This window comes from Phascolarctos cinereus, unplaced genomic scaffold (assembly GCF_003287225.1).
Source record: "Phascolarctos cinereus isolate Bilbo 61053 unplaced genomic scaffold, phaCin_HiC Scaffold_4;HRSCAF=312, whole genome shotgun sequence".
NCBI lineage: Eukaryota > Metazoa > Chordata > Mammalia > Diprotodontia > Phascolarctidae > Phascolarctos > Phascolarctos cinereus.
Genome location: NW_027555847.1, coordinates 669,014,442 through 669,136,337, shown reverse-complemented (window position 1 = coordinate 669,136,337; position 121,896 = coordinate 669,014,442). Strand labels below are relative to the sequence as shown.

Below are 121,896 nucleotides of genomic sequence, written 5' to 3'. Positions count from 1 at the left end.
ACTGCAGGCAGGCAGACCCACTAGCAGGCTATTTCCATAGGCCAAGCATGAGGTGATGAGGGCCTATACCAGATGGTTCAGAAGAGAAAAGGTGACCTATTTAAGAGATGGTGCAAAGATGAAATCGACAGGTGCTGGCAACAAATTGGGTGTGAGGGGGAAGAGGATGAGAGCCAGGGAGGAGTCAAGGATGACATCTAGGTTGTAAACCTGAGGAATGGGGAGAGTGGTGTCGCCTTTGACAGTAATAGGGAAGTTAGGAGGAGGGAGGGTTTAGGGGGAAAGATAACGAGTTCGGTTTTAGACATGTTGAGTTTAAGATGTCTCCTGGGCATCCAGTACAAGATGTCTGAAAGGCAGTTGGAAATAAGAGATTGGAGGTGAGAGAAGTGAGAGCAGGACAGGCCGACTTGAGAATCATCAGGCTAGATAGGACAATCAAATACATGGAAGCGGATGAGATCACCTAGTGTAGAGGGAGGAGAGAAGAGTCCAGGACAGAACCCTGTGGGACACCTACAACTAGAATGGCACGACCTGGATGAGGGTCCAGCAAAAGACACTGAGAGATCGTGGCCTGGTAGATAGGAGGCGTAGCAGGAGAGGGCGGTGTTCTGAAAAACCAGAGAGAAGAAAGTGTCCAAGAGAGAAGGGCAGCCCCACATCTAGCGACATCTTGGGCTGTACTGCGACAGTCCCATACCGTCCTCTGTCCGCAGCAGACTTCACCTGAATATAAGTTCGATTCTAGATGCCTAAAGGACACCAATAAAGTAGAGAGTGTCCAGAAGAGGCTGACCAGGAGGGCAAAAGGCCTTGAGTCCATGTCAGATGGGGATCACATGGAAGAACTGGGTAGGCTTATGCTGGATAGAAGATGCCAAGGGATCAATTGAAACATGAGAAACTGAATAGAAGTGAGAGCTGTCCCAAAGTGGCATGAGCTACCTCGAGCGGTGGGGGGCTCCCTCTCCTTGGGGGTCTTCTCCCAGAGACTACATGATCACTTGTCAGGTGTATTATAGTGGGGATTCCTTCTGTGTCTAAGTGATGCCAGTGAGGTCTCTTCCAACTCTCAGATTTTATGATTCTATGATCTGTTCCTCTCGATAACCTTTCCAATCTCCCCACTTCTATGGAACTCATAAAGTAGCTCTTCTCCTCACCAAGGTCAACTGTTCCCTTTGTATTGACCCCACTCACCTACCCTCTCTCTGATCTTCAGTCTTTTTTATCTCCTTTTCTGTTGCCTACAGACATATCCAAGTCTTCTGCCTTAAAAAACAAATCAAAACAAAACCTTCATTAGACCCTACCATTCTTTCCAGCTGTCTTAACTCAAGTCTCCCTTTCCCAGCCAGACTGCCAGAAATAGCTGTCTGCTTGTTACCTCTGTTTCCCCTCTTCTTACTCTCTCTCTAACCCTTTGCAACCTGGCTTCTGACCTCACCAGTCCTTTGAAACTTCCCTCCAAAGTTACCAGTTTGGGGAGTGGGGTGAGGACTGGGTTTATCTATTCCCTGTACCCGGCTGAAAGTGCAGGGGCTACTTATGGGCCTGATCTCACTACTGATAAGCACGTGAATTCTGACCTGCTCTATTTCCCACCTGGGTCAAGTTGCCCCTCCCCATTTCGATGGTGAGCCAGCTGTAACTCAGAAGTCACTGAAGGCATTTGTTAGCCTCCTCAGTAACTGGGATTACAAGCAGCTTGGGCCATGATGCCTGACCAAAGATTTTTTTTCCATAGATCTTTGATTTAATTAGTCTAAGAAACTCCTAGTCAGGAAATCTTTTTACTAAAGAGATTGGCACCTGCCTTTCAGTTTCTAGCCTTAGAGAGTTGAATGGGGCAACTTGCCTCGGGGTACATGGTCAGTTGATGTCAGAGATGGAACTTGATGGGAGATGAATCTTCCTGACTCCAAGGGCAACTCTTTTTCCACTGAGTCAGAAAGGGAGAAAAAAGTGGGAATAAAAAGGTAACCAATGTACAGGCACGAATCGGATATGGAACAGATGGTTTATTCCCACACAGAAAAGGGAATGCTAAGCAATAAAGAATAACTGAGTGATTGGAAGAGAATCTAATAACTAATAATATAATCATTCAGGAGCCTAACATTTCAGCCTCACTGGAACAAAGTGTTTGCTTGGTTGCTAATTATCCATTTTCCATTTCACCTCTATAGCCATTGCCTGTCCCAAAGCCAAGTGGGATTGAAGCCAGATCTTTTCCAGAGATCTCCATCTCTGATGTTGACACTTTCCTCGTAGCAAGCCTAGTCCTGTTTTGCTTGGTAAGCACAGCCGATCAAGTGGATATTGCCTGGGGTGTCTCCAGCGCCCCCAAGCCTTTCAGGACCTTCTGAGGCTTATGAGGTTGATTCTAGAGGAACAGGAAACACAAAGGGGGAGGCAAGCCGTCCAGAGCCCTCCAGGACAAGCCTGGCTAGTTAAGTTCTCACTCCACATATATGGAGCAGGGGCCATTATGTTGAGGTAGAGAAAGAACCTTTCCTTCCCCCCACCTCTTGACTGAAGTCATGATGTGTTTTCTGGCCAGCCAGAAGCTGCCTCGACTCCTACTGGGTGTGGCACCTTGTGTCATCAGCTCTTTTAGCTCAGCAACCAATGGGACTACTCAACCCAGGGATGAATCACACATAGCCAGGAGCAGGCAGAGGATAGCTATGCCATGCTCGAGTTTCTACACACTCCTCTATGGACAGGCAGAGAAATTCTGTCAGCACTCCAGGCTGGGGTGAGGGGAAATCTGCACGCATGACCACAATGCCCCCTCAAGAGGGGTGCCACTAGAGGGTGCCACATATACGTATATCCAGCCGTGGTTTCTCTCCTGAGTACCAGCCCTTCATTTCCCATTGCCCACTGCATAGTTTGGTCTGTATGTCCATGTCATTGCTGTTCAGTTATTTTTTCAGTCGTGTCTGACTCTTTGTGATCCCCTTTAGGAGTTTTCTTGGCAAAGATACTGGGATGGTTTGCCATTTCTTTCTCCAGCTCATTTTGTGATGAGGAAACTGAGGTAAACAGGGTTAATTATCCAGGGTCCCACAGCTACTGAGTGTCTGAGGCCAGATTTGAACTCAAGTCTTCCAGACTCCAGGTCCAGCACTCTAGCCACTGTGCTCCCAGATTAAATTCAGCATGTCCAAAACTGAACTCATTATCTTGCCCCTAAAGCCCCATCCCTCTTGCAAACATTCCCATTTCCTGTTAAGGACACTACCATCCGTCCTCCCAGCTACATAGTTTCCTACTATTATTCTGGACTCCTCACTCTCCCTCCCACAAATCCCACCAGTTGCCAAATCTTGTTTTTTTCTCTACCACACTCTCTTCCATTCCCTTGTTTTCATTCACATAGCTACCACCACAGCTTAGGTCTCCATCACCTCTTGCCCGAACAATTGCAATGGCCTCCTAATTTGGGCTCCCTGCCTCAAGTCTCTCCTCATCATTTACCTAGGTGCCATCCTTCCCCAGGATGCCAAAGTGAATTTCCTAAGGCATAGATCTTACTCTATTACTTCTCCACTCAGTAAATTCCAGTGGTTCCTGATTGATTCTAGAATCAAATCTAAATCCTTCTGGCATGTAAAGTCCTTCATAATTTGACTCCAATCTACCTTACTAGCTTTAATATACATTACTCCCCTCTCTGTATCCTATAGTCCACCCAAACTGGCCTTCATGCTAACTTTCACACCTCCATTCTTTGTACTTTTCCTCTGGCTACCCCTCTTTTTGGAATGTATAGCCCATCATGCCACTTCTCATGCCTAACCCTCACTGGCAAAAGACCACCCACCATACTTCTTTCCATTACCCCTAGCATATTCTGCAGCTCGGTAACAGTTGTGGGTCTGTGGGCCACCAATTAATAGAGCCAGCATCCAATAACAATGAGTACATACTATGTTAAAGGTTCTGTACTGGGCTGTGTGAGAGATACAGAGAAGTAAGTGTAAGCTGCAGTGCCTGATGTATTTGCCATATAAACTATGAGCTCCCTGGGGGCAGGTGCTGAGTTGTGAGCTTCTTTATATGTATCTCTTCCACAGTTCCAAAAGACTTGGGATGGAAAATGCTATCCACATCCAGAGAAAGAGCTGTGGAGTCTGAATGCAGATGGAAGCATCTTTTTCTTTTCTCATGATTTTTCCCTTTTGTTCTGATTCTTCTTTCACATGATTAATGTGGAAATATGTTTAATGTGATTGTACATGTATAGCCTATATCAGATTGCTTGCTGTCTTGGGGTGGGGGGAGGGAAAGGAGGGAGAGAGGGAGAAAAAAATTTGGAACTCAAAATCTTATCAAAGTGAATGTTGAAAACTATCTTTACATTTAATTGGAAAAAATTTTAAAAAAAACTATTAAGTGGAAAAAATATACAGATCTCTTCCCCATTCTCCCTTCACACAGTACTGGCATCCCAACTCTGCCATTTACCAGCAATGTGGTCTCAAGCAAGCCTCCTCCCCTATCTGAACCACAGTTTTTCATCTATAAAACTGGGACAATCTGCCTACCATGAATGAATAACAATAATAGCTAATACTTATTGGAGCCCTTTTAAGGTTCACAAAAGCATTTTGCAAATATTATCTGATTTGATGCTGGGAGGAAAGTGCCATTATTATCCCTATTTTCCAGATAAGGAAACTGAATTAGTCAGAAGTTGAGGGACTTAGCCAAACTTAAACAGCTAATAAGTATCTGAGACCAGATTTGAAGTAGTGTCTTCCTAAATCCAGGTCTGGTATGTTATCTACTATGCTGCCCTCAGTGAAGCGGGGGGAAAAGCGTTTGGTATGGGCAGATTGTGTTGTGCTGGACTGTAAGGATGCAAATGGAAAGAGTAAGATATTCCCTGATATCAAGGAGCTCACACTCTAATGTTGTTTAGTCACGTCTGACTCTTCATGACCCTGTGGGGGGTTTTCTTGGCAGAGACACTGGAGTGCTTTGTCATTTCCTTCTCCAGCTCATTTTACAGATGAGGAATTAAGGCAAACAGGGTAAAGTGAGTTGCCCAGGATCACATAGCCAGTAAGTATCTGAGGTTGGATTTGAACTCAGGTCTTCTTGACTCCAGGGGTTCTATCCACTGCACCACCCAGCTGCACACTCTAATGGGAGAGCAAGTATTGTAAACCTTAATGCGCTAAAAACAGCTAGGTAGTGTAGTGGATAGAGTGCTTTACTTGGAATCAGGGAGACCTGCATTCAAATTTTGCCTTGCACACTAAATAGCTGCGGCCAAGATCATTACCCTCTCCAGGTCTGTTTCCATATCGGTAGAAAGGAGATAATAACAGCCCCTTCCTCATCGGGTTATTGTGAGGATCAACTGTGGTCATATATTTTAAGTTCTTTGCAAACCTTGAAGGGTTAAATGCTAGTTATTATTATTGTTGCTGTTGTTTTTCATGTCTTCCAATCCAACCTGAACAGAAATCCTCTATATAATGTCCCTGACAAATGTTCATCCTTTCTCAAGAGAAACCTAAAAAGATGAATCATAGTAGCTAAGTGGCACGGTGGAGAGAGTGTGCTGGCCCTGGAATCAAGAGGCCCTGAATTCAAATCCAACTTCACCCTTCCTGTGTGAAGTCACTTCACCCTGTTTGCCTCAGTTTCCTCATCTGCAAAATGAGCTGGAGAAGGAAATGGCAAAGTGCTTCAGTATCTTTGCCAAGAAAACCTCAAATGGGTTCAGGAAGAGTTGGACATGACTGATCAACAAAATAAGATCTGTGAACAAGGGGAAAGACTTTATGAAGAGTGTTTACAACCTCGTGAAGGAGAGGGAAAGGGGATGATACAATGGTCCCTTCAGAGCCCTCCTAGCATTGGGGGTCCTAGAGTAAAGTAAGAGGGAGGGCCGAGGCATGATTTTGTTATATTCTGATGACCTTGAAGGAAGAAAGGAAAAGGAGGGGGTGGGGAGGGTCAAGGATGCACTGAGGAAAAGTGTGGAGGTGGAGAAATGGGGGGGACTTATCTCACATGATGGAAGCCACAAGTAAAAGTCTATACAAATAAAGAAGGACCCTCACTGTTGTCTGAACTGGTCAAAGGAACACATACATTCACCTAACCAGTATGCCCATCCAGCCTGAGTTTGAAGACCTCCAGGGACGGGAAGTTCATTCCCTTCTTCAGATGACCGTAATTATTAGGAATCAGTGCAATGTTTTTCTCTTTTTTTGGCCTAGGCTTGTGATTTCATTCAGAAGGAAGTTCCAGAGAGAAAACTTCCTGTATCAAAACAAATCTTCACTTGTTCGCTGCCTGGGGGCATTGAAAGGTAAGGGCTTTGGCCTGGGTCGCCCAGCCCGGGATTCTCAGCTTGAACCCTGGTCTTTGAAGCCAGCTCTCTACCCTCTATTCCACGCTTTCTCTCTTTCTCTCCTGCCCTCCCCTACTCTCCACCCCCTGTGACAAATTTTTGGAATAAATGCAAAGCCACTCCTGCAGTTTTGCTTTTGTTCCAGGTGTGTGCCTGCTCACTGCTTCCAAAGGACACCTTTTGGATATCACTTTTCCTTTAGTGAGAAGCAGTGCTAAGGGAGGGGGAAGGGCTGAGAGTTGGAGATGTAGGTTCAAGCCCAGCCTTGGGCACAAGCTAACTGGGCAACCTCTTCACCTCTCTGTGCCCTCAGACAGCTCTCTAATAGCAGACACTACAGGAGCTAATTTGTATCACTGGAGGGACTTCCCTCCTAAGTCCAGACCAAACAAAGAAAGAAATATATGAATTCTCCCAGTGATTCTCTCTGGCTCCAAATCATGGAACGCCAAGACTTTCGAAGACTAATCTAGGGAGGGCCATGGAGAGACAGGCGGCAAGTGCACAATGACCATAGCATGAGCTCTGCAAGCAACGGTGCTGAAGACGTGACCCACGATGCCAATGGGTAAAGGAGGCACGCTGGGCACACAGGTGGATTGTGCTACTGCTCCTCTGGTATCTACAGAATATTGAAAGACCTGGCAGAAGGGCTCCAGCATGTTGGGGAGACCCTAGGTGACACAGCGGATGGAACTCTGGACCTATATCTGGCCTCCGACATAAGCTGCGTAACCCTGTCACTTAACCTCTGTCTGCCTCAGTTTCCTCAACTGTAAAATGGGGATCATAATGCCATCTACCTCCCGTGACTGTTGTAAAGATCAAATGAGATAATGTTTGTAAAGCACTTAGCACAGTGCCTGGCACATAGGAGGTGCTTGATAAATGCTCTTTCCTTCCATATGTGCCGGATGGCAGGGAGGACACGGGCACCACACAGGATAAGAAAGCTGATGGACTGGACTGTGTCCTGGCAAAGTGAATGCCCATGCTCATGAGATCACGTACTTGATTCCAGCTATTTACTGAGCATCTCATGGTGGCTGGCTCTGTGCTGAGGGGGTGGGATGGAGGGAGATGATACACAACGGCCCTGGAGGCGCCCTCTCTCCCTTCACAGAGCTGATGGTCTGAGAAGGGAGACAAAGCACAGCCTCATACATTTAGGACGCCAGGCAGGATGGACTTAGAGCCAAATGAATGGGATGGAGAGTAAATACTCTCCATTAAGAATTCAGGAAGGAGGTAGCTAGGTGGTGCAGTGGATAGAGCACCAGCCCTGGAGGCAGGAGGACTTGGGTTCAAATGCAGCCTCAGATATTTAACTGTGTGACCCTGGGCAAGTCACTTAGCCCCAATTACCTTAAAAAAAAGATTAAAAAGGAATTCAGGAGCAGGGCATCAGAAAGAAGGGAGCAGCACTGGGTGGGGAAGGGGAATCTGGGAAGGCTTCATGGAGGAAATGGCATTTGAGCTAGACTTTTCCTTTGCTCTTGAAGAAGACTAAGGATGTCTTGACTTGCTCATGAATTGGACTTAGGTGAGGCAGAGCTACATAAAGTCATCAGTCTCACTCCCTTCTCCAGAGTCATCAAAGTCCAGCAGCAGTACAAAAGTCAAGACCACTGGTGATGGCCAGTGATGATGGTTTTGATAAATGGAAGGTATTTGAGGAGCAGGGGATATGGTATCATAGATTCTGAGCTGAAACGGACCTTTGAAGTCAACCTCCTCATTTACAGTTGACAAAGCTGAGGCTGAAGTTGAGACTTGCCTTGTAGGTGCTTGTAGTACATTTACTACCTATCAGAATCAGGATTTGAACCAAGGTCCGACAGGAACAAAGTTCGGCAAGAGAGAAAGAAAGCACCAGATGGGTTTGGGAGATGCTTAGTAGTCCCCATAACTTGGAACAGAAAGCTCAGAGAGGGAAGTTGTGGAAGATAAGATTCAAGAGGGAGGTTGGAACTGGCTTGTGGAGGGCTTTTTAACACCATGTGGAGCAATTTGGACATCCTATATATAGGCAATAGGCAGCCTTTGAAGGTGCTTGAGCAGGGGAGGGGCAGGATTAGAAATGGGCTTTGGGAAGGTGACACTGCTGTCCTGTACAGGAAGAAGGATGGGGAGAGCAGAGGAGAGCCTTGTTATGTTTACTTACTTGTATTCAGGTATATTGTAAACTCCCTGAGGACAAGGGATTGCTTCCGTTTTGTTTATGTATCTCCAGCATTTAACGTGGTGCGAGCGGTGTTTTGCCAGGGACATGTTGCAGGTGCTTGGTCAATATTTGTTGAATGAACAGTACAGGAGAAAGGTGAGAAGTTGAACTTTAGTGGTAGCAGGGTGAGTGGCAAAGGAGACAAATGCAAGAAACAGAAAAAAGGCAGAAGTGACAAAAAGGCATCATTGAGAAGCTGGAGAGGGTCAGCAGGAGGATGGTGGCATGGTGATGGGTCTTGAGTCCATCTCCTGAGTCTAAGCCTGGGAAGAGAAGATTCAGAACTGAGAACTGCCTTCAAATATCCAAAGCACCATCCAGTGGAAGAGGGATTAAGCTAGATCTTAGGTGGCTCCACAGTGCACAGAGCACTGAGACTGGAGTCAGGAAGACTCATCTTCCTGAGATCAAACCTGGCCTCAGACACTTCCTAGCTGGGTTACCCTGGGCAAGTCACTTCACCCTGTTTGCCTCAGTTTCCTCATCTGTAAAATGAGCTGGAGAAGGAAATGGCAAACCACTCTAGTATCTCTGCCAAGAAAACCCCAAATGGGGTCATGGAGAGCAGCAGCTTTGGGCCCCAGAGGGCAGAGCTGAGAGCAGGGGGTTCAGTTTGGAAAATAGGCAGAGCCAGGACTGCTGTTGAACTTTGTTGTAACAATTAGAGCTACCCCAGAGTAGCCTAGGGACAGCCTGCAGAGCTCCTGAGTAGGCATTCCTTTGTGGAGGTATTCAGGCAGAGGTGGGGAGACTATTTGTTGGCTATCATATAAAGGGAATTCTTTTTGTTTGTCAGCTGGGCTGCTGGGGACTTTTCCAACTCTAAAATTCTGCATTTCTGTGAAAGGACTTAGAGATGAAGCTCCCTTGGGGTGGGGAAAGAGTCAAAGATGACCTTTTTTTAGCCGGGGTGCCTAGGAGGATGGTGGTACCATCAACAGAAATAGGGAAAGAGAGAAAGTTGGCAGGAATCTAGCTAGGCGGTGCACTGTAGGTTTGCAAATAAATATTATTTCATTTTATCTTCATAAGAGCCCTGGGAGGTGATGACTATTATTATCCCCATTTTACAGAGGAGGAAACTGAGTCTGGTTAAGTGAGTAGCTTAGGGTCACACAGGTAGTTAATACTTAAGGCAGGATTGGACACAGGTCTTCCTGTCTCTATCTACTGTACCACTTTGCTGCCTGCCAACATGCAAGATCAGAGTGGGGAGTCATTGAGGAGGGAGTGTTAGTGGTAAGGATGTGAAGACAAAGGTTTTAGATTACTTGTTTAAAAAACTTGGTGGACTTGGAGTCAGGAGGACCCGAGTTCAAATCCGGTCTCAGACACTTGACACTTACTAGCTGTGTGACCTTGGGCAAGTCACTTAACCCCTACTGCTTCATCAAAAAGCTAAAAAACCCCAACTTAGCAGAAGGGGAGGGGGAGGGGAGGGAGAGAGAGAAGGAGGTGGGAGAGAGAAGGGAAGAGGAGAGGAGATGAGAGGAGAAAGGAGAGAGGGAGGTGAGAGAGAGGGGGTAGGAAGAGAGGAGGAGAGAAGGGAGAAGAGAAGAGAGAGGAGAGAGAGGAGAGAGACAGAGAGAGAGAGGAGAGATAGAGGAAGGGAAGAGAGGAGAGGAGAGAGGAGGGGGACAGGAGAGGGGGACGGAGAGGGAGACGAGAAAAGAGAGGAGAAAGAGAGAGAGAGAAGAGAAGCGAGAGAAAAAAAGGAGAGAGACAGAGAGACAGAGAGAGACAGAGAGAGAAATGGATCAGTAGCTACAGGAGGGAAGGTAGCAAAGTCTCCGAAGTATTATCTGGAACGGTTGGCATCAAAGGCACAAGTAGAAGAATATATAACACAGTCTATGCCTTCAAGGAATTTACAGTCTGAACCCCCAAAGAACTTTGTTTATACCCTTCTTGTGACCCTTTTCTCTGCCTCTAGTTCTTCTCCCTTCCAACCTAAGTTCTAGAATTGCTCAGAAGAGGGAAGGATTCTTGTAGGGCTAGTGTGGTCAGGGAAGGCTTCCTAGAAACAGTGGGCCTTCAGCTGGGCTTTGAAGGATGAGTAGAGTTGGGATGGGCAGAGAAAGGACCAGGAAGTTGGGGGTTGGGGGTGGGAGGGTGTCATCAAGGAGAGCCAAGTGATGGAGATGAAAGCAAGTATAGTCTGTGTGTATGCAGGGGATCACAGAGAAGAAGTTAGCCTTGGCAATGGAAAAAGAAAAAAAGTCCTGGGCATGGAGTCAGAAGAAATAACAAATGGTAAAGAACCAGACATGACCTCAGAAGTTAGCTAGTCTACAGATAAGGCAATTGAGGCCTAGGGCATTTAAATGACTTGTCCAGCAAGCATCAGAGGAAGGCTTTGAATCCAGGACCTCTGACTCCAGAATCAGCATTCATTCCACTATGCTGATTGCCCTTCTCCAAAAACAGAGCCCAGTCACTATGAACTGTATAGGAGACCTTGGACAAGTAAGTCACTTGGTTCTTTGAGCCTCAGTTTCCATACCTACTTCAGCAGGGTTGTGGTGACAATGATGAGAAAAAGTGTTAGAAATATGTTAACCTTTATTATTATTATTATCATTATTATTCATCTGACTAGAGCCAGTAGATAGGGTGCATGTGAGGGAATCACAGGAGACAGGAATAGAAAAGCAGATTTCAGGCTAAACTGTGAAGGGTTCTAGGCTGAGGTGTTTGGATTTGGTCCTTAAAGGAATAAGGTACTTTATGATCACATGGTTGAAAATGCCCTTAGGACATACAACATAGAATGACAAAACTGCAAGGATCTTTAGAACGTTTAACACAGGGTACCCTCTACTCCCCCTTTTTCATTTCCCCTTTTTGTGGTGTTTTCCCCAATAAGCTCCCTGAGGATGGGGATCTCGTAGTTTGCTAGTATTTGTATCTCCACTACCCCAGCGCTTAGCACAGTGCCTGCCCTACAGCCAGAATCTGTCACCATCATCACCATCATCTCCATAATTTATTTGTCGTTGCTGCTATTATTATATTATTATTATTATTATTATTATTATTATTATTTATCTCATCTCTCTATCTCAGAGCTGAGTGGAACCTCGAATAGAGAACACAAAATGTTAGCACTGGAAGAGTCTCTAGAAAGAAACTGTTGCCTTGCCGGCGATAGAGAACTATTAGCAGCGTTTTCAGTAGAGGAGAAATATGATTATCAGTAGATGTCCCTGGCACCTATGACACCAGGCTTGGGGGGACCTTGACTTTTTCCAGGGAAGTAGGAACAAGTGTGGTCAGATCTTCTCATCAGGGGTGTGTGGACTTGAGATCTTGGGTTCCAGGACCTCTAAAGAAGATTAGTTGTTCTTCGGAGAGGGTGGTTTGAAGGGGAGGGCTCTGGTTAAGGAATGGGGGTAACAGGACCGTGAGCTGCGGTGGAGAAGGGAGGGGGTGTGTGAAATGAGAGGGTGGGGAGAGGAGAAGGAAGGAGGTAGGAGGAGCAGGGAATGGGAAGAGGAGACGGGTTAGGAGGGAGAGAGTGTGGCTTCTGGGGGGGGAGGTAGGGGCTGATCAGAGGAGGGATCCGCCCCCGAGAAGGAGAGGACTGTAGAGGAGGAGGGGAGGAGGGGGAGGAGGAGGGGAGGAGGGAGGAGGAGAGGAGGAGGAGGAGGAGGGATCCTTTCGGGGTTGGGGCTTGGGGGGGGGGGCGGGGCTGGGCCTCACTTCGGCGAAGTTGGAGGCGCGGAGCTGGTACCGGGGACTTGCTCCGGCTTAGCCCGCGGCTCCCCCCTTCTCTTCCATGGCTGGATAAGGCGCCGCCCGCTCCCGGAGCCCGAGGCAAGGGAGGCGAGGCACCAGGATGGGGCCCGGGGTCCGGGGCCAGGCGGTCCGCTTGCTGGGCATCTGCCTGCTGGGCACTGCTGTGCTGGCCTTCTCGGGAGCTGCGGCTGCAGGTGAAGGGGGGGGAGGGCGCGGGGGCGGGGGGCACTGCAGCCGAACGCGGTCGGGGTAATCGAAAGCCCTGTGGGGCATACCAACGCAGCCCGGGCCGGGGACTCCCTCCCTCCTCCTGTAGTAGGGGGAGAGGAAGGGGAGTGGGACTCTGGGGGGCAGACGGGGGCGTCCCCCCTCTTTTCGCCGCCCCCTGCCCTCCCCTCCCCTGCCCTGCCCTGTGCTGCCCTGCGGTCAGTCCCGGAGCCTGGGAACGGGCTCTGCCGCCAGACCTTCTCCGCCCGCGCCCCCTCCCCCCTCCTCTTCCTCGGGGGGAGGCAGCGGGGCCCCGCGGCCCCGGCACAAAGGGCCCCTTCATGCGGGCCGGCCCCAGGTCGCCGGCGGCGGCGGGCTCGCTGGTCTGGGGGCCGGGGAGGCTGGGCGCGGGGGGAGGGGCGGGGGCCGAGGCCAGGGGCCGGGGGAGGGGGTCGGCTGGGCTGCGGGAGAAGAAGTTCTCCACTTTCTATTTACTCGGAGCAAAGTTCTTCCAAGGGACTGAGCGCGGCAAGAGCCGGAGCCCGGAGCCTGGAGCGGCTCCCTTCTCTTCCCCCCCCATCCCAGCTCCTCGGGTCTCCTCCCTCCCGGGCCCCCTTCCTCGCTCCCCTATTCCGGCGGGGGATGGGGGAGAGGTGGCTCTGAGCCTCTTCAATCTGGCCCTCCCACTTTCCCGGGGAATCCTCCCCACCCGCCCCCAGGTTCCCTGGATATAGTGCGGGAAGGATTTGGGAAGGGGCAGGGTCCAAGGCTGCCCATGTGCTCCTCCAGGGGGTGGGGGAATGTTTGAGAGAAGGGTCAGGAATGGGGGAATCCCTATAACTCCCTCCTCTGAGCTCGGGGGTCTTTTGCGCCCTCCCTCAAGGGGAGGGGGTGGAGGGGCCCTCCCCTCCCCCCTTCAGGGACAATGGCCTCGCCGTCTAGACACCCCCTCCCCCTCGGCTCCCTCGCCTGGGTCCTAGCCCTTTCTTCTCGCAGACAATGCCGGAATGTACGCACCCCCCTCCCCAACTCCGGGCTGGCTAGCTGGGTAAAGGGGAGGAGGACGAGGGGAGTCCGCAGCAGCTGCGGGGCCGCAGCCCAGATGCGGGGGCGGCGGCCCATTCTCGGTCTTAACTAGTCGCAAGGCGGGGAAGGGGGGGGTTGCCAAAGGTCCGGAGAATATAGGGGGCTGGAGCCCTACTGCCGCGGTGTCCAGCCTACACCAATGGGCAGAGCATAGGGCCTCGGCCCCTGGCTGGCACTTCTGTGGGAACTTGTAGATCTTGAGACACTATGGAGCTGATCCCCGGGTTTCTGTTCTGCCCTCCCCACTTTTTGGAGCCTTCCTCTAGGGCACAGCCCTGCCCCATCTTCTTGGCACAGTAGCCTGGGAAAGGCTGTGCCAAGCCCTTAGATGTCGTTCCCCCCCTCCCCCCAGGATTTACTGTACAGGAAACTTCCTCAATTCTACTCATGGAGGAGGGGGCATATATGACGAAAACAGAGGACCCCACCCCCTGAAGGCCGAGAAAATTCAACTTTCACCCCCCTTAAAACAGCCTGAGAAAGAAAAGTGGGATTTTATCTGTTTTCCAGATGAAGAAACTGAAGCCTGGGGAAGTCATTTGACTTGCCCAAGGTCACACACAGTAAATTAGTGGCAGAGCTCAGACTGAAACTCATCCAGGACTGGGTTCAGGGCTTTCTCACTTGCCGTAGCACTCACTACCCTGTCTCCCTGAGCTATGCCACACAGGGCACCCCATAAGAACATTGGTCAGAATGTCTACACTTAGCTAGGCACTGTCAGCTTACTCTGTCCACACTTGGCTGAGAAACCCTACAGCACAGTGCTTGGTTGGGAAATCGGAGATTGAATCCCAGCCTACTCTAGCTGCGTGGCCAGGGGCGAGTCTCTTAAGCTCTCTGAGTAGCTTCTCTTAGGAAGGAAGACTAATCTAGCACCGCGTATCCCACTGGGCTGTAGTCCGGAAAGGGATCATGTAGTGGGTATAGAGATGGGAGTGATGATGACAATGACAGACACTGGAAGTATCATTAAAGGACCCATGGGCTGGCCTGAGACGAGTGATGTAGGTGTGACCGGGCACAGTCTGGGAGAAAGGTCTTGTGTTAATGCTGTAAAGAAGTGGGAACCAAGTGTCTCCTCTCTTTTCAGGCTTCTACAAACACCCTGGCTCTCATCTTCCCCTCTCCAGAGGATAGCGGCACCCTTTTCCCCAAGCCAGGTGTCCTGACTCCCTAGGTCTGGACTTCTTCCTCCCTTAGAACTTAACTCCTAGCCCTTAGTTAGCTGCTCCATCCCATATTTTCTTCCCCTGCAGCTTAGGTGGCCCCAGGGGGCCTCCCACATCTGGCTGGCACTGGTTTCATATGCCTCTCCCCCTGCCAGGGGTTTCCTCTGATCACCCCTACTCCCTGCCCCCAGGCTGATCTGGTATACCACAGAGCCCCAGGTGGTAGCAACAGCTGCAGAGCACAATGGTGCCTAGGCTGCCCAAACAGCTGGTAGGGGTAGTGGCCGTGGGAACTTCCTAAATTTGGGGGGGGGGGATGCTTCCTCTGCCATGATCCCAAACCTGCTTCTTCCCAGCAGCCCCAGCCTGCAGCTGTTGGCTCAAGGGGGTAGTGGATAGGAGGCAAGCCCAGGAAAGTCTAGGTTCCAAGAGCATGGATGAGAAGGGCAGGATGTTTGGGACCTGGGGCCATCCCTATTTGGAAGTGGGGTGGGTGTGGATGGAGAGGAATGTATCTCTGCCCAGTTTCCCTCTGGTGGCTTTCTCAGAATAGACTGATAGACTGTCCTTTTCTCTTCTCCCCACAGCCTCCCAGTGCCTGGACGGAGGGAGCCCCTGTGAGAATGGAGGCCGATGTGCGCTGCTGTCCAATGGGGAAGCTGCCTGTTTGTGAGTTGGGGTGGGTGGGTGATTTGGGGGCCAGAGGGTGCTTCACCATCCTTGGGAGGTTCATGGGCTTGGGGACTTGAAGGAAATAGAGAGGAAGTCCTGGAAGGGCCCTAGGGAGTAGCTAAATTAATTCTTCCCAGGCTGACTCCCCCAACCACTTCTTAGAATAAAGAAGGGAGGAGGGAAGGCCGGGCAGTATGATCCAGAATTAGAGGAAAGTGTTCATGGGAGTCTACAATTTGATGCTGAACAGGAATTTGGAGACCACCTCTAGTCCAGCTTCTTCATTCGATGAAGAAACAAGGTCAGAGAGGTTCAGTTTTTGGCCCAAGGTCCCAAGTGGCAAAAAACCAGTATTTGAACCCAAATCTAGTGCTTTGTGATATAGGCTACCCCTAGGCTCCACAGCCCTGGCCAGCACTTGGACAGTGATGGGGAGAAGAGGCCTGGTACTCTGAACCTCATCACATTCTGCTTGGCCCCTGAGCGACCTCTCTCTGACCTCCTCCTGTACCTCCTGTGTGTGTTCTCTTTGGAGGGCCAGTTCTTTACCCCTGACCCCTATCACAGCATTGTGGTTTCCCCACTGTTTGTACTTTCTCCCCAGGAATGGCTCTGAGTTTTTTTGTGGGGGGTCAAGGAGAGGAGAAGGAGAGGGATCCCAAGATCTGACCCCAGGGAGGGTGGTTTCTACCTGGGCCAGCTTGCCCCTTTCAGGGATCTGTCTGGGGGATGCACTTAGAGAATTGCAGGATTTAGAACCTGGAGAACATCTAGGCTTGGAAAAACAAGTTGATTTGCCCAAGGTCATGGACTGGCCCATGTGGGCTTGAAGGCCTGTTCCCAGAAATAACGGACTTTCAGAGCTACAAGGGAGATTAGAGGATATCTTGTCCACGCCTAATAAATGAACATCCCACCCCCAACCGACAGTGAGAGTCTGGGCCTTTAATCAATTGATCCATCAGCAAATATTTTAAAATGGCTTACTATGTGCCAGGCAGTATGCTAAGCACTGTGGATCCGAAGTCTGGAAACAATCCCTGCCCTCGAGGAGCTCACATTCTATCAGGGGAAGCAATAACAATATCATAACTATCATCTATATACTTTATATGTGTTCTTTCATCTGATCCTAACAACAGCCCCACCAGCTAGATGCTCTTATTAGCTCTGTTTTACAGATGAGGAAATCAAATGACTTTGCTTAGTAGGGTTACACTGAATGAGTTGAAGCCTGATTTGAACTTGGGTCTTTTTGACTCTGAATCCATCACTCTGCCTGCTATGCTAAGTTACCTCACAAGTACAAAAAACAGAGATAAGGGACCCCAGATGAGGAACTTCTACTAATAAGGGCCCCACATGGTCCAGGTTTAATTTTTTAAATTCTGGATTTAAGTCCAGAATTAATGTGTATTAAGTGCCTGCTATATGTCAAGACCTGGTAGGTACCTGGGATGCAGATACAATGAATAAAATAATTCCCATTCCTAAGGAACTGACATTCAAACGGGGAAACCAGCATGTACAAATATAATTGTATATACCCCCACCTCCCACACATATATGTATGCATGTATGTGTACATACATACTTTTTTATAAAGACAGCTGGTATGTGTCAGAGGGGGGCCTCAGACCTAAGTTTTCCTGGTTCTGAGGTAGGCCTTCTGAGCTCCATCCACTAATCCACTTTGAATACAAAACAGAAATATAAGTACAAGATTTTTTTTGGGGGGGGGAGACACTGGGAGCTGAAGGGGTCGGGAGAAGTCTTCTGTAGAGATGATGCTTGAGTGGAACATTGCATAGTGTCTCAGCCACCCATCCCCAGGATAGGGAGGATATCTAAGCTAGGCATTGGGAAAGGGCTGGACAAGGCCATGGCTAGTATGAGAAGAGGTTGGGGCACGGGTGCTCCCCTGCCATGCACAGGCACACCCTGGATGGCTTGGGAGGGAGGCTGAGTGAGGTCATCACTATGAGGGGTGGCCTGGGGAAAAGACAAGCCTCCCACCTGGGCCCCAGGTAGCTTGAAGTGGGGTGGGAAGCAGGTCTAGGAAACTGCACATGCGTGCTTTGGAAACCACCCCTGGTTCTGCCCCCTACCTTGAAGTGTGCTTCGGAATGTGTGGGACAGGTGGATGAGCCCCGCCCCCAGAACAGGTGAATCACCGGGAATTCCGGCACCTGGCCTGGATTCCCTGGGATCAGGCACCACCTTCCACCAGCGCTGTACTTTCCCCTGCTTCCCAGGCTCTAGCCCAGGGGTGGGGAACCTGCGGCCTCGAGGCCACATGTGGCCCTTTAGGTCCTCAAGTGTGGCCCTTTGACTGAATTCAAACTTCTGTGACCTCAAGGCTGGATTCAGTCAAAGGGCCGCACTTGAGGACCTAGAGGGCCACATGTGGCCTCGAGGCCGCAGGTTCCTCATCCCTTCCCTAGTCCAGCAAACTCCAACTCTGCTCCCCTCCTCCAACTCTGCCCCCTTCCCACTCCCTGCCCCAGGAGTTATTAGGGCTGCAAGGAAGGTGACTAGAAAAAATATATATACTGGGAATCAGAAGACCTGGGTTTGAATTTTCTTTATGCCTCTGGGTAAAATTACTCTGCCTTTCTGGGTCTCAGTGTAGTCATCTGTAAAATGGAGAAGGAGCTGGGTAGTGGTCTTCGAAAGGGCTTCTCCAACTTTAAACCTTTCAATTCACTGCGGAGGAACAGTGGAAGTGGGGGGAGAGGAGGACATGTCTAGGCTGGGCGGGGCCAGGCTCGGAGTTTGGGTTGAAACCAGCTAAACCGGTTGGTTGGAAAGGCTCTGGGCTGGGCTGGGCTGGGCCGGGAAGGGGAAAGGAGCGTGAGAAAGGACCTGGGGCCGTGGAAGGAGGGGCAATGAGTCTGTCAGTTCTGTTCCCCACCCCCACCCTCCTGGGTAGGCCTGGGTCCTGGGGCTGGAGCCCTTCCCCATTCCCACAGTGCTGTGCTGAGAGTCACAGGCACAGCCCCCGAGGGACCTGACTCAAACGGAGGGAGTGGGGGGAGAGAAGGGACCCAGGCGTCCCTGCCATGCCTTTCCCCCCTTTCCCCCAGGGAAGGAAGCTTCGCTCACTGCACATGTCCGGGCTGCTCCCCTTACCCCTAGGGTCAAGTTGGGGACGCTGGAGCTGAGCCCTTCTCGGGGCCCCTCCTCACCCCACCTCCTCACCTCTCCCTGCCCCAGCCCTTTCCCGAGGTCTGCTTTCAGTTACTTTTGATCCACGCTGAGCGCCTCTCCCAGTGTCTGGCTTCAGCTTAGCCCTCTTCTCATTAGTAATCAGCCATCCAGCTGCAGGCCCCCCTCTGCTCCCCTCCAACTGAATTCGATTTAATAAATGTATATTTAGTGATTACTGTATGCAGAAAGCTTGGCTTCCTTAGTATACCATGGGGAGACTTTCTGCTCCTCAGCTCATGCAAACCCCGGGGTATCGTTGTTGCCTATCTTCAGTTCTCACCAGGCCTTGGGGTCAGAAGACAAGCCTCTCCCCTCCTCGTTAGTACCCCCTCTACTTTCTCCTCTTCCAGTTGTCTTGTATTTACTTAACTTGTTCATTTGTATCCTCCCAATAACTTTAAATTCCTTAAGATCTGAGGTGGTGTGTATTCGGTTCCCTAGTTGTGCTTAATAAATGTTGGATTGGACTGGATTGTTTGTGTTCAGTCGTCTTCTAATCAGTGTGACCTTGGGCAAAAAACAAATCCCAAGCCTCAGTTTCCTCTTCTGCAAAATGGGGAGGGTAGTTAGATATGCATACTGCCTGCCTCATGGGGGCTCTTAGAAGGAAAGTGCTTTGTAGAAGCTGGAGAGGCTTAGGAGAATTCTAAACTGGGGCAGGTAGGTGGCGCAATGGATAGAACACTGGCCCTGAAATCAGGAGGACCTGAGTTCAAATGTGGCCTCAGACACTTGACACTTACTAGCGGTGTGACCCTGGGCAAGTCACTTAACCCCATTGCCTAGCAAAAAAGACAAAAAAAAAAGAGTTCTAAACTAATTGTTCATCTGCTTTATATGTGGTGAGAGCAGAGACTCTGAGGGCCTTTCCTCACAGTGACAGTAAGGATACAGAAAGACTGTGGGAGTGGCATCCCAGAGCCCCTCTCCCCTCACTCTCCCCCTTCATTCTTTCCCCTAATTCCCCTCCCTCCCAGACTCCCATACTGATGAGTTTGGGGATTTGTCTGGTCCTGGTGAGGAGACCATCTGCCCTTGCGCCTACTCATCCTGGGTATTTCTCTGCCCTTCAGGTGCCATCCAGGGCTGATGGGGGATTGGTGCCAGTTTGCAGACCCATGCCACCATGGTCCTTGTACCAATGGGGGCACATGTAAGAGCTCCCTGCATCAGGGCACTGTCCAGTACTCCTGCATCTGTCCCCGGGGATTCCGAGGTAAGGGGCTGCAGCTGGGATGAGGGTCTGTCTCCTACCCAGGCTGGATCCCCTGGGTCCAGGCCCACCTTTCTCTCTCTTTCCTTCCCCTGCAGGACAGGACTGCTCCCTAATTGATCCTTGTGCCAATAACCCCTGTGCCAATGGGGGTCGCTGCTCCAGCAACCACAATCGTTACAATTGCACCTGTCCACCTGGCTACCAAGGCCGCACTTGCCGCAGTGATGTGGATGAGTGCCGGATGGGCACCGTGTGCCAACATGGGGGCACTTGCATCAATGTCCCTGGCTCTTTCCGCTGTCAGTGCCCGGCGGGCTATGCTGGGCCCCTGTGTGAGAGTCCTTCGGCCCCGTGCGCCCCCTCCCAGTGCCGTAATGGGGGCACCTGCCACCAGACTGGGGAGTTCACTTATGACTGCGCCTGCCTGCCTGGTGAGCTGCTAACTTCCCAAGGAGGGAAGGGAGGGAAGGACAGCAGGCTCACATGATTACTGCTGGTCTCAGCCTAGGCTTCCCTGCCATGGCCTCCAGGGTGGCTGGAATCAGGAAATGGGCAGGAAGCTGCCTTATGCGAGGAAGGAAGCAATTGTGGTCAGAGCCAAGACCTCTCTTCCTATTGGACTTCGGTGTGTGATTTCTTCAGGCCAGGAGGTGGAATCACTTGCCCCCAGCCAGGGTTGACCATGAGACCTCTCTTCTCTCTCTCCTTCCTATGCTACGCCAGGCTTCGAAGGGCATGACTGTGAGGTGAACGTGGATGACTGTCCAAGGCACCGCTGCCTGAATGGAGCTACTTGTGTAGATGGTGTCAACACATACAACTGCCAGTGCCCCCCGGAATGGACAGGTGGGGAATTGGCCTAGGCCATGCTCCAAAGCTGGGGTGGACTCGGGGCCTGTGTCCCTTCATCATGGCTCTCCTTTGAGCCCTAGGCTGGGCCCAGCTCAGGGGCAGGGAGGAAGATAAGTGTCAGATCTGTCAGGGTGCATGTTAGGTGATACAGCCATAACTAGAGTGGGGCAATCTGGGCTTTGTCTCTGGGGGTGAAGTTAGTACTTGCAGCCTCTCTGTAGCCTTGAAACAACTGTGTTTAGTTAGCATCTAGCTCACAAGAATAATTAGTGAAATGGAGGTAAGTAGCAACTGGCAGGTACCATTATAGGTGAACTTTTCCCCAAATCATGCCTCCTCCCACTGGCCTCTCCAAGAGAGTATTTCATGCTACTTGTCCCAGGCATCCTTACTTTAGCATCCTTGCTGGGGATGCCAAAATTGCTAGTTTCTAGGTCCAGTGGGCAGTGTGCACGGGCAGCCTGGAGTGTGTCTGGCCCCACAGCCCTCCCTGCCTCCCTTCAGGCCAGTTTTGCACAGAAGATGTAGATGAATGCGCACTGCAGCCAAACGCCTGCCACAATGGGGGCACCTGCTTCAACACCCATGGAGGGCATAGCTGTGTCTGTGTCAATGGCTGGACGGGTGAGAGCTGTAGCGAGAACATTGATGACTGTGCCACGGCTGTCTGCTTCCATGGAGCCACGTGCCACGATCGGGTGGCTTCCTTCTACTGTGCCTGTCCTATGGGCAAGACTGGTGAGGCCTGTCTTCAACTGCAGGAACTCCTTTTTTCCCACCCCTTCTCCCTACCCACGAGGCTCCTCTGGGCTCTCTTTCTCTTGGTGCTGTTCCTTGGGTTCCCCCTTCCTTGAGTCCTTTTGACTCTCTATTTGGCCCCGGGTGCAGCTCCTTTCCTTTCTGACAAGGTTCTGGGGTGGGGTCAGAGCAGATTGCTCTCACTAGGCACCTTGACCCTTGCTGCTTGCCACCCACAGGGCTCCTGTGCCATCTGGATGATGCCTGTGTCAGTAACCCATGCCACGAAGATGCCATCTGTGACACCAACCCCGTGAATGGGCGTGCCATCTGTACTTGCCCTCCAGGCTTCACAGGAGGGGCCTGTGACCAGGATGTGGATGAATGCTCCATTGGTAAGGCCACAGAATGGAGCCTGGGGGCCAAGAATCAGGAGGGACTATGGCCATACACATGTTGGTACTCACCAGTCCTCACTGTTGTAGGTGCCAACCCATGTGAGCACTTTGGGAAATGTGTGAACACTCAAGGTTCCTTCCAGTGCCAATGTGGGCGTGGGTACACAGGCCCACGGTGTGAGACAGATATAAATGAGTGCCTCTCTGGCCCCTGCCACAATCAGGCCACCTGCCTTGACAGAATCGGACAGTTCACCTGCATCTGCATGGCAGGTAGGAGCTGGGTTCAGATCTAGGACAGGGTGGCGGGGGGAGAGCCCAGGGGACGTGAGGCTGAGGCTTGGACTGTAAGGTTGGAGCCGGGGGACCCAAGGAGTTGTGGGCAAAGGGTAAGAGTTCACGTCCTACTTTGGAAACATGAGCTATGGTAGAGATGATCAGTACTCTTCAGCAGGTCTTCTCCTGGACTCCTTGGTGAGTGGGTAGCCCTGGGCTCATGGGGAAGGCATGCCCAGCTGGGCTGTGGTGTTCTACCCTGGCTTTCTCTGCTCTGCCTCTGTATTTTGGGGTCTGGTGGGAGGATGAGTGATTCAGGGAGGGAGAGGCCAGGTTGGGGCTCATGGGACTGGGCTAGTCTGGAGGACAGTGGGCTCACAAAAACCCTGTGATGGTGGGGGGGGGGGTTTCTCAGGATTCACAGGTACCTTTTGTGAGGTGGACATTGACGAATGTCAGAGCAGCCCTTGTGTGAATGGTGGACAGTGCCGTGACCGCGTGAACGGCTTCAGCTGCACTTGCCCCTCAGGTGAGGAGACTGCAGTGGGGCAAGAAAATGGTTTGGAGGAGGCCCTGGTGAGGTTGTTTGAAGGGCCTGGGTTGCTGGCTGTGTGTCTGCTCCTCACCTGGCCCCTGTCCTTGCCCAGGCTTCAGCGGTATGATGTGCCAGCTGGATGTGGATGAGTGTGCCAGCACGCCATGCCACAATGGTGCCAAGTGTGTGGACCAGCCCGACGGATATGAGTGTCGTTGTGCCGAGGGTGAGTGTTGGGCCAGCCCTGGGCCTCCAGTGGTGCCTGGTGGTAGGGTTTGAAATGGAGGTTGGTGCTCGGAGAGGAGATGAAGGCCTCCTCTTCTTTCTCTGGTCCCTGCTACAGGCTTCGAGGGCCCACTGTGTGAGAACAATGTGGATGACTGTTCCCCAGACCCCTGCCACCATGGAAGCTGTGTGGATGGCATCGCCAGCTTCTCCTGTGCCTGTGCCCCTGGCTACACGGGCAGCCGTTGTGAAAGCCAGCTGGACGAGTGCCACAGCCAGCCTTGTCAACATGGCGCCAAGTGCCTTGACCTTGTCAATAAGTACCTGTGTTACTGCCCCCCTGGCACCTCAGGTGGGACTCTGCAGAAGGCTGGGGGAAGAGGGAGGGAGCGCCTTGGAGGGATGTTAAAAGGCAGGGACGACAGAGAAAGGAGGAGACTGGGGAGGGGGCAGTAGGCCTGAACTGCCTGTCGCTTCTTCTCTGCGTCCAGGGGTGAATTGTGAAATAAACCATGATGACTGTGCCAGCAACCCCTGCGACTATGGGGTTTGCCAGGATGGGATCAACCGTTACGACTGTATCTGCCAGCCGGGCTTCACAGGTTGGGGGTGCTGGGACCTGGGCGGAGGAAGGGATAGCATGTGGGCTTGTCTGCTTGGGGAGTGGAGAGCAGAAAAGTTCCATTCCTGTTCTCCTTCCAGGGCCACTCTGCAACGTGGAGATCAATGAGTGCTCGTCCAACCCTTGTGGGGAAGGTGGTTCCTGTGTGGATGGGGAAAACGGCTTTCACTGTCTCTGCCCACCTGGCTTTCTGCCCCCTCTGTGCCATGCTCAGCGCCACCCCTGTGCCAGCAACCCCTGCAGCCATGGCACCTGCCATGATGACCCGAGTGGGTGAGCTCTGTGCCCCCCTCACCCCATCAATTGTTTTCCCTTTCTCTCTTCCCCCTTAATTCTTTCCTATTTGTGTGACCTTGGGTAAGTCACTCACTTTTCTGGGTCTTCGTGTCCTTATCTGTAAAATAATGAGACTGATTTGATGTCCCTCAAGCTTCCTCCCGCCTCTAATTGTGTGATCCTGTGATGTTCCCACCCCCTAAGTCTCCCTTCTCTTCCCTCGGTTCCTTGCCCCTTCCACCACCATGAGCTCCACCTGCTCTCCTCCCTTTCTTCTCTTCTCTCCTCTCCAGTCCCCCTCGTCTGTCCCCTAGCTCCTTTCCTCTTCCGTTTCTGGACTTCCCAGGCTCCCCCCACCCAGCGGTCCCTTTCACTCCTGCCAGCCCACTCACTGCTTCTCCCTCCTGTCCCCTTTTCCAGGCACCGCTGTGAGTGTGAGCCGGGCTGGACCGGCCCCGCTTGTGACCAGAACTACAACGAGTGTGAATCGAGTCCCTGCCAGGCCGGAGGCACCTGTACTGACTATGTCAATGGCTTCCGCTGCACCTGCCCCGGTGGCCTCCAGGGTCTGTCTCTAAACCCTTGCTGTCCTTATTCCCCTGGGCTCCTCGGGCCCTCACTGGGACTCTCTTCCCTTCCCCCTTTGCCCTTACTACCCTCGCTGGACATGTGGCGCCCCTCCATTCCCCCAGACCCTCACTGATCCCCTTCCGGCCCACATGCCCCTGAGTTCCTCTCGTCATATCTCCTAAGTTCCTCTCATCTTCCTTTGTCTCCCAGATCCTTCCCAGGCTCTTCTCACCCCCAAAGCCTTTACTGGCTTCCCTTCCCCCTTTCGCCCCCAGTACCTCATTGCTTCCCATCCCCTTCTGTTCATCCAGGCAGCTTACTGGGTCCTGTCTGTCCTTGTGTGCCTTTCTGTCCTCCAGGCCCACACTGCGAGCAGGATATCGATGAGTGTGAAGGAGCTAGGCCCTGTGGCCCCCATGGTTTCTGTATCAACTTTCATGGGGGCTTCAGCTGCACCTGTGATCCGGGCTATAGTGGGACCACCTGTGAGAAGGACATTGATGACTGTGACCCCAGTAAGTGCTAGGGGCAAGGGTGAGAGGGAGATGACGAGGGGGAACTATTTAGGGAAACCTAAATCAGGAGTCAGGCTCACACATCTCCCCTTTATAAAGGCCCCCTGTGCCGCCAGGCAGATGCTGAGGGTCTAGACACCTCTGAGGACAAGCAGCATGTCCAAAGAATCAGGGCCGCTGCAGGGTTAGGGTCAGGCTTTTGCACAGGGGAAGTCCTCAGCCTGTTCTGGATCTTGTCAAAGCCCTTTGTCAGCCGTGGCCAGGACCTTAGGGGCCTTTCTTCAAGAAAGTTGGTGGTGTCATACATACACTCACATACTCACTCACACATGCATACACACGTGTACACGTGTCCTCTAGCTGTAGTCAGAATGGGTGATGGGGAGAGAAAGGGTCCCTGAGAGAGTGCGTGTCTTATGTTTGAGGGCTTGCTTCAAACCCTGCTTTGTTTTCTGTTCTGAGGGGCTATTCCTGCATCTCTCCCAACAAACTAATTAACTAAATTAACATTTAAATTGCACTTACCAAATGCTAGTTACTGTTCTAAGTGCTTTGCAATTATTATCTCATTTCATCTTCACCACAGCACTGGGAGGTAGGTGCTGTTATCACTCCCATTTTACAGATAAGGAAGCTGAGGCAAAGAGATGTCACGTGACTTCCCTAGGATCACATAGCTAGTTATCTGACGCTGGATTTGAACTTGGGTCTTCCTGACTCCAGTGCCGATGCTCTATCCACTGGGCCACTGGCTGCCTTTGAACAAAATCACAATGAATCATCACTTTTCTATGGGATTAGTCAACTAACAGGCCTTTATCAGGGTTTTCTCAGGCACCCAGGCACTATACTAAGGGATTGGGGTAAAAAAGCAAAAAGGAGTACCTGTCCTCAAGGAGCTTACACTCTAATGGGGAACAGTCATGTAAATGAATGAGTGGCTATGGGTCAGATGGATCTTTAGAGTAGGTGGAAGCTAGTGGAAGCTCTAGTGGAAGCTGGGGCAGGAATGGAGCTTCAGGTGGGAGTGGGGACAAGGGAACAGCAAAGTTTATTAAGCTCTTTGCCCACTGTACAGGGTGCTCCCGGTAAGGAGGAAGCATTCTTTTTCCGTTCACAGATGAGGAAGCAGCCTCAGGGTGGCTGAATAACTTGTCCAGGGTCATGTAGTTACTTAGTATCAGAGCTAGGACCTGAACCTGGGATGCTGGGAACCTTTCTCCTCAGTGATAGATAGGGTCCTGGGCAGTCTGGGGGAGACCCCTACAGGCCCGGTGGCCCCATCCTATGAGCCCTGTACCACTCATCCCCCCAGACCCCTGTTTGAATGGTGGCTCTTGTCGAGATGGCGTGGGCTCTTTCTCCTGTTCCTGTCTCCCGGGTTTCACGGGTCCCCAATGTTCCCTGGACATCGATGAATGTCAGAGCAGTCCGTGTGGCCCAGGCACCTGCTCTGACCATGTGGCATCCTTCACCTGTGCCTGCCCTGCTGGCTATGGGGGCCTCCACTGTGAGCGTGATCTTCCTGACTGCAGTGAAAGGTGAACCGGGGGCACCAATAGGGTTGGGGAGTTGTCATGATTTAAGGGAAAGAGTGCTAGGCTTGGGAATATGGAGAACCGGGCTTGAATCCTGGCCCTGCTGCTTACGGGCTCTGTGGCGCTGGACCTCTGGGGGCCTCAGTTTCCTCATCTGTGAAATGAGGGGGTGCACTAGATGATATTAAGAAAGGCTCCACTCTCAATTCTTTGAGGCTCCACTCAATTCTTTGATGCTGTGACATTGGAGGCAGAGGCCATGGGGCCACTAACACTCCCCCTCCCCTTTTTCCAGCTCTTGCTTCAATGGTGGCACCTGTGTTGATGGGGTGAACTCCTTCACTTGCCTGTGCCGGCCAGGTTTCACTGGCCCCCACTGCCAGAGAGAAGTGGGTGCCTGCCACTCAAGGCCCTGTCAACACGGGGGCACCTGTGCAGATGATCACCGGGGCTACCGCTGCACCTGCCTCCCCGGCTATACTGGTGCCCAGTGCCAGGTCAGAGCTGGGGAGTGGCCAGGGTGGGAGGGGAAGGATGGAAAGGAAGAGAAGGGCTGGGATTGGGAGGGAAGGGGGCCCTGTTTCTGCTCTCAGGAGGAGGAGCCCAAAGCCTGAAGGAGCTGCCCTTTTCCTCCAGATGCTGGTGGATTGGTGCAGCAGGGCACCTTGTCAGAACAGAGGCCGTTGTACCCAGACAGGACCCACCTTCTCCTGCCATTGTCCTCCTGGCTGGAGTGGCCACTTCTGTGATGTCCCTAGCCTTTCCTGCAGGGCAGCTGCAGCTAAGAAAGGTGAAGCCTATCCAGGAAATGGGTAGAGGAGTGGGGGGTGGGGTTGGACAAGGGTCAGAGGGAGGTTGCACACCCAAGGTGAACGTGACTGACTCCTGGATTTCCTGCATAGGGGTGAGGCTGCAGCAGCTTTGCCAGGCTGGGGGTCGCTGTGTGGACTCAGGCAGCACCCATCACTGCTTGTGCCCAGCTAGTCATACGGGCAGCTATTGTGAACAGGAGGTAGATTACTGCAGTGCCCAGCCCTGCCAGCATGGCGGTACCTGTCGCAGCTACGTAGGGGGCTATGTGTGTGAGGTGAGGAGCGTCTGGGTTCAGTCAGGAAGGAGAGGAAGGAGGGAGAGGGAGGGCTGTGGGCAGTTGGAAGGTGGCACTGGAAAGGGCCATCTGTCAGAAGTGTGTTGATTATGTCTTGTGTGTGTCCCACAGTGTCCCATTGGGTATGAAGGAAACAACTGTGAGGCCGAGGTGAATGAGTGTGAGTCTCAGCCTTGTCAGCACGGGGGCTCCTGCATTGACCTCGTGGGCCGTTACCTCTGTTCCTGCCCCCCTGGAACGCTGGGTAAGGCCAGGAGGTTGGGGCTGGGCCGTGCAGTGGGCTGTCACCAGTGGGTGCAGCTCCGGTATCTGACCTTGCCCCTCCTACTCTCCCTCCAGGAGTACTCTGTGAGATCAATGAGGATGACTGTGCAGTAACCTCCAGTGGGGAGCAGGGCCCCCAGTGCCTACATAACGGGACGTGTGTGGACCAGGTGGGAGGTTACCGGTGCACCTGCCCCCCTGGCTACACGGGAGCCCACTGTGAGGGGGACCTCAATGAGTGTAGCCCTGGGGCCTGCCACGCCCCTCATACCCGAGACTGCCTGCAGGATGCCTTTGGGGGCTTCCATTGCCTCTGTCACCCTGGCTATACCGGTGAGGCCTGTGCTTGAGTCAGGGCGTCAGCCAAGATCACAGTTAGGGGGCCTGAGACTGGGCTGGGGAGATGGGGACCCCCGGATAGAGCCAGGCGACGGGACATTCATGGCCAGCAGTATGGTTGGGATGGGGGCCTATGTGTGGGGTAGTGAAGGGCATAGGAGTGGGGGTGGGCTTCTGGGCAAGAGGTCAGAGGAGAGAAGGGTTTGAAAGAGGATAAAGGTGTTGCCACCATTATCCCCCTTTGGGTACGTGCTCCTTCCTCCCCTGCCCCTTTCCTCTAGCCTCAGTGCCCGTGTCTCCTGAATGGGTTAGGAAGAGAGGAGGCTGGCTGGTAAAGTCCGTTTGCTTTCCTTCCTCAGGCCGTCGATGCCAGACTGCAGTGTCTCCCTGTGAGTCTCAGCCTTGTCAGCATGGGGGTCAGTGCCAGCCAAACCCCAACAATGTCCTGGCCTATACCTGCCATTGCCCTCCGGTAAGTGGAACGGGCATGTCCTGGGGAGGCAGGGGATTCTGGGATTCTAGAAGTAGCAGCTGAGGGTGGGGGTGGGGTCTTCTGGGGAAGACCAAAGATGAGGGGCCCCGTCTTTGATCTCTGCTATGTATTTTCCCACAGCCGTTCTGGGGCACCAGCTGTGAGCGAGTGGCCAGGTCCTGCCGGGACTTGCCCTGTGCTAATGGGGGTTTGTGCCAGCTGACAGCTCTGGGCCCCCGCTGTACCTGTCCCCCAGGTCTGGCTGGAGCCTCCTGCCACCTCCGTACTAACACCAGCTGTTTGGGCACCCCCTGCCGACATGGGGGCACCTGCCGGGTCCTAGCCCAGGCCCCTTTCTTCCGATGCCTGTGCCCCCCAGGCTGGGAAGGTAGCCACTGTGAGGGCCGGGTTCACGGGGCCCTGCCACCCTTGCTGCCACCCCCTGAAGAGCCACAATGTCCCAGAGCCAGCTGCCGGGACAAGCGGGGTGACAAATACTGTGACCGGGAGTGTAACTCCCCTGCCTGCCAGTGGGATGGGGGTGACTGCTCGCTCAGCGTGGATGATCCCTGGCACCAGTGCCAGGCCCTTCAGTGTTGGCGCCTCTTCAACAACAGCCACTGTGACCCGGCCTGTAACACGCCTGCCTGCCTTTATGATAACTTTGATTGCCACAGCCAGGAACGTGGTTGCAAGTGAGCTCCTCCACTCTCCCCGGCCCCTCCATCCTCTCCATGTGTGCCTCGTCCAGACTCTGGTCTGCTCTCAGTCTGTTTAGGTCTTCTGTCTGTGTGTATGTCAGCTACCTCCCTCCCTTACTAGTCTGCCAAGTAGGCTAGTAAGTAGCTTACTGCTAGCAAGTTACTACTAGTAGTAAGTAGGAAAAGCTTGCTCTTTTCCTATTCTTTCCCTGTCTTGCTCTATGTAGTGAGCAGGGGGTTTCCCCTGCAGGATCCCGGTGTGGGGGCCTAGCTCCCCTCCTCCTCCTCCCATAGACCCCAGGCCTGACCATCTACCTATCCTCCTGCTTGACTTTATCTGTTCCCAGAGCAGGCCCTCCACCAGCCTTACAGCTCCTAAACGTAAAGGGACAGATGGCAGGGTCAGGCCAATAGCTCTCCTAGGTCATTCCCCTCAGCCCTCCCAGCTACTATGTCTTCCTTCTTGGGAGCCCCAGCCGGCCTCTCTGGGGCAGTCTGGTGCTCCTGGGTCCTCTTGCTTTTGCTGAGAATGGCTTCCTTGGGAAATTCATCTGTCCCTTCTCTCTTGGGGCAAATAGACCTGGTAGGAGACATTGAAGTATACCCAGGTGTCAATAATGGATCCGAGAGGACAAAAGATCGTTTCTGCCCTGCTCCAAGGTAGAATTGAGTGCCTCATGAGAAGTATTAGGTTCACCATTCCTGGAGGGCTTCAGCAAGAGGTTAGAGGATGGCCAGCCTCTGGAGAATACTCGTGCTTTGGGGTCCCAGCTCACGGCACTCTTGGGGTCCCTCCCATCCAGCTCTCTGGTATTCCAGCTAAAAAGCTGTCAGAAGGGAGTGACAGAGATAAGCCAGGCCTCTCTGCTGGTCCTAGCACCTGGTGGGCTCGCCTTCTACTTGACTTTAGGCGACTCGAGGTAAGCATCTGCCTCTGGGAAACTGATCTTCGTTAAGCAAACTCAGTCTGTAAATTAATAAACTGGACAGAGGATCATAGCTTTAGAGCTGTCAGGGACCTGAGAAACCCCAGGCACATTAAGTGATTGGTCCAGGGTCCCCGAGGGATTAAGTGTCAGAGGCAGGATTTGAATCCAGGTCCACTCCAAACTAATGTTCTTCCCACTAGACCGTGCTCTCTTTTCACTTTGGGGATAGAGCTGTTAATGACTGAGAGTACATGTGTCTATTATCCAGGGTACCTGGCAATCTGAAGGTCATTTGATGAGTAGAGATTGAATTTTTATGGAGTCTCTCCAGCTGGAGGTGATAGAACCTCGAGGATTATCCCTGCTCCTGTCTACAGCACCCACTGCTTTCTAGAACAGAGATAATTCCTGTACTTTTTTTTTTTTTGGTGAGACAATTGGGGTTAAGTGACGCCCAGCTAGCGTTATGTGTCTGAGGCCACATTTGAACTCAGGTCCTCCTGGCTCCAGGGTTGGTGTTCTATCCACTGTGCCACCTAGCTGCCCCCTATTCCTGCATTTTAAAAAAATTATTTATTTTTAGTTTTCAGTGTTCACTTTTATAAGATTTTGAGTTCTAAATTTTCCCCCTTTTCTCCCTCTCCAAGATGTCTTGTAATCTGATATAGGCTATACACGTATAATCATATTACACGTATTTCCACATTTTGTGGAAGAAGAATCAAAACAAAAAGGAAAAACCATGAGAAAGAAAAAAAAAGCAAATAGTATGCTTAGATCTGCATTCAAACTCCATAGTTCTTCTCTGGATGTGGATAGTATTTTCTATCATGAGTCTTTTGGAGATGTCTTAAATCCTTGCATTGCTGAAAAGAGCTAAGTCTGTTTGATAGCATAGAGTAGAATGCTTTTCTCACAACAGTCCTAGATGGTTATAGGGGCCACAGAGATGGTTGTCCTTATTTTACAGATGATGAAACTGAGACTCGGAGATGGAGAAATGACTTGTGCAAAGTCACAGAGCTAGTTAGCGGCAGAGGAGAGTGACTAAGAGGCTCTTAGCTATCAGAGGCAAGCTGTCTTCTCTCCTCTCCTCCTTAGGCAGCCCTGGAAACAGCCTGAAATTTTTTTTTTTTTTTACTCTGTAGCTTTCTAGGAGGCAGCTAAGTGGTTCAGTGGCTAAAGTGCTGGGCCTGGAGACAGGAAGAGCTGAGTTCAGATTTGACCTCAGATGCTCATTAGCTGTGTGTGTGACCCTGGGCAAATCATTTAACCTCTGCTTTAATCCACTGGTTAACGAAATGACAAACCACTCCATTATCTTTGCTAAGAAAACCCCAAATGGGATCACAAAGAGTTGGCCATGACTGAACAACAAAAACTTTCTTGGCTTGATCAGTCTTCTCTCTCTAGGAAGTGTCTCTCAGGATTCACAGTAAATGACTGCCTACTTTTTTTAGGGAGGCCCCCAAGGCCCCCTCACTGGGATTATAGGGCACACCAATTTAAGGCAGGAGTGATAATCTCTTCGGGGGATGGGGGGAGGGAGAGACTCGTGCCAATCCCTGTTCCACAGGGATCCTGAGGCCCAAAGAGGGGAAGTCTTGCCCAACATCATACAAAGTTAAGAAGGCTTGATTCGCAGCGTTCTTGACAAGAGGTTTCCAGGCTCTGCTTGAAGCCCTTCAGTGACAGGGAACGTGATGTCCGCTTTCCCCACAGTCCGGCTGCCCCATCCTCTGTCCCTCCCTCGGCTTTGTTTCTTTTGTTCCTCCTGTCTTCGAGCCTGTGCTGGGGAGGAGGGTCAGTTACAGGGGGATCAGATTGTGGTCCTGAGGCCCCAGGGCCCCTGACTCAGTTCTCACTGTGCCGTTTATTGTTTCCTCAGTCCCGTTTACGAGAAATACTGCTCAGACCACTTTGCCGATGGCCGCTGTGACCAGGGCTGTAACACGGAGGAGTGTGGCTGGGACGGGCTGGACTGTGCGGGTGCTGTGCCAGAGCTGTTGGCAAAGGGGGTCCTTGTGCTCACGGTGCTGCTTCCCCCGGAGGAGCTACTGCGCTCCAGCGCCGACTTCTTACAGCGTCTCAGTGCCATCTTGCGCACTGCCCTGCGCTTCCGCCGAGATGCCCATGGCAACCTCATGATCTACCCCTACTACAGGCCTGGTGGGCATCCCAGCCGGGAGCTGGCCTCTGAGGTCATCGGGTGAGTGACAGGCAGGCTGAAGCCCACTGGCTTTTTTTGGTCATCCAAATTCTCATCCGTGTTCTGTCTTTGTGCTGGAGGATGAGTCCCTGATCCTCACTCACTTCCTCATCCATATCCTCATTTTGCCCCTCAGCTTCTCCCCCTTTTCTTTCAACTTCTCCTCACTTGGTACCTTCTCACACTTCCTTCCCTTCCTTCCCCTCACCCCTTTTTGCTCCTTCCTCATCATCCTTCCCCTCTATGCTTGTTCCTTCCCATCTCTCCCCTACTCCCCTTCTTCTTAGAAGTGTCCTCTGTCTCTCATATCTTCTCTCTTCCTAGAAGTACTCTCTATTTCCCCATCTCTCCCCTTCTCCTCCCTGCATGGCTTTGTCCTTCATCTCATCTCCTCCCTCTTCCTTTTTCAGTTTAATCCAATGCCCACTTACTAAATGGCTGTTACATATGTAGGTGCCGGTGGTACAAAGGTAAAACTGGCACAGTCCCTGTCCTCAAGGAGCGTTCATTCTGCTGGAGGTAGAGGATAGAACCTACTTGTAGATTAATGTCTTTGTGTCACCTGGAAGGAACGTCCCCGGTGGTGGGAGGGCCCCAGGGATCTATGCTTGGCCCTGTGCTGTTTAACTTATTTAGCAAGGACTTGGATAAAGGCCCAGATGCATGCTTATCACATTTGCATATGACACTAAGTGAGGAGGGCTCATTAGCATGTGGCATGTGACAGTCACGATCCAAAGGAATCTCAGTAGACCAGAACACTGGGTTTAATCTAGGAAAATGAAACTGAACATGGGTGAATGGGAAGTCTTGGACTTCCGTTCAAAAAGTCAACTTCACAAATACATGATGGTGGAAGTGTGGTTGGATCACTGTTTGAAAAAATCTGGGGATTTTTTTTGGCTAGGCAATGGGGTTAAGTGACTTGCCCAGGGTCACAAAGCTAGTAAGTGTTATGTGTCTGAGGCCGGATTTGAACTCAGGTCCTCCTGAATCCAGGACCGGTGCTCTATCCACTGCGCCACCTAACTACCCCAAAATCTGGGATTTAAGTGAACCCCATGATTAATATGAGTCAGCTGCTAAGAAAGCTGTGCTGCTCTAGAAAGGTTCCATGTCCAAAACTAAGGAGAGTAACAGTCCCATCCTTCTCAGGAGTATTGTGTTCAGATCCGGGTATCATAGTGGGAGAAGAACATTGATGAGTAAAGAGGCAGGGAGCACAGTCAAGTGGAAAACACGTTGGACCTGGAGTCAAGGCAAGTCAACAAGAATTTATTAAAGCCCCTACTGTGTGCCACACTGCGCTCTGTGCTGGGCATACAAACAAAGGCACCAGACAGTTCTTGCCTTCAAAGAGCTTACATTCTAAAGGGATAGACAACATGCAAACAACTATATACATGTGATATGTGCAGGATAAATAGGAGATGATTTTGGAGGGAAAGTTTTAGGGGGATTGGGAAAATCAGGAGAGATCTGGATTCAGATCTGGGCCGACAGCATCTGTGGCTTGTACCACACAGGGATCAAATGGGATCTCGGATGTAAAGTACTTTTCCAGCCCTGCAGGACCTTAGGATTGGGGGCGAGCACCCAGAGAAGGGCACGCAGGAGGCGTCCCGTCGGATAGAGAAGAAGACGACTCAGGGAAAGTCTGAGAGTGGTCTTCTTGTATTTGAAAGGCTGTTTTGTGGGAAGAGAGGGCCTGGTCCTGTTCTGGCTGAAGCCCCAGGGAGCAGATCGAGGAGCAACGAGGGGAACCAGAGAGGGGAGCAAATCGTGGTTCAGTGCAAAGAAGTCTCTCCTCCCAAGTGGCCCAGGGGGAAGGGCATTTTTATCTGGCATCAGAGGACCCACGTCCAGTTCCCCTCAGTGCTCCTTAGTACCTTGGGCGGTATCTACTTCCCCTCTCTGGGCCTCAGTGGTTTTTCCTGTAAAATGAGAGGGTTGGGCTAGACAGTCTCTAAGGGTTTTTCCAGCTCAAATTCCTTTGATGCTTGGAATTAAAATTCCTCTCCCAAAGTGGAATGGGAGCCGTGGGAGAGGGAGCAGCTTCCCTGTCACTTGGGGGCTTCAGGTTAGAGGCGAATGACCACTTGGGGGTATTGAAGAAGAAATTCCTGGTCAGGTATCTGTTGGTCTTCCTCCTCTGAGCTTGATTCTGTGATCCTACTCTTTTATCTCTCGTCTCTCCCCTCCTTCCCTTCTCTTCCCTACCACTATCATCACCCCCCTTTTTCTGCTCTGCTCACCTTCCCATTTCTTACCTCCTTCTCCTGTCTTCCCATCATTCCCCCCGTCTGTACTCTGCTCCCCTACCCATCTCTCTGCATCTCCTCTCTACCCCCATTACTCCCATATCTCTGCTCTGCTCGCCTACCTGTTTCTTACCTCCTTCCCTTCTCTTCCCATCATTCCCCCCAACAATCTGTGCTCTGCCCACCTCCCCACCTCTCCCCTCCTTTCTTCCCCACTTCATTGTACTCCACCATCCTTTGCTTCCCCTTCTGGCACCCAGCTTGGTCTTCCCCTTTCTTCTCCATCCTGTTCCCCACTCCTTCTCTCCCTCACTGTTCAATGCCCAGGATTCCTCTCCTCCTCCTCTCTCCCCCACCTCACTGCTCTTCCTCTTCTCTGTCCTCAGCTCAATGGTGATGCTGGAAATTGACAACCGCCTGTGCCTTCAGACCCCAGACAGTAACCACTGCTTCCCCGATGCCCAGAGTGCTGCTGACTACCTGGGGGCCCTGTCTGCTGTGGAGCGGCTAGACTTCCCCTACCCGCTTCGGGCCGTCCGGGGTGAGGCATGGTGGGGGGGGGGGTGATGAGGAGAGAGAAGGCAGGTTGGCCATGGGTGGGGAGCCATGAGGAGGGCAGCAGATCAGACGGTTTTCCCCTGTCTCTAGGTGAGCCCCTGCAACCCCCCGAGCCCAGCTTGCGGCTGCTCCCGCTGCTTGTGGTTGGAGCAGTCATTCTCGTCACCTTGGGTCTGGGTGTCCTGGTTGCCCGGAGGAAGCGTGAGCACAGCACCCTCTGGTTCCCTGAGGGCTTCTCACTCAACAAGGAGTCAGCTGGGGCCAACAAAGGCCGGCGGGAGCCTGTAGGCCAGGATGCGCTGGGCATGAAGTGAGAGCCGTGGCCTCCGCCGGGCCTTCTCCTCCCCTCTGACCACTCTGGTTTTCCTGTCTCCTTCCCAGTTCCATCCTCTGTGACAGCTTCTTTCTCCCCTTTGTTTTCCTCCTCATCTCCTGTGACCTTATGGCCTCTTAACCTTGTCTCTTGAGACTCTCCCACCTGATTCCCATCCTCTGTGACATACTGCCTTAGCACCTTGTGCACCTTGATCTTCTGTGACCCTGTGGTTTCCAAGTCCCATCCTCTGACCTGATCCAAAAACATCGTCCTCTCTTAGTGTGGGTACCCTGGTCTCTGCCCAGTATGCTTCATTTCCCTTGGGGCCCCCAGTGCCTTCCCTCATGGACCCCTTTGACTGGAGGGCTTGTCTTTGGTAGGAACATGACCAAAGGAGAGAGCCTGATGGGAGAGCCGTCAGAAGACTGGATGGACACGGAGTGCCCTGAGGCCAAGAGACTGAAGGTGCTGACCCTTTCCCAGACCCACCCTGCCCCCCCTCCTTTCCCCCACCTCTGTTTTTCAAGATCACAGTCTATGTCTGCTCTTTTGCAGATTTCCCAGGCCTGCCCCAGTTCACTATAGTCCTACCCCAGCTTCTCTGATGCTTCATTCCTGGCCTCGTTACCCCCAAAGATACACAGTTTGTCCCCCGCTTTTCTCATTACTTATACAGACAGTTCTAGCTTTATATAAATTTGCATTATGCAAATTCAATTTTAGGTAAAGAATTCTGAAAGAAATCTGCACTTTACTATATAGTACTGTACTCTCTCTATTTACTTCTGCCCTTGGCTTGGTGCTCCATGGCACCCCACCCCCAAAAAAAAGCCTCTCCAAGTGAAAACAGAAGGGACACATGGAGAGATTGCCATCACTGGATCAGGGCTTGGCTTGAGTCCTCTGCTCCCAGAGAGGAGATCTTTGATCTGCTCTGCCCACCACATGTTCGTTCCCCTGTGTCTGTCCCCTTCTCCCACATATTGGCCATCCTCTCCTGTCTGTGTCCGTGTCCGGCCCCTATATCCCTGCTCCCTGCCCACACACATGTTCTTTCTCTTGGTTCTGGCCAGGTCCCCATGTGGCTGATCCTGGTCTCTGTGTATTTCTTGTGCTCTTCCCGCTTCTCTGTCCCCAGCACCCACATGTTCTTGAACTGTGTGCTGACTCCCTCTCTCCATGGGCCTGAAGCCCCCTTCCAGCCTGCCTCCTTCTTTTTCCCCTAGACCATGGGCAAATTCGTATTACATAAAAATTGCTTTACATGGAGGCCTATGGGATGGTCTGCTTGCATAAAGAGAGAATGGTCTGTACCCTCCAAGGGAACAGGGACCCCACAAAGGGAGAGAGTCCCAAGGGCTTGAATCTCTAAGATGTCGTGGGGCAGCTGAGTGAATTCTGTGAGGGGGTTACACCCTTGGAGCAGTGTTCTGGCTCTCTGAGATTCCCTAGAGGACTGATTCATTGGGTGTCTGATAATAGCGAGGCCTTGGCTGTTAGCTGGGGATAGACGAGGCTCAGTCCCCAGCGCTGTCCTCTCTTTGCCCCTGCTTGGTCCTGTTTTTATAAAACTCTTATCTTCTCTAGCTGTGGCCACACCTGCATGAGCTCTTGGCAGGAGCTATCCATAGGGCTTGAACTATTTGGACCTCAAGTTCCCCTTCCCCCCTTTTGGTTCTGGGTCTTAATTTACCTTCCCCTCTATCCTGTGGGGACTCCTTGAACTTCTGGAGGAGAAAAGGGGATGCCTTTCTGGGCCCCACAGGTTACTTCTCTGGCTTCAGGTTACCCTGTGTTTTCCTCCTTCCTCATCCATGGTATTTCCTCAGATTTTCAGCCTCAGGAAACCTGACTCTTCCCACAGTCTGGTTTTCTTTTGGTCTGAGTGTGGGCCCTGACCCTTGCTGGCATACCCCAAGCTGAATCCTCCTACACATGGCTGCTGGAGATCCTGTGTCTTGCCTCCCCATTGCTCCCTGCTGACGTCTAGGCCCAGTCTCTAGTTTGTGTGAGACCAGCCTAGTGAAGGAGCGATGGAGAAGGGGTTGGGTCTTGTATCTTCCCTGAGAAATGAGGCAGGTTTTCTTAATAATCCATGCTTTTCCAGGGTGGAATGAGCTGCTCTGTGAAGTAGTGGGTTCCCTATCCCTGAAGGTCTTCCAGCAGATCCTGGATGACCTCTTGGAGGGAAATGTTGGAAACAGGCAGCCTTGTCTTTAGGCATCAGATTAGATCTCCGAGTTCTCTCCCTGGGGACATCCTGTGGTTCTTTGACATGGAATTCAGCTCTTGGAATGATTCATCCTTGTCCTGTTACTTCCAAAAGCACACACACAGCCTGGCCGGCATTTTCTGATCACTTACTGTGTGCCTCCAGGGACATGCAGAGGGAGAGATGGTCCTGACATCTACACAGCAGAACATTGGATTTGAAGTTAGACCCAGGTTCAAATTCTGCCTCAGAAATGTCCTAGCTGTATGACCCTGTGCAAGTCATTTACTCTCTGTAAGCAGTGAAGAAAGGATGATGGATTTTGGGTCAGAGGACTTTCTGGGTTTGAATCCTGACTCTGCTGTTTCTCAGTGCCTCAGTTTCCTCTTAGATGAGAAGGTCTCTTCCAGCTCTCAAATCACTGATTTTGATAGAATTCTTTTTTTTTTTTTGGACAGGATTCTTGCACTTTAAGTGTTTGCAGAACTCTTTGTATATGTAATCTCATTTGATCCTCACACCAGCCCTGGGAGGAAGGTGCTATTATTGTCATCCTCATTTTACTTGTGGGGAAACTGAGGTTGATAGATATTAAACTCAGGGCTTCCTAATTCCAAGGCTAGGCCTCTCTTTACTGAGTCATCTGGCAGCCTGCTGTGATAGCTGTTCTTGGCCTCATCTTTGGGTTCTAGAGCTGGCAGGCCCCTTGTGGCCCCCTCCGTTTAGACCCTGTCTCTTTCCTTTTCTCTGTTTATGTCCTGGTTCCCTTTGGTCGTTCTGCTGAAAGCCACGGGCCCCTTTTCATAGTCGTGTTTGTAAGTGCATGTGATAAAGTAGAAACTGCTCCTTGCCCAGTCCCCCTTCTTCGTTTACAGGTGGAGGAGCCTGGGACGGGGGTTGAGGACCCTGTGGACTGCCGCCAGTGGACTCAGCACCATCTTGTTGCAGCTGACATCCGTGTGCCCCCAGCCATGGCACTAACCCCACCCCAGGGTGACCTCGATGCTGATGGCATGGACGTCAATGTTCGAGGTCCAGGTTGGCATTGAACCGAGCTGGCCTCTCATTGGGCCTCCCTCCCTTGTCATCACCTTCCCAATCTAGCACCCCTCTCAAACCTCTTCCGTCCTGAGCCTCCCATGGGTGGGTCTGAAAGTGTGGTGAGGGTCTTTGGGGAAAGGAGATGTGGGGTTTTCCTTGTGTATCCAAGAGGAGCCTGCTATACCCAAATATGAGGGAAGGGGGCTGCCTTATATCTCCCAACTAGACTTTCCAAAGAAGGGTATGGGAGGGTTTTCTGGGGGAGCCAGACTCCCTGTATCTGTTTATCGTGAAAGGAGTTGGGAGTATATCATCAGGGCCTAGGCTCTGTGTGTGTATGCAGACGAGGAGAAGGGCATTGGGTGTGGAGTATCTTTCCAGGGACCAGGCTTTCTCTGTGGGTGTACTGGGGAAAGAAGGGAGTTGGCTGGGGGGCCCAGGGCCCAGGCTCCTGACCGCTGGCTCAAGGACCCCTCTTTCCCCTAGATGGCTTTACCCCTCTGATGCTGGCCTCGTTCTGTGGGGGAGCACTTGAGCCAGTGCTGGTGGATGCTGAGGAAGCTGAAGATACCCCAGCCAATATCATCTCAGATCTGATCTGCCAGGGGGCTCAGCTGGGCGCTCAGACAGACAGGACGGGAGAGACTGCCCTGCATCTGGCCGCTCGCTATGCCCGTGCTGATGCTGCAAAGCGCCTGCTGGATGCTGGCGCCGACACCAATGCCCAGGACCACACAGGCCGTACCCCCCTGCACACAGCAGTTACCGCTGATGCCCAGGGTGTCTTCCAGGTGGGCTGGGGCCTCAGGGTGGGGGCATGCTTCCCGGGAATTCCCTGGGGCTTGACTGACCACCTGAACCATCTGGTGGTGTCCCAGATCCTAATCCGAAACCGTTCCACGGACCTGGATGCCCGGATGGCGGATGGCTCAACAGCATTGATCCTGGCTGCCCGGTTAGCTGTCGAGGGCATGGTGGAGGAACTCATTGCCTGCCACGCTGATGTCAATGCTGTGGATGAACTGGGTATTGCTGGGCCCTGGGGGAGGAGGGCGGGGGTGGGGAGTTCAGAGAAAAGGAAGGAAATGTGAGGTGTGCCTTCAGGGCCTCTTAAACAAGCAGAGGGCCACCCATAAGAGCCTGAAGATTTCTTAGAGAATGTTCGTTACCTTCATTTTCTGGATGAGGGAACTTAGGCCAATAGAAGTTAAGTGACTTAACCCCTGTCACTTTGACTGCAAATCCAATCATCTTTCCACTGTAACTTATTGCCTCCAAGGATTTTTTTTTTTTAGGCAATTTGGGTTAAGTGACTTGCCCAGGGTCACACAGCTAGTAAGTGTCAAGTGTTTGGTCTGAGGCCAGATTTGAACTCAGGTCCTTGAGTGCTCTATCCACTGCCCCACTTTGCTACCCTCCCTCCAAGGATTTCAGAAGCTATATATCTCAACATCTATCTGTCTCTCTCTCTTCATTAATCTAATCTATATTTATATCTATTCGTCTGTCTCTACCTACCTATTATTTATCTAAATATCTATAGTTATCTCTAGCTATCTCTCTAACTCTGTATATATCTCTACCTGTTATCTATGTAAACATTGATATATTTTATCTATATATTTCTCTTATCTGTCTGTATCCCTGTCTGGCTATTCATTTGTCTGCCTAGTTATCTTTTGTCCAAGCTCTGCCTGAGTATGCACTCATTCCACAACAGAGCTGTCAAAAACACACAGCTGTTGGCTGCCTGTGGCCCTATGACACTCCTGAGTCTGGCCAGAGCCAGATAAAAATATTATTGGGAAATATTTAACAAAATAAATAAAAATACAATGAAACACAGATAACATTACATTTTAAAACTAAGTCATTCTGCGGCCCGCAGGGATCCTTGTGGCCAGGGTTTGGTGGCCTCATTGCTATTTGAGTTTGATGTTACTGCGCTATGACGTCTGCATATAGTTGTCAAATTCCACTTGAATCCCCAGCTGCCCATCGGGGCAGTCCGTCCTATTTGAGGTTAGCTGAATTTGTTAGGAAATTTTTCCTTCCATCAAGCCACAATCTCCTTCCCTGTAGCTTCCCCCTGTAAATCTACGTTCTGCCCCTCGGGATGAAGCAGAACCAGGCTTGTTCCTCTTCCACAGGGCAGACCTTCAAACATTTGTGGACATTACATCCTTCCTCACCTCCACCCTTACACATTTCTCTTCCTCGCGTGCTTTGATCGATTCTTAGAAGGCCAGTTCTTGGGGTCCCTTGCCATCCCAGCACACGTCCTCAGGGATGATGTAGGTTTTTCTCAAGTTGAGGCCTACTGTGTCTAAGGCATATCCCGCTGTGCAGTCACGTTGACCTTGAGAGATCCTCCTTTTCTTCCTCATCCCACTCGTTTGTGCTTTCAGAACTTCATTCTTGAGGGCTTCTCATCCCTCTTAGGACAGCTTCACCTTAGACTTTTAAGTCATTGGATTCATCCATTCGGCAAGCAATTAGTACTTGCTATATGCCAGACCCTATTGTTGAGTGAGAGGGAGACAACATCCAGAACCAAAGGGTTTCTCATCCTTTCTCTGAACCCGCTGGAATCCCAGTGTAGGTTTGCATTAGAAGAGAGTTGCCCTCCTTTTTTAAGAGGTACAAGCTGTTATATAAAGTGAAGTGACACAGTGATTAGAGCACCGGCCCTGAAGTCAGAAGGACCAGAGTTCAAATCCGGCCTTAGACACATAGCACTCCCTAACTGTGTGACCCTGAGCAAGTCACTTAACCCCAGTTGTCTCACAAAAAAAAAAAAGACAGTAAAGTGAAGTGGTGACTTGTCCCCAAGGTGCCCATCATCTGTCTCTACTTTATAAGGCCGTTCCTTCTTGTTGCTTAGAATCGAGTTCAGGATAGCAGCAGATCCCCTTGTTTCTCCCTCTGTCTTTTTAAGAATGAAATGATCAGATGCATCAGCTGCTCTGCTTTTGGCAAAGGGAGCTCCCCAGGTGTCCTCAGAGTCTGCTGTCATTACAGTCTCGTGCCTCACTGCCAGATTCAGGGTTTGTCTCCAGAATGCATCTAATTCTTCTTCTGTATAGGTGGACTATAGCATACTTTCACAGAAATATTGATGCTGCTTCTTCATTGATCCTTACCCAGATATTCTCTGCCTTGGAGATTTATCCGTTAATTAATTAATTACACATCTACACATTAATTCCCCAACTTAGGTTCTGGGATTTCTTCATGTGAGTGTTTCTTGGGGGGGACTGTGATCTCATTGGTATGAGGAATTCCCAGTGGGGAAACTCCTTCTACTAATGCATATCATCAATCAGGTACCTACTCTGAAACTTTTTTTTTAGAAAGTTGAGTTTTAGAAAGTTGTCCAGGGAGGGGCAGCTAGATGATGCAGTAGATAGAGCACTGGCCCTGGAGTCAGAAGGAGTTGAGTTCAAATCTGTCCCAGACACAAGCTGTGTGACCCTGGGCAAGTCACTTAACCTTGATTGTCTTGCCCCCCACCCCAGGGGAAAAAAAAGTTGTCCAGGGTGCCAAGAAGTTAAGTAACTTACTTTACTGGCTATTGAATAGCCATTGTGTGTCCGAGGTGGAATTTGAACTCGGGATTTTCTACCTTGGAGGCCAGCTCCATCTAGCGTGTGATACTCCTTCTCCATATGACTAAATCTTAACATACCATCCTGCTCCACTGCCCGATTTTACTTTGTCTCTTTTGAGTGATATCGATCTTTCCAGAGAAGAATTCCAGTCCTGAATCTCATCTTACTAGGCCTCATTGATTCCCGTGAAGTCAAACATGCCTCCTAGTATTTTTATCTTTAGTTCATTCATGTCTTTGTCACCCACGCTTTGTGAATTTGTATGGACACAGCCGAGACTCGGGGCTTTATCGCAGGCTCTCTTTGGATATTGTTTCTGAATGCTGTTACTGCTGTGATGTACCCGCATTTAATATGTATTTTCAGGTCACAGCCCCTCTTCCCTGGTCCCAGGGATCTTTCCCATGGGTTTTAACCTGTTGTGCAGTGACCTTTGCATTCTTTCCTTTGCTTTTCCCAGGGTCTCTCTGGCATTGGCCTCTGGGAAGTCTTTCCTGATTCCCAGCCTGTTTTCCCTCCTTCCTGTTTAGCGGGCCAGAAGCCTATGATTACCTTCTTGACCTTCTTTACCTGATCAGAACACTGGGCCTACCTTCCCCAATGGCCATCCCCGAGGGATTCTCCATGGTGGGCATTGGTTTCCCTCAGAACCAGGCACCTCCAATCAGCTTTCTCTAATGGCCAGAGGCAGACTCTAGAATCTTCCTATCTACAAGTCTCTGTACTTGAAAAGTCCCCGTGTTTAAAGAACTCCCCTCACCCTTTGGCTCATTGGCCGTGGCAAGGTGACTGTGTCACTAAGAGACTCAGCGTATTGGTCTGTTCATGCTTCTTTGAGAGGCAGCTGGGTGGTACAGTGGACAGAATGACTGACAGGAAGATCTGACTTCAAATCCAGCTCTGTTACTCTGGGCGGGTCACATAACCTCTCTCTGCACCAGTTTCCTCATCTGTAAAATGTGGAGAACTATAGCATCTCCTCCCCAGGATTGTTGTGAGGATCAAATGAGATAGATTTATAAAGCTTCTTACAACACTTACATTACCACACACATGCTAGCCTTGTTATTTTTGTTGTTATTATTGTTTCTTCTCCAGATGTCTCCGAGAGCTCATGGCCCCTTGGGCCCTCAGTGGTCTGCCAGAATTCTGTTGTTATAGCTTTGCAATATCCAAATGTAATATTAAATATACCACATTATTCTGAGCTTAGATTTCCTTGGCATAAAGATCTCCTAAAATGAGATCTCTTTGAAAGGAGAAATGTGTGTAATTTTGAGGTTTTTTTTGTTGTTTTTTTGGTCCAGACTTGCTTGTGATTTCATTGATGTCAGGAACTTTCCAGTAAAGAAATTCCCTCTGCTAGTGAATGTGGGCAATTGTTCTGTGTGTCTTAAGGAGTTCCCTGGGATACCAAGAGGTTAAGTGACTTGCCCAGAGTCTCTGAGGCAGGACTTGAACCCAGGGCTTCCTGATTCTGAGGCAGCCTTTTGGTCCACTAGCTGCATCGGTATCCGTGGAAATTTAACACCAAGCGTAGACTGGGCCCAGCTTTTATACAACTGATTCAATAAATATTTATTAAGCACTTAACTGCAGAGCTCAGTGCTTGGTGCTGAGGAAGAAACAAAAGTTTAAATAAGCACAGGAAAAAGGACAGTTTATGTTCAGACCAATGCAGTGTGTGAACATGACATAAAATTCCCACTGAGCATGAGGGGAGGGAGCTTTCCTTCTACAGAGACACTCATACTTGTGTTTACAAGCTCTCTTCATTCTGGAGTGTGCACACATGTGGGCACACACATGTAGCAGGTCCCTCCTTTTCTCCCCAGTCAGGTCTATTGCAGGGGTCTGCCCCCCACTCCTCCCCTCTCTATTTTATACACATGCACACACACATACACATGCACGTGCCCCCCCCCCGATCTATTCAGGGTTTCTCCCCAATCCTTAGACACATCAGATCTACTGCAGGGCCCTGACCCTACCCCATCCCTCCCCTCTGTGTTACACACACACACACACACACACACACACACACACACACACACACATCTGGAACAATACAGGGCTCCCCCCCCTCCCCTGCACACATCAGGACTGGAGGTCACCTTGATATCCCCTCTGCCCCTTGCTAGAATACCGGCTTTGGGCTGAACCTCTGATTCTGTGTTCTCAGGTAAATCTGCCCTGCACTGGGCTGCAGCTGTCAACAATGTGGAAGCTACTGTGGCCCTACTCAAGAATGGGGCCAACAAAGACATGCAGGACAGTAAGGTGAGGCCCTTCCCCCCCAGTCAGCCTCCTGTCTCTCTTTTCTCTTTCTCCTCATTCTCTTCTCTCTCCTTTTCTGTTAATCTTCCTCTTTTGGTTCCTTTCTGTCTCTTTTTTTCTTTCCCTTCCTCCTAGACTCTTTCTGGTTCCCTACCATTCCCGTCGGTCCCCAGCTCTGATCCTCATGACGCTTGCCCTACCCCCTCCAGGAGGAGACACCCCTGTTCCTAGCAGCCCGGGAGGGCAGCTATGAGGCAGCCAAGGTTCTCTTGGACCACTTTGCCAACCGGGAGATCACGGATCACCTGGACCGGCTGCCCCGAGACGTAGCCCACGAACGGCTGCACCAGGACATCGTCCGCCTGCTGGAAGAACACAACACGGCTCGCAGTCCTCCGGGTGCCCATGGGTTGGCCCAGCTGCTCTGTCCGCCAGGCACTTTCCTGCCTGGCCTCAAGCCCACACCTTCAGGGAGTGGCAGCAAGAAGAGCCGGCGGCCCCCAGGAAAGGGTGGCCCAGGGGCCGGCGGGGCCAAAGGTCGTACCAAGAAGCTTACACTTGCCTGCCCAGGCCCTTTGCTAGAAAGCTCTGTGACACTGTCACCCGTAGACTCTCTGGACTCCCCACGGCCTTTTGGGGGGACTCCTGCTTCCCCTGGGAGCTTCCCGTTGGACGGGCCGTATGCAGCCACTGTGTCCTTGGCTCAGTTGGGTGGGACAGGGAGGGGCGCACTGGCGCGGCCCCCGGGAGGCTGTGTGGTGAACGTAGGTCTGGTGAGCCCTGTGGCGGTGCCCTTTGACTGGGCCCGCCTGCCCCCGCCAGCCCCCGGGACCACCCACCCTAGCTTGGCCCCACCAGGCCCTTCTTTCTTATTGCCTGGGCCCCTGCCACTGGCCTCAGGCCCCCAGATCTTGGTGCCTGGGACCCCTCTCTCTCCCAAGGAACCCCCGCCCCAATACTTCCCACCAGGTGGAACGGCTGAAGAGTACCCACCACCTGCTGGTCCTGTGCCTCCTGCTCGAGGCAGCCCCTCCAAACACTTCCTGCGGGTGCCCAGTGAGCACCCCTACCTTACTCCATCCCCGGAGTCTCCTGAACTGTGGGCCAGCCCTTCCCCCCGCTCGCTCTCAGACTGGTCTGACTCCACACCCAGCCCTGCCACTGGGGCTCTGTTGACCCCCCATCCTGTCTCTGGCCCCCTGCCCCAGGGTCAGGGTCAGGGCCAGACTCAGACTCAGCTGGGTCCCCGGCCTGACCCAGCCCCCAAGAGGCAAGTGTTGGCCTGAGACAGCTCCCTGACCCCGGGCTCTGCCAGACTAACACCCAGGTGGGGCTTCTGGGCCCTGGGGAGCCAGGGCCTAGGGCCCTCCCCTGGGTCTCCTATCCCCCTACCGCCATCTCTCCCTCATGTTTTTTTCTCACTCCTTCTCTCTCTGACCCCCACACTCTTCCCTCTCTTTGCTTTCCCTCCAGGCTTCCATGTTGTATCTCTGACATTAGTGTTTTGTTTTTGTTTTTGTTTTTTACATTTTGTATAGAACCAAATACATTTAAACAAACTTATTATTATATCTATATATATTTTTTTTTTACAAAATATATATATGGAGAAGGTCCCTACCTTTCCGTTCCCCACCCCCACCCCAACTGCACTCCTCCAAAAGGGGGCCAGGCTAAAGCCCCCCACCCCCTGCCCTCCCATCAGTGCCCCCGTGGGGCTGACCCTGTCGGCCTATAGGCCGCACCAGATCCCGTGTACCAAGTACACTGTTGTGACCACATCTCCTGTGGTGCCCGTGGCCGTGTTTGTGAGCCCCTGTATTTGGGGGTGGGGGGAGCATAGTAGCACCTGAATTGGGAATCTTCCCTACTTCACTGCATTCCAGATGTAACTTATTTTGTGGCATTGCTTGGGAAGGGACCATGTCCGTTTCCCTGAGCTTTAGAGGGAAACATTGGCCCACTTGCTCTGCTTCCTTTCCCTTTATAGATTTGGAGTGGGTGTGGGTCATTGTTCCCCCCCAAATCTGTACATTTCACTAAAGTCTTTATGTAAATATGGGGGTAGAGGGTCTTCCCAGCCCCTTGCACTGCCCAGGGCTCCCCTGGCCCCTGTATCAGAAATAGAAGGATCTTAGGCTATTTTTGTAATGTGTCCCAGCCTTCACTGCCTGTGGAGCCCAGGCTCCTCTATTCCCCTCCCTCACTGTACAGACCCTCGACCCTTTGCCACCACCTAATAAAAGTGTAGTTATCACCGAAATGTCGATCCACCGCTTTGTGTTTGTGCGTGTGTTGGTTGGGGGGAGGGGAGGCTGCTCCCAGAATAGCTTCGTTTAGTCTTCTTTAGTTCTGAGTTCAGTCTTCAAAAATTAGAACTGTTACTAAGAATTTTGATGCCTGGGTGAAATTGAGTTGAGGGGAGGAGAAAAATCCCCAAGGAGGCTGCTGAAGAAGCCAGTGTGTGCTGCCATGGCTGCTGGTCTGTGGGGTCCTGTGAGACATGGGTCCTCAGGTCCAGTGGGGTGAAGGTGGTGCAAAGTGGAAGAAGGGGGTATGGTAGCACGTGCCCCATGGAGAAAGGTGACTGGGGTCAGGCCAGGTAGTAGTAGTGGGGTAGTAGTCACTCGCTGTTGGGGAGGAAAAGCCCCTTCCCCTGTCCCCATCATATCGACACCGTCGGGGCAACGTCCTGATTGCCTGGTCCTGGTCAAAGCTCTGTTATCAACCAAAGCTCTAGAAGAGCAGCAACGAATGAACCAATACTGAATCTGGTGTCTGGAGATGTGGGTTTGAGCTGTAGTTGTGGGCGTTATCTGCTGTGGAACCCTGGGTAAATTGTTTCCTTTCTCTCGGCCACATTTTCCTCAGTTATTAGCTCTCAAGGCCATTGTGAGCAAAGTGATTTGTAAACTCTAGAGTGTGTTGTAGAAATGTGAATAGTCCATGGGTGGAGGGTTTGGAGGATATTGTAGTTCTGAACTTGTATTGGGACTACAGTGAAGAACCATTTGTTGAAAGGGAGGGAGGGGTGGAGGAAATAAGGTGGAGGGTAGGAGGGGGGCAATGGGGTGGGGAGAGGGACGTTTGTACGTCAGTCCCAAAATCTTCAGTTCTTCCAAGATGTGTGGATGCTTCCTCCGTGACTTGGTAGGCTGTCTTTGACAGCTGCTATGGCCCAGCAGTCATCACCTAGTATCCAGCCTAGTGATGAAGTTCTCTGAGTTTGGCTAGGCTGGCCTGTAGATAGTAGATTTACACATAGGCCCTGAGACCTTTCTAACTTGACAGGTTCCATTCTGGCTTGTCTTCTGACCTCATCCACCTTAGGTTGCAAGTCTTATTACCCTTATCTCCTTAATCTCTTCCATTTACTTCCTTCTCCAATTTACTTTGCCCCAGCCCACTCACCTGGACTTTTTCGATAGTCAAGTCAACTAGCATTTATTAAGCTCCTGCTATTTGCTATGTACCATACTAAGTGCTGGGGATACTAAGAAAGGCAAAAAAAGAAAAGTCCCTTGCCCTCAGGGAGCTCACAGTCTAATGGGGAGATAACATGCAAACAAGGGATCTCTAGAGTAAATTGGGGGTAGTCTCAGAGGGAAGAGATTAAGATTAAGGACAGGGCAAGGCTTCTCGTACAAGATGGGACTTTAGCCGAGGATTGGAGGAAGCCAGGGAAGCTGGGAGGTAGAGACAAGGAGGGAGAGAGTTCTAGGTCTGGAGGACAGTCATTGGAAGCCTTAGGAGTTGAAAGGTAAGAGTGTTGTGTGTGAGGAACAGCAAGGACGTCAGTGTCCCTGGATTGCAAACCCCTAGGAGTGGGGTAAGGTATAAGAAGACTGAAAAGGTAGGTTAGGAAGGGCTTTGAAAGTCACAGGATCCTGCAAGTGACAGGGAAGCATGAATTTATTGACTAAACTGGGTGATATGGTCAGACCTGTTTTTAGGAAGATAAGTTTGTCAGTTGAGAGGAGGATGGATTGGAGTAGGGAGAGACTTGAGATAGGGAGCCTAATGAAATAGGAGAGGCATAGGATGATGAGAACATGGACCAGTGTGGCAGGGTCAGAGGGCATATGTGCCTGAGATATGACAAAAGGGGAAATTACAGGACTGGGTGGCTGATGGATATTGGGGAGAGAGGAAAAATAAGAAGTAGAAGATCATCCCTGGGTTGTGTTACCTGTGTAACTGGACTGATGGTGTAGTAATAGGGAAATCAGGAATGAGGGCAAGTTTGGGGAGAAAGATCATGAGTTCAGTTTTGGACATGCTGAGTTCAAGGTTACTGTAGATTGTCCCATTCAAGATGTCAAAAAAGGCAACTGGAGAGGTGAGACTGGAGGTCAGGAGAGAGGTTAGTAGACAACTAGACCTGAGAGTTGTTTGTAGAGAAATGATAATTGAAACTATGGGTGTTGATGAAATCACCAAGGGAAATAGGCTACATAGGTTCCCAATATGGGCAATACCGCCCACTGGGGGCACTGAAACAATGGGGGGGAGGTAGCCATGGGTGTAGTTGTGGGGCGTTGAATAAAAATAAGGCGGTGGAAGCATAAGGAAAGAAGAGAACATATTTTAAAATTTATTTTAAAAATTTATTTTTAGTTTTTAACTTTCACTTCCACAAGATTTTGAGTTCCAAATTTTCTCCCCATCTCAAGATGGCATGCATTCTATATACCCCTTCCTCTAATCTGCCCTCCCTTGTATCTCTTCCCCCCCTTCTCTTATCCCCTTCCCCTTCTATTTTCCTGTAGGACAGGATAGATTTCTATACCCCATCTCCTGTATTTCTTATTTCCCAGTTGCATGTGAAAACAATTTTTTTTAACATGTGTTTTTAAAACTTTGGGTTCCAAGTTTTCTCCTTCCCTCCCCACCCACCCTCATTGAAAAGGCAAGCAACTTGGTACAGGTTATACATGTGTAGTCATGCAAAACACTTCCATAGTAGTCATAGAACGTTTTTTTTTTACTTTGTTCTTTTTTAAAATGTTTTTTCATTAATGTATTTTGATTTATCAACAATCACTTCCATAAGCTTTTGAGTTTTAAATTTTTCTCCCCCTCCTTCCCCCCTCCCTTCCCAAGATGGCACACAACCTGATATAGAAGATGAGAACATTTTGAATAATCGTTTGTACACGGTTCATCTGTTGCGCAACCGAGTTAAAGTTGTGGTGATTATATTGTTTTCCAAATAAACACTCAAAATGCAAGTTATAACCAATCAGTGGTGAAGACTGCTGACAGGTCTTAACAAGCAAGTGTTGGCAGGCGAGATTGTTGCACATCGTTGGAAGTCTAGCATGCATTGGCAGGAATATGTGTGTGTAATGACTTGTTTATAATACAATACTATATGGTTATATGATGCAGTATTGCATCACCAAAATTTCAATGCAGAAAAAAGACCACAAATTTACAATAAATTATTAAATTTAAGATGCATCATTTAAAAATATTTTATTTTTTTTTGAAATGACGCAAATTTTAAAAAAGTTAAAAGGTTAAAGAAAGTAGATTTCCAAGGTAGAGCTGAGTAAATTTTTTTTTTCCAAAAAGGGGGCGATAGGCCAAATAAGTTTGGAAACCTCTGGTCTAGAGGGAGTAGAAAAGGCCCATCCGCCACGTGGCTGCCAAACATATTTTGAAAGCATAGGTTTGACAATGTCACCACCTTACTCAAAGTTTTTTGATGGCTCTTCATTGCCTTTAGGATAACATAGAAAAATCCTCAATCTGGTATAAATTGCTCTGTAATAGAATTCCTGCCTTCTTTTACAGTCTCCCTGCCTCCCGCACGTCTCAATATTACCTCTTTCACATACTGTGGCCTGCCTGTCATGTCCTGTATGCAAAAATTCCACCTCCTGTCCTTTGTGTAGATGGTCATCTTGCTAGAAGTGCCCTCCTTTCTTATTTGGGCCCCTCAGAATCCCTGGCTTCCTTGCAAACATTTTAGGGACCGCTTCCTAAAAAGGCCTTTCCTCAAACTCCTAGTTCACGCTCCCCATCACCACCAAATTTGTTACTGTCATTGTTCAGTCGTGTCCGACTCTTTTTGACCCCTTTTGGGGGTTTCTTGGCAGTGGTGTGCCATTTCCTTCTCCAGCTCATTTTACAGATGAAGAAATTGAGACAAACAGGGTTAAGTGATTTGCCCAGGGTTACACAGCTAGTAAGTGTCTCAGACCAGATTTGAACTCAGGTCTTCCTGACTTCAGGCCCACCACTCTAACCACTGTACCACCTAGCTGCCCCTACCAAATTACTTTGTATGTATGTACTTTGTACTCTCTTAGCTGTATACATGTTAAGTTCCCCCAGTAAAATGTAAGCTCCTAGGGCAGCTAGGTGGCTCAATGGATGTAGCACCAGCCTTGAAGTCAGGAGGACCTGAGTTCAAATCCGGCCTCAGACCAAACACTTGACACTTACTAGCTGTGTGACCCTGGGCAAGTCAGTTAACCCCAGTTGCCTAAAGAAAAAAAGAAAAAGAAAAATGTAAGCTTCTAGAGGGCAGGGGCTGTTTCATTTTGTCTTTGTATCTGAGTGTCTAGCTCAGGGCCTAGCACACAGCAAGCAAGCCTTTGGTAAATGGTTATTGGATTAGATTGTTGCAAATGAAAACTCAGAGTCGCCACTGTCCATACTGAATACAGCCAACGTGTGTAGTAGTAGTCACGTGTGAAGGTGGGATGTTTGAGCAGGTGAAGGAGGCCCATCAATTTGCATTGAAAGGAGTTGGTTGGGCCAAGGGAGCAATAGGTAATACTATGGCTGGTTACATGTATAATCCTGGGCAAATTACTTAATCTCTTTGTGCCTCAGTTTACTCATCTGCAAAGTATGGGAATTGGACATGATGTCTTCTAAGGTTTCTTCTTATGATCTTATGAACTTTTCCTGAACTTAATTGGTATGTTGTTAAACCATTGGTACATTTGCCAATCCCATCATTGGAAGGAATAAGTGGGAATAAGTGGAAGAAGTGGGCCTTGGGCCTGGAAGACATGATTGCTGTCTTCAAATATTTGAAGGGCCATCATATGGAAGAAAGATGAGCCCCAGGAGAGAACAAAGACCAGTGGATGAAAGTTAGAAAAAGGCGGATTTGGGTTTGACTCCCGTAATTCAACCAAACCTGGGGTTTCAGTGGTCCAGTGTAGGGAGCTCCCAGTGAAGGCCTTTCTTCTACTAATAACAATAGCTAAACATTAATATATCACTTTAAGGTTTGCAAAGCACTTTACATTCAACAGTCCTGAGGATTTAGTGATATATCATCCCCATTGTGTGGATGAAGAAATCAAGGCTCAGGTTGTGACTTGCCTGGGGTCACACAGCCATTAAGTATTACAGGCAGGATTTAAACTTGAACTTGGGTTTTTCCTGACTCCAAGGCCAGGGCTCTATCCATTATGTGACCTAGCTGCCTCAATGCAAGCTGGCATCTGTCTTGGAATTTAGAGAATTGGCTATAGTACTGAGAAGTAAGTGACTTGTCCAGGATCACACATCCAGGATGTATCAAAGGCTTGACTTGAATCCACATCTTCCTGATTCACGGGTCCACGCTATCCCTTACACCATGTGGAGGAGAAGAAGAAAGAGGAGAGGAAGAGGCGGGAGAGGGGGAGGAAGAGGAGAAAGATGAAGAGAAAGAGGAAGAAGGGGAGGGGGAGGAGGAGGTAGCATCTACATAGGCATTTATCTATATTATCCCATTTGATCTGTATTATCCCCATATTGCAAATGAGAAAATTAAATCTAGGAGAGGTTATAATGACTTGACCATAGTCACAGAGCTAGCAAATGTCTGAGTCGCCCTTTGAACTCAAGTCGTCCTGATTCCAAGTCAGGTATTCAAGGCACCATTTGAACTCTTCTTCCTGACTCTATCCGCTCTATTTACGCCATCTAGCGGCCAGCAAAAGGAACAATGAGAATTCACATGTACCATGAGTTTTCTTGACAAAAACCAAGTGAGGGAAATAGTTTACATGTGCATTATCTCCATTTTGTGTACGAAGAAACAAAGGCTTAACAAGATGAGATGTTTTGCTCATGGTCACAAAGCTGATAAGAAGACAGAATTCAAATTCAGGTTTCATAGCCAGCACCTCACCTGTTTTCTGATTTTAGGAGATGTGGCTGTAAGGGGAATTTGTGGCCATCGACAGAGGAGAAACACGCTTGTGTACTCAATGGGGAATGAAAACTGCTCTCCTTACACAAGAAGAGGAAGGAGCTTGGCAAACACAGGACCTGTCAGAGTCCTCAGTGATTCTGGGATAAATACCAAAAATCCATAGCAAATAAAACAATTATCACAGTTAAAATTATTAGCTATTCTGGAGGAGGTGCCACCAGGATAAACTCAAGTGTAAACAATGTCTCTTGGGAAATTATGGCAATGATCTGGTCATTAACAAGAGGCAATGAGGTGAGCTGCTTCCCTGTCGATAAAAGAGGCCTTTACCTCCCATACTTGGGGAATCTGCCAGTGGGATTGGGAATGGCCTAGTTGTCTCATAGTCAGTAGGACTTGCTTCCTTGGAGGGCTTTAGATCTTCCTTTGGTCTTTATTTGTGGCACTACCCATTGGCAATGTGGGTGTCTATACTTGCCATAAGCCATGAATCTCAGCTCTGAGAAGTACAACTGTATGGCCCCAGGATCTGGAAAGAGAAGCAGATGTAGGCGGAGTGTGTTTGGGCAGTCACTGTCAGCTGTTCCCTCCTACATATATGACCATTCCTTGCCTTTCTGGCTGGCTCATCACTCTCTCTCTGTCTCTCTCTCTGTCTCTACCTCTGTCTTTGTCTCTCTCTCTCTCTCTCATTTCATTAGCTCTCATGGATTTGTTTCTCTCTTCTCTATGCAAATGACTCCCAAATTTATATATGCAATCCTCTTCACTCTCCTAATAATAAAATAACAATAGTTAATATTTATGTAGTTGCTTTAACCTTTGCAAGATACTTTACAAATATCATACTTCACAATGCCTCTGGAAGGTAGGTACTACTGTTATCTCCATCTTACAGATGAGGAAACTGAGGCATCCAGAGGCTGAGGGACTTGTTCTCTAGTCCCATATTACCAACTGCTTTCATGATATCTCAACCTGTATATCCAATGGGTATCTCAAATGCAAAATGTCCAAAATGGAATTCATTATAATTCCTCTCAAACCTATTTTTCCTTCAGTCTTTCCTATTCATTTGTGATTTCTTGAAATACAGCACTGGAAAACCAGGGTTTGATAAAGCCCACTCAGATTCAAAGGGAGCTACTTGACTGTGCTTTAAGCCCAAATCACTGTGGTTCTCATTGATTGGCCAACAATAGGTCCCAGCCCAAGCCTCACTTAGTCATCCTTTGGATTTTGATGGCTCAGAGTTGAGTGTGAAAATAGCAGTTGTTTCTGTTCTAGCCAGAAACCCTTGAGGGTCTTTCTCTCCCGGATTGAATTTTTTTTTTTTTGCTGAGTAGGTAAAAGGCCATTGTTGGCCTCATTTCTTAGCCTTAATCACTGAATTTGTGTTGCCTCAGACAAACTGAGACCTAGGAAAGACCTTAGCTTAAAAAGGCCAAGGTCTCCCACTGCATCCAGGGCCATCTCCTAATCTATATCTCACCACTGCAGCAGATGGCTCTGGAGGAGAAAGTGAGGCAGGTGACTTTGCATAGCCCTCCCTCACTTAAATCCAATTCACTCACCCTCCTGATGTCATGGTCCTCTTCTGGAAAGAGAATAAAGGGCAAATAATAACAACAGCAATTTCTGTAGATCACTTCCTCCATTTCCTCCCCATTCCATCCAGTCAGTTCTGTCACCTTGGAGTTATACTTGGCTCTTTCCTTTCCCTCATCCCCACCCCCCACAATCAGTCAGTTGTCAGATCTTATTGTTTCTGTATCTACAACATCTATCCCATATGCCTCCCTTTCTCTACTCACCATCTTAGTTCAGGTCCTCATCATTACCTTTCACCTGAACAATGGCAATAGTCCCTCATTGATCTCTCTGGCTCAAGTCTCCCACCTGCCCCCAGTTTAGCCTTCTTGCCCGCCAAGTGATTTTCCTGAAGACTGTGCCACTTTCTCAGCTGTTCAAGAAATTCCGGGTACTCTCCATTACCTCTAGGGTCAAAAATAAACTCCTGTCTCTGACATTTAAAACTCTTCGCAGTCTGGTCCCTTTCTACCTTTCCAGTCTTTATGCACACTATAATCCAGTTAGACAGCTGGCCTCATTGTTTCTCACATGAGGCTCCATCTCCCACCTCCGGGTATTTACCTGGCTGTCACTTCTTCTTGGAAAGCTCTCCCTCCTCACCTCTTTCTCCCAGAACCCTTGGTTTCCTTTAGAATTTAGCTCAAGCCACCTTTGATATGAAGTATTTCCTGATTCCCGTCAGCTGCTAGTATCCTCCGTCTCAAATTACCTTGTATCCATTTTGTGTATGATCTGTCTGTGCTCATATATGTACATTTTGTCTCCTCTGTTAGACCAGCAGCATTTTCACTTGTGTTTTTGTGCTCCCAATACCTAGCACAGTGTCTGGCACACAGTAGGTGTTTAATAAGTGCATGTTTATTTGTTTGATTTCTTTTTTTTTAATTTGATTTTGTTGTTTATTTGATTTCTTGCTCTCTGGCAGAAGCTCAGGATACTACTTAACTTTCAGGCAGTTCCAGGGTGATAACTGGCGGAGAAGCAAGTTATCCATTTCCTCCATCTCTAGACATAATGTTCTTTGGGCATTACACTTGGTTAAGAGGGGCAAAGAGAGAGAAAGGGAAATGTGGAGAGGATCTAAATGATGATCTGGCTAACTTTGGGCCTGTCCTCTCAGAGACTGGAGTCTGCCCTTTGTGACCTTGGCTGGACTTCTGAGAAATCCTCCCCTGAACATTTGAGCTCAGACAAAGAACAAAGGTGCCAACGTTTGCCCGATGACCTGACCCTGATCTAATTCTTCACTCTCTGGAGACCCAATCCAGCTTCCAAAGCATGCCATAGACACAGTGAACAGGGCTTTTGTTCAGTAATTCATATATTAGCGTGTCTCACACCTAGGAGATGATTCTGCAGGCAATTGCCCGAGGGGAAAATGAGCCCTAATACAGATGCTACTGGGAAAAGCATTTAAAAAGCAATATTTTATTTTCCCCAGTTACATGTAAAGACAATTTTAAACATTCATTTAAAAAATTTTTGAATTCCAAATTTTCTGTCTCCCTCCCTCACTGTCCCCCTCCCTGAGACGGTAAGCAATTGGATACAGGTTATACATGTTCAATCATGCAAATATATTTCCATATTAGTCATGGTGTGAAAGAAGACACGGACCCAAAGGAAAAAAAAACTGAGGCACAGTTAAGTAATTTAGGTTGTCAGAGCTGAGAAGGATGAGATCTCCTTAGTCTGATATCATAGACCCAGCTAGAGCTGGAAGGGACCTTTAGAGACCATTTACTTCAGGAAGACTCTTCTTCCTGAGTTCGAATCCAACCTTAGACACTTACTAGCTATGTGGCCCTGGGCAAGTCACTTAACCCTGTTTGCCTCAGTTTTCTCATCTGTAAAATGAGCTGGAGAAGGCAATAGCAAACCACTCCACTATCTCTACCAAGAAAACCCCACACGGTCATGAAGAGTCAGACAAGACTGGAATGACTGAATAACAATATTCGATCAATACGTCTTGATTTTCCCATCTTTTTAAACCTTACTTGTCATATACTGTTAGATCCAGTGACACTGGCTTCCTGGCTGTTGTCCAAACAAGACTCTCCATCTCTCAGTTCTAAGCATTTTCTCTGCCTCTTCCCCATGCCTGGATTGCTATCCTTCTTCGTCTCTGTCTACTGGCTTCTCTGGCTTCCTTTAATTTCCAACTAAAACCCCATCTTTTATGAGGAGCCCTTCCCAACCCCTCTTAATTCTAATGCCTTCCCTCTGTAAATGATTTCTTATTTATCCTCTATATAACTTGTTTGTACAGATCTGTTTGCTTGTTGTCTCCCTCATTAGATTGTAAGTTCCTTGTGGGTAGGGACTACGTTTTGCTTCTTTTTTGTATTTCTAGTGTTTAGCACAGGGCTGGGCACATGTTAGGTGCTTAATAAATGTTTATTGACTGACTGATCAATATCTTGAATCCGAGGATCCATTGAAATATCCCCCAGAGCTTAGTATGGGACACTGTACACTGAAGGTATATAATAGATGTTTATTGAGCTGAATTGTGTTGAATGGAATTGAACCAAATGTCTGGGTAAGGGAAAAAAAACATTTTAGAGTCACAGGCAGAGCCATTAGTACAATGGTAGCAATTGAGGTTTTGCTCCAGGACACTGAATTTAGGTAGAGCTGATAATCCTTGAAGTTTAGAAACAACGAAAAAAAATTAAAAAATTTAAAAAAATTAAAAAAAAGAAACAACATATTTAGCAGCTGGTTTGCAGGAATAATTAAAATGGAAATGGACCAGATTTGTTCCCTATAGCAGTGTCCCAGCTTCTTCCTTCCATACCACCCTGCTATGGAGTACTGTCCTTCCATTAGACTGTGAGCTTTGTGAGAGCAAGGACTAGCTTTAGACTTTCTTTGTGTCCTCGGTGCTTAGCATAGTGCCTGGAACGTAGGAGTTCAATAAATGCTTGTTGACTAACAGCTGATTCTCCCATCCCCCTCTTCCCAAACCAGGCTATTCTTCTGGCTGCTTGCTGTAGGCATCAGTATTCTTAGCTGTGGCTCCTTCAGAAGACTCGAGATTGAAAGTTGGCTCTGCTCCTTATTAGCTGTGTGACCTTGGGCAGATCTCTCCTCCATAGAATGGGGTAACAATACCTGCACTTCCATATGGTTGTTGTGAAAACTCTTTGTTAATCAAAATACTTCTAATTTCCGTGATTTCACCTAGGCAGGAACTGTCTCAATTCATATGAATGTCAATCTCCTCTTACCAGAGTAGACAGAGAAGAGATCCCAATGGAGTAATGGAATAACCATTAATGACTCCTCACTCTCTCTACTTTTCTTGATCCAGATTTCTTTTTAAATCTCTATTATGCCACTTCTCCCTCACAAATAATTGTGTGAAATTTGTTGCAGTCCATTCCTACTCACCATGATATTCTCTATTGCCCTTTGGGTGATTTTTCCCAAGGAATAACCCAGTCTTTGAAGAACTGAAGCAGGAAAACCATCCATAAGTTCACAAAAGCTATAGAAATGGGAAATGTAAATGGAAGGATGCTGGTGGATAGCCGGGGTGCTCTTTTGGTATCCTGGTGATGTCAGGAGCTGTCATGATAAGGATGACTGAGAGGCAGGTTGGCCTAGTGGATAGAGTGTTGGACCTGAAAGTTGGGAAAAACCTGTGTTTGAATCCTGCTTTCAACAATATTTATGTGACTCTGGGTAAGTCACTTTAATCTCTCCTAGGCTCAGTCCCCTCATCTGTAAAATGGGGGTAATAGCAATATGTAACAGGGGTGCTGTAAGGAGCAAATGAAAATACACAAGTAAAGAGCTTTGCAAACATTAGTGATGCTGTGGCCATTGCAGATTCCCCAAAGCCACACAGTGTGTGGCAGATCCAGGATTCTAGGCTTCTTGTGGACATTAGGCTCCCATGCCAGGTCTCCATGACTAGTAACAGTGATCCTTATAGCTTCTTGCAAACAGGTTTACTCCCCCCCCACCCCCAAGGCAAACTACATGCAATCATCTAAGTGGTCACTAGGTGGCAACCACATGACATTGATGTCTCACAAGCGATAAAGTGTGTTGTGGTTTTTTGTTTGTTGTTTGTTTTGTTTTTGTCCTGGTGTCTTGATTACTAATTCAGTCTGGGGTCCTTGGTAAGGTTCTCTAGAAAAAGGCTATCCTGGGGCAGCTAGGTGGGGCAGTGGATAGAACACTGGCCCTGGATTCAGGAGGACCTGAGTTCAAATCCAACCTCAGACCAAACACTAGATACTTACTAGCTGTGTGACCCTGGGCAAGTCACTTAACCCCATTGCTTAGCTAAAAAAAAAAAAAAAGGTTATCCAGGCCTCTAGTGAAGCCTTCCTAATGTTCTGGGGTCCAAGTTAATTCAACACATTTAATTCAATCAGTTAAGCCATGATTTAATGGATAGAAAGCCAGCCTTGAAGACCTGGATTCAAGTTCCCTCCTCTGACACATGTTAGCTGTGTAACCTTGGGCAAGTCACTTAACCTCTGCCTGCCTGTTTTCTTAACTGTAAAATTAAGATAATAATAGCACCTTTTCCCCAGCGTTGTTGTGAGGGTCAAATGAGGTAATATCTGTAAAGCACTTAGCACATAGTAGGTGGTTTAATAAATGCTTTGTTCCCTTCTTTTCATCTTTCCCTTTAGGAAGATCAGTTTTTCAGTTAAGTGGAGGATGGCCTAGAGTAGGGAAAGACTTGAACAGGGGGACCAATCAGAAGGCTATAGTAATAGTCCAAGTATGAGGGACTGTACCAAGATGCAATAGAAAAGAATGTGGGACTTGGAGTCAGGAAGCAATGAGTTCAAATCTTGCTTCAGATATTTACTAGCTGTGTAATGCTGGAGAAGTCACTTAACCTCTCCCAGCCTCAGTTTCCTTATCTGAAAAATAGGGATAATAGTGCCTACCTCGCAGGGTTTTTCTCAGGATCAAATAAAACAACATGTGTGAAACACTTTTCAAACCATCAAGTGGAATATAGATGTTAGCTATCATCATTGTCATCATCATCGTCTAACATTTATATATAGCCAGGGAGTTAGGAAGAAGGAAGAATCAAAGATAACCTCACTTTCAAGCCTGGATTACTAAGACAGTGGTGGTGCCATTATGGTCTGGGGAAGAAGGTGGTTTTTGAGTTCAGTTTGGGATATGTTAAATTGAAGGTGCTTGCCCAGCATCCAGGAGGAGATAATACTCCAGTGGGCCTGTAGTCCCACCAATGTGGTTATTTTCTCCAATAATGCAGATTCAGGCACATCTGTGTCTGCCCATTCCTTACAGTGCTTCTCTATGTCCACTCAATATGCTGGATACTTTTCTTGACATCATTAGGATCCCTATGGAGCACATGAGTTGTCTCCATCACAGTCCGTTTCTTTTGCCATGTGGCCAGTCAATTTTTTCCATTCATACATTCCTTTGATGATGTTTTTACTGCGCTTCTTCGTAGTTCTTAGTTTGTGGTGTGTTACATTTTGGTCAAGCTCGCCAGATGATTCCCCTTTGGATGATTCTCAATTTCAATTTTTTGGACATTGTAGTGTTCCTTGACTTGTGGCCTTACAGTAACATTGGAAACACACTGATATTACAAAAGACGGGTCTTTGTTTCATGTAGAAGCTTGGAGTCATTAAATTTTTTTTTTTGTAGTTTTCTAAAGGCAATCTGTACTTTTCTCCTCTTGTTTAATTCTGGTTTGAACTCATTATCCATTTGGAATGTCTGTCCAAAATAAAAGTGTTGATGAATAAACTCCACAAGTTGTGCATCCAATTGTATATTATTGTCAGGACACAAAGTGTTCTTTATCCATTTTTCCCTTTTTTTGGATATCATCCCATCAAAGTCACTTTATACCCACGCCCTCTGTCTAACTGCTCTAATAGTAATACCGTTCTTAAGAGTTACAAGTATTATCATGCTACATAGGGATGTAAACAGTTTAGCCTTATTGAAATGCTTATGTTTACTCTTTCCTGTTTACCTTTTTATGTTTCTCTCGAGTCTTGTATTTAGAAATCAATTTTTTTTGTTCAGCTCTGGTCTTTTCATCATCATGCTCAAAAGTCCTCTATTTTATCAAATTTCCATTCCTCCTCTCCCCCCTAAGGATTATTCTTAGGTTTGCTGGGTAAGTTATTCTTGGTTCTAATCCTAGCTCCTTTGCCTTCCAGAATATCATATTCCAAGCCCTCTGATCCTTTAAGGTAGAAGCTACTAAATCCTGTGTAATCCTGACTGTGGCTCCATGATATTTGAATTGTTTCTTTCTGGCTGTTTGCTATATTTTCTCCTTGACCTGGGAGTTCTGGAATTTAGCTATAATATTCCTGGGAGTTTTCGCTTTGGGATCCTTTTCAGGAGGTGATTGGCAGATTCTTTTAATGTCTATTTTACTTTCTGGTTCTAGGATATTAGGGCAGTTTTCCTTGCTATTTTCTTGAAATATGATGTCCAAGTTTTTGGGGGGTTTTTTTGGGGTTTTTTTTTGGGGGGGGAGGGTGACTGTGGCTTTCAGGTAGTCTAATAATTCTTTTTTTTTCCTTTTAAATAATTTATTTATTTTTAGTTTTCAACATTCACTTCCATAAGTTTTTGAGCTTTAAATTTTCTCTCCCTCCTTCTCCTCCCCCCTCCCCAAGACTGTGTGTAATCTCATATAGACTCTACTTATACATTCATATTATGCATATTTTCACATTGATCATGTTGTAAAGAAGAATTAGAACAAATGAGAGGAACTCTGAGGAAAAAAGAAATAAAACAAAACAATGAAAGAAAAGGAGAGCAAATAGTATGCTTCCATTTACATTCAGACACCATCGTTCTTTTTCTGGATGTGGATAGCATTTTCCATCATGAGTCTTTTGGAGTTGTCTTAGATCCTTGTGTTGCTAAGAAGAGGTAAGTCTATCAGAGCTAATCATCACACACTGTGGCTGTTACTGTGTATAATGTTCTTCTGGTTCTGCTCATTTCATTCAGCATCAGTTCATATAAGTCTTTCCAGGTTTTTCTGAAATCTGCCTATTCGTTATTTCTTGCGGAATGATAGTATTCCATTACATTCATATACCACAACTTGTTCAGCCATCCCCCAATGGATGGGCATCCCCTCAATTTCCAATTCTTTGCCACCACAGAAAGAGCTGCAATAAATATTTTTGTACATGTGAATATTTCCCCCCATTTTTATGATCTCTTTGGGATACAGCCCTAAAAGTGGCATTGCTGGGTCAAAGGGTATGCACAGTTTTATAGCCCTTTGGGCACAGTTCCAAATCTAACTTCCTTTTCTTCAGTGGCATTTCCATCTCTTGTATAAGTACACCTGGTACTCTGATGTTATAATTACACTGTCCTTGATGGTGAAAAGAGTTTATTATACAAATCTTTGCAGATCTTCTCTAATCTATTTGCTATCTTTCCAATTTCGTGCTTAAGTTTTCTTAGGGGTGACTTTGCTTATTTAGATCACATACCAAACTTTCTTTAAACTGTTTTTTTTCCCCTCCATGGCTTCTCATGCTTATAAAGTGACTTTGTTCATAATCTCTCATCCTTCTCTGTAAGATTTTACAATCAGTTTATATTTTATGTTGCGGTTTCCCCTGGCTGCTATGTCTCTGGGCTTGGCAAACAAGGCCAGTATTTGCTGACTAATGTGGTTTCGAGGTTCTTTTGGTCTCCTTAGTATGACGGTTGCCTTACATCTGTTAAACTTTGCTAATAAATGACTATGTTAGCGTGGATGTCCTCTCTCCCAGTAAGTTCCCAATTTGGGATGTCAATAATCTGTTTTAATATGCCAAGTTGGAGCTGTTTAATTACTTAGCCTATCTTTTCCTCATTCTAATTATTTCTTCCACATTTGTATTAATTTTGATTCTTGCTCTAATCAGTCGGTGGTATGATTATATACACATGGCTGATCTCAGGAAAGTCCCCTTCTCTGCCACCATCACTAAAGAAGCAGAGTGCGTGGAATTGCATCAGATTGAGAGTCAGTTTAGATTTTTCTTTATTTTATGGGTTGCCAGGGCTAAAGAACTCATCACGAAGTGGTCAGGCTATGGGTCACAAGCCTCTCTGTACTTAGCTAGGTCAGGCCTCAGAAAGTGGACACAGTCTCTTGCTAGAGCTATGTTCCAAGACTTGCCAGCTTGTCTTCCACTGGCATGACCTTTGAGAAACAAAGGAAGCTCTCACTGGACGTACTGGAATAGGATTTTATGGAGGCGGAGATAGTAATGACATCATGATAATGGCTGTTTATATAGCGACTTAAAGCTAGTAAAATATCTGCTTAACATAAGTTAGCTTATTTGATCCTTATAACCCAGGTTGCTACTAGAGGTATCATTAGCCCCGTTTTACAGGTGAGCAAACTGAGACTCAGGTAAGTCCAGCAGGCAGTTGGAAATGCAGGATTGGAGTTTGAGAAAGTCACTGGAGGGTCCCTATAGATGTGGAACTCATCTGGATAGAGGTGATAATTGAGGCCATGGGAAAGGATGAGAGAGTGTAGGGAGAAAAGAGAAGAGTGCTGAAGACAGATCCTTGGGCTACACCCACACTTAAAGGATGGGAGGAAAATGAAAAATAATCAAAGGAGACCAAAAAGAGTAGAAACGTCAGATGGAGAAACTGGAGGAGAGCATAGGGGATGCTATAAAAAAGTGTTGTGATATGGAACATGGGCAATGAAAGAACTCAGCGGCATTGTTCCGCTGGGCCAAGATGGCAGTGAAGTCCTCTGTTGAGGGATGATGGTGGCATAGTTGTGTGCCTGAGGAAAGAGAAGGTTTGGAACCAGCACCATGGGAAATGTGATTGGGAATCAGTCAGATAAAAGGCTCATGTGGTTGTTAGGATCTAATTGAGATCAGACAGCGTGAATTTCCATTAGGCGCAGTCAATTCAGTAAGCATCAATGAAGCACCTACTGTGTGCAGGACACTGATGCTCTGTGCTGGGACTGACGAGAAGCTTTAGGTAAGTCATGGTTCCTGTTACTCTGGAGTATGTAATGGATTAGGGGGAAACGGCACATGCAGATAATTAAAATGCATAATAATATACCTACTATGTGCAGGACACTGATGTGTAGATCAGTTTGCAGGTGGCAAGGATCTCTGTGATCTGTCCTATCATCCTCCATGGGAGACAGAGATTTCCACCTTGAGGGGAGTAAGAGAAAATCCATGGCTGAATATTTGCTCTTTCCCTCAACTGTCTCCAAGAGGAACATGAGGTTAGATTTATGTTTATCTGACCCCCACAAATACTGCTAGTCCAGGAATATGGTTTAAGAATTCACAACACAAGCTAGTTCCCTGTTCACTTGCAAAGGAGATACAGCCCTTAGCTTATATTCTTACCTAAACTCCTTCCTACCAATTGTTGCTTACACATAAGATTATCACAAGTAGTGAGTGGTGAGTAAAATTATTTATCCAAGCAAAATAGCAAAGAGAAATTGGAGAAGTATTAAAGTTTAGAATATGCCAGAAAAGAAACAAGGGTTTTTTTTTTGGGGGGGGGCAGCTAGGTGGCGCAGTGGATAGAGCACTGGCCCTGGAGTCAGGAGCACCTGAGTTCAAATCCAGCCTCAGACACATAACACTTACTAGCTGTGTGACTGTGGGCAAGTCACTTAACCCCATTGCCTAGCCAAAAAAAAAGAAACAAGCTTTTTAGCTCAGAGCAAGATGAAACCTCAGCTCTGACCAAAAGAGAAGGCCTGATTTCACCTAAGGGAAAGTCTCCAATGTCTCAGTGTGACATAAGCTCAGAATTAGGGACCTACTGAGGAGCCAGCGTCCCATATGTGTCTACACTTTCCAAAGTCTTTCTTTCTCTCTTCGCATCACTACCAAAACCATGCGTTTCTCCTTCAAGAAACTCTGGCACCACCTTTGCTTCTCAAACATGTGCTCAGCATGACCTGAGTATTCTCCATGCCAATTAGGGTTCATATTTCCCTCCAAGTATGTAGCAGCAGGAAAAACACTCCCGGCTTGGTTGTAACTATGGGTTATACTTCAAAACTCAACTCCAGCACCATCTTCTACATGAGGTCTTTCCTATTCCCTTCAGCTGATAGTGTCCTCCCATTATCTTCTCTCTATTAGGTTTATATTGTCTTCGTCTGTTAGACTGGAAATTCCTTGAGTTCAAAGACTGTTTCATTTTTATCTTTGCATCTCTAATGACCAGTGCAGTGCCTGGACATAATGGGTGATTAATAAATGTATGTTCATTGATTGAAATGTCCAAAGAAAGGGCAATAAACAAGATAAACTGAGCTTCTAATACTAGGAGGAAAATGTGAGTCAGTATCACTGAGAGTTGGTGGGATAGGACTCAGAACTGAAATCTGCCTATGGAAGGGTGTGCCTCGTACTAAAGAAACAGAATAGTTGGGGCAGCTAGGTGGTGCAGTGGATAGAGTACTGGCCCTGAAGTCAGGAGGACCTGAGTTCAACTCTGGCCTCAGACCAAACACTTGACACTTACTAGCTGTGTGACCCTGGGCAAGTCACTTAACCCCAATTGCCTTAAAAAAAAGAAACAGAATAGTTGAAAAGGGGGCAATGTATATAAAAAAGAGGCTTTGTATATTAAGTAGATATTTTTCTTTTTTTAATTTAATTTTTATTTTTCCAATTGATAAATGCTTTCTCTTCCTCCTTTTTAAAAATAGATATTTTATTTCTCCCCAATTACATGTTAAAGCAATTTTTAGACATTTTAAAAAAAGTTTTGAGCTGCAAATTCTATCCCTCTCTCTCTCCCTCACCTTCCCCCTCCTAAGATGTTAAGCAATCAGATATGGGTTATATATGCAATCATGTAAAACATTTCCATATTAGTCATTTTGTACAAGAGGACTCTAATAAGAAAGAAAGAAAGAAAGAAAGAAAGAAAGAAAGAAAGAAAGAAAGAAAAGAAAGAAGGAAAGAAAGAAAGAAAGAAAGAATGAATGAATGAAAAAAAGAAAGAAAGAATGAATGAAAAAAAGAAAGAAAGAAAAAAGGAAGAAAGAAAGGAAGAACGAATGAAAGAAAGAAAGAAAGAAAGAAAGAAAAAGAAAGAAAGAGAAAAGAGAAGGAAGGAAGGAAGGAAGGAAGGAAGGAAGGAAGGAAGGAAGGAAAGAAGGAAGGAAGGAAGGAAGGAAGGAAGGAAAGAAGGAAGGAAGGAAGGAAGGAAGGAAAGAAGGAAGGAAGGAAGGAAGGAAGAAAAAGAAAGAGAGAAAGAAAGAGAAAGAAAAAGGAAAGAAAAGAAAGAAAGAAAGAAAGAAAGAAAGAAAGAAAGAAAGAAAGAAAGAAAGAAAAAATAGCACGCTTCAATCTGTATTCAGACAATATCAATTCTTTCTCTAGAGGTGAATAGTGTATTTCATCATTAGTCCTTTAGGATTGTCTTGGATCATTACATTGCTAAGAATAGCTAAGTCATTCATAATTCTTCGTTGAACAATAGTGCTGTTACTGTGTATAACATTCTCTTGGTTCTACTTACTTCATTTTGCATCAGTTCTTTCCAGGTTTTCCTTAAATCATTCTGCTTCTCATTTCTTATATATTCCATCACAATCGTATACCATAGCTTATTTAGCCATTCCCCAATTGATGGGCAATTGGTTTCCATTGCTAGCCACCACAAAAAGGAGCTGCTATAAATATTTTTGTACAAATATGTCCTTTTACCTTTTTTTAGATGTCTTTGGGATATAGACCTAGCAGTGGTATTGTTGGATCAAAGGATATGCCCAGTTTTATATCTCTTTAGGCATAGTTCCAAATTGATCTTGAGAAGGGAATTTATAATTTTCGTATTGATCGATATGATATATGTAATGAATATACTAATAATTTAGGTTTCTCAAGAGCTGCCTCTCTGGCTTGGAAATTAGAGCTCACAAAGTATCTTAAACTGATTAATCAAAACTCAGACAATGCTCACAATCACTGGACCTTAAGTGAAGTGAATCAAAGATTGGAGAACCTGTTCCTGTCACAGAACTCTGGTTCTGTACTTTAGGAGAAGAGGTCACAAACCCCATAGACTTGACTCCAGAATTGTATTGTGGAGCTTATGGGTTTTTCCTGGGAAACCACTAAATGATTGTTTGTAATCCACCTTCTCCAGTTGTGATTTAAGTATATAACCTGTGCTCTTACTTCAGCTAAGGGAGAACATTCCTCACTCTGAAATTGATTAATTAAATTACTTGATTTACAAAGCCTGCTTTGTGTGGCTCTGAGCATTCTCTGTTTAGAGGCTGGCTCAGTAAAAATCCTGTTAACAATCTCTAGAATAGTTGGATCAGTTCACAACTCCACCAACAGTGCATTAGTGTCCCAGTTTTTACACATCCCTTTCAACATTTATCATTTTTCTTTTTTGTCATATTAGCCAATCTGATAGGTGTGAGGGAGTACCTCAAAGTTGTTTTAATTTGCTTTTCTCTAATCAATAGTGATCTAGAGCATTTTTTCCTATGATTATAGAGAGCTTTAATTTCTTTGTCTGAAAACTGTTCATATCCTTTGACCATTTATCAATTGGGGAATAACTTGTATTTTTATAAATTTTAGTCAGTTCTTTATACATTTGAGAAATGAGGCCTTTATCAGAGATACTTGTTGCAAAATTTCCCCCAATTTTCTGCTTTCCTTTTAATTTAGGTTGCATTGGTTTTGTTTGTGCAAAACCTTTTAAATTTTATATAATCAAAATCAATCTATTTTACATTTTGTAATGCTTTCTACATTTTCTTTGGTCCTCAATTCTTCTCTTATCCATAGATCTGACAAATAAACTATTCCATGCTTTTGGACCATTTTTCACATGGCAGTTGATAGCTTGGAATTCTACCTTTGAAAACTGCCTAGCTACCTATTTATATCTTCTGACTAATTATCAGTTGGGATTCTTATTCTTATAAATCTGAATCAGTTATAATAATAATAATGCTTTATATAGTAGTTTAAAGTTTGTGAAGTGCTTTTTTGATCCTCATAGCAACCTTGGGAGGTGGGTGTTATTATTATCCCCATTTTACAGATGAGGAAGCTTAGAAAGACAGAGGTAAAATGTCTTGCCCAGGTTCACACAATTAGTAAGTATCAGAGGCCAGATTTGAACTAAAGTCTTTCTAACTACAGGTCTTCTATATATCCTCATATGTCTTGCAAATGAGACATCTTATTAGAGAAACTTTCTGCAAAGACATTTTTCCAATTTACTCTTTCTCTTCTAATTTTAACTGCATTGGTTTTGAATGTGCAAAAACTTTAATTTTGTGTGACCAAAATGGTTCGTTTTCTCTTCTGCGATCCTGTCTTTCCCTTGGCTTGCCATGAACTCTTCCCTTACAAGTAATGAATTCTTCACTCCCTATTAATGATCATTCTGTTCTTCATAAGGTGACAGGAGACATATAGACATCACACAGAAATGACAGGAGAAATCCTGGCCCCAAATCTGACCTAGAAGGAAGAAATACTTCTTAAAATCAAAATGATAGGAATCTTGGGGTGAAGGTTTACTGAACTGTTATCAATGATCCTTGAAATATCATGAAAATGAGAGAGGTGCCACAGGACTGGAGAAGGGCAGATGTATTACATTTTAAAATGTAAGACGGTTGGTTTTTTCCCTAGATCTAATCACAGAAAAGGAACAGAATAAAGAGGTATTCAATTAACTGTAAAAATGGGCCATGGCAGCTGATTGTTTTATGAGGGAAGAATGAGAGTCCCTTGAATGAATCATAAAGGAAGTAACTCTCATGGGATGAAGACTGATAAGGCCACACCTGGGCTCAGTGAGCCCAAGAGAGAGACCCAGAGAGGAACTCAGCTCCTGATAAAATGTGGAGAGGATGAATAGACCTAGAGAGAGGGTAGCTCTGAAAAATTAAGTGGTTAAGAGAGCAAAAGAAATAGCAAATACCACAAAAAAAGAAGCCAAGATTCTAGGAATGGGCTGTTTGGGTAGATCAGGCATGGGAGATATTGGGACAGAAGCTGTGTTGCTAAAGTACCCTTGGATTGTAGACCTGTAGACAGTCAGCCGGAAGTCCCTTTCTCCCCTGGAGCTCTGTTTTAGAAACCTGAGACCTTTCCTTTTGGGCACTGGAAAGTGTATTTACCTTTTTTTGATTTAAATGTTTTGTCTTTATAAAGAGTGTGAAGCACAAGCCTGTGCTAGTCTGGGTGTACTTATCAGAAATAAGAAGTCTTTTGAGGAAGGAGTATCCTCACAAAAGAAAGATCCATAGATCTAATGCTAAAGTGTTTTGCCAGTGTGCTATCTCTGAATGGGGACTTGAAGCTATAAAAGATAGAATTACAAATCATTTGAGACAGTTTCCCAGAACAGAAAAGGAGTGTTTATATCAAGGAAGACATCTGGGCAATGGGCCAGTGGTAGGGAAAGTAGAGGCCAAGAGGAGTCACTGAATAATACTGTTCACCACAACTGCTACATTAAAAATGGAAGGTTAAATCTACAAACTATAGGACAGTGAGCTTGGCTTTGATTACAGGCAAACTTCTACAACTTTTTATTGATCCATTCATTCATTTGTTCGTTCGTTTGTTACAGTGGAAAGAACATTGACTGGAGTCAAGGGCCTGGATTCAAATCCAACCTTGGATGAAAATTATCTATGTCACCTGGGAAAGTCACTTAACATGCCTGGGTCTCAGTTTCCTCATCTGTGGAATGAGGGAGTTAGAGTAGGTGGTCTCTGTAGTTTCTTCCAGATCTTGAGCTATGAGTCTATTTTTTAAAAAAATGGGCATTATTGGTACCTTTTCTCTTTATATGAAAGTTATTTCTTAGAAGGAAAAAAAATCTTCCTTCTCCCCTGCCATCTGATCTCTTAGGGGACAGCAGCTCCCAAAGGCCTTTAGTATATGAGTGCTAAAAAATAAACCTACTCTTTGTCTCAGGTACCAAAGATAGGGAGAAGACCACAGTTCCTCACAGTGTCTTCTTTGTTGACAGAGGTGGTCATGGACTCCAGCACTTGGTGCAGTTCTAGCAGAAGCTGCAACCTGACTGTTGGTTCCCTACCGCGAGGATCTGGAGGTCTGCCACCTCTGCAATCTGGCCTTGGGGAAGCCCTACAGATGCTTACCTAGCAAGGCCTTCCTCTCTGTGTCTCTTCCTAACGTGAAGCACACCCGAGATAGAGGTCAAAGAGAGGGAACAGAGAGCCAGAATGTCATGTCTGATCCTTTAAAAGTTCTGCCAGAGAGTGACTGGAGTGTGACCTTTGACAACTGTCCCCTTTATAGCAGACTTCCGCTATTGCTGGAATGTATTCCCTTGTCTCTTCTGTCTCTTAGAATCCTGGGCTCAGCTCACATTCCATTTCCTATGGAAAACTTTTTCTGATTCCTCCTAATTATTAGTGTAACCCATGACCCAGAGCCTCCCCCCCCCAAAAAAAACCTCTGGGTTCACATAGGTTGGATCTCATATTGAGGGTTAGACTCCAAAGAATAAATTTCTCTTCCTTTGACCCATTTCCCCTGCTTAGATTGTTAAAAAAAAAAAAGCCCTCAAAAGTCCGAGACAAAAAATAGAATAGCTGATAACTAGGGTATCCCAAATGTAGATGGCTGAATCCTTGAATCCTGCATAGGCACTCAATGTAATTATGGAAATGGGCAGCCTTTATTTCATCCCACAGAAAATGCATTAGACACAAAGACTCCCTGGAGCGGAAACTCTATACAGTACTCAGATAACCTATTGACTCTTCCTTCTCTCTGGAAGGGAGCTGAACTCGGGATCGCTATCAGGAAAGCCGTCTATCATTCTGGTGAGTCCCTCTTTCCTATACAATTCCACCATCTTTCTAAGATTCACTTAGTACCACCCTGAGGTTTAACTCACATTAGAGGTTAATATGCTTTAGAACTTATAGAGTAGGCAAGTGCCTTGGTGAGGCAATTGGGGTTAAGTGACTTGCCCAGGGTCACGCAGCTAGTAAGTGTCAAATGTCTGAGGCCAGATTTGAACTCAAGTCCTCCTGACTCCAAGGCCAGAGCTCTATCTACTGCGTCACCTAGCTGCCCCTGGCAAATGCCTTCTTGATGAACCTGTCCTACCTGAGTCCTGAGCACTGGTTTGTCCTCCAAATTAGATGGTCTTCTCCATTTGCGTGAACTGTCTTCATCTTTCTCTCATGAGAGTGTTGTATCAGGAAATCTTTCCTGAGAAGGTCTAATGCCTGGACTCTTCAAATCAAGGATATCCAAGAGGTAACTTTCAGAGGAGGAAATCTCCCTCTTCTGTTAGAAAGTGATTGTTGCCTGGGAAATTAAAAATCCTCCCTCCTCCACACAGGACATTAGGGCTCATAAAAAGTGTCTTTGAGCTTCCTTTTCAGGAAGTGAGATACAAGCATGTGTCTCCCATGGCCATGGGCTTCTTCAGTAAGTTGACATTGATGCAATGGAGGTGGGAGGAGAAATCACCTTCCCATCGCTTTGCCACACTTCAGAAGAGGGCACAAGGGAAATGGCAAGGAGTTCTCAAGAAACCAGGAATCCCACAGAGGGTAGAGCCAGCATGCTGTTATAGGCTAGGAAGAGGGAATGACGAATCCTCAATCAGCCATTCATTAGTAGTCCCCCATCAACAGTTGCCTTCAAATAATGGTCACACCCTGTAATGTCATCAGTTTGATTAGGAAATCCTTCAGATTGATCTGGGACTAACAATGCTTCATATTATATAATCTTATCAGTTTTGGGGGGACCCCTCAATTTGATCAGAGACTCCCCTGTTTCATCCCCTAATATAGTGCTCTTTTCCTTTTTTAAAAATTAATTTATTTTGATTTATCAACAATCACTTCCATACGCTTTTGAGTTTAAAATTCTTCTCCCCCTTCCTCCTCACCTCCCTCCCCAAGATGGTGCACAATCTGATATAGGCTATACATATACATTCCTATTAAACATATTTTCACATTAGTGATGTCGTAAGTAAGAATTAGAACCAAGAGGAGGAACCGCCAGAAAGAGGAAACAAAACTCAACAGAAGAAAAAAATTAACGAATAGTCTGCTTCGATCTGCAGACTCCATAGTTCTTTCTCTGGATGTGGATAGCATTTTCCATCATGACTCTCTTTCTTTTTAAGTGACAGAGAGAAAGTATTTATTAAACACCACATGCCAGGCGCTGTGCTAAGCACTGAGGATACAAATACAACCAAGCGAGATGATACAACTTGCCCACAAGGAGCTTACATTCAAAGAGGGCAAGATAAGAGAAAGTTCACCTCTTAGACCTGGGAAACCCAGGGAGTCCAAATTTCCGTTGGGAGAGAGATGAGCATGGTGGCCAGAGAGCGACATGGTGTAGAGATGGCAGGAGGTATATATTTGCTTATTTGTGTGTTGTATTTCCCTCTCCCCCAGTAGAGTGTAAATTCCATTGTTGTTGTTAGGACCATTTGATTATGATTTACTACCCTCAATGATAATGTCAAAGATGACAGTCAAGAATTAGTGAGAAAGTTCGAGGTCTTGCTGGTAAGAGGAAGCATGACTGAGAAGAAGATGAGGTATATGCTAGTATAAGTATCATCTTCAGCACCTCATGAATCATCTTTAGAGGCATCTTGGAGGCAGTTTTGATGGGACAGTGGATAGACAGCCCCTGGAGTCAGGAAGACCTGAGTTCAAATCCAGCCTCAGACACTTGCTGGCTCTGTAACCCTGGGCAAATCCCTTAACCTTTGTCTGCCTCAGTTTCTTCATCTATAAAATAAAAAAAATAATATAGTAATAGTACCTACTTTATAGGGTTGTTGTGAGGAGAAAAAGGAAATAATGTTTGTAAAACATGCTGCAAACTTTAAACCGCTATATAAATGCTAATTATTATATAATTCAGAGGATCCTTATGCAGTAATACTACCAACCTCAGCAGTTCCTGGTGTAGTAGTGATACTTTTTTTTTTGAGGCAATTGGGGTTAAGTGACTTGCCCAGGGTCACACAGCTAGTAAGTGTCTGAGGCTGCATTTGAACTTACACCCTCCTGACTCCAGGGCTGGTGCTCTATCTACTACACCAACAGTTGTAGTGATACCAGCCCTACTACAGGGGACTCAATATGGAAAGCTCTGGTCTTTTTCATGGGGGCATTTCTGGCCAACAAATGAGGAGCTCTGTGAGTATTCATTAGAATATCACATAGATCTGACACAGGGGTGGCAGAGAAACAACATATATAGAGAAACAAGAGCAATTAGATGAACGCCTCAGAGGACCTGCTTGTGATATTGTATATATATTGAAAATTCAACATCTTTAATATCCTTGGATGCTGGAAAACTAATTTAGTAGTTCAAGGAGTGCCAAGAGCATCTATATAAAATTCTTAGCTCTCTCTCCCAAAGAGGGAGAGGATATCTCTGAACCTCCCTCATCTCCTTAGACCTCATCCTGGGACATCCCTCTGCTAATCTGGCTCTGTTCTCCCATTGGTGAGTTCCTTCCAGGTCTTCCATTTTGGGACCCACTCCTCTCCCTTCTGCACTTTTGATTTTCCCTACTTCAAGACCACCCTTTAGCTGGAGTCTCACCATGAAATCTCTTTCAGAACTTGGGGCCTTCTTACCCCAGAACATTCATTAGCTCACCCTGCAACATGCCTTGGCTATATTGACCCACTTCTCCCATTGGTGAGTTCCTCCTGGGGCCTCCATTTTGGGGAGGGCCCCAGGCTAGCAACTTTCATTCTTTTCCAGGCAGTGCTCCTGACTTTCTGACCTTCACCATCACGTCCCACACCTTACCTTCAGCACTCTCCCACCCCAACAGCTGTTCAGCTTCCTTTTGAGTGTTGTCTTCTTCCATTAGAATGTAAACTCTTTGAGGGCAGGGACTCTCTTTATTTTTGCTTTTATTTGTATCCCTAGCAGATAGTACGATGTAAATTGTAAATTTACATTGGGAAGGGAAGGAAGCTGGTTCAGGCCTCGATGACAGTAATGTTTGTCCCACCAACCTTTCTTGGATCCATTCTGCCTAGATTTATAGGACCCCCATATAGCAGTGACAGTAAGAACTGTGGATCCATCCATTGCAATCCAACGAGCATTTAATAAACAAGTACCTACTAGGTGCTGGGGACCTGTCCTGAAAGAGTTTACATTCCCTGGGGGTTATGACAAGTACATAGATGAATAGATACATGATAATTTGGAGAGGGAGAATCTTGCTTCCAGCTGATGACTGTTTTCCAATAACTTTAAGGACTCTTATAACATATATGCCTACAGCCATTTTGGGGCTAGACCTCTAAAGACTGAACAGAACTATTTATATTTTGGTTATATCAGTGTGAGTTTAAAGTGACATTGTGAGTGTCATCGCTATGGTCAACAAGCATTTTATTAAGCACTTACTATGTGCTGGGCACTGTTAGCCCTGGGGATACAAAGAAAGGCAAAAACAACTCCCACTTTCAAGGAGTTCACAGTCTCACAGGGGAGACAACATGGCAAACTACTATGTACAAAAAATCCACATAGAACAAATCGGCGACATTTCAGAGGAGATGTACTAACATTAAGGAAACCAGGAGAGGCTGAGACTTCAGCAGTGACTTGAAGGAACCCAGGGAAGCCAGGAGGCAGAGGTGAGGAGAGGAAGAGTTCCAGGTACAGGTGATAGCCAGTGAATATTCCTGGAGTCTGGTGATAGAGAGTTGTATGGCAGGAAGAGCAAGGAAGCCAGAGCCAGCAGATTATAAATACACAGAGAAGAGTAAGGTGTAAGAAGACTGGAAAGATAGGAAAGGTCTGGTTATGAAAGGCTTCAAAAGCCAAACAGAAGATTTTATATTTGATCCTGTAGGTAATAAGGAGTCACTGGAGTTTACTGATTAGGGGGTGAGGTGGTCAGGCCTGTACTTTAGGAAGATTAATTTGACAGCTCAATAGAAGATGGGCTAGAATGGGGAGAGACTTTGTGGCAGGCACACCAACAGGCAATCTCTTTCAATAGTCCAAGTCTGAATCGATGAGGGCTTGAACCAGGATGGTGGCAGTGTCAGAAGAGAGAAGGCTATGTATTAGACGTTGTGAGGGTAGATATGACAGGACTCAGCAACATAGTGGGTATGGGGGAGCCGTAAGACTGGACTGAGGCATTGAGGATGACACCCAGGGTGCAAACCTGGATGATTGTGAGGATGGTAACATCCTTGATGGTTATAGAGAAGTTAGAAAGATGGGAATTAGAATTTTAAGGGTAAGAAAAATTTCTGAGTTTAATTTTAGACATGTTGAGTTTAAATTGTCTTTGGAACATCCAGTGCAAGATGTCTATAAGCAGTTGGAGATATGAGCCTGAAGGTCAGGTGAGAGATTAGAGATAGACAAGTAAATTTGAGAATCATCTGCATAGAGATGATAATTGAATCCATTAGAACTGATGAGATCACCAAACAAAACAGTATGTTTGCAGAAGAGAAAAGGGCCCAGGACAGAGCTTTGAAGGACACCCACAGTTCTCAGGAATGACCTGGATTCAGATCCAGCAAAGGAGACTGACAAAAAGTTGTCAGGAAGATAGTAGGAGAATCTACTTCCAAAAAAGGAGTGTCATGGAAACTTAAAGAGAAAAGAGTATAAAAGAGAAGAGGGTAATCAACAGAGAAGTCAAGAAGGATGAGGATTGAGAAAAGGTCATTGGCAATTAAGAGTTCATTGATAACTTTTGAGAGAGCTCTTCTGATTGAATGATGAAGTCAGAAGCCAAAGTTAAAAAGAAAGCAAGAAGAAAGAAGTGGAGACACCTATTGTTGATTTTAAAAAATAAAATAAAGTTAAGTCTCAAAAGGGAGGAGAGAGATGGGATCATAGCTATTGGGGATGGATGGATCAAGTGAGGGTTTGTTGAAGAAGAGGGAGACATGGGCATTTTCGTAGGCAGTAGGGAAGCAGCCAGAAGATGAAAAAATTGAAGATGTGAGAAAGTGGGATGATAGAGGACTAATCTGCTGGAAAAGATGAGCCAGAAGTGGTCATTTGTACACGCAGAGTAGTTTATGTTGGCAAGAAGGCGTGCCTCCCCTTCATGTGACACAGGGGTGAAGAAGGAGCCCTGGGCATCTTACCATTTGCTTGCTGGCCTCAAACCTGGGCATGCTCTTTCAGTCTGCCATTTTCTTACCTTCAACATTATTGCTACTGCTGCAGCCTCTCACCTGACCTCCAGAGATGATGCCCTATAGAAGCTTTGGAGCTCCTGCCCAGGGGCTGGACTGTACTGATTGATGAGACCCCACTATATCCAGCAGACTCAGATGCAACCATGCTCTTTCATCCTGGTCATATTCTTTAAAAATGTTTTTTAACTTTTCTTTTTTTTGCAAGGCAATTGGGGTTAAGTGACTTGCCCAGAGTCACACAGCTAGTAAGTGTCAAGTGTTTGGTCTGAGGCTGGATTTAAAACTCAGGTCCTCCTGACTTCAGGGCCGGTGCTCTATCCATTGCACCACCTAGCTTCCCCTTTTAATTTTTCTTTTTACTTTTTTTTTTTTTTGCAACACCCTGGTCATATTCTGACCTCCTCACCTCTCTCCCTGTCCATGGGAAGAGTCAAGGACAACTCTGAGGTTTCAAACCTGGGTGACTTGAAGAATAGTGATGTTCTCCACTGAAACAGGAAGGCTAGGAAAAGGAGAAGGTTTGGGGAAAATGATAATGAGTTAGTTTAGGACAGATTGAGTTAGAGATGCTGTCCAGCAGACAGTGATACAAGACTGGAACTCAGGAGAGAGGCTATGGCTGGATATATAGGAGTGAGAATCAGATGATTTCAGAATCTGATTATATCACCAAGAGAACATAGAAGGAGAAGAGAAGATATTTAAATTTTTTTAATATAAAAAGTATTTGATTTTCTCCAATTACATGTAAAGGTACTTTTCAACATTCATTTTTATAAGATTTTGAGTTCAAAATTTTCTCTCTCCTTCTCTTCTCTCCCTCCTCTCCAAGATGACAAACAATCTGATATAGATTACCCACGTGCAATCATGTTAAACATATTTCCACGTTAATCATGTTGTGAAAGAAGAAACAGAACAAAAGGAAAAAAAACCATGAAAAAAACAACAAAGAATGTGAAAAATAGTCTGCTTTAATCTGCATTCAGACTCCATCAGTTCTTTCTCTGGGTGTGGATAGTGTTTTCCATCATGAATCTTCTGGAATTGTCTTGTAGCATTGTATTGCTGAAAAGAGTATATCATAGTTGATCACTGCACAATGTTGTTACTGTGTACAATGTTCTCTTGGTTCTGCTCACTTCACTCAGCATCAGTTCATGTAGAACTTTTCAGGTTTTCCTGAAGTCAACCTGTTCATCATTTCTTACAGCACAATAGTGCTATACATTCACACATCACAACTCGTTCAGCCATTCCCCAATGGATAGGTGTCCCCTCAATTTCCAATTCTTTGCCACCACAAAAAGAACTGCTGTAAATATTTTTGTGCATGTAGGTCCTTTTCCCTTTTAAACTTTTTCTTAAAGGGGATTAATTTACATTTTTTTCTTAGTGAATTACCCGCAAGTTGCAAATAATACAAGTAGTGAAAAGCATGAAAGCCTAGCTAGGCAAGGCAGTGGATAGAAAGTTGGACCTGGCGTCAAGGAGACCTTAGTTCAAATCCAGCCTCAGATACTTACTAGCTGTGTGAACCTGGGCAAGACATTTGACCTCTGTTTGCCTCAGTTTCCTCATCTGTAAAATGGCCATCAAAATAGCACCTATCTCCCAGGGTTGTGAGAATCAAATGAGGTAATGTAAAGTGTTTAGCACAATGCCTGGCATATAGAAGGCACTTAATAAATGCTTGTTTCCTTTCCCTTTCCCTTGATAATGTAGAACCAGTATATTTACTCAAATAATTAGTACATTCTTCTCCATATCCACCTTGAAGAAAGCAAAAATTGAGAGTGAGATTAAAAAACACATTTATTAGTTTAGTGTGTCATTAGCCAGGGAGGACTAACATGGATAGAGATGCTTTCTGGGGAGAGAGGGAAGAGGGAGGAGGAAAGAGTGGGGAGGAAGAGGGAAGATGGAGGGAGGATAGGGGATTATGGGGAAGGAGGAATGAAGGATATAGAAATTAATTGCCATATAGGACGTGATTATACGTGGAAATGGGTTGTTTGGGCAGCGAGGTGATGTAGTGCATAGCGTCCAAGCTTGGAGTCAGGAAGTCTCATCTTCCTGAGTTCAAATCTGGCCTCAGACACTTACTAGCTGTGGGACCCTGGGCAAATTGCTTAACTTTGCTTGCCTCAGTTTCCTCATCTATAAAAAATGAGCTGGAGAAGGAAATGGCAAACCGCTCCAGCATCTTTGCCAAAACACAAAAACCAAACGAAACCAAACCCAACCCAAATGGGGTCACAGAGAGTCAGACATGACTGAAAAATGACTGAACAACAACCATAACAAACAGGAAGATGGAGAAAGAATAAATAAGCCATTTATCACTCCAAACAAAGCTTCATTGATCACTGCCTGAATAGTCATGGGTGCCAAGGTCTATTCCCAGCCTCAGTGCATGATTTAAGTGCCTGAACTCTCTTGAGACAGTATCTGAGCTGAAAGGCATGTTAAGTTATGAAGCCCACCACACCCCGTCTTTACTCATATATTCCATAGCAGATACAGCCCAAACTCTAAATGTCTTTGGTTTGTATGCGTTTGTTTTTTTTTTTCCATCATATCTTGGGGTTACAAATGTAGCTAGCTGACAGGCTGTCCATATGGTAGCCTTCATTCTTCACTCATGACTGACCCATCTCTATGACCCTGTCATATGCATCCTTCTTCTGTTAATGCCAATTCTTCAGCATAAGTCATGAAGAAATAGAACTGGAGGAAACCTTAGTTCAGGGGTGGAAAACCTGTGGCCTCGAGGCCACATGTGGCCTTCTAGGTCCTCAAGTGCAGCCTTTTGACTGAGTCCAAGTTTTACCAAACAAATCCTTTTATTAAGGGGATTTGTTCTGCGAAGTTTGGATTCAGTCAAACGGCCGCACTTGAGGACCTAAAGGGCCACATGTAGCCTTGAGCACACAGGTTCCCCACCCCGACCTTACCACAGTCCTTCCATTTTACAGATAAGGAAACTAAAGCCCAGAAAGGACCCTAGGACTAACGTTCAGCTTGTCCAAGACGTCACTGCTCAGGAGCTGTAGCCTATTTACATCCTAAGTGTTCATGGTAATGGGCACCGTCACTTAGCACTCTCCTTTGGCTTGGACATCCATGACATTGATGAACACCTTGTCTGACATCTTGCTTGTCATCAATATTTGGAAGATTTGAACAAAATAATATCCTTTGTCACATCTGTTGTGGGGACTTGTATAATTTTAGCATATATGTGGGAAAGGTTTTGTCTGAGACAGCTTTTAAGCATGCATTTTATTCTGTTGAGTCAAATGGTTAAAAAAAATCAACCATGGATGCTCTGGGATTTTATATCCTCCATATCACCCAGTTGCATGAACATAAATATATGTCACCATAAAGATGTGGTCTACCATTGAGGGTATTTGCTTGCAAATCATGTAACACTATAATCTTATGTGAGGAGGACAGAGACCTAGATGTACCTGTAGGAATGTATAGCAAAGGTCTCCAGCTTCACCCCCACTCCTTTAGTGTAACTGAGCTAATTTCAGGGTGATTTTTATGATGGTGGTGTTAGCTGCCAGAGATATGGTGACAGTTGAAAAGAATTTACTCATCTCAAACCAAAAATCAGGTGGGTCTGAGAGAACTGCTACTGAGGAAAAGCAACGCTATAAAAAGACAGATTTTACCTGTTTACTATGTTGGTTGGGTGAAACTGTGGGCCTGACTCACACAAAAGCTAAAATGTCCCCAAGCATGGGTTAACTAAAAATATTTCCTGTGGGGAAGAGGCATTCTTGCAGCTTGTCCATGGATGACGCCATTAGCTGGGGTGGGGGGTTGGGGGGGGAATCATAAGGTGGCAGCTTCAGAGGCAGAGAAATATCCCAGCTGGGATGTAACCCTAGGAATGTGAATTTTCTGAGGGAGGAGCATGGTCATCTGTGGGAAATTGTGCTCCTTGTACACATGGGTGCCTTTGTCTTATTGTTTTTTTTTTGTTAAGTGTATGCTTCAGTGTCCCTAGCTTTGAATCAATATGTAATCCGAATTAATCTGGTAAAAGAGGACATATATGGGTGCTCATGAGCTATGGATTTCAGTAGATGCTGACTCAAAGAGAACCTGTAACTTGGGTATAATTTTTTTTTTTGAGAAGGAGATGGTATACACTTAAAAGAATTGCGTTATATTGTCTTGGGCTCATGGCCTGTAGATATGAATAAATTCTAACCCACTAGATATCTTGAGGCTGGTTTTAGTTTTTGATGGAGAAGGAGCCAGGCTATATGTAGAATTGAGAAGTTGGAGGGAATTGGGACGGGTTGCATTTGAGCAATTACACAGTGGTCCCAGACTTCTCACTTCTTCAAAAGTTCATGACGATAACCCTAGTATTCTCCTGGTAATTCTGTGTGACTGAATCTTAAGAAAGCTTTTTCTCACTGATTTCAGTAAGTCCCTGGGGCCTGTGGAGAGGATCCTGGAGTACAAAGTTTTTTTTTTTCCTTCCAGCCGTGAGACTTTTGATAATCTAACAGTCCCAGGAGCAAAATCACAAGCAGCATTTCCCTCATTCCGAATCCTCCAGGGAGAGGTTGTTTGTAGTAAGCAGTCCCTCTGGGACAGAGTTGTCTCTGTCTTCTTCCTAAGAACCATATAATGGGATTCTTAATTTCCACACCCTGCCCACCTCTCCCAAGTAATGAACAGTCTCCTCAGGAGGAGAGGCTGAGGGGGAGAAACAGAAAAACCTTGCCATTCTCTTTCAAAGGTAAGTCTGTGCCCTTGGACAGGCCATGGACAAATGGAGGGAAACAGACCAGTTATTTCTGAAGGTGATATGGTTTATGAAGGCCCTAATAGCCATTTAGGAAAGACCTGGCAACCCAATAATAAGAACCAAAGCATCCACTGGGCTATCAGACCTGCACTGTTATGGAGGTGAAGGTTCAAGCCCACTCTCTGTCTGAGCACCCCTAGACAAATTCTGCCATTACCTTCTCAAGGGTATCTCTGAGGTCCAAGAGAAGATGCTTCTTTAGTGTAGCCTTGATCCAACCAGTTCAAAGTAAAAAGCAGAAGCTCATAGGAATATGGGATTTAGATCAGGAACAAGATCTTGTAGCTCCTCTAACCCCACCCCATAATTTTTTTTATTTTTGAGAAGATAAAGACCAAGGAGGGGAAAGTGACTTGGCCAACGTCATGCAACCAATGAGTAGCAGATCTGGGATTTGAACCCACGCTCTACTATATAGTAGGTCAACCCAAAGTAAAACATGACAGAAAAAAAGAAAACGAAAAAGGCCTTTGGTTACGTGATGGCCATGGAATGGTGTTTTTCCAGAGACACCAATATTCTCTCCTGCCCATGTCTCAATCTCCAAATGTTTTCACTGGCTGTCCCCCATATATGGAATGCTCTACATTCTCATCCCTACCTCCTCTTTTCCTCGGCTACCTTCAAGTGTCTGCTTAGAGTCTTACCTTTGCAAGAGGCCTTTACCTGTCTCCCTCAACCTTAGTGCCTCCAGTTTACCCAGCCTCTATCTCATTCATAGTCGTTTGCATGTTGTCTTTCCCACAAGACTGTGAACTCCCTGAGGGCAGGGACATTCTCCCCCTCCCCTTTTCTTTATATTCCCAGGGTTTAGCACAGTGCCTGGCACACAGTAGGTATTTAATAAATGCTGGTGACTATTTCACAGATAGAGTGCTGGATTTGGAGTAAGTAGACCCAAGTTCAAGTCCCAAGTCTTTTCATTGACTAGCTATGGAACTGACTGTCACCTAACTATGAGAACCTCATTTTTCTCATCTGTAACAGGAGAAGAGTAATACTTGTACTACCAGCCTAGAGAGGTGTTTCAAGTTTCGAATGAGATATTCAAAGTGTTTTGTAAATCTTAAAGCACTATAGAAATGCAAACTGTTATTATTACCACAACTGCTATTAATTTAAACACAGAAGGCTGGCTAACACCTTTCCTCACTTCTTCCTTTTAGGGAGGTATAGTTTCCAGTCAAGCCTAGCCATCCCTCCCTTTGCCTCTTAGAGCCAGGAAGTCCTGGGTTCAGGTTCCACTCACCTCTGACACATACTGGCTATGTGACCCTGGACAAGCCATTTAACTTTTCAGTGCTCCAGGCAATAATTTGCAGAACAAGTATTTTGGTAAAGTTCCTCGTCAGGACCAACACATTTTTAAGTCTAGTTCATATTTCTATCTCTATGGTCTCAGTAACAGCATTGTACCCCACTCGTCCTGTTATTCATGTCTAAAGGAGACTAAGTTCAAAGACTTTCTTCACACTTTCTAATCTGCTAAGCAGCAAGTGTAGATGATGCCCCAGCCCTATCCACAACACCCCCCCACTGAGAATCTACATTAATAAACCATACCTCCTTGCATTTTTTAGTAGCTATTGCTTAGCATCCTTTCCTCCATCCCCACAAGAATCCTAGTGTCTCCCCCCCTCACTAGATCTTAAAGGGCAATGAAGTTTCTCACCATTGAGAAAGAGAAACTGAGGCACAGATAGGTAAATACCCCCCCCACCACCCAAATTCTCTAAGATGGAGCTTCCTGTGGCTGAAGCCAAAGAAGGCATGGTTATCTCCAAAAGGAATGAAGTTGACCATTCCCTAGCCTCCCTTATTCTGCAGCTGGAGGAGGCAGCTTTTGTCCACAGGCCATTCAGCACCAGGGATGTTCCCTCATTTCTAGTCTTCTTCACCATTCACATTGTAGTGGGGGGGTCCTCTCTATTTTGGGAGTGGGGAGACCCAGGCTTGAACCCTAGCTTTGACTCTACCAGTTGTGTGACATTGGGCAAGTCATTTCATGGCTCTGAGTCTCAGTTTCCTCTCCTGTAAAGCAGATAGTAATACATTTCACTTCCCTGATCATTTTAGTTACCTTTTTCTGAACTCTTCTTCCATTCCATTCTGTCTGTTCTTAGGTAGGGTGACCAGACTTGTCCCCATTAGTCCACATGTGGACCCACAGTGCTTTTGTACAGGGGGAGAAAGGTAATTTTTGATTTCTTCCTGATGCTTTTTGGATAATGCCTAACATTTGGGGGGAACTTTTAAATTACAGGAGATATTAGGCTGATGGGAATGAAGGCTACACTGACTTTGAGTTTCTCTATTTGTTGTTCAGTTGTTTTTCAGTCATGTCTGATTCTTCGTGAAGCAATTTGGGGTTTTCTTGGCGAAGATTCTGGAGTGGTTTGCCATTTCCTTCTCCAGCTCATTTTACAGGTGAGGAGCTGAGGCAAACAGGGTTAAGTGACTTGACCACGGTCAAAGAGCTAGTAGTTATCTGAGACCATATTTTGAACTCAGGAAGATGAGTCTTCCTGACTTCTGGGACTCTATCCACTGCACCACCTAGCTGCCCTCACTTTCTATAGCATAACTGATATCTAGAAGTCCACATACTATAATTAGTGTGTGTTGTTTTCCCTACTGGCCTTTTTTATCTTTGTACTGGTGACTCTTACCTATAAATTTTCAACCATGAGATCTTTCTGAAGGTTATACCTGCAAGGTCAACTTTTCATTCAAAAAAGAGGTTTAGTTTCTGTTTGAAAAACTGGAAATTTTCTACTTCTTCCAGATCTATTTAAAAAATAAAAAATATTAAATAAAAAAGACCTAAAACTAATCTCTAGGTAATCAAATTTATATCATGATCTACTATGGAAGCCTCTACTCCCTTACTATGCTAAATAATAACTTCTCAACCCCTTGCAATCTGGATTCTGGCCAAACCATTCTAGGGAAAGTATTCTTTTTAAGATTTGACTTTAAACGATGTCTAGGAGTTCCACAGGCTGAAATCAAGAGGGAATAGCTTAATTGAAGTCCTGGGATCAGGAGAGACCCTCGGGCGTTTGGGGACCAGAGAGTTGTTCAGTTTAGCTGAATATTAAGAGCTGACATTTATATAGCGCTCTGGGACTGTCAGAATATTTTAAATCATTGGACCCTCACAATAATCCTGTGAGGCAGGTACCAGTTTTACATCCGAGATAGCTGAGTTTCAGAGAGATTAAGAGATTAGGACTGCACAATCACGGTTCTCGAGATCCTGAGTCGGGAATGCTATTCACTCGGCCACACTGCCAGGCTGTAAATAGAAACAAAGGGTATGTGGAGGAAGAAGAGAATGAAATTAGCCTAGAAAGATAGAATGCACCAGGTTGTAAAGGACCTTGAATGCAGGAGTGTTCAGATAAATACTTCACAATACTTTCTCATACATATATATGTATACACACATATATGTATATATACACATACATATACATACATATGCATATATACACATATATACACACAAATACACATACATATATACGCCTGAAAATACTTTTAAGTTTATGTGCATTGTTAACATTCTCTCTACTACTCGCTTAAGTCTGGACAATTAATAAAACAACAAATCAAGTCTTGATTTGTAGCATTCGCCAATTTCTGAGGCGTAAATGAAATTGAAAATTTACCAATTGGTTCCCAGTCAGAGCTGGCTGCAGTACATCCCATTTGAATGTCAGACAAAGTAGTTCCAGCAGCTCTGGGAAGATGGTGAAGAATTTTGATGGAACAGGAGCGATATGACCAGAATCCATGCATAAGAAAGATTGGTTTTGGCAGTAGTATAAAAGATTGGAAAAACTGAGAGCAGAGGCAGCTGGATCTATGAGGAGGCTATTGCAAAAGCCCAGGTGGGAGGATCAGGAAGGTTGGGTACAGGTAGAGGCAATGGAAATAGACGTGGGAGGCAGCTGAGGGATGAGGTAGAGGTATCAATAGGCATAGGATGGGATGTGAGAGGTGACCAAGAGGGAAGTCAGAGAACCTCAGGGTTAGAGTCTTGGTCCTCAGGTGAAAGATGGTGACTGGAGCAGGGGCCACAGTGAAGTCAGGAAGGGAAGCAGCTTTTGAGAGAGAGACCTAATGAGCTTAGATATGGAATGCTGGGTTTGAGATGCTGGGGAGCGTCCAGGGAGAGATGGTCCTACAGTAGCTGGAGATGTGGGTCAGGAGGTCAGAAGAGAGGTCAGGACGAGAGATGTAGATTTTGGGAGTCATTTATAAAGATATGGTAGCTGAAGACATGGGACCGAATAAGGCCACCAAAAGAGAGAAGTAAGGAAACAATTATTAAGTGCCTACTATGTGCTAGGGGCTTTACAAATATTATCTGCCATTTCCTTCTCCAGCTCATTTTACAGGTGAGGAGCTGAGGCAAATGGGGTTAAGTGACTTGACCAGGGTCACACAGCTAGTAGGTATGGGAGGCCAGATTTTGAACTCAGGAGGATGAGTCTTCCTGACTTCTGGGACTGGCACTCTATCCACTGCACCACCTAGCTGCCCTCGCTCGGGGAGGTAGGTGCTATTATTATCCCCATTTTGAGGTTGAGAAAATTGAGGCAGACAGTGGTGACTTGCCCAGGGTCACACAGCTAGAAGGGATCAGAGGCCAGATTTGAAGTCAAATCTTCCTGACTCCAGATCTGGGGCTCTATCCACTGTGTCACCTAGCTGTCTCCAGAACAGACAAAGAAAAGAGAGGAGGACCACTGATAGACCTTGGAAAATACTTTAAAGGATCTGGAAGAGAATGAAGAGGCATTGGAAGAAACAGGAAAGGAGTTGTTTGAAAGGTAAGAGGAGAACCAGGAAGGTCCTTCTGAAGCCAAGAAAAGAGACAACAGAAAGTTCTCCATCGAAAGGGAGTAGTCAACAGTGTTGGAAGCCATAGGAAATCAAGAAAGATGAGGATTGAAAAAACATGTCACTGAATGCTATGATTGAGATGCTGGTCACTGGTGACCCAGAAAGGGTAGATCTAGTTATGCTAGGGGCAGAAGTCCAGTCATAAGGGTCATAGGAGACTCGGAGTGGTGAGGTAGTAGAGGTGGTCAGTGAAGAAAATGTTTGTCAGAATTGTTGAAATGGTCCTACAGCTGGATTGGATAGGAGAGCCAGAGGAGGGTTTTTAATTGTAGGGTTTTGTTGTTATCATTGTTAAGGACTGGAAAAACTTAAGCATGTTTTATTAGGCATCTAGGAAGGAACTCTCCTCAGTGTAACTCCACCAATTTTCCCATTCTTATTTCCCATCCTCTCATTCATGCCCCCAGTGTTCCAACCACACTGAAATACATTCTCTCTTCATGTCTGACTCTCACAATCATGGGATAACAGATTTAGAGTTGGGAGGGAACCTACAGGCCATTTAGTCCAAGCCTTTCTTCTTATAGATGAGATGGTGGCCCAGTGAATAGGGCATGGGCCTTGGAATCAGAAAGGCTTGAGTTCAAATCGATTCTCAGATACTTAATAGCTGTTTGATCCTGGCCAAGTCACTTAAATGCCATCTGCCTCAGTTTCTTCAACTGTAAAATGGGGATAATAATAGTACTTACCTCCCAGAATTGTTGTAGGGATTAAATGAGACAGTTTTTATAAAGCACTTAGCGTAGTACCTGGCACATTGTAACTGCATAATAAATGCTTGTTTCCTTCCTTTCCTACAGGTGAGAAAACTGAGGCCCCGAGATGTTGTAACTTATACAGGGTTACACAGCTAGGAGATGTCAAAGCTTGGCTTCAAAACCAGGTGTCCTGACTCCCAATCCAATGCTCTTTCTATGTCATCTGGCTATTTCTCAAATACAGAGGCCGCAGGGGGCAGCTAGGTGTCACAGTAGATAGAGCATTGGCCCTGGATTCAGGAGGACCTGAGTTCAAATCCGGACTCAGACACATAACACTTACTAGCTGTGTGACCCTGGGCAAGCCACTTAACTCCATTGCCTATCCTAAAAAAAAAAATTAAAAAACAAAAACAAACAAACAAAAAAAACAAATGCAGAGGCCGCCAGTCAGAACTGGAACAATGACAAGAGTGTAGGTGGAGAATGTAGGGCATGTAGACGCCTCACAGCCAACCATATACACACAAGAAAGGTGTGACTGTAGCCCAGGCAGGTGCCAGCCATCGACCTTGTACTTTTGCCCTTTTCTTCTTAACTGTTGTCGTTGAGTCCTTTCAGGCCTGTTCTACTCCTGACCCCATGTGGGGTTTTCTTGGCAAAGATACTACAGTGGTTTGCCATTTCCTTCTCCAGCTCATTTTATAGTTAGGGAAACTGAGGCAAATGAGGTGAAGTGACTTGCCCAAGGTCACACAGCTAGTAAGTGTCTGAGGCTGGGTCTGAACTCAGGTCTTCCTGACAGGAGGGTTGGCACTCTATTCCCTATGCCGTCTAAGCTACCCTTAGCTCAGATTAATTTGCGTACCAGGCCAGAGGGAATTTCTTATCACATCAACCAATCAATTGGTGGGAATGGGGAGATTGTGAGGAGGGTAACCAGTAGGATTACAAGGAATGTGGCGTCTTCAGAAGAGGGTCAGATTTTTACTGGAGTGAGGAAGTAGAGGAAATGATGATTGAGAAGTCTAAGATTGAAGGAGTGTTGGTTACAATAGGGCAGAGATTCCAAAGAGTTCAGTGGAAAGCTGTAGATGATGGTGGAATCAGATTGGGGGGAAACTATGGAGGACCAGTGCTGATTGGTAAAGGGGGCAGGCCTCTAGAGGAAGCCATATGGGCGTTGTACTTCCCTTTGAAGTGGCATGACTGGATTATCAGGACTGGGGAGTCCTTTAAGCAGGGTATACCCTACTTAGGCACATTATATCAACCAACTTTAAGCGATAGACAATTTGTAGAGCTAAGCCTAAGAGATAGAATTTAGAACCTCCTTGTTTTACCTGACGTTTCTCAGAGGTTTCTCTTTTAGGTGTGCCTTGATTCAGTGATATTATTTTATTTTATTTTAGGCAATTGGGGTTAAGTGACTTGCCCACGGTCACACAGCTAGCAAGTGTCAAGGGTTTGGTCTGAGGCCGAATTTGAACTCAGGTCCTCCTGACTTCAGGGCTGGGGCTCTATCCATTGCGCCACCTACTTGCCCTGATTCAGTGATTTTAAAGTAATATCTATGCATTCATCTACCCATCTAGCCACCCACCCACCCACTCATCCATCCAGCCATTGAGATTGGACCTGAGATTTCATTGATGTAGAGTGTCTACCACTTTATCCACAGTGACACCTACCTCTGATTTATAATCTTAAAGAATTACCAGGAGGCACCAAGAAGTTAAGTGACTGGCCCAGGGTCACACAACTAGTAGGTGTCTGGAGCAGGACTTGCTATCAGGTCCTTCCTAACTCTAGGTTCTGCACTATGTGGTCTGAGGCAGAAGCAGATTCCAGAATAATTCCAGATAAATTAACTGACCAGTCTGGCCTCTGATCCAGGCATGCATAGTTTGGAGGAAAAGGATGGGTTCAGAAAGTGTCTTTGTTTTAGGGCATTTGCTGACCTTGGGACATAGAGCCATTGTTGCCCAATCCACTGATGTCTCCATGCCTATAATTTCAGGCAGCTTGAAGCCCAGCCCAGGGCTTGCCTTCCCTAGGGATATGAACAAACACAGGAGAACCCAAAACAGAGCCATGAGGAAAGCCATGTAAGAAAGCAGAGCCTCCTGGGGCTGCATTGCTCTGCTGGAAGAGCCTTACCCACTTCTTTGTTCAACAGCCTCAGGCTCCAGGCATTTCCAGGACAGGAGTCCAAATAGGAATGTCCAGCCCCAGGCTCAAGGTCTCCTTGGTATCTATCCATTTTCTTTCTTTCTTTCTTTTTTTTTTTCCTGAGAGGAAAATAACCATTTAACCATATAACCAATAACTATTTATTTTTTAAATTATTTTTTCCTCTTTCTCTGTCTCTGTTTTTTTTTTTGGGTGAGGAAATTGGGGTTAAGTGACTTGCCCAGAGTCACACAGCTAGTTAAATGTTATGTGTCTGAGGCCAGATTTAAACTCAGTTTCTCCTGACTCCAGGGCTGGTGCTCTATCCACTGCGCCACCTAGCTGCCTCCTGATTAATTTTTAAAAAATTTTTTAAATTGAATTTTATTTTAGACTCTAACACCAGAACACAAATATAGAATAGAGAAAAGGAAAAAAACCATATCATAAACTTAAATATTGGAACAATTACTAAGTAAGAAAAGGAAAAGAAAAGCATGTCATGTGCATAGCAAAACAGAAGAGAAGATTCAAAATATGTAACGATAAATTCCCATCTCAAGAAAGCCTGTATGATAAACATTACATATTATGTTGAGAGCTGTCTATCTTTTCTTTGCTTTCTTAAGTTTTCTTTTGTTCTCTGCTGTGTGCTTTTTTTACTTTGTTCTCTTTTTTTCCCGGCCCCCCAACAAAGGCTACAAATGATTGTGGATATATTTCTCTATAGCTATAGGTAAATACATATACATATAGGCACATATATTATCTATCCATTTTCTGCAGGCAGCTTCAGAAGGAGACAGAGAGAGAGAGAGGAAGAGAGAGAGAAAGAGAGAGACAGAGAGAGAGAAGGAGAGACAAAGAGACAGAGACAGAGAGACAGAGAGAGAGAGAAAGAGAGAGAGAGAGAGAGAGAGAGAGAGAGAGAGAGAGAGAGAGAGAGAGAGAGAGAGAGAGAGAGAGAGAGAGGGAGATGGTGCCTTTATTCCCAGCTATGGCTGCAAGTACTGCCTTTCTCTTCCCATAGGTCAATTCCCCTGCCTCCCTGACCTTGGAAACTACTTATGGGATAATAGGATAGATATCATCCTGAAGGCAGCTTGGAGAGGGCAAAAGTCTGCTAAGCTGGGGGTGTGAAGCTGGTCATACTTTCCTTCCCATTGTTATGCATTCTTAGACAGCTGTGTTGCTCCAAGGGATGCTGATGCCCCACATCTGGGCTGCTTAAGGGACATGGAAGGGAAGGATTGAAAGAGTGTGAAACAGAGGCAGCTAGATGGCACAGTGGATAGAGCACCGGCCCTGGATTCAGGAGGACCTGAGTTGAAATCCGACCTCAGACACATAACACTTACTAGCTGTGTGACCCTGGGCAAGTCACTTAACCCCATTGCCTAGCCAAACCCCCCCCCAAAACCCAAAAAACAAAAGAGTGTGAAACACACCAAACCTTTCTAGGTGGGTGGGTCATTAGGGGGAGGCAGGCTGGGGATCACAGAGTGGCATAGCTTGTTGTTACTTGAGCTGAGTAATTTCTTTGACATGCTTTTGTGGTGGTGGCATGCTGAGTGAGCCCGAGAGGCTGCAGAGGCAATACGGAACTGTTGGAGCCACTTCCCAGGTGATTTTGGACATGTGGAAATTTCATTCAGCCAAGGACAGGAAACTGCGTTTCTGTTGCTAGTGGATTGACACTGGGCACGGAATCCTGCTGTTGTGAGCAGCTACAGACCAGGTGTGCAAGAAAGACAAGACAAACTCAGAGGTAAGACTGGTGCCCCATGGAGAAGCAGGCACATTTGCAGTGTTCTTGCTGGACGGTGTGTTCCCCGCATCAGCACTTTGTCATCTCTGCTGGTGTGTTACCTCTAGGAAGACAGGCAGAAAAATGATCAGCTGCCCTCCCTCCAGCATTTCGTGCACTAAGGCCATACTTGTACTTGACACCTGAGTCAGAGCTTAAGGTCACATCTTTGATGACTGTAATTCAGAGCCAGGAGCAGATCATATCTGATCAGTCACTTTGAAGCTCTTTCTTCCCATCTCTTCTAGGGACATGCCCTGCAGTGTTTCAAGCTCTCCTGAGCTCTTCCTCTTCATTGGCACGAGAGTTATTCTCTAACCCAGACCAAGTTTTTTTCAGATTGGAGCTGAAATTTGTCACCTCTGAATCTGGCTCCAGATGAAAGGCTCACTGCTTTACTCTAGCAGTGTCAACATCAAATGGAAATGGTGCCACTAAACCACATGAAAGGATCCCTGCAGGAGGCATATTGACTTAGAAAACCCCAAATCAGCATTATCAATGTTCTCTTATGTTTGAGTTTATTTTATTAAATATTTCCCTATTTCATTTTCATCTGATTGGGGTGCACTCAGAATTGTTATGGGCAGGATATGTGACACTCCTAATTTAGAGCTAGAAACTTGGTCATTGAGGACCTGTGTTCAAATTCTGTTTCAGCCACTCATTTAGCTGTGTGACCTTAGGCATGCTACTTCCCTTCTCTGGACTTCATTTTCCTTAGTGTGTACAATAAAGGGGTTGTAATTATAACCTTAAATTCTCTTACAATTCTATATTTAAGATCCTTATTTTCTAATGAGCCCAATCCAATTCCCTTATTTTAAAGATGAGGAAACTGAGGCCCAGAGAAAGGAAGTCCCTTGTCCATGGTCACACAGGGAATAAGGGTTAGAACCTCTGATTCCAACCCAACACTGCCGACTCCAGAACCAGCACTCTTTCCATTGCATCAGTCTCAGGATTTCTTGGTCTTTCTTAGTCTCCATCTTGGTCTTCTTGAAGTTAGGGTCAGCTTCTTCCAATCATCCAGCTAGAGTCCCTCTGAAGAATTACTGTCTGTGTACCCAGATCACCCATTTCTTTGGCCATTTTTGTAGTGTGCTCTATCCACATGGCCTGTGATTCTCTTTCTCTCCTTCCCTTCCTCTCTTCTTTCCTTCCTTCCTTCCTTCCTTCCTTCCTTCCTTCCTTCCTTCCTTCCTTCCTTCCTTCCTTCCTTCCTTCCTTCCTTCCCTCCCTCCTTTCTTTCTTCCTTTCTTTCCATGTTTGTTCATATTGAGGAATATCGTTCTCTGAATTCAACAACAATCCCTCCCATATACATTACCCCAAATGGTTCTTTTCTTTTCTTTTCTTTTCTTTTCTTTTCTTTTCTTTTCTTTTCTTTTCTTTTCTTTCTTTTCTTTTCTTTTCTTTTCTTTTCTTTTCTTTTCTTTTCTTTTCTTTCTTTTGGCAATTGGGGTTAAATGACTTGCCCAGGGTCACACAGCTAGTACATCACAAGTCTTCGGTCTGAGGTCGAATTTGAACTCAGGTCCTCCTGACTTCTGGGCTGGTGCTCTATCTACTGCACCACTCTAGTTTTCAAAAAATAAATGTTTGCCCCATTTTTGAAATAGTTTTTCATGTTTAAAATAATTTGGAAACACTTAAAAAATTTCTCGAAAAAAGTTCATTTCTTTATTCCTGGACTCTCAATTTCTATCATCCCATTGTTGACATTACACATGATGTTACTGGTTCATTGTATTGGAGCCATACTAGTGGTGACTTTGAATAAGCCATAGCTCCCCTCTGGGCCTCAGTTTTCTTAGATGTAAAATGAGGGATTAGATTAGATGAAGAGTTTCTAACCTGGGGGCAGCTAGGTGGCAGTGGATAGAGCCCCGGCCCTGACATCAGGAGGACCTGAGTTCAAATCCGACCTCAGACAAAACACTTGACACTTACTAGCTGTGTGACCCTGGGCAAGTCACTTAACCCCAATTGCCTAAAAAAAAAGAGTTTCTAACCTGGAGTATGTGTATCCCCAAGAGTATGAGAAGTTTATCAAAGTAAATATGTGGTAAATAACTATATTATCCTATTGAAATTCATCTATTTATTTTATTTCTTTTGAGTACATAGATGGTAAACTCTAGAATTTCTTTCCTTTCATATTGAATAGGAGGTATGGGAAGATTTGCTAAAAGCCAGGAAGTGTGGAAGTAAAAGCTAGAAAACTGTTGGGAACCTCCAGACTAGATGATGTCTATGATCTTTCCTAGCTTGAAAATCCTATGATCCTGTTATAGGGAAAACTAGTGGTAAGTTTGCTATGCCATTACACTCTGGGAGTTTTCCCATAGTGACCCATCGATATATCCAAGGCATCCAGGGGTTTAGTGATTTGCCTAGGGTCAAACAACTAGTCAATATCAGAGGCTCTCTTTGAACCCATAGTTTTCTGACTCTAAACCCAAGACTCTATTCACTATGCCATATTCCCTCTAGTATTATCTAAAATCCTTCCTCCCCGTTTTCTGCATCTAGTATTCTATGACATGCCCCCCACCTTTTTCTTTTGCAAGTTATAAGGCTTCTATGCCTAGACTTATGCTTGAAGGTCATGCTAGAGTCGTCCAGAATCTTTGGAACATTAACTGGTTGATGCACAATTCCTGCTCACCTAGTGTAATCTTCTATAAAGTGAGGAGAATACTTGCCCACCTCTACTCCCATCTTCTTTTTCATGAAGGGTGTCTTAATCAATTCTTGGCATCATGAACCCCTTTGGCAGTCTGGAGAAATCTATGGACCTGTCTCAGAATAATGTCTAAATGCATAAAATAAAACACATAGAATTCCAAAGGAAACCTATTATGTTGAAATATAGTTATTTATCTATGCATCTATCTATACAATATATATACAAGTACATACACGTATACACATATATGTATATGCACATGTATATATGTATTTTATATACATTGACATTGCAATTAAAGGTGGAAATGAGATATTAAAAAAAAATTTAAGGCTAAAGCAGTAGGTTCCTCTTTACTCAAGGTTCTCAGGCAAAGGCTACCTTGCTACATGCTTATCTATTTACACATGGCATATCTCCAGGATAACATAAACTTCTCGAGATAAGGACCGTTTTTTGTTTTTGTCTTTGTATCCTTAGCACCTTGTACAATGCCTGGCACATAGTAGGGATGTAAATTTACTTGTTTAATTAAATTGGATAAAATGGGGCTTGCAGTATCAAGTCTGATAGTCTCTGGATATTCAACATCTTTGTGTTGAAATAACCACATTACATCCTTTTCATTCTGTGGGTTTATTGTAATGGTATTCTGGTTTGTGATTCTAGTGCGGGCTTCTGGGCAGGCAGATCCAATCAACGGGAAAGAATTATGATACATTCAGAGGAAGGAACACTAGAATGCAACACAGTTTTCTTGAAATGGGGCAGTCAATCAATTAAGCATTTATTAAACCCCTAAAATGTGTCAGATGCTAGAGACAGAGACAAAACAAACAGAAATGAACAGTCCCTGATCTCAAGGTACTTACATTCTAAAATACATATATACATATAAGTATTTGTGGGAATGGGAGGGGAGCAGGAAAGGCCTCATGCAGGAGGTGACACTTGGGCTGAGCTCTGGAAGAAACCAGGGATTTTAAGTGGTAGAGATGAGGATGAAGGAGTGGCTTCCAAATATAGGAGACAGCCTATGCAAACACAGAGGTGAGAGATGGATTGTCACACACGAAGAAGAGGAAGAAAGACAATTCAGAGGAAACAGGGTTTGTGATGGGAAGGTGAAAATAAATCAAGGAAGGTAAAGTGGAATCAGGCTTTAAATGCTAAACAGAAAAGCTGGATTTGATCCTAGGGAACCATTAGAGGTGACTGAGCTGAGGGAGTAACGTGCTCAGTCCTGCGTTTTAGAAATATCACTTTGGGGGCAGATGGGTGGCACAGTGGGTAGAGCACGGGCCCTGAAGTCAGGAGGACCTGAGTTCAAATCCAGTCTCAGACCAAACAGTTAACATTTACTAGCTGTGTGACCCTGAGCAAGTCACTTAACCCCAATTGCCTTAAAAAAAAAAAGAAAAAAAGAAACATCATTTTGGTAGTGGTGTGGAGGAGGATGTGGAGGAGGATGATGGATTAGAGAGATGAGAGACTGGATGCAGAAGACCAATTTGTTGTAACAACAACAACAACAATAACAATAATAATCTGGGTAGCACAGTGGATAGAAAACTAGGTCAAGAGTAAAATCGCTCAGATCAAAGACCTGAGCTCAAATCCAACATCAGACACTTACTAGCTGTGTGACCCTAGGCAAGTCACTTCACCCTGTTTGCTTCAGTTCCTCGTCTGTAAAATAAGCTGGAGGAGGAAATGGCAAACCAATCCAGTATTTTTGCCAAGAAAACCCCAAATGGGGTCAGGAAGAATCATACAGGAGTGAAAACGACTGAAAGGGACTGAATATACCTCTTTAAGAATTACGAAGTGCTTTACATATTTTATCTGATACAGGAGATGTAGAGCAGAGCATCATCTGGAATGAGATTAAAATGCAATTGGGAAGTGTTTAACAAAATAAATAAAAGCACAGTAGAACATAGATAATGTTAATAAGTAGTTTCCTAGGTCAATGTGTACCCACAAGGATCCTTATGTATTGGCCTGCTTCTATTTGAGCCTGATACCTAGAGATGGAAACAATACCAACTGATTGGCAACTGCTTAGATATGAGATGTGAAGGGGAGACAAAAGTCAAGTCTAACTCTCTAAGACTGTGATCCTGGGTGCCTGGAAGGACAAGGATGCCCTCAACAGAAACAGGACACAGTAGCCAGACAGGATTGTAGTGTCATTGATTTAGTGCTAGAAGGGACCTTAGAAGTCACCAAGTACAACTTCCCCATTTTACAGATGAGGAAACTGAGTCCTAGAGTGATTAAGTAATTTGGCCAGTATCCTGCAGCTAGTAAGTATTGAAGATAGGATTTGGAGGTTGGTCTTCCTGACTCAGAAGTCCAATGTTTTATCTATTCATTACCCTACACTAGTAATATTAGCTGTGGGTAAACCTTGGGCTATAGCATACAGCCACTGTCAAACTTGGGAACCTCCTATAAAGAGGAGAAGGGTATTGGGTTTGAGCTTTGGTGGCTTCCTTTCTTTTAACATTTTTTATTTTGAACTTAATAAATCAAACAAAATGTACATTTCCTAATACGTAGTAGAAAATAGATGCTTGTATGTGAAGCTACAGATCTCCATTATGTATAGCTTACTTTTCTAATTATGATAAAATTAATCTGTAGCTTTCAAAGCATTTTAAGAAAGATGCCTCAATGACTTCTCTCCTTCCTTCCTTCCTTCCTTCCTTTCTTCTTGCCTTTCTTTCTCCTTCCCTCCATCCTTCCTTTCTCTTCTCTCTCTCTCTCTCTCTCTCTCTCTCTCTCTCTCTCTCTCTCTCTCTCTCTCTCTCTCTCTCTTTCTCCTCCCTTACTTCCCTATTCTCTCTGTCCCAATGCTCAGGGGGAAAAAAGAAAAAGAAACCCCTTGTAGCAACTAAGTATAGTCAAGCAAAACAAATTCCCACCTCGTCTGTATCTAAAAATGTATGTCTTGTTCTGCATCTTGAGTTTACCATCTCTCTGCCAAGAGGTGGGTACCATACTTATCATCAGTCCTCTGGAATTGTAATTCATCATTGCATTGATCAGAGTCTTCAAGTATTTCAAAGTTGCCTTTCTTTATAATGTTGTTGTTTTTATACAACGTTCTGTTTCTATTCACTTTATTCTGGATTAGTTCATACAAGTGTTCTCACATTTCTCTGAAACCATCCCATTCGTCGTTTCTTATAGAACAATAATACTCACCTTGGTGACTTTCTATCTTGTGAAAAAAGCAAGGCTGGATCCTTTGGCTCACCAGATAGATCCCTTGGTCGATGGACTGCATTCACTAAGGCACAGAGGCAAAGAGGTCCTAACTCAGGGATGCTGAGCCTAAAGTAAACAGAACAATTAGCAGGAGAAGAATAAGATTGAGGTGGGCGAGATGAAAAGTATGGTGGGAAGCCAAGATGCACTGGGGCAAACTTCTGTTCTAGATGTGGCTGTTAAAATCTCCTTTCACGTTCTATCTCCTTTTAGGGTCCTGGGATGAATCTGGAAAACGAGACATGGATAGTGAGGGAATTTGTGCTTGTGGGGTTCTCTAACCTTCCAGACCTGAAGCCCACTCTCTTCACTCTCTTCCTGATCATGTACCTGATCACACTCAATGGCAACATCACTATCATAACCATCATCTACCTGGATCGCACCCTCCACACTCCCATGTACTGCTTCTTAGGGGTCCTGTCCCTCTCAGAGACTTGCTACACACTGGTCACCATACCCAACATGCTGACACACCTGCTGATGGAGAACCAGCTCATCTCCATTCCCAGCTGCCGGGCCCAGATGTTCTTTTTTCTCAGCCTGGGCTGTAGTCACTGTTTCCTCCTCACCCTGATGGGCTATGACCGATACGTGGCCATCTGCCACCCACTCCATTATGCAGTGATCATGAGCCCGTCGGTTTGCCTCCGTTTGGGAGCCCTGGTCTTCTGCTCAGGGTTTCTGGTGGCTATCATTGAAACTTGTCTCATCTTCTCCTCCTCCTTCTGCCACAGCAACCGAGTGGAACACTTCTTCTGTGACATTGCGCCTGTTCTCAAGCTTAGTTGTGCTCAGAGCGCAGCCAAGGCCCTGACCATCTTCTTCCTCAGCGTGATTGTGGTGCTGGTCTCCTTCCTCCTCATTCTGCTCTCATACGCATTCATTGGAGCTGCCATCTTGAGGATCCCCTCTGCTGCTGGGCGGCACAAAGCCTTCTCTACTTGCGCGTCCCACCTCACTGTGGTCATTGTGCACTTTGGCTGTGCCTCTATTATCTATCTGAGACCAAAGTCAGGAAGCAGCCCAGATCAGGACCGAATGGTGGCTGTTTTCTACACAGTGGTCACCCCGTTGCTCAACCCTGTGGTGTACACCCTTCGCAACAAGGAGGTGAGGGTGGCACTAAAGAGGACCTTGGGACGCAGACTGAGGACCCAGAGTGTCTAATTGCTAGGATGAGGCTAGAAAAAGTGGGAAAACAGTACTCTAGTTTCAGAAGAGACTCAGTTGTCCAAATTCAGTTGGGCTGATGGCTTTAAATTGTCCCAAGCCTCTAAAGTCATACCTCAGTCCACTTAACTGGAGATCACTCTGGTTGTGCTTCTTAATTGCCTGTCTCTAAACCTTTCCCCCACAACTCTAGAAGGCCTACCCCAACATATCACCCACTTGCATATTTTACTTCTGCATCCATATTTTCCAAATTAATTAGCTTTATGACCAGAAAGTGACTTTGTTGAAGGAGCATGGAAGTCATCAATACCTTAAGATGCTCTCTGTTTTTTTGCCATCCTTCCATTGACCAGGCATATAAACTACTTAGGATCCAGGCCAGCTGTGCTTCATGCCAAATGGTTCAGAAGACCTTTGGAAGGAAGGGAAGCGTCTCTTTACCAGCTCTAATACAATGAAGTGTGCAAATAAATGCAACAGAGTTTGAATTTGCTTCAACTCCCCCCTCCAAAATAGATGAAGAACAAGAAACTGGATGAATTCAATTAATAGTTTTTAAAATGCTTTAGTACTTAAAAAGTAGATCACATATTTCTGTTCATCTTCAGAATTCTCTTGAGAGGTGAAGGATAACTAGGGTGCGTGGCAAGTAAAATGCAAATAATAGGGTAACTGAGGCATGTTTCTCCAAGTAAGATAAGAGTTCATTAACAATATTAATATTGCTGTTAATAAAGTAGGTCAGACTGGCTCCCTCAGTTAGGTCAATGACCACAAAGGAATGGGGAAAACCCTCTTTGCTGAGCTGCAGAAAAGGAGGCGTTCTGAGTGGTTGGGAATTCACAAGTGGCTTCACCTGGAAAAGGTGGGCTGATCTTCAGGGGTTGATGATCACACCCCTGCAACAATTAAAGCATGTTAATTGCTTTATGGGCCTCAACTGCCTCCAGTAATCTTGGCTAGAAAATCAGAACCACCCCAATCAGGACCACAGGATTAGCCATCCCTCTCAGGGAGATCAAACCACCCCTATTTTTACAAGAAGAGACAAGGGCAGAAGAACTGTCCCTTGGGGAGAGGCTCAGCCAAAACTAGTTTCTGTTTACAGGTAAGTAAAACAGATGTCCCAGGGGCTAGTAGAAGAGAAATGACATTATTCTACCATGCCTGACTGGGAGAGACCACAGTTCTGAGATTAAATGAGAAATGGGGTTTGATGAAGTGTAGAATGGGGTTGATTACAGAGTAAAATAGATTATTAAATGATACAGCATAATTTTAATTTCCTCAGGCATGTTATGGCACAGAAAAGTCTCTGTAGTTTCAGCTAAAAAAGGCGTGGTAGAACCATTCATCTTCATTTATGAGCAATTTCTTTCTTGACTGTTCCCCACTCCCCTCCCCAGCTGCTAGTTAGTGCCTTCCTCCCTCCAATTATCTCCCAAATATATTTTGCACATATGTAGTTATTTACATGTTGTCTCCTCCATTAGAATGTAAGCTTCCTAGGGACAGCTAGGTGGCACAGTGGGTAGAGCCCCAGCCCCAAAGTCAGGAGGACCTGAGTTCAAATCTGGCCTCAGACCAAACACTTGACATTACTAGCTGTGTGACCCTGGCAAGTCCCTTAACCCCAATTGCCTAAAAAAAAAAAACCAAAGAAAGAATGTAAGCTTCCTGAGGGCGAGAACTATTTTCTTTTTTTTTTTTTAATTCATCAATACATTTTTATTAACCATTGGCTGTATGCAGGGCACTGTACTAGGGGCTGGGGAAACAACGACACAGTAAAGCAGTCACTGCCCTCAAGGAGCTTACATTCTAATGGAAGAGAAAACATGTGCACATATGAGTACATACAGATTATATACAAAATGAACAGAAAGTAGTTTGAGGAGGGGTGCTGTGTGGGATGCCACTCAAATTAAAAAACGTGCTTAGAGGTTTTTCAAGGAGAAACAGAAAGTTAATTTATTTGCTATTCTCGAGAATAGGGTGTCCCTCTACCAGGATGCTCTGATGAAGGGAGACAGAGCACAGAAACAAAGAAGCACATTAAATAACCCTAATGGGTAAAGCACCCCTTCCCACCAACTGGCCAATGTTTGGCTCGCAATCTATAGAAACAGAAAACAAAACAAAGAGAACAATATACATACCTGTATTTAGCCCCTTAGTTTACTGAAGTGTTGCCAAAGAAACAATTAAAAATGTACAGTCAAGGTAGACACTGTACTATATAGCCAGGTCACCATGACCGAAATATAGCAACAGGTACAACAAGATGGGGGGTGGGGGGCTTCAAGGGTTTCAGGCTTGGCAAACTTTAACTACTGATATAACAATGGCATAGAAAGGGGGGGAGTACTTGAGGTTGGATTCCCATAACTCAGGTGATTTCTAGTAAACCGAAACTTAGGCCTGTCAGGCTGCTATGCCTGCCTTGAGTCTAATACAATTTCTATTTATTCTTCTAAGAAGTTTTCACGGGACCCCTCATCCACTCAGCCTTATCCCAAACCTTAATTACACTGAGGAGCCTTCACTGGGACATCCCATTAGTGCCTTAGTAGTTGAAGGGAAGAGAAAGGGCTTCATTAAGAAGGGGGTAATTAAACCAAGTCCACCTGTTGAGATCTAGGGGTGCTAGAACCCCAAAATTCAAGGGCAGAAGATGTGAGTCCTGCCTTGAATGAATTTGACCCAAGCCTTCTTTCAGCCAAAGACAAAGTTTATTAGAACAATGGTTGGGGTGAGCAAAATTCCTAGTGAGTCTACGCTATTGGCCAGATTTTAAGAACCTGAGCCTTTGTAATGAGAATACAACCAGGCCAAACTCTTAAGGAATGTCAGCAATTTAATGGCAGCAAGACTTTGGGAAGATCTCGATGTAATCTATGTAAGAAAGGTTTTAGGGGGCTGGGCTTCCACAGCAGGATAAGAAATTCCAAGACCTTGTGGATAGTCCCTCCACCAATCAGAAAGTGCCCCAAACTTTTCTATAAACAGCTAGTTCTTAAGAAAGAGCTCTAGAGGCTAAACTGGTTGCAACCAGCCGGGTTCAAGAACAGGCTTCCATGTGGCAAAGGCTTTTCCCCACTGCCTTGCTTGATAAGCTTAATGAATATGAACTGACATACCCCAAGGGCTGAAATAGCTGCCATTTTTTAACATGGGACCCATGAAGTGGGTGGAGTTCACAGCACATGGACAAACATGCAATGGGCTGTCCAGGAAGAGTGTTACTCAGATGCACCAGACCAACAGTGGCCCTGATGGGTAGAGTGTGGATCTTACTAATGGTTTAAAAGTTGTTTCTACCACTGAACCAGTGCCCACATGCTACTAACGTGTGTTGTGCCCGCTTCTCTGGAGAGAGGCGTAGTACTTTCCTTCACTCACTCACTGCAGTAGGTTTTTGTTTCAGATTTTTCTAATGATCTAGTAGTGGCCAGGTAGTCTGGGGTGACTGTGAGGTAACAGAGAAGGACCTAGAAGAGCCAGGTGCCCCAGGTGAATGCCAGGGACCTGGGTCATGTAGATGTAGGGTGAGAAGTAGCCAGGGGCTACCCACAGACAATGAAGGTCTGGGCTAGGTTACAGGTAACAGAATTGGGACAGGGTCAAAGTCACAATGCAAGGAACTGGGAAGGGCCAGGTACCCCAGGAATGCCAGGGACCTAGGCTACCTGAGAAAGTCCAGGGTCTTTTAGGGGTCCATCATTAGTGTCCCATCACACCCATAAGCTGAATTTATATATCCAATTGTCTTACTGTCTCCCTTTATTTCTTTTCTTTTTTAAAAAATTAATTAATTTTTAGTTTTTGACATTTGCTTTTATAAGATTTTGAGTTCCAAATTTTTCCCTTGATGGGGTATGGGATCTGGACCCTTAGAAAGAAAAGACTTGATGGGGGCGGAGCCAAGATGGCAGAGTGAAAGCAGTGACTTGCTTGAGCTCTCCCCCAAACCCCTCCAAATACTCATAAAAAATGGCTCTAAACAAATTCTGAAGCAGCAGAACCCACAAAAAGACAGAGTGAAACAAATTTCCAGCCCAAGACAACCTGGATGATTGATCAGAAAGGTGTATCGCGCTGGGCTGGGAGTGCAGCACAACGTGGGCGCGCAGGTGCAGCAAACCTGGAGCAGGCCTCAGAGGACTGAATCTCGGGCAGCTGTGAAGGTTTCCAGACCCCTCAATCCACGAATGCCAAAGACAACTTAGAAGGTCAGTGGGAAAAGTCTGTTTCTGTCGGTGGTCAGAGAGGAAGGTGGGGTCTCAGCTCCATTCCCCAAGAGCCTGGCCCTGGGGGGGCAGCTGCTTCCCAAGCTTCTGGCCCACAGACTGAGGGGGAATCCAGTGGCTGATCAGAGAGGGACTGCAGGGATCTCTTGCTTTGCCCGTGTGTGGATCTGGGTCACAGTTCTGGGGCAGTGCTGGGGTGAGGAGGAGCGCTGGCGTGGTGGAGCTTGTAGTGGCTGTGGAGAGGAACTTCCCCCTCCTCACAGTTACGGGACAGAAAGGAATACTTGTGCTCACAGGCCAGGAAAGGAGTAAACACCTCGCCCCTTATCATACCACCTTGGAAGAACTGAAAATTTACAGGTCCCTACAAGTATCTCTGAAAACAGCTACACAAACCCCTGAAGCTTGGGACAGTACACTCTCCACATTGGAAGCAGACTCTTACCTTAACAAGGAGTTTAAAACTCAAGTAATTGGCTGGGATCATGAGCAAGCAGCGCAAAAAGAGTCAGACTATATTATCTTACTTTGGTGAAAAAGAAGATCAAAATATACAACCAGAAGAAGACAACAAAGTCAAAGCTCCTACATCCAAAGCCTCCAAGAAAAATATGAATCAGTCCCAGGCCTTGGAAGAGCTCAAAAGGGATTTTGAGAAGCAAGTAAGGGAAGTAGAGGAAAAACTGGGAAGAGAAATGAGAGTGATGCAAGAAAATCATGAAAAACAAGTCAACAGCTTGCTAAAGGAGACCCAAAAAAATACTGAAGAAAATAACACCTTAAAAAACAGCCTAACCCAAATGGCAAAAGAGGTCCAAAAAGCCAATGAGGAGAAAAATGCCCTAAAAAGAAAAATTGGCCAAATGGAAAAGGAAGTCCAAAAGATTACTGAAGAAAATACTTCCTTAAAAATTAGAATAGAGCAATTGGAAGACAGTGACTTTATGAGAAATCAAGACACTGTAAAACAAATCCAAAAGAATGAAAAATTAGAAAACAATGTGAAATATCTCATTGGAAAAACAACTGACCTGGAAAATAGATCCAGGAGAGAGAATTTAAAAATTATTGGACTATCTGAAAGCCATGATCAAAAAAAGAGCCTAGACATCATCTTTCAAGAAATTATCAAGGAAAACTGCCCTGATATTTTAGAACCAGAGGGCAAAATAGAAATTGAAAGAATCCACAGATCTCCTCCTGAAAGAGATCCCCAAAGGAAAACTCCTAGGAATATTGTAGCCAAATTCCAGAGTTCCCAGGTCAAGGAGAAAATATTACAAGCTGCCAGAAGGAAACAATTCAAGTACTGTGGAAACACAATCAGGATAACACAAGATTTAGCAGCTTCTACATTAAAGGACCACAGGGCATGGAATATAATATTCCGGAGGGCAAAGGAGATAGGATTACAACCAAGAATCACCTACCCAGCAAAACTGAGTATAATCCTTCAGGGGAAAAAATGGTCATTCAGTGAAATAGAGGACTTTTCAAGCATTCCTGATGAAAAGACCAGAGCTAAACAGAAAATTTGACTTTCAAATACAGGACTCCAGTGGAACATGAAGAGGTAAACAGGAAAGAGAAATCATAAGAGACTTATTAAGATTGAACTGTTTACATTCCTGCATGGAAAGATGTTATTTGTAACTCATGAGAACTTTGTCAGTATTAGGGTAGTTGAAGGAAAAAATTGTATATGTATATATAGATAGATAGAGGGCACAGGGTGAGTTGAAGATTAAGGGGTCATATCTGGAGAATAAAATTAAGGGATGAGAGAGGATATACTGGAGAAGAAAGGGAGAGGTAGAATGGGGTAAATTATCTCACAAAAAAAACAGAAAAGAAAAGTCTCTCACAGTGGAGGGGAAACAGGGGAAGGTGAGAGGGAATGAGGAATCTTATTCTCATAGGATTTGGCTTAAGGAGAGAATAACATACACATTCAATTGGGTATGGAAATCTGTCTTACCCTACAGGAAAATAGGGGGAGAAGGGGACAAGAGAGCAGGGGGATGACAGAGAGGAGGGCAGATTGGGAAAGGTAATCAGAAGCAAATACTTCTGAGGGACAGGGTCAAAAGAAAGAATAGAATAAATGGGAGAGAAGGATAAGATTAAGGGAAATAGAGTTAGTTTTTCACAACATGTCTACTAAGGAAGTGTTTTGCATAACTGCACATGTACAACCTATATTGAGTTGCTTGCCTTTTCAATGAGGGTGGGTAGGGAGGGAGGAAAGGAGAAAATTTGGAACTCAAAAGTTTTAAAAACACATGTTTTAAAAAAATGTTTTCACATGCAACTGGGAAATAAGAAATTCAGGAAATGGGGTACAGAAGTCTATCCTGCTCTACAGGAAAATAGAAGGGGAAGGGGGATAAGAGAAGGGAGGGGGGAGAGATAGAAGAGAAGTCAGACCAGGGGAAGGGGTATTCAGAATGCATGCCATCTTGGGGTGGGGGGAGGGTGAGAAATTTGGAACTCAAAAACTTGTGAATATTGAAAACTAAAAATAAATAAATTTATATTAAAAAAAAAAAGAAAAAAGAAAAGACTTTCAGTCCTGGAATTTTCCAACAAATTTCAGGAACCCAGTCCCTGAACCCAGATCCTTGGTGTTTGCCTGAGGCATCAGACTTGCTTATCCCAGTATAATCCTTTCAACTGTCCTTTCATTGTGGCCCCACCCAGCCCAACCCTTCATCCTCTGTTACCTCCTCACCACCCCAGGCTACTCACCACTCCTAGATCACATCCAGATCTTCCCACAGTCTTTCCATATAAAAGTGGGTCGATCTTGCCCCCCTTAAATGTGCAGACCCACTAGGAATCTTGCCCACCCCAACCAGTGTCATAATAAACTCGCTACTTGGACTGAACAAAGGCTTGAGTGGTCAAATGCTTTTGAGGCAGACCCGGGTCCTGCACCTTTGCATTTTAGGGTTCCCAGCACACCTAGATCACAATACTCCCTCCCTCCACTCTCTTCTTCCCAAAACAGCATACAATCTGATATAGGCTATACATGTATGATCGTATTAAACATATTTCCATATTAGTCATGAAGTGAAAGAAGAATCAGAACAAATGAGAAAGAAAACACAAGAAAACAACAAAAAAGAGAGAAAATAGTATGCTTTGATCTGCATTCAGACTCCATAGTTCTTTCTCTGGATATGGGTAGTATTTTCCATCATGAATCTTTTGGAATTGTCTTAGATCCTTGCATTGCTCAGAAGAGCTAAGTCTAACAAAGTTGCTTATTGCACAATGTTGCTGTTACTGTGTGCAATGTTCTCCTGGTTCTGCTCACTTCACTCAGCATCAGTTCATGCAAGTCTTTCCAGGTTTTTCTGAAGTCCATTTGCTCATCATTTCTTATAGCACAACAGTATTCCATTACATTCATATACTGCAACTTGTTCAGCCATTCCCCAATTGATGGGCATCCCCTCAATTTCCAATTCTTTGCCACCACAAAAAGAGCTGCTATAAATATTTGTGTACATGTCAGTCCTTTTCCCATTTTAATGATCTCTTTGGGATACAGCCCTAGAAGTGCTATTGCTGGGTCAAAGGGTATGCACATTTTTATAGCCCTGTGGGCGTAGTTCCAAATTGCTGTCCAAAATGATTGGATCAGTTCACAACTCCACCAACAATGCATTAGAGTTCCAATTTTCCCATATCTTCTCATACCATTTTCCTGTTTTGTCATGTTGGCCAATCTGATAGGTGTGATGTGGTACCACGAGGACTATTTTCTTTTTGCCTTTTCTTTGTTTCCCCCATTGCTCAGCACAATGATTGACACCTAGTAGATGCTTAATAAATGCTTGTTGACTGACTGCCTCGGAGGAAGTAGTATTCTTCCAGCTGAAGTCATAAGCTAGAAGTAGAGAGAAATCCCACAACTTCATGCCCAGTGGAGCTGTGGCTGGCAGTGATGATGGGACTGGGGAGCAATACACAGCAGAGTTCAAGACTGGCAGAGGTCATGTATCCCAGAGAGACTTCATGCCATATAACACTAGTAGGGTGGAGGACTAGCAGGTGTAGGGTGTTGACATACCAGAAGACCATCAGTGGCCTTGAGGTATGAGCTGCGCCTCAACACGTGTGCCTTAGTCATGTGTTTTCTATGCGTATGCCTTTCAATGAATGTATTGTGGCTGTACACGTTCCCTACATGCGTGGCACTCCTTGTACAAACCTGGCCATATATTTTTCTATAGATCTGTCTCTTCATGTGTATTCCCTGCATGTATCTCTACTCTTCCCATGGATAATGTTTGTAGAATGCAAACTCTTTGAAGGTAGGGACTGTCTTGTTTTTATCATTGCATCTTTATTGCCCAGCACATACTACGTGCTCAGTTAATGGTTGTTGAGTGTAATAGAATTGAAAATTGAATTAGTGTATTTATGAGACTATGCCCCAGGTTGATGGGAGAAATGTTTTATTGTTACTTTTCTTGTTATGTTATTTTATTAAATACCTTTGATTTGAATTAATCATTTCCTTCAGCTAATATAAAGGTAAAAACATTGGTGGGGCGGGCCTCTTGTGCCATAATTTTAGGTAGATGCAATCAATCAGTTTAAAATTTATTAAGTACCTACTATGTGCTAGGAACTGTGCTAAGTGCTGGGGATACCAAAAGAAGCAAAAGACAATTACTGGCTTCAAGGAGCTTAAAATCTAATGAGGGAGGCAACATGCAAACAAATATATACAAAGCAAGCTATATACAGCATAAAAAGGAAATAATTAACAGAGGGCAGACACTAGAATTAAGAGGATTTGGGAAAGGCTTCCTGGAGAAGATAGGACTTAAAGGAAATTAGGGAGGTCAGTAGTTGGAGAGGAAGAGGGAGAGCATTCTAGGAATAGGGGACAGCCAGAGAAAATGCTTGGGGCCAGGAGATACAGCGTCTTGATCATGGAACAGCCAGGAGGCTACTGTCACTAGATCAAAGAGTACAGAATATTTTGAACCCAGAGAACATCAAATACTACTGCTATTTAAGAGCAGAACAATACCGTATGAGTAAAACATTTTTATTTATTTTTAATTAAAAAAAATTTTTTTAAAGCAATTGGGTTTAAGTGACTTGCCCAGAGTCACACAGCTAGTAAATGTTATGTGTCTGAGGCTGGATTTAAACTCGGGTCCTTCTGACTCCAAGGCCAGAGGTCTATATACTGTGCCACCTAGCTGCCCCTAGTAAAACATTTTTAAAGTAGTGAGCATTTCACCTCTGCTGGAAGCTAAGGAAATCTCTATTAGTCTCAATGCGGGGAAATAGATTTGTGAGACATTGGAATATAATGAGATGTTTCCAGAATTCCCCTCTTTTCTCTTCCTTTGCCATTGAGAATGACTTTTTGTTGGTCACACAAGAAGGAAACAGAGGGTGGCTATAGGTAGACTCAAATTCTCTTCCTGCTTTGCAACCAAGTGGCCATTGGTTCTGGGAATCAAGGTCATAGATTACCATGCTAGAGAGACTTCCTGTTAGCAATTTGACTGCAGAGGATAGGAAGAATTGCTATTGTTGGACTCAGGACTGCCTTTTCACTATGTGAGTGGATAGTGGCAAATTTGGGGGGATCCATGTTCTGTCAGTATCCACTATTTATACCTCTATGTTACGGCTAGTGGTAGAATTGCTGAGACCAGATCGTGAGTGGTAGCAGTAGTCATGACTTGAGCCAGTGGAAGAAGAAACCAGATCAAAGTGGAAATGGAAGCACAGGACTGGACAGAGGGCATCCACAGTTCCAGAGCTAATTGACTATTGGAAAGACTGAGGAAGAGTGAGCCAGGGCTAGGGGAGTGATCTCTTTCCCCATGCTGCCTCTGCCTTACTTTTTAAACTCTGAGGTATCCCCCTACCCAAATAAGCTCTGGGATCCTAAGCTGAGACTATCCCTCACAACTCTTCCCTTGTTCCTGCATCACAAATAATGGATAAAGCTGCTTCAGGAGGGAAGTCAAAAGCAGTTTGGGGAAATGGTTGAACAGAGCACTTAGTGGGGGCACGTTTAACTAACTTCTTCTTGTCTTGGTGGTTTCTAATAAATTAATAGACCAGAGAATGCTAATTGTCAAGGAATGTCAGGAGGCGGTAATATTTGATGAGAGAGGAAAGTCTAAATGTAGGCTAGGGGCAGATTTAAATAATTTCTTTGATGTTTTGGGACCATATTTTACATCACTCCTAGCTTAAATTCAGAACACAACCAAAGTGGGTTTTTATTTGCCTGCCTGTTTGAAGACATTTGGCACAGCCACTGAAAGAGGAAGAATCGACTGAGAGTTTGCAGCCTTATGGTTTGATGCTTACCTGTGGGGAAAATACAGCTACCTTAGGAAGGCTACTTTATGCAGGCAGCAGAGCAACTCTGACCACTTGGCTGGTGCCTCAAGTATAGTAGCACTTAATGGGAAATTCAAATACTGCACTCCCTCTTTGGATAATTAATAAAGTGACACCCTGCCTTCTTGCAGACTTAAGAAAGGCAGCATAAAAGCTGATCAAGGTTGCATATGTCAACACAATGCCCAAATGTCACATGGGGGTACACATCAAGCAGCACATGTAGTCTACACCTGTGGCACATTTAAAAAAAAAGTCCAAAACAACTTGTCGTTAAAATAATAGATGGGTAAAATAAAATTTAAAATATGAGGTAATGTCTGAAGATTTGTTTGACGGCATGCTTAGCGGCAGAACAAGATGGGCATTCAAAAGTCCAGGCAAATAGTCAAGAATACTTATATGTGCAGACAATGAATGATAAGCAAGCAGGTGGAGGAGCACCATACAAATGAAAGGAACCCTTTGTTTCTCCCCGGGACCTTCAAGCTGCTTCCTGCTAGCTGAGTAGCCAATTGGGACTCACAGGCAGAAGCCCAGAGATAGGACAGAGAACTTTCGCAGTGCTGAGATGCTGAGATTCTGTGGTTTCCTTTCCTTTGATAAGCCCTTATTGTAAGGAGGTTATTTAGAACACAAACTCTTTGAGAATAGGGTTGAAGTCAGGCTTCACTCTCCAGACTTTGCCACCATGCTTCAGCTGTTTTCTCCCATTGGTTTAAGTTCCTCTGTGCAAAGTCAGCTGCTGGCACAGAGTCAGTCTGAGTGACCCCATGACCTTTTAGACTTTGGGTATTTTTCCTTGAATAGAGCCAGAGCGATGATTCGCTGGAGTTCATTCACCTCCTTAAAAAGGGTGGAAGGCACAGTCTTGAACACTCTAAAATGAAGCAATTACTTAATGTGGGATATGGGGCCGGGTATGAGTCACATCTTGTGTGGGTGAGTTGGACACCTGTGTGTCTCCTTATATTCAGCTGAGTGAGAAGAGTGCAAGTATCTGGATCTTGCAATACCTTGGAAAAAATGAAACTTGGCATACCTCTGAAGGCCTCCTCAGAAGGTCCTCAATTGTTTGAAAAGCAGTGGCACTTTGGAGCTTATGATGACTTTCACATCTATGGCCTCACCAGATCCTCATGAAAACCTGATGAGGAAACAGGTTCGTGGAGGTCATCTCTTGCCCAAGGTTTGCTTCCTAGTGGAGCCTAAATTAGAGCCCAGTTCTCTTTACCCTAAGACAGTCAGTGTTCTTTTTATCTTACTACACTGCCCCCAAACCTAGCTCATTTGATACTTCTGTAAACAATCAGTTAATTGACAAAGATTTATTAAGCATTTACTATGTGCCAAGCTTGGTGCTAAGTGCTGGAATATAAGCAAAAATTTAAAAACAATATTTGGGTGGTCACTATGTGAACTTGACATGGGGCAAGTTTTTTCTTCCTTCCTTCTTTGTTTCCTCCTCTATAGAATGAGAGGATTGGGTGAGATGATCTCTAAGGTCACTTAAGGGGCAGCTTGGTGGTGCAGTGGATAGAGTTCTGGAACTGGAGTTGGGAAGTTCAAATCCAGCTTCAGACACTTACTAGCGGTGTGACCTCGGGCAAGTCACTTCACCTTGTTTGCCTCAGTTTCCTCATCTGTAAAATGGGCTGAAGAAGGAAATGGTAAACTACTCCAGCATCTTTGCCAAGAAAACCCCAAATGGCATCATGAAGAGTTGGACATGACTGAAAAGACTGGACAATAAGGTCACTTAGAACTCTAAAGTTCTATATCTAGGATAGGCTTTTCTCCTCCTTTAATAGGCTATATAAAAAGTCATACCTGAGTTCATAAATCACAGTACCTTAGATATGGAATGGACCTTCTGAGGCTATTTAGTCTGTCCCTTCCCAAATCATAAATCTTATCCATAATAGCTAAACTACCTGTCATCCAGTCTCAGCTTGAAGGTCTCCAGTGATGAGGAATGAACTACCCGCAAGTATCTGGTTAGTGTTGGGTAGATAGAGCTCTGAGCCTAAAGTCAGCAAGCCCTGAGTTCAGATCCAGCTTCAGATACTTAACTAGCTGTGTGACCCTGGGCAAGTCATTTGACCTCTGACTTAGCTTCCTCATCTGTCAAATGGGGATGATGAGAGCACCTACCACTCAGGGTATTGTGAGGAACAGATGGGTCAATAATCATAAAGTGTTTAGCACAGTGTCTGGCACACAGTAAGTGCTATATAGATGGTAGTCATCATCATCATCATCATCATCATCATCATCATCATCATCATCATCATTATCATTATTGTTATCCCTCAGGGCAACCCATTCCACTTGCAGCTCCAATTGTTAATAAGAATTGTTGTTGTTCAGTTGGTTTTTTAGTTGTGTCCAACTCTGTGTGACCTCATTTGGGGATTTCCTGGCAAAGATACTGGAGCGGCTTGCCATTTCCTTCTCCAGTTCATTTTACAGATGAGGAAACTGAGGCAAACAGGATGAAGTGACTTGTCCAAGGTCACATAGCTAGTAAGTGTCCAAAGGCAGATTTGAACTCAGGAAGATGAGTCTTCTTGGCTCCAGTCCCGGGACTCTATCTACTGTGCCACCAAGCTTCCCCTCATTAATAATACCAATAATAATAATAATTATTAACATATTTATGTAGCTCTTTAAGATTTGCAAAGTGTCTTACATACATTATCTCAAAGGAAGTTTTTCCTTGTATTGAACCAAAAATTCCTACTGTACTGGCCAAGGAAGTGATCATGGTATTCTTCCATCCCAAGTCTGTGGTAAATAAACCTATATATATTGATTTTGTTACTATTATTCAGTCTTTCTTCAGAAAGAAAGAGAGAAAGAGAAGAAAAAAAAACTAGAAAGAGGAAAAAGAAGAGAAACTTTCTGAGAGGAATTCTGGAAACATTTAACCCGGAAAAGTTAAGCATTTGAGATGGCATCTGATCGAACACTGGAAGGTAGAGCAAAGACAATTTTTTTGCCCAACCCAGCATTTGTAATTATGGAGCTCTAGTGATCTACCCACAGTCTCTTTTTCACTATCTCATAATTCGTTCTGATTAACATCCCCAAGGCATGGCGCGTCTCCCTCATTACAATTCAATTCAACAAACATGTGATAAGTACCTACTATGTGTGATAAGGCTGGGAATAGAGAGTAACTCCAGTCCTTATGGAATTTACATTCTCCTGGTGGGGAGGAGGGTGGGGAGCACAAAACATGCACTGATGTTAGAAGACTAAGGAGGGAGGCCAATTAGGAAACTATTGCAACATTCCAAGTGTGAGTGAGAGACCTGTACCTGTACCAGGGTGTTGTCTGTCTGAGTAGAGATAAGGGGATTTATATGAAAGATATTGTGAAGGTAGAAATGACAAGACTTGACAGCAATTTGGACATGTGGGGTAAGTGAAGTGAGGAATTGAGGATGATCCTGATGTTGGGAGCCTGGGTTTTGGGAAGAACAGTGGAGCCCTTGATGAGTAAGAGGAAAGGTAGGAAGAGGGGAGAGTTAAAGGGGAAAGCTAATGAGTATTCTTTTGGATATGTTGAGTCTGAGATGCTCATGATATATCCAATTCAATATTTCTAAAAAGCAGTTCATGAAGGGAGAGTGAAACTCAGGAGAGACTAAGGCTGGATAGATAGACCTGGGAATCATCTGAAGATGATAGAGATGATAAGTGAACCCATGGGAGTGGATAAGATCTCCAAGAAAGACAGTATAGAGGGAGAATAGAAGAAGGCCCAGGACAGAGCCTTGAGGAACATCCACAGTGAGTGGGAATGACTCAGATGAATATCTAGCCAAGGAGACTGAGAAAGAGTGGTCAGAAAGGGAGTAGAACCAAGAGAGAACAGTGCCATGAAAATCCAGAGAGGAGAGGATAACAGACAAGCATCAAAGTATACAGAGAGGTTAAGAATGAAGTGGATTGAAAAAAGGCTATTACAACTTTGGAAGACTTAAGGAACTTGGATCAATGCAATGACCAACCATGATTCCAGAGGACTGAGGACAAAGCACAGTACTCACCTCTTGGCATAGAGGTAATAGACCCAGTGCAGGCAGCAGGGAAGGAACCATTCAACAGGGAAAGATGGAAGATAAGAGAATGATAGTGAGGGCAATGTGCTGGGCCAGATAGGAAGAGATGGGACCAATGACACATATCAAGGGGTTTGCCTTGGCATGGAAAAGGACCACCTCTTCATGTGAAATAGGTGAAGGAAACTGTGGGGGATGATGCTTGAGTGTTATGAAGGAAGGAAGGAAGGAAATGGGCATTTAGTAAGTACCTACTATATCCAAGGTACTGCGTTAAGCGCTTTGACAAATATTATTTCATATGATTCTACAAAAACTGTGGAAGGTAAGAGGAAGGAAGAAGAGACAAGGAGTAGAAAAGAAGAAGTTCTTAGCAAATGGCCTAAATCCTTTTAGTGAAGTGTAAGGTGAAGTCTCCAGCTTATGGGGTGGGGAAAAGGGTGTTCATTTAGAACAGCCTCTGTGGCAAGTGGGATAATGAATCTTAGGGAGGTATAAAAAGATAATCTTGCCAATTTGTAAGGGCCAGTTTGGGATTATGTAACATAAACTTGCAGTGGACCCAACAGGAGGTGAATAGATATGGAGGCTGGTGTGTTGGGTATAAAATTAGAGTAACCAAAGGCTAAGCTTCAGCAAGGCATGAAGAGCAATAGAATAAATAGGCAAGAGATTCAAGTGTAGGGGATAGTGTAGAGTTGAAATGATTTAGCAAGAGGTCTAGGTAGGAAGGGAAGGACAATGTAACTAGGGCAGGGGTGATGACCTGTGAGAGATCTGAGAGACAGAGGGACTGAAGATCATTGTGAGAGCAAATAACAGGGTTAAGGGTCATGAGGAAGAAAATGGTGAGCCAGACACTGAACTCATTGAGGAAGGAAGAATTTCCTAGAGGTTGATAATGGTCACTGGGATCTGGATTGGGTGACTAATCTGGATATCATGAACCTCAAAAGAAGAAAGATTACTAAGTAATGGTGGTAGAGGGAGAATCTGGAAGTGGCAATGAGGAGCAAGGAGTATTTTGATTATGGCCAATGAGTATGAGTGAAAATGCAATCAGTACTGGAAATAACAGCCAAGGACGCAGTATCATTAGGAGGGAGCCAGGTTTCAGTGGAAGATGAAAGGAGTGAGAAAGTTAAAATGAAAGATGAAAGAAATGTATTGATTATGGAGCAGGTGTTCCAGAATGTAGGGAGTGGGCAAATTTGGAGTGGGACACTAAGGGATATAGCGTTGAAAGGTGTGAGAATGAAAGAGTACACAGTTGAGAATAGGGTTTGTACATTGGTGTCAGGGAGTTCAGAATCACTGGGATGGGGAACCATAAGAGGGTAGGAGTATGCTAACTATTGAGGAATGGGTTTGGGCAGAGTGGTTGGACACAGGTCACTGAAGGAGGCAATTGATTGGAGGTGCTCCCTGGAGGTCCAACCATGTGGCAAGTGGTGATGTATCCTGTGAAGCCCTCTGGGTAGGAACTAATGATAGAAGGAATGTGTCAGTCTAGGAGTATGTATCCATGTTGGATGCCTAATGGATCAAGCATTGACATTTTCAGCCAAAGGTTGTGGATTTGAATCACTTCTGCTATGTTTCCAACTGTGTCTTGGGACAGTATGGCATAATTGCAAGACTATTTAGGACCTCAGGAGGTCTGTGTTCAAATATTTGCTCTACCCTTTCTAGCCACGAACTTGTACAAATCACTTAAGCTCCACAAGTCTCAGGTTCCTCAATCTGTTGGACTAGGTCTTCTAGGTCCTTTCCAGACTAGACAGCTTATAATTCTAGATTCCTGGCATGAGTTCACATGGATGGATCATTTAGCCCATATCATACTTGTGCTGCCATCACTGAGGCCCTCCTTTGACCACATATTCTTTTTCTGTTTTTGTAATAAATTTTATGGATGTCTTTTATTTTTATATCACAGTTTATTTCTGGATATAGAACCCCACGTCCACCCTTTATACCCAATATTGAACCTTCTCTTGGAAACAATCAAGCAGAAACAAATAATATGATGATGTGTCTGACTATGTAAGCATCATTTGCCCACCTGTTAATCTTTCACCTGTCTCCTGAGAGGAACTTAGATGTGTTTTCATTACCTTCTCTCTAGAACCAGGATTGGTCATTACAATCACCCAGAGTTTGGTTTTCCTTTAGCGTCCTTTCCATTTAAATTATTCTAATCATTATGACTTTGTCACCGTGCCTCAGAATCCATCTCACCCTGGAATATCCCTCTGCCTTTGCAGCTCTCTTCTCCCATTGGGAAATTCTTTCCAGGGCTTCCCTTTTGGGGAAGGACCTAGGCCAGCCATCCTGCATTCTTCCCCTCGCAGAGTTTCTGACTCTTGCCACCATGCCCTCATGCAGGTATCTTCTCCTCCTCCCATTCCAACTTTTTCAGCTCCTTTTTATATGTTGTCTTCCCTTATTAAAATATAAACTTCTTAGGGGCAAAGACTGTCTTTCTTTTTGCTTGTATTCATATTTCTTGCACTTAGCACAGTGCCTGGCACATAGTAAGCACTTAATAAAGACTTATTACCTACCTGCCTTGTGTATATTGTTCTGCTGGATCTTCCTATTTTACTCTGAATCAGTTTATACAATTAAATTGAATTTAACCTTCCCATGCTACTCTGGATTTCTTGTATTTGTCATTTCTTAATGGTACAATAGTGTTCCATTACATTAATTTATCACATTCCATTCCCCAACTGTTGGACACATATTTTGTTTCTAGCTCTTTGCTATCACAAAAATTGATGTTAGAAATACATTGTTGTATAATGGACTTTTTTTTTTCTTGACTTCCTTGGGGGGGTGGTATATGCTCATTAGTGGAGATTATTGAGTCACAGAATATGAGCAGTTAAGTCACTTTTCTTGCAGAATTCCAAACTGTTTTCTAGAAAGGGGGGGGCACATCTTGACCACAAACAATTATCACTTGTCAGTCACCACCAGAGGTGGTAGCAAGATGGGTGGCAGAGTTCTGAGTCACATGGGACTTATAGAAAAGTAACAGGTGGGACACTGGGGCAGATATGTATATGGGTAAGAGTTTCAGATAGGTTTACCACTTATGTTACAAGGAAGGGCACAGTGGTACTCTCCTCCAGTTTTTGCAAGGATAAAACACTTGCAGTAATTCCTGAAAGAATTTTCTGACTGTTCGGTGGCAGTCAATTGGCCATGCTAGGCATCTTTGATAACGTCTAGTATGGTCTGCAAGTATTCTTAGGTGACCTCCAATTCTTCAAGGTATTAGTCAGTTGCAGGGTTGGCTATATACAGCATGACCAACGGGAAAAACAGGAGGTTAAACCCCTAACCTGGGAAGAATAGCCCATTTTGGGGCGGAGGCATGCATGGAAGAATCATAGCAGAATTCAGTGATGGAGGGTGTTAGGGTCTATTGCTGGGATTTAAGTGTCTTTATAGAAGAAACAGGTCAGCCTGTCAATGCTGAAAGTAATAGACCTCTTTTTTGGATGTGTTTAAAGGAAAGCCTCACAAGGTAGGGCATGTGACTTAGTGACTTAACTATAAACACTAAGGGAATAGGAGATAAGGACCTTGAGAGAGGAATGCTAGGGCAGCCCACTGACTCTCTTACACTAGGGCTAGGACTTACACCTCCAAAACAGGGCAATCTAATTCCTCCCTCACATTGAGGCTGGAATGGACACCTCTCAATTAGGACTGCAAAGGAGCAGGAAAGGGATGCAAATGAAGATGTTGCTGGGGGCATGATAGTGATCAGATCATGGCAAAAGGCTGTTCCCAGGACTTAGTGTATGGCTATATCACATTCCCACTTGCATTCTTGAAATCCATGAATGTGTGATTCAGTACAGCTCAGATTGCCCCAGTATCTGCTGGTATAATCTTGGGTTGCCCTTCTACTTAAGAGAATAATGACCAGGAAAGTGAATGGCTTTGTTGCTTTTGAATATAAAAAAAATGTGCTCCTAGACCATCCCAGTAATATTTAGGGGGGCAGAAATATATAATTCTGGTTTAGTATACTCTTTTAGAAGAGAACAGAGCAGACTCATGGTCCTTTCTCCTGCTCACCTCCACACAGAAATCAGAGATTCCTGTGGAAACTAGTGAGCAATATTACAGAAATGACTATACACACTCCCTGTGAACAAAATTTAGTCTACCTGTGTGCACATACATATGTGATATGGACAACTCACATCTTTTAGAAGGTTGTGGTTTGATGGTCAGTGTTTTCCAAAGAGCTGGAATGAATGAGGAGTTCCTACATTTCATTTCGACTACCTAGTAGTCAGCACAGTAGCAAACATTCAATAAGCACTTTTTTTTTCTGGGTTGATCTGACCCTTTCAATCACTACACCATCTCAGTGTTGTGATAGCATGACGGGCTCCAGGGAAATGACAAACAGGAAAGCTTCTTTCTGGTATCTAGCTACAAATAGTTCTTTCAGTGTCTAGGATACAGTTTCTTCCCAAACATCTTTGTGCATTTCAAATATATCTCACCTTCAAAGAAACCTATTTTCCTGTCTTCGACCTATCAAGCTATCCCGAAGATGGAGAACAATGGTTTTTAGGAGACACAACTGGAATCCCATGGGTCCTTGGCTTTTTGTTTTCTTCTACCTGTTTGCTTGGGTCTCCTGGGGGCCATGCCTGAGGGAGATGAAGACTCTGTAGAGCTCAATGTTTGCCAGAGATTCTAAATTAGAAGTCAGGGGGACTCATCTCAGGAGGCCTGCCATCAGTTTCTTATGATCAGTCCAACTTCTTAAAGACTCCCCCAGGGTCTGATTAAAATTCTGGGAGACCTTGTTAGAAAGAAGAGTGAAGCGAAGAGGGTTGTTATCTTTCCTTCATCGCCATAGGACTTTGTACGTCTTTTATAGCTGACATTGAAATCGTGCTTTAAGATTTATGAAGCTTTTTACATATATCATCTCCTATGATATACTCCACAATCCAGTAGCACTGGTTTCTTTGCTGTTCCTTGAACAATAATCCATCTCCTGACTATGCATTTTCACTGGCTGCCCCCATACCTAGAATGCTCTCCCTTCTTATTTTTACCCCCTGACCTCCTTCAAGTCTCAGCTAAAATCTCACTTTCTTCAAGAAACCTTTCCTTCTTTTCCTTAATATTAGTGCCTTCCTTTTGAGATAAATCTCCCACTTAGCCTGCATATCTCTTGTTTATACATAATTGATTTTGTATCATCTTCCCCCATTAGAAAGTGAGCTCCTTGAGGGCAGGCACTGTTTTTGCTGCAGACACTTACAAACTGTGTGAATCTGGGCAAGTCACTTAACTCTGTCTGCCTCAGTTTCCTCTTCTCTAAAATAGGGATTGGAGAAAAAAAATGTCAACCACTCCAGTACGTTGTTGTCCTTTGTTCTTGAAGAGGACTCCAGTATCTTTGCCAAGAAAACCCCATAGATAGTGTGTTCTATGGGGTCATGAAGAGTCAGACACAACTGAATGAACACCACCACCACCAACTACAAAATGGGGTTAATAATAGCACCTATCTGCCAGGGTTGTTGTGAAAATAAAATAATAATATTGTGATGTGCTTCACAAAATACCAGTGATTATTACTATTAGTAGTAGTAAAAGTAGTCATAGCCATCGCTGTGGTAGTAGGAGTAATCACAGTAGTAGTGGTGGTAGTGGTAGTAGTAATAGTAGTGGTGATGGTCGTAGTAGTAGTAGAGAAGAAGAAGAAGAAAAGGAATCTTCAGTGCTTAGTTCAGCATCTAGAACATAGTAGGCGCTTAATAAATGCTTATGAACCAGTTGACCAACTGTGTGACTCACAGCAATCTTGTGAGGTAGGTACTATAGATATTACTGTTCCTACTTTAGAGATAAGGAAACTGAGAATCAGAAAGCGATTTACCTACAGTCACACTGCCCAAGTGTCAGAGATTGGATGTAGATGCAGATATCTCTAAGTCCAGTACTCTTTTTTTATTTTGATTTATCAACAATCACTTCCATATGCTTTTGAGTTGAAAATTTTTCTCCCCCTTCCTCCCCACCCCCCTCCCCAAGACGGTGCACAATCTCATATAAGTCCAGTGCTCCTCTGACACATCCCATTGTGTTTATCCTTCGCCTCGCTAAGTTATCCAGAGGATTGTGTTCATGTCTGGGGTTCTCATTTCAGGAAGAACGTTGACAAGCTTGAACACATCTAGAGAAGAATGGCCAGAAGAGTGAAAGGGCACTGGGGCCCTGTACCCACAGCCTTCCTTACTTCTTAGCTCTGGTTCTACATCCTTGGTCCAGACCAGGTTCAGTCTTAGGGGAGTTTGGTCTGTAATAAGATACTAACTTTTCTCATATGCTTCAGTTTTTTACCACTTCCCTCCCCCCAGTCCAACTCCAGTGCCCTGGCACCGATTTACTTAAAGCTTATATTTTGCCTCATGTCTAGAATCTCCCTGAAAAGAGTAGAAGGTTACTCAATGTGCAACATGAATCAAGCATGGGACAGGTATTTATTTTCTATACACAAAAGAAACACTAAACACAAAACATTCAAAAAGCGGCAGTAATAACATATATACTTTCTTGGTAGGTTGATACTTAAACCTCATCTAAACACAAGGCATTTTGTGGAACTGTTGAGTAGGCATTTCAAAATTTCACCTTGGCTCTGCACTGTCCCTCTCACAGCGGATGTCTTCTAGCAAGCTGGGCCAGACTTGGGCTCATCCTTTTGTTAGTTCTCTTTTCCAGTTGGAGTAGTGGCTGGGGACTCTCCCTCTTGCCACCATCAGTTCTGAGCAAAGGGTCTAGGACCACCGAAGAATCTTTCAAACTCACAAGGCCAGTCAGCCAGTCAGCCAGTCAGCCAACAAGCATTTTCTAAGTGATTACTATATGCCAGGCACTGTGCTAAGTCCAGAGAATACAAATATAAGAAAAAAAGGACAATCCCTGTCCTCAAGGAACTTACATTCTAATGGGTAAGACAACACATAAAAGGAAGCTGAAAATGAAGGAGGTAGGGAAAAGATGCTTGGCTTGGGGCATGATGGAGAAATCCAGAGTACTATATAGCCTGGTAGGAAATGAAGAGCTGACTGTCCTGGGCACCCCCCTTTTTTTTTTTAAAGGTAATTGGGGTTAAATGACTTGCCCAGGGTCACATAGCTAGTAAGTGTCAAGTATTTGGTCTGAGGCCAGATTTGAACTCAGGTTCTCCCGACTTCGGGGCCGGTGCTCTATCCACTGGACCACCTAGCTGTCTCCCACCTTCTTAAATGGGCATTCTAGGAATAGCCCTCCAGCCTCCAATCAGAGGGAGAGGCCCTAGGGTCAAAGGCGTAGTTCAGAGTTGTGAGTTCCAGGGTTGGAGTGATTTTTCAGGAAAGAGAACTTTCTTCTGAAAGTGATCTCTAAGCATGGACACATCCATCTCAAGATTGATATATATTTGTCTAAGATCAGAAAACACAGAGAAGCCTTTCCAGAAGGAAAGATTCACTGCTATATACTCAAAGCTGACATTCTGACATGTGGCAGGGGGTTGTCAAGTTGCTACTTGTTATGAAGGTTAGGGTTAGGGTTAGGAGGAAGAGCAGTAGGGCTGGAGTAACTCTCTTTTTAAAGGTCCACTGAGTCATTGATTCTCCCTGCTCAATGGTCAATGGGGTGGGATGCTTCAGTATCTCAAAGTCGTACATGGCTGGAAAAATTGGGCTTCGTCATTCCCAAAGCACTGAAGTGGTGAGCTAGCGCCTGAGATTGGGCAGGACCAGAAAGGGCATCTTTGCGCATACACATTCAGTCCTGAGGAGCTAGGTAGTACCACGAATAGAGTACTAGACTTGATTCAGGAAGACCTGAATTCAGACACTTACTAGCTGTGTGAGCCTGACAAGTCACAACCTCTCTCAGCATCAGTTTTCCCCTCTGTAAAATGGAGATAAACCAATTCACCAAACATTTATTAAACACCTACTAAGGTATTTTACTGCATAATTGTTGCACCCTGTGTTTTTTTTTTAGTCCATAAATTGGTTGATAACCTTTCATCACATAATAGTAATGATGGCATGGTACAATTCTGTTTGTCATGCCTCTTAAAAGGTAAATAGAGCAGTAATGTATTTGCCAGTGGCACATGGATATACATTTATCTCTCCTGCATTGCAAGCCCTGGGCCTAGAATTCTCAGTGCACATGCATTGTCAGTATATTTCTGAAAGCCTACTTGTGTGGTTTGTTTAAAGTGCTGCAGTACTATCAGTATTCTCACTCAACCCAGTGAAGGGCTGTAGGTATAAGAGGAGCAGGCAGGTGGGCAAAGCTGCCATTAGTAAGTCAAGTAAGTCATGGTAAGACTTGCATCTTCCTGCACTAGCTAAACTGTACAGTTTGTCTGCCAGAGATACAGTTTAATGATAAATGATTTTTAAGTAATGCTGGCACAATTTTTTTAAAAAAACCTCACATAATGGTCACTGTTTTGCAAAAAAAAAAATTTAACATAAAATCTGTGATGATTATGTAGTGAAACACGGTATGTACCAGTGCCATAATAATAGCACCTACCTCACTTAAGTTGTTGTGAAGATTAAATGGGATAAAGTGTAAAGTTCTTTGCAAACCACAAAGCACCAACTGCCATTATTAAATTCCTTATGTATCTATTCTGTATATACTTCTAAGTTACCTCCCTTAGGATGTAAGCTCCTTGAGGGCAGGGGCTATTTCACTTCAGTTTTTGTATACTCAGCACTTATAGGGTAAGCATGGGATTTGCCTGCTGCCTAATGAATGAAATTGAAAAGCATTTATTGAGTGCTTACTATGGGACAGGAACTGTGGTTACAAATAAAAAAGTGAGACAGTCCTTTGCCCCAGTGATCTCACCTTCTGATTGGGTCATCTAGGCCCATCTCCAGTCATCCTGATCTGTGTCTGGTCATTGGACCCCGATGGCTCTGCAGGAGAAAGTGAGGCAGGTGACTGCAGAGCTCTCCCTCACTTAAATCCAGTTCACTTGCATGTCATGGCATCACCTTCCTGATATTATGGTCTTCTTGGATAACCAAGCACAAAACAAAAATACCTACGGAGGATTTAACTGCAGAGCTGATGGTAAAGCATGGACAGGGGCCCCAAGGGTCCAGATGAGACAGATCAACTTTATCCTTCTTATTTCATAGGACCAGGGTAGTGGTTAGCAAGCATGCTGTGGTTACCTGTACAATGAGAGGATTACACTGGATAAGGTCCAGACACAGGAGAAAATCGACTCTTTGAGGGCATGGCATCTATAACAGGGAGAGTGAAGCAGGTTGGGAAAGTGCAGGGCCTGGGAGGTGCTGCGAGGAGGGTAGGATGTATAGAGGAGGTGGTCTTAATGTTACAGGTCCACCTAATTCCTCCCTTTCAATTCACTTCAATTCATTTCACTTCAACCAATACTTAGTAAGTGATCTCTGTGAGCAGAACATTGTGCTCAGATTGGGGGAGATACCCAGTTTAGATGAGACACGATCCTTGACCTCATGGACCTGAGAGTCTATTAGGGAAATAAGACACTAACATAGATATTGTGTGGTATTGTGTATTTTAAAATGTACTAGGAAGTTACAAAGCTATATGCTGTGTGAGGTCTGAGGAGAAGGTCTTCCCCAACTAGCGGGATCAAATAAAGCCTCCTGGTAGAATGTGATCTGGGACTAATGGTTTTGTGGTATGCGATTGATCCAAATACATCAGCAATAGATGTTTTGGAAAAAGGATTCTTGTGAGAGGTGGGGGAAGGTGTCTTGGACTGTTTGTGGAGAAAGACGTGATGAGAAGACAG

At 45.6% G+C, this 121,896-nt stretch overlaps 2 protein-coding genes across 2 annotated transcripts; both read left to right on the top strand.

The window, feature by feature from the left end:
- The first annotated feature begins 12,302 nt into the window (after nt 1–12,302).
- Nucleotides 12,303–47,013, top strand: NOTCH3 (notch receptor 3). Its single transcript, XM_020969332.2, has 32 exons — nt 12,303–12,538; nt 15,397–15,478; nt 19,765–19,907; nt 20,003–20,338; nt 20,631–20,753; nt 21,264–21,497; nt 21,737–21,892; nt 21,983–22,168; nt 22,587–22,700; nt 22,819–22,932; nt 23,050–23,283; nt 23,423–23,533; nt 23,634–23,826; nt 24,250–24,395; nt 24,759–24,914; nt 26,230–26,455; nt 26,748–26,949; nt 27,089–27,242; nt 27,355–27,539; nt 27,672–27,804; nt 27,900–28,157; nt 28,523–28,635; nt 28,777–29,330; nt 32,154–32,474; nt 35,122–35,276; nt 35,384–35,603; nt 35,990–36,074; nt 38,697–38,859; nt 39,349–39,653; nt 39,741–39,888; nt 44,656–44,753; nt 44,960–47,013. Exons 1-32 carry the CDS (start codon nt 12,445–12,447, stop codon nt 46,034–46,036), a joined length of 6,819 nt encoding a protein of 2,272 aa, XP_020824991.1. The 5' UTR covers nt 12,303–12,444; the 3' UTR covers nt 46,037–47,013.
- A 49,357-nt stretch (nt 47,014–96,370) lies between these two features.
- LOC110196165 (olfactory receptor 10T2-like) lies at nt 96,371–97,318 on the top strand. The gene has a single exon (XM_020969291.1). It carries the CDS (start codon nt 96,371–96,373, stop codon nt 97,316–97,318), a length of 948 nt encoding a protein of 315 aa, XP_020824950.1.
- Nucleotides 97,319–121,896: the final 24,578 nt, after the last annotated feature.

What these genes read in the sequence shown, in the direction of transcription:
- NOTCH3 (XM_020969332.2), top strand. Translation starts at nt 12,445, where the DNA reads ATGGGGCCCGGGGTCCGGGGCCAGGCGGTCCGCTTGCTGGGCATCTGC. An exon ending in CATTGATGACTGTGACCCCA is followed by an intron (nt 24,915 to 26,229) that starts GTAAGTGCTAGG and finishes TCATCCCCCCAG; the next exon opens with ACCCCTGTTTGAATGGTGGC. An exon ending in CTGAGGCCAAGAGACTGAAG is followed by an intron (nt 36,075 to 38,696) that starts GTGCTGACCCTT and finishes CTTCGTTTACAG; the next exon opens with GTGGAGGAGCCTGGGACGGG.
- LOC110196165 (XM_020969291.1), top strand. Translation starts at nt 96,371, where the DNA reads ATGAATCTGGAAAACGAGACATGGATAGTGAGGGAATTTGTGCTTGTG.